The sequence below is a fragment of the Uloborus diversus genome, chromosome 1, assembly GCF_026930045.1.
Source record: "Uloborus diversus isolate 005 chromosome 1, Udiv.v.3.1, whole genome shotgun sequence".
Classification (NCBI taxonomy): Eukaryota; Metazoa; Arthropoda; class Arachnida; order Araneae; family Uloboridae; genus Uloborus; species Uloborus diversus.
Window position 1 is genome coordinate 134,464,008 of NC_072731.1, and position 109,205 is coordinate 134,573,212.

The 109,205-nt window shown below is 32.4% G+C and overlaps 2 protein-coding genes across 3 annotated transcripts; one reads left to right on the top strand and one right to left on the bottom strand.

Moving 5' to 3' along the window:
- Positions 1 to 7,600: 7,600 nt before the first annotated feature.
- Positions 7,601 to 31,247, bottom strand: LOC129221367 (transmembrane protein 14C-like). The gene is made up of 4 exons (XM_054855841.1): positions 31,083 to 31,247; positions 28,555 to 28,656; positions 18,929 to 19,016; positions 7,601 to 7,865 (listed from the first exon to the last, which is right to left on the bottom strand). Exons 1-4 carry the CDS (start codon positions 31,156 to 31,158, stop codon positions 7,814 to 7,816), a joined length of 318 nt encoding a protein of 105 aa, XP_054711816.1. The 5' UTR covers positions 31,159 to 31,247; the 3' UTR covers positions 7,601 to 7,813.
- Positions 31,248 to 31,503: 256 nt separating this feature from the next.
- On the top strand, positions 31,504 to 104,776 carry LOC129221377 (nuclear inhibitor of protein phosphatase 1-like). Of its 2 annotated transcripts, XM_054855858.1 has the most exons (8): positions 31,510 to 31,776; positions 32,631 to 32,691; positions 47,132 to 47,222; positions 62,781 to 62,934; positions 68,258 to 68,472; positions 71,534 to 71,672; positions 94,562 to 94,626; positions 102,259 to 104,776. In XM_054855858.1, the coding sequence occupies exons 4-8, from the start codon at positions 62,787 to 62,789 to the stop codon at positions 102,607 to 102,609; spliced, it is 918 nt and encodes a 305-aa protein (XP_054711833.1). In that variant the 5' UTR covers positions 31,510 to 31,776; positions 32,631 to 32,691; positions 47,132 to 47,222; positions 62,781 to 62,786; the 3' UTR covers positions 102,610 to 104,776. The 2 variants fall into 2 exon arrangements, with proteins under 2 accessions (XP_054711825.1, XP_054711833.1); XM_054855850.1 differs by lacking the exon at positions 47,132 to 47,222 and having other exon boundaries at positions 31,504 to 31,776.
- The last annotated feature ends 4,429 nt before the right edge of the window (positions 104,777 to 109,205 follow it).

Below are 109,205 nucleotides of genomic sequence, written 5' to 3' on the forward strand. Positions count from 1 at the left end.
TCATATTTGTACAAGCAACTTGAATGTTTTTGTTCATACAAACTAACTCAATATGCCTTAAAATGTATAAAAGGATAGAAATATTTTATTCTGAAAAGTATTTGAATGTTAGAAATACACTTATTTCATATTTTTTTCTAGTAGCTGAGGCCTTTAATATAACTGATTAAAATTTTGTAAGTAGATTGATGTGCTATGTCAAATAATAATATTATAGTCAAATAATAATATTATAGCATAGATACAGACTCCCAGAACTTATTGTATTAGAAAGATAATCCTTGTGTTCGATCATATAAGTATGCATTGTTAAATTTCATTTTTTACTTTCTCTTGATAGTATGTTAATACAGGGAATGGAAGAAAAAATGGTATGTGCAATACATGGTTAAGCAGAGATGATGACTGTTTTTGCAGTGCCTGGTGTTTAACCCCCAGGACGGAACAAATGTGCAGCAGATAAAATTCAATTAGTGTAGCTCCTCTGTTATTATTTCAGTTGATGTCATGGCACTACAGACCCTAGATCACCAAATTTTTTGCCATGTACAGTTTTGTAGGAAAAAGAGGAAAAGAGATGGTTATGGTACTTATATTTATTGCCGTTCTTGGTTTTTTAATTTACCCATCAGCTATTATTTTTATTTATTTATTTATTTATTTGGGGGGGGCGGGGGGGAGGTTACTCAATGCATGATTGTGCACTCAAACACTTTAGTACAGTAAAATTAGGCCAAAAAAATGGCCAAACCCAAACATCCAAAAAAAAAAAAGTTGAAAACTGTTGCAAATTACTTCTTACCCTTCCAGCAAGAAGGGGTAAAAAGTCCCAGCACTTTGCGCGTGAGTTTTTGGGGGAAAGGGGGGGGGGGTGAAATAATCCTCTTTTTAAATAAAAATAAGTTCTATTACTTAAAAGAATACTCAAAAGTTGCAGAAATCACACTCTATAATAGTAAAATAATAAACTCTGATAGAAAAAATGCTAATTAACCGGGGTGTATAGACAGGGGGGGGGGGGGGGGTCCATGGCGCAGATTGCGTCATTGGAATTTTTAAGGCAATTTTTTTCAGTTTTTCAAGGGGCATTTCTTTCTTTTTTGAGGATTTTTACTCTGGATGGGTACTCTGTCACACTTCAGAGGTGCACCATGGCTTTGGGGGGGGGGGGGGGGACCATGAATTTTCATTCTAAAATCAACAATTGCAGTGAAGTTCATGAAACAATTTCACTGATTGAAAACTTTTCCGAAGTACAAAATGCCACACGATGATATAGTAAAAACAGAAGGATAATTCTAAAAGATCTAAGCGAGCTCAGTAACCAATTTAGTTGTGACTGGAGTTATTAAACTGTTTAGAGCGCTGGGGTGATATCAAAAACAAAATCCCTGTACAGCATAAAAAATAGACCAAATTGACTACAGTTTACCTCCTTCTTAAGTAATTTACTTCAACTTTTCTTTAATCTTTTGCCATTACCGTAAAGCAGGATGAACCGAAATTGCCAACAGTAAAATAGACAATTCTGCACCCTCTAAGTCGGTGGGGGTTCTCGTTTGAAAACACCTAGCTGCCTCTCTTTTACACAGCCTGTTATGTGAATTATGCTAAATATGCGAACATATACTTGCAACACTACCTGAAACTTTCGAGTACATTATGCAATTTTAAAAAATTGATAAATATGTCACATCAGCGCTACTCAACGATCCAATGCAGTGACAAATTTAGGTGGCCGAGAACCTGTAGTGATTCAACGATGGAAGGAGTCTTGATAAGAGCCAATGAGCAATACAACAGTAGAATGCTAAATACTGCTCTTCCCTTTCTACGGGTATTGACTCAAGTTGGTAGTGGTATTGCTCTCCGATACTGGTCGGTCGCTGATAATAAGGTGAAATGTGATGAGAGGTAGTAACCTAAAAGGATGTGGAAGGCAAAAAATTTAGTGGCATTTCTTTGTAAAGGAAGTATGCAATTATGTCTCTAGCTTCTGTTATGAGAGTAGTTACTATCTGTAGAGATATGTAAGCCCAAACCATCTTTTATACCGAATAGTATGAACAGTAAAAAAGATCAAACAACAAATTGCTAAAAACTTCTAGTATGAGTTGTACGCTGATCCTCCGTCAGTATTCGATGAATTTGGTTTCAGAAGTAAAGAAAACCTGTATGTTTAAGTGTTATTTGAAGCAAAAGATCCATCCACGCCACCATCACAAAATAAACAGTTGCTGTCATATATGTTATAGATGGAAAATACCTTCTCGATCATGTTTTTTCTTTTTGGTAATGATCTGCAAGCCTCAAGGAAATATGCCAGCAATGCAGTGTATATGTCACTTGTAAGTATGGGAAAGGGAGTGTCATTTTTGATGGGTACAAAGAAGGAGAAAGCACCACAGAAATATCTGCGTTCTATTACAACAGCAAGCCTTCTGCTCGAGCAGACTTTCTTCGCCTCATATCTTGTGCTTGCTCTGAGAGGTTCATTGGAAAAATGAATATTTGATAAGTCTGAAAGTGGACTGAAGCGCTCAACTATATGCGCAAACTGTGTCAGACATAGCTGCAACAATAACGATTTTGCCGAGAATCTAGATTCCAAAAAAGATCTTGATACTAAAAGATTCCAAAAAAGATCTTTTGGAGTATGCTGTTCAGTTTTGGCCTCCTTATCTTAAGAAAGATATTGATGTATTAGAAAGGGTTCAAAGGCGGGCTAGAAGGCTAATAAATGGACTTTCTCATTTAGACTATGATTCTAGGCTTAGAAGGTTAAAAATGTAGTCTTGAGCAAAGAAGAGACCGAGGGGACATTATTTAGTTGTTTAAATTTATTAAAACGAAAGATGTTATGGGGCTGAAGTTTAGCACTGAAAACAGGACAAGGGGTCATTGTTTTAAGCTATTTAAATCTCAGGCTAACATGGATATTAGGAAAAATTATTATTTTAGCAGGGTAGTGGAACCTTGGAACAGTTTACCGAAAGAGGTGGTAATGAGCACGGGAGTAGATAGTTTTAGGAGGGCCATTGATCTTCACTGGGGATTGTAAATTGACTAGGACCAGTCTAGCTGGGCCCAGAGCCTGTTGCTTGTTGTCACTTTTGTATTCGTATTTGTATAAAAAAGATTTTTTGTTACAAGCTTAGGAGAAATCATTTGAAACTCCAGTTCCAGGAGCTTTTATCTCAAGCTGATGACATATTTGAGGCATGCATGTTATAACGCAAACTAAAAATTTTGCTTTTAAGTAATGCAAAAAAGCAATATAGTAAAAGGGGGAAAAAACCAGTTCAGCATAGTTTTTCTGACCATTTAATCAAATGTGCCATCAGAGGGGGGGGGGGGTAATCTTTAAGTATATTATTTTGTTTTGGGAAGTGAGCTACTGTTTTTGTGGGGTGGACAGTCCTGATTTAATGCATTTTAAATTTACATGATATAATACTTCTACTTGAAATAGAAAAAAAAAGGGGGGGGGGATTGGCGGATTATTTTTTTCGGGGGAGGGGGTGCTGTAGCTTTGAAAGGAGGGGCACCATCACACTTGAAGGATGGACACACTTGATTACTAACTTTAACTTTGCATAAAATAATATTTCCACTTGAAATGTATGGAAGGGGGGGGGACGGGGGTACTGCTTCGTTTTACGGGGATAGGGGGGCTCTATGTGGGTTGTGTCATCTCTCTTGGGGGTAAACGCCTTTATTTTCATGCTTTTGAATTTAGTATGACATAATATTCCCTCTTGAAATTGACTCTAAAAATTCCGAAAAAATGCTCAAAACAGCAATTTTTAGATGCCCCCCATTCCGAAACCCGACTTTTTACTTTTGGGGACGACTGGGACTTTTTACCTGTTCTTATTGGGAGGGTAATAAACATTTTGCACTAGGTTTAGCTTTTTTTTTGGATGTTTGGGTCAAACCCCTATTTTTACAATACTATTCTTTAATCAAGCAGTTCTAATCTAGTTATTTCCTTGGAAGTTTCTAAAACTAGCATTAAAATGTTGGAAAGTATAAATCAACTTCCAAGAATACCTTCAAAAAATGCTAGGATAAAAACGAACAACATCCCTAGATGTAGTTTTTCGATTAATTTTATCAATTATTAATTCAATATAAACATATCACCTTCATAATATTTTTAAAGAAAAATTTAAGGCTTAGTAATATTTTTTCCGAAGCAGTTTGTCCTTGCTTCACCCTGTATCAAAGCTATGGAATAGGTAGAAAACATGAATGACACTGACTCTTGACTGTTTTATATTAACGCAAGTACATACACACACACACATATATATATATACACACACACAAAAATCAAAGTCTGACAAAATCCCAGAGGGCAGATTGCTCGGGTGACTAAAAAAAATACATCGACAACTAGTTCTTTCTACAGAGTGCAGCAAAAATGACTCCCACATTTCAAATGTTAATTTAAAAGAACAGAAAATTCCCGATTTTTCCCTAAAAAGAAAAGAAAAAAAAAATAATAAAAACATGAGTATGTAAGAGGAAAAGGGTGTTGTGTAACAAATTGAAAAAAAAGGGGTCAATTTGTACATAAGTTTTTTAAGTATCTGTGAAAAAAATATTCCATGAAAAAGACAAATTGTATTGGCAACAAATCTATCTAGAAATATTTCAGCGTTTTAACAGGAATTTTTGCTGTGAACAAAATAAATATAATTAATTTCTAAAGACGGGAAAGTAACTAAATATTTCCCATCCATCAAGGAAAAATAATTTTGCCCCCCCCCCCCCCCCAATTCACTTTAATTTCATTTTAATATCTCCAACAAAGTTGGAGTCGGAGTTGACGTGTTTTAGAGCAACTTCGATTCCACAGCCTGGCTTTATTGTGCACGAAATATTTTGCATAGCTAATTTAGAACTTATAAACATGAAACTCTTATAAATAGTGAAAGTCTTTTAAAATTAACTAATATTAAAAACAGTCAATGTATTGGAGAAATAAATGCAGGAATTTAACAAAACAAATGTTACCATTAGCATTAATGGTTTCTAAGTAACAAAATGACTGTATGTGTTGATGCAAAATTGCTATTTTAAATTTTTAAGTTTTACATTTTTAATGAAAACAATATAATTATAGCATTGGATATAAAAGTATATGTATATAAAACAATTGATAAAAAAATTTCGTAAGTTTTATACTAAGTATGGCAGCTATTCCTGAAATACATTATCATTGTATTCAACTTTGATGTTCCTTTATATTTATGTTAATGTTTTTATTATTTGATGTTGTAAAATTTTATATTTGTTAAAAAAAGCGTGTCAAATTGTCATTGAATATCCAGATTCCCACCCCCCTCTAATGAGAAAATAATACTGTGCAACAAAAAATTAGGCATCAATGTTTCTGATTAACTTCAGTGATTTCTGAAAATTTAGATTTAGGAAAATTTTAAATAAAAACTTTAATTATAACTTTAACAATCTCTTAACATATAGGATAAGTGCTAGTTTAGATTAATTTATTTATTGCATGTAAGATAACATTCTAGCAATGCATTGTACTGGGTAATGTAATATTTTTTCAAAAGTTTAGTATTTACATTTCATGTTATGAAATATTAGAAAAAAGAAATATTTTTGTGAGTTTTTATTGAATGTTGTTGTACTTGTGCATGAAATACTTCACTTAACTTGTAGGTCAATGGTTTGTTTCAAAAACGCAAAGTTTTATAATTACTATTTTTTATTTCGTAAATATTACTAGGATTACCACTGCAGTTCTATAAAACTACAACCTTATTATTACAACAAAATCAAAAGGCATGAAATATTTTTTAAATTGTATTTTCAAAAATTGAATAATTATCAGCAAACAATAAGAGAAGATATAGTCAGTTTTTAAAATGTATATTTTAAAGATAGTTCACTAAATGAAACAGTTTTTAAAATTATCTGAGTGAGATGTTTACTGTATGAATCATCTAATATCCCTATGTTTTTGATAAGAAAAATAATAAAAAACCATCATTTACAATATTCACAACTTACATGGAATGGAATTTATCCTGCAACACAAATCTCAGCCAAGTTACAACTATTAAAAGATCATCATTTTGTGCACTTCTAAACAAAAGTCAAGTAACTACTTTTGTTTCACTTGCAGCTTAATAAAGTTAACTAACTTTTTGTGTGGTTCTCCCATTCAGCATTATTTCTTTATTGGTGAGATAGTTAATGAGTAATTACGATCAAACTTATTTTCAAAACCAGAAGAAAAAATTTTAAATGCTCTTATCCTCCCAGATTTTGATTTTCCAATTTTTTTTTTTTAAATTTAATGTCCTTTAAAATATTAAAAAAACTGCAGTTTATTATTTTTAAGCTGAAATACAAATTATCAAAGAAAGGTTGCAGATTGGATATGTATTAATTGCAGTTATTGCAGTGTGATAAATAAAAATTCAACTCTGCAACAAGCAAAAATTTAAGGTTAGTTTACAACTTTGTTTTCTGATTTATTTTGGTTGAAAGTTAATTTGTTTTCCTACTATCTTGCAAGGGTGCCCATATAGGGGGTAAGGGGGCTCAAGCCCCCCTTTGAAATGAGAACTTCCTTGCTTTTAATGCTTTTTTCATTGCAAAAATGTATAAAAATTTCTTTTCCACCCATTAATGAATAAGTTATTAAAAATATCAAATTTTAATATCTAATCTGTACTGAAATCGATTTTCTTGGGGAAAATTTTTAAGCCCCCCCCCCCCCTTTAAATTTTGCATATGGGCACCTTTGCTATCTAGAGAGCTATTTTTATTTCAAAAAGTTAATTTATAAGTGACTATGATGCTGCATGAATTAGTCATATTAAAGTTACTATTTATCACTATACATTTTTAAAAATTGTTTTCAGTCTTATTTTCAGTTGTGAACATTGAATTCATAGTCAATCAACGAGTCTTTTGTTGCATAATTTACTCTAGTCATATTTTGGTATTAAAAGAATTTTTTGTATACAAATAATTTTGTTGCATTGTTATTGTTTCAATTGATTGTAATATTTATAAAAATAAAAGTTTATTTTTTGTTGGAAATATGTTTTGTATTGGTTTCTTTATAATGCTTTCTTGCAAGGTAGGATAAACAGTGAACAAAACGTTTTAAAAGTCACTCTTTTTAGAATGATTTCCCCTTACAACTACTCTGTTTCCTTCCAGTTAGCCAATTCCAAGCCCACATTAAAATTTTTCCTTCTATCCCTATATCAGCTAGTTTGCTGAGTAGAGTAACATGTGGTACCTTATCGAAAGCTTTTTGAAATTCAACCTAAACAACATTTACACACTTTTTGTTATATTTACCTTTCCTGAAACAATACTGTAAACTAGTCAACAGACTTAGTCTCCAAGAAGTAATTCATAGGGATAAGTAACTGATGCATATATTTAAAATACAAAATATCATTATGAAATAATAGGAACATTTTTATTACATCTATTAATTTCCCATCTGAAAAACACAAAAACTGTAAATGAGATACTTAACTGATTAATGTGAACTAATTGGAGAAATTTATAATCAGACACTGATAATTTTTTAAAAATCAAAATTAACTAAATGCACAATGAAATATTAATGAACATTTTATTTGTGAGTGCATTCATTTATATACAAATATTTTTTAATACTTACAACATTTGAAACAAATTAAACATTTAAAAAATTCAAGTATGAATAAATTTTACAACATACAAAAAATTGAAAAAGAATATAAATCTTGATTCAGCATAGACTTGTCACACCAAATTTGTGTGCCTCCATTCATTTATATGCGAGGACATTTTTATACATAAACCTCATAACCATGAGACCACTAAATAAAAATAAAAAATATGATCAGACACTCATAGCATAGTTCAATTTCAGGATGTGTACAAGTTTAAAGATACTTTAAATAAAATTTTGAAGCAAAAACACAAACACTCAAAAATTAGTAAAATATAAACATTTTTAATAAATAGTTTACTTAAAGGATCAAAAGATTTAAGGATATGTAATGAAGTGCTCTTTAAATTTTTAAAAAAATAACCAATTCTGTTTATGTTGCGTTTCAGAAACTAGCGAGTAATGCTCTTTTACGTACGCTCTAAGAGGTATTTTTGAGTTTCTGCTTTGTTTCAGCATCAGTTAATGTATTTGCATTTCTTGTTTCTCGAAGGAGTCAAAAAAACACCTGTCCACCCTTTAAGTTTAAAAAAAAAATCTTGAAAACTTTGTATTATTACACAGCACAGTGATTTAGGCAAAGTCAAGGAAGGATTACCGTATTTTCGGGAATAAGCACCACACTCAGTGTAAGCGCTGCATTGTAATAATTTTCTCAAAGAAAAAGTTTTTTAATGTATGTGCCGCATCTTCCATAAGCGCTCACCCAACATTAAACAACTTGAAAGCACAATCAGTAGTAAATAAAGCTGGATTAAATGTAAATAAATATTTTTTTTATTTCTCGTTAGTATTTTTAATTAACAATAATGAAATATTTTTAAAAATCCCCATTTTGCACTTTTTGCCTTCGGCATCCCTCGATTGGCCATCACTTTCTATGGTTAATTTATCCGATTTCCAGGGGCAAACGCATCTCTCGTCAATGCCAAACTCTCTGGCAGCAAGACGATTTCCAATTGCTTCTGTCTTTATTACCTTAAACTTAAAAGCTGTAGTATAACTTTTCAATCGCTTAGGAGCCATTTCAAAAGGCTGTGAAAAAAATCTGTAAAAACAGAAGCCAAGAACACGCGAACGACAGCAAAAGATGCAACACGACGATATGAGTGAATAATAAAATTAGAGTTAGGAGACAAGTTTCCAATTAGGTTGCTTTACCGAGCACCCCACTTTTGTGAGAAGGTAGTAAATTCCCTTCACAAAACTGGACATCCACCCCCTCCCTTACTAGTGCTTTTGCTGCTTCCTCTTCCTGACCCCTTTGCTCCGACTCGATAAGGCTTACTTGCCCACATGGATCAGCTTTTTTCTCCTCAGTGAAACATGTGCAATCTTTGACTCACTTTCCCTCCCCCCTCTTTGCTTTACTTGTCGCCCAAGGTCGAAGGGTTTCCTGATCCCTTCTTCGCTCAGACGCCATAAGGCTTGCTCGTCCACGTGGATCAGCATTTCTCTCCTCAGCGGAACACGTGCAGTCGCTACTCACCTTCCCTCCCCCTCTCTTTGCTTTACTTGTCGCCTAAGGTCGAAGAATTCGCAAAATAAAAAGGAACTGATGTGGTGCCATCTATTAGCAGGATTTTCAACTTTTTTTTTCTAAACTTGTAGAAAAAAAAACCCATTGTATCTACCGTACCCGTTATATGCGCCGCACCGGCAATTTTTTTACTTTTTTTCTTGTAAGCGCCCCAGCTCTTATTCCCAAAAATAGGGTACGTTTTTTATGAAAATACAAAAGAGCAGTTATGGAAAAAAGGTTTGCCACCAGTAATTCTAGTGTTAATACACATAATGATACAGATAAGAAATTCACCCTAAAAATCAAAACAAACAAAGAGAAAAAGTGCAATTCCAATAGTGTATAGGACAGTCTCCTGTTGCAATACATCAGCCACACAATCCTCATTGAGTCCAGAGACAAATGAACCCAAAAATTTTAAACAGCCACCTCCAAATAATGAACAGAGGGACTATGTGGCATCTGACGTTTCAGTTGATCTTACATATGATCTATAGATTGGTTTAACAAAATTTACATTGGACAAATCCAGACATCTTGATCATAAATGGGGAAAATGAGACACCAGTATAAACTTTCGACAATCCACTTTTGGCTGGAAAATGTTTAGCAGGTAGGGGTGGCTATGAAAGAGTGAAAGTGACTTAGGAAGTCTCTTAACTGGGACTGTATGCAAATAACCAATATCATGGTATAAAATTGCTTTTGGAAGACTAATAAGGAAAGAAAGAATGTTAGCAACATAATGCTGGTCCTTAAAGGCTCCAAGTCCCACAATTACTATGCTGTCCACAAATAATCTTTATGAGTCACAGCTTAACAACTCTAAAAGATTATGAACACATACTTGACAACTCTACTGTTTTTAATGGGAAGCTCCTGTTTTTTGCTTCTATCTCCCGATTTCCCGTTTTTCTTCCGTTTATGCAGTTTTTTTCAGTCGAGCATCAAAAAGTTTCACTTTCTTCTTAATAGATGGCGCCCTTTTCTAGTCTACCAATGTCGGGGAATAAGAATTTTTCCAATTAATAACTCATTTAGTAAAAATTAATTGTTTGTAAGCTATCCACATTGCATGTTCAACAAAGCACATGCTTTGTCTAAAATTGCAGCAGATTTCAATCCTTTTGCATCTTGAAAATATTTCAATTATTTTGAAAGTGTGAAGTGATTTTAACATGTGCTACCCTATGCCTACTTATTTCATTTTTATTTTCGTTATATATTGATTGATTGATGTTTTTTTTTTTCGGATTTTAGTAATTAAATTTTTGTAGTTTCTTTTTTTGTAGAGACTGGGGAATGTACGAAATTTTAAGCAAATTCACTCCTCATTACTTGGTTTTTCTTTTGCAGTATATTTTTCTTGCTACTACCAATTTGCTTACATCTGTGAAAAAATACCCATTTCACTTTAAATTTAATATTCATGTTATTTAAAAGCATAATTTAATAATTCTGTTGTGAAGATATGTCGCTGGTAAATCACCTATATACCTCTAGTGGAATCTCCTGTTTTTTTTTCCGTCGGAGGTTGGTAAGTATGTGAACAAACATTTCTGCTTTGAGAACAACTCCTCACCAATCCAGAAATCATTGAAATACAACTCACTTGATCATCAACATTTGTTCAAATTCTTATGTTATTCAACTGATTTTGTTATATGTTGCCACAACTACTTGACTATGAAATTATGAAGGTTATAAATTGCTATATATTTTATAGACGAACAATAAAAACTTATTTTTCTGAAATGTTTCTTTTTTCTTTTTCCAAACTTTTATTTCAAATTTTGGTATTATATTTCTTTTGTATGCTGTTAAGGTTCCTCTTATGAGCCCCAAAACTTTTTAAAATTTTTTTAAAAAAAATATGTCTTTCAAATAGTTAAAAGGGTAAAAAATTTAACTATTTGATCTGTCGAGCATACCAAGGCTTGCAATCCAGTATAAAAAGGGAAAATCTCCAGGAGGGGAGAGCGTCTTAAGAAAGGAGGAATCGCGGTCCTTCCAGAGTGCAGAGCAGTTGAAGAGGTGACCGCCATTTATGTCAATTCCTTCGTCACACAAAATGCAGTTATTAGAGTCCACCAGTCTAAAATGATGTAGATGAGCCTTAAGGAGGTCATGTCCTGTCAGCAGGCGGAAAGAAGAGGCCCTTATAGCTCTAGGTACGGCCCAGAGAATGCAAGATGACAAAAGGCTATCTTAAGATTTGCCAACAATTTTTTCTCTACTGGAGCTTGTGTGGTGTTCATGAACGTTTTTGCTTGAGCAAAAGTTTGATATTTCGCAGATTTGCAGGGGACACAGGAGGGATCAAGAGAGAAGACTGTTGTTAGCTTTAAAACCTGCATTTTAAGCTAACTTCAAAAATATTTGGAGGAATGTCTCTCTGCTCCTGCCTCTCCCCCCTCTGTCTCACCAAATTCATCAAAGATTGTTTTAAATTTAGTTTTCATGGCTTAAATTTCGAAAATTTTCCGGAGCAGAGCTTCCGGAAACTCCTTCTCTAACATCATTGAAAGTCAACCAAAATTACAATTAATTCAATTGGGAAAGATTGCCGGTCCCTTAATGTTACCAAAGATGGTGTTACAATCGTATTCTGAAAATTTCAGTTTCAAAAAACTTCCTGGGATTGACACCGAAACTCTTTCCCCTAACATTACCAAAGATCCTTTTAAACTTCGTTTTTGCAACTATAATTTTGAAAATTTTCCACCTAGAGCCCACAAACCCCCTCCTAGTAGCATAATAGGTGATAATCAACAATTGCAATTTAAACTATACAATTTCAAAAAAGGATCGGAGGAGCGCCCCTGAACCTGTCTTTACATTACCAAAAGTTATCTAAAATGCATTTTTTAAACTACAAATTAAGAGAATTTGCGTGGTCTTGCCCTGGAATCTCTCCTCTTCTTAACAACACCAAAAATCTTCTAAAACGGATTTTAGAGCTACAATTTAAAAAAAAAAATTGTTGGCAAGCTCCCAAACTGCCCTTTTATTAACATACGAGTAATTAGAGATATAACAATTGCGGTTTTACATTACCCTCATACCTCTTCTCCTTCTAACATTACCAAAGATCGCCAAAAACGTATTTTTAAGATTACAAATCTTTAAACTTTTTGAGGCAGAAGCCCATGTATTTGAGACACATTTGATATAAAAAAGAAGCCTTCAATTTCATACACCTCCTACTTATTTTTTAACTTCGGAATGGCCCAGAGAATGGGATTGACACCGAATTCATGCCACGGCAGCAACTTCTGACACTTACCACTGATCCAAAAAAGGGTTTTAACATTTTTGACAAGACCAAAGACAGTCCAAAATTAGGTTTTTAGGCTTTTAATTTCGGAACATTTTCGGATCATAGTCCCCAATCCCTGCTATCCTCCCTATAATCACTAAGGGTAACTTAAAATTGCATTTTCAGAATTTTTATTACGAAAATTTACATGAGGATAGCAATTGCTTACCCGCCCTTTATACCTTCATTCCAAGCATAATCAAGACTCATATTTCTTGGATTTTGATTGCAAACAATTTTCCCTACGGAACCTCTTTCCCTTGTCTAATGTTACCAAAGAGAACTTTTAAAGAAGGGAAGCTCCTAAATTTTCAACTTCTTCCCGTAAATTCACCCAAAGAAAATTGGCAATGGCATTTTTAAAGTCTTATTGTCAAAAATTTGAGAGACCCCTAAACCTCTTCTCCTCCGGCGTCATCAATCGTAGACCTTATAACTTCGAAAAATTTACAAGTTAGAGCAACCACCTCCTCCCCTAACATGTCAACATATACAGTAAAACCTGTCTACACTGATACTGTTGGGACCTAAATAAAAGTATTGTTATAGACAGGTTATCGTTATAGACAGTTGGATTATTAATGCTGACATATTGCTGGCGGGACAGGGTTGGCCGGATTGGACCCAATGGTTTTTTTTTTTTTTTGAAAAAACCCATTATTTAACCCACTTTTGGGTTTATTTAAAAATTTTCTGAGAAGTTTTTAAAAAAAAATTAATTAATTTAAATACTTTTACAATTCAAACTTCTATTTTATTTGTTCTTCGCCACAGTCAATGGACATAAAAAATGAATTTTGAACTTTTATAGTATTTCTTAACTCTTAACGGCATTAAAAAAATACTTCAAAGGTTTTAAATAAATATACTTAACTTTTTTCTTTAACCGGTTAAATAAATAACTCAAATTATCTTGACTAAGTCCTGTCACCTCTGATTTTATCAATATTTGTAGATTGTACATAGGAAACTACTCTAGCTGAAAGGCTTTCATGTGAATTATTTTCTGCAACCCAACACGTCACAAATCTCGAATTAACAAGTGATATTTTTTTTAGAAATTAACAGGTTTTACAAATGGTCGGACAGAAAACAGAATAGGATGTACAGTATTTTCATTATCTTACAAAAAATTTAATATTTCTTACCCTGTACACAGAAATAGAAAAACAGGCAACATAAAATTCAAAGAAATGTCTTGATTAAGCTGGAATTCAGTAAATAGGGATTAAAATTACTTGAGGTTCTACAGAAGTTTTGCATAACAAAATGAAATATGATAAAGTAAAATGCAAAAAAAAAAAAAAAAATGTAATTAAAAACGAACAACAGATTTTATTACTCAAGAAGTAACTTTGCCTTAACTGTTGGTAATCATGGAAACTAAAAAATTTGAAATTTCATCATTCTTGGGTTTTGTCGTCTTTCATACTTTTCTTCAGAAAACGTTGAATTTTAACTAGTTCTCCAGCTTTTTTACCCCAAAACAATTTTTGCGATTTGTCCATATACTTATGCAACAATATGCTACAAGTACCCTACATTTTCACTAAAAAAATACAAAAAAAAACCCACATTTCTTTTAAAAGACCCACTTTTAGTTGGGTTTTTTTGGGTTTTATTTAAAAAAAACCCTGGGTCCATGGGTTTTTAAAAAAAAACCCAGGTTTTTGCCAACCCTGTGGAGGGACCACAGAAAATATCGTTATAGACAGGTTTATTGTTATAGATAGCATTATTATACACAAGTTTCACTGTAGCCCAAATTGCATTTTTAAAACTTTAGTAACAAAACTTTCTGGGGTCAGCTCCAAATGCGTTTTTCAGGTTCCAAAAATATCCATGGGGGCGTCCACAAATCAAACCCTTTTCCTTTTGTTACTACCAAATATAGCTGAAATTGCATTTAAAAAAAAATGTCTTTTGAAATTGCGTCTAAAATGTGATACCGAACCCAATGTCAGTTTTGCACGTTATTTATTTCAAAATATTAAAAATACTCTTAGACCTGCTCCTCCCTTACAAACAATAATTTGGGCGCTCTTCAAAGCTCATGAAAAGTGATTGATGGTACATATTACTATTTCATGTTCCAACTTGAGGGCCAATTAAAGGTCCTCATGTCATTGGTATCTTTCGCAATTGCGATATTTACGACACCACACATCATTTTCTGTACCAACAAAACTTGTACATCATTGAATTTTGATTAAATGATATTACAGTGAAACCTTCGAATAGCGGACAGTCAAGGGACTAGAAGTTTTGTCCGTTATTGGGAGGTGTCCGTTATTAGGAGGAACTACTTAATTTACCTTTTTCAAAATAAGCTGTTGTTTCCTTTGTAGAACACAATTGAAAAAATTGCGAAAGGTTTACTACATTTTACGTCAGGCGTAATTAATCTGTTTTTTCTTAATAAAAGTACACTGACAGCACCCACTGGTCTTAATAGCATTTAATCAATTAAAAGTTTGACATCTCTTTTTTGCATTACCAATGGCGGCGATTCGGCGGAGCAACCCCCCTCCTCCCACACACTTTTTTATGGTTAATTTATTTATTTTATCTCGAGTATCACTGTTGCATGATTGACAGTTGGTAATATGACCTTGAATATGGGCAAATCTTTTTCATGTCTAAAAATTAAACAACCCAACAAAACCACGGCGCCATAAAGCCGACTACTACCGGCGACGGTCTGCTCAATTGCATCTCCCGAGAGCCCCAGTTAGAACCGCAAAAAGTACCATGTCTTTTAGTTCTTAAGCCCCAATCGCTGCCTCTGCCCATTACCACCCTTTTAATTCTAAGAAACTGATAAGGAAATGACAGGGGGGGGGGAATATCATTTGTGGAGGATGAAAAGCTTTGTAAGGCAAGCAGTTACAAAGATATTCTGTGAAAAGAAAAAAAATCGGAAGTGCTACGATCGCAAGGGAATTTTTTTGTGAAATAACTGTCCGTTGTTCAGAGTGTCCATTATTCAGAGTGAATTACATGAAATGGCCTATATTGAGGGACTGGGACTTGCAAAAATGTCCGTTAATTAGAGGTGTCCATTATTCGGGAGTGTCCGTTAACGGAGGTTTCACTGTATAATAATATATTTAAATTTCTGAGGAAATGTTTGCTCACATTTAAACACTTTGATAAACTAACTTGAACTCTTGGTAATTCAGTAAAATTACAGTTCAAAAGAAAAAAAAAAACAATAATTCCGCATCCCCCCTCGCTTCTTCCGATTTTTTTTTTCATTTTTCTGTTTCCACCCCCCCCTACCATATGTCTACCAATGCCCAATAATGCTAAAAAATCATAGCAACACCTGACTTTTTTGTCTTTTGGTCAAAAATTTAAGAACCCCCTCGAAACAAAATCCTGGCTACAGCCTGGGTCATCGTAAACCAAGCCCAAAAACTTACAAAGGTGCTATTTTTGGAAGAAATAATTTTATCTATGTACTAGAGGACCCAACAGACGTTGTTCTGTTTAAACTTTATAAATTGAAAAGTTAAAACATTTCAATAAACTATCAAGTGTTTGAACCATTTTGTTGAAAAAAATAAGTAAAAGAAAATGTATTAAGTTGCTTGGTGTCAGAATGCGTATATTTATTACAACTTGATTTATCTAATGCCCACTCAGCAGTTGTTTTATTAACTATTGTTTCACCCGTACTTGATGGTTTGTTCCTTCAGCCATACTCAAAGAATAAAAAGCGTCCTCAGATATTAAGTGTAAAAAGCTAACTACCCATCTAGAACAAGCTGGAAATTCCGCTGCAACATCCCCCATATGAAAAATGATAAAATAATCGAAAGGATATTGTTTATAGAAAAATGATAAAGGTAAAAACAGTTCTCTGAATAAGCAAAGCCCCCCTCCCAATGTAAAATAAACACCCAGGGTTCATACTCTATTTGGATGAAAAAATTCCATGACTTTTCCCAAGACTTTTTCATGACTTCAATGAAAATTTTCATGACCTCGTTACACGAAGAGAATAGCACTATTTAATCTCAAGCTTGGTAATATTTGGAAATGAGCATTAGCAAAACGTCCATATGAATGCCACAGCCTCATTGAAGCACTTACTCGTAATGGAAAAAATATAAGTGCACACTTAAAAAACTAAACTATTCTTATTTGTCTTCATCATATAAATTTAAGTAAAGTAAAAATGCAGTGAAGCAAATATGATGATGCTTAAATGTCTGATATTTTTCTTTAAAAACAGGCACAATGATATTGAATGGAACAAAGCTTGAATGAGTCATCACTAAGTTTCAATAAATTTACCTTTTAGTGTCCAACAGTGCCTTTAATCATCCACGTAACTTGACAGTATTTTGATTCTTTAAAGTAAAGCCACATAGTTTAGTTCTTTATGTTTCTAAATCAGATCGTTTTTGAAAAAAAAACCCATTCAGTAATGAATCAATCTTCTGATTCAAAAGTATATTTGTTTTGTTAACAAATTTGCATATTTTCAAATGCATATAAATTAATAGGTTCAGAAATTCCAGAACACGTTTAATTCCCGACATTGAACCGTAGCAGTGGGCCGCATTGATTAGTTTTGCGTGCTGTATGTTGGGCACTACTGTTTTAGAGCATTAGAATTCTTCTTTTTCTGTATTCTATCGCCTGACGTAAGATCTTTATTTTCTAAAACATTCAACAAAATTAAGATAAACTCTGATAAATTTAATAATAAAGTCCTTACGAGTGATGGAATCGAACTCGCATGCAACTGAATTGCTTTTTTTTTTCAGTAGGCATGGCAAAACTCAGAACGTGAAATTTTGCTACTACAGAATATGAAACATAAGAAGTGTTGAAAATAACAGAAAATTCAAAATAAGTGATGTCCAGGCATTAAAATCACATCGCAAAAAATTGCAAGCGGTTGCGACAGAAGTGGATGCAATGATTTGATTCCTGGCTTGTTCAATTTTCCGCTTTTAATAACTTTTATGTGCTATGCATACTGTTAAATCACTCAAGATTTCTAATGCTCCTTTAGCTACTGTTCCTTTCTCTTTGTCCAGGACATTTTTCCATGACTTGAAATAAATTTCCATGACTTTCAATGAAAATTTCAATTTTCCATGACTTTTCCAGGTCTGAAATTCTGTTATTTTTTTTCCATGACTTTCCAGGATTTCCATGACCCGTACGAACCCTGACACCTTCAACTAAAATGACTAAAAACTCTTTAAAAATGAAAAACAATTCTTTACAATTTGAAATATTTTGCCAAATAAACAAAACATACAATAAATTACATTAACAGTAGCTTTAAAATGTAAATAAATGATCATGCAACTCTATTGTTTATATAGCCAAAGTCGCCAAGCCACCACGTTACTGTAATCCAGTCGATCAGTGAGAGAAGCCAACTCCGACAGATTAGAGGTCTGATCTTTTGAACAAAAACTTTTTAAGGTTCATATACTGCCTAATTTTCCCTTTCCACCAAAGCTAAAGATCTTCTACTGCACTGATCTTTTGTGTACATAACTACCCTGTTGTAATTTATCTGGACAAAAATAAAATTTGTTTTGTCTTTAAATTCCATCATCTTTTCCTTTAATAATGTACTGATTAGTTAGATAATCCTTAAAGTATTCTTGATATTGGTGCCCAAACTCAGATGGATTTCAGCCGAGAAACAAATGTTGCTAGGTACGGTACTCTCTGATAATTTGGTTAGGAAAACCTAAAACACCAATACGGTCACATAGTACAACTACAACAACAGAACACATGTTTTGCATGAACCTTCCAGTACTTTACTTTAAAATATATCACAGGACCTAAAATCGTTGCTTTCAAGATAAATGAAGGCTTCATTCTCTCTATGTTTTATCTATTCTCATTTGACATATCACAGTAGGAAATTTCATTACAAAAAACAGAGCTGGCTTTCTTATTGTCCTTTGGCAACTTGTTAAATATTTATTTCAGTTCTTGCTCAACAATAGGTTAAAATAAATATTAATCATTTGGGAGATATAACCATCCAATGTTTAAATTAATTAACTAACAAAAACGTTTCCGATTTGATTCATCGTGATTCGAAACCATGCTCGCCACAACTTAATTACACACAAAAAATTTGATCAAAATCGGTCCAGTCGTTTAAAAGCCTTATGATGACAAACGTCTGCACAGAAGATTTTTATATATTAAGATATATCAGTGACATGCGGTTCTCCCAAGCAAACCGAGCTTGCTTGCATTGGTGCAACTGGTGCTGTAAGATGCGCTTCTTCGTCAGTCTCCTCTTACTGGATAGAAGCTAGGGTGACGTTGGTTGTCATGGCAACATTACAATAATATTAAGTAAATATAAATTTAATACCTTAGAGTTGCAATTAAACCAGCAGGCATGAATTTTCCAGAATTGTAAAACCGTATAACCATGATGGTACCTAATGTTGTAGATGCAACTGTGGGAGAGAGAAAAAATATTCACACATAATACTGTTTTTATACAAATGCACTACTCATAAAAGGATTTTTCTCATGAGGGATGGAATTATTATATATATATATATATATATAGTAAAGTGTGTAGTTTCACATACACGGGTAGCACAGAAAAAAGTGTATGTAACAAAAAGATAAACAAAAATAACAACAACAAAAATGAACATGGAACGTTAAAAAAAAAAAAATAAACTAGGAACACTGAAAACAAGAATTGAAGAAATCATGGGTATTAAACTGCTGCTACGTTTACGAAGAGCTGGAGCAGCTGGCATATTAAATATTTTGCAAGGTTTCTGTGCGGGTCAGTATCATACATGCAGCAAAATTGATTGGAAGTAAAAGTATATGTATTTGAATTAACGAACTAATATGTGTAGCTACTTATAAGGCTTAATATAGAAGGCAGGAAAATTATCAAACGTTATATATGTTTATATTTTTGGATATATGCAATAAATTTTATATATGTAAATATTATGCTTATTAGTAATATGCTGTCATGTATTACCAACCCCCCAGCTCTGACCTGCAAAATAAAAAGAAAAAATTACATACCACATGATTTCAAACATTTCGTCGACAACAATGTCTATGTCTAGGTATCCATTTGCCAGAGACGAAAATCCGATGCCGCGCCAATCGAACAGGTCGCTGGGGCAGGGCATCCAAAAAGCACCTTCCTGTCGAAAGGATTTCAGCACTCTTTATCATCAAAGTTACCCAGCTACACTGTTGCCAAATCGCAGTTGTTTGGGTGGAAACTAAATCTGTCCTTGTTGAAGAAAAGATTTCTTGAACAAATTAAGATAATAAAATGTGAAATTGGCGGGATAAAAATTGTAATAGTAGAGATTTGCAGCAAATTTAAAGATTTGTTTATTAAATTGAGAATTGTTGCTACAAATTTTAAAGAATCTGCTTAGCTGTCCAATTATAATATTAATGAAGATCTTTTTATGTAAATTACTGTACCAATGTGGCATACTTTTTGTGTAAAAATTGAAGTTATCTTTTTTATCATAGATATCTGTAATAAGGTTAGAATCAACAATTTTGAAAGAAATGTCCAGAAAATCGGCAGACAGAAAGTTATCATTGGCTTTAGTGAGCTTTAGATTTTGTGGATAGATCAAAGGGAAAATGTCATCCATACTTTTGTTGAAGATAAGGATGTCATCTATATACCTGAAAATATCATGTTTTTTATTATACTGTACTGTGTATTTAAATTCATAGAAAAAGAGATACAGATTAGCAGCTGTGCTGGAATAGTTGGTGCCCATGCCAATTCCATGTATTTGTTTAAAAATAAAGTTGTTGAAAGACACAAAATTGTTAAAGAAACAGAAATGACAAAGACTATTGAAAAAATTCCTGTCGATGCCCAATTCCTCACCAATGCAAAATATGTCAAAAAGTTTTAACAAAGTTGTATATAAATCTTCGATGGGAATGTTGCAGAACAGATTCTCAAAGTCAAATGTGTAAATTGATTTAGGTGTGCGTTGTAGATTTTTAATGATTTCGAAACTGTTGTCAATGCACCAGAAATAGCTCGTATGCATAAATTTGACCTTCAGAAAATCATAAATTTTTTTCAAAATAAACTGTAATTTGATGTTGATATTTTTTCCAAAACTTTTTGTAGTAGAACAAATGAAACGAAATTTAACTGGTGATTTGTGGAATTTGGGCGTCATAAATATGAAAGGCAGGTTTTGACAATTTGAAATTGTAAAACTGTATGAAAAATTCGATTTGCAAAGTTTATTGTATGCAATAAACTGTTTAATAATCACGTCTGTAGAAAGATTCGATTTTTCGTAATAAAGAGACGAGTTAAGTTCTTGTAAGACTTGTTTAACGTAGAAATGTTTGCAAATGATGCCATAATTATTGGCAGCTTTATCAATTGGAACAAAGACAAAGAATTTTTTTAAATTGTTGATATATTCGATTTCATCTTTTTTCAAATTTTGATATTGGTGTTCTGCGTTGTTAATTTGTTTAGCTAAAAAAGTTTTAAATTCAATGGTTAATAGATCTTTCCATTCTTGGAATGCTTCAAAAGGTATTGCGTGCGAGTATGCAACTTTTTTAATGAATCGAAGAATGTTAACTTTAAAAATATGAACTGCTTTACTGAATTTGCAAGTGCTGTTGAGTCTAAATTTTGCACCGAGATTCATTAAATATCTGACATTTGTGTTTTTTATAATATGTAAATTACCAGTAATTACGTGCTTGTGATCAGCATCGACAAATTCCTTAAAATTGTCCTGATTGCATAAACATGGAAAATCATCAGCAGTATGCGAAAAAGCAACATCACGGTAATTGTAAATATTTTTGCAAAAAGGCTTGCAATACTTAAAGGCAGTTATGATTTGTTTATTTTTTAATGGAAAATAATTTGCCAGTTTATTTATAATTTTGTGAAATGGAATATTATCGAAACTTTTCTGTTGGAAGGAAATAGTGAAATAAATATTTTCTTTAGCTGTAAATTCAAACCCGATTCTGTAATTTATAAGATCAGAGATCAAATCTCTACATTGTTCATTGACAAATTTATATTTAGAAAGATACGGTTTCAATTTTTTCAAAGTGGAAGTTTTTAACTTGAAAATATAGTTTTTGACTTGATTAATATTAGGTAATTTGAGAAACGAATCTTCGACCTCTTTGCACCAAAGGTTAAGGTTAATGCTATTGATAATTTTACTGTTCTTATGTGAGCCTCTATGTCCTCTGGAAATTCGAGTTTTAGTATTAAAATTGTAAAAAAGTCTGAAAATGTTTTTGATATCCTGCATATTAAAAAAGTTAAGATAGGTATTCAGTCCATAAGGATAGAGTGATTTGTTTTTAAGTATAAGATCATTTTCAGCCCTTAATCGTTCATTTGTATCTTCATGATGTGCAAGTATATCAATTTTGATATTTTCAAAAGAATGCGTTTTAAAATGGTTAATTTCGAAAGAGAGCCGGGCTGCTTTGTTAATTTGTGAACGATGCAGATTAATGCGTAAATGCAGTTCGTTAGAGGTTTGTCCGATGTAACATTGAAAACAAGTTAAACATGTAATTTTATATATCACGTTATTTAATTTTCAAAATGGGGTGTGACTATTAGATACAGCAACGACAGAGTCTCCACTAACTGCACAAGTTTTACAATTTTTCCTTTTACTTTGATATTTTCAAAAGAATGCGTTTTAAAATGGTTAATTTCGAAAGAGAGCCGGGCTGCTTTGTAAAACTTGTGCATACGAGCCAAATTTATGCATACGAGCTATTTCTGGTGCATTGACAACAGTTTCGAAATCATTAAAAATCTACAACGCACACCTAAATCAATTTACACATTTGACTTTGAGAATCTGTTCTGCAACATTCCCATCGAAGATTTATATACAACTTTGTTAAAACTTTTTGACATATTTTGCATTGGTGAGGAATTGGGCATCGACAGGAATTTTTTCAATAGTCTTTGTCATTTCTGTTTCTTTAACAATTTTGTGTCTTTCAACAACTTTATTTTTAAACAAATACATGGAATTGGCATGGGCACCAACTATTCCAGCACAGCTGCTAATCTGTATCTCTTTTTCTATGAATTTAAATACACAGTACAGTATAATAAAAAACATGATATTTTCAGGTATATAGATGACATCCTTATCTTCAACAAAAGTATGGATGACATTTTCCCTTTGATCTATCCACAAAATCTAAAGCTCACTAAAGCCAATGATAACTTTCTGTCTGCCGATTTTCTGGACATTTCTTTCAAAATTGTTGATTCTAACCTTATTACAGATATCTATGATAAAAAAGATAACTTCAATTTTTACACAAAAAGTATGCCACATTGGTACAGTAATTTACATAAAAAGATCTTCATTAATATTATAATTGGACAGCTAAGCAGATTCTTTAAAATTTGTAGCAACAATTCTCAATTTAATAAACAAATCTTTAAATTTGCTGCAAATCTCTACTATTACAATTTTTATCCCGCCAATTTCACATTTTATTATCTTAATTTGTTCAAGAAATCTTTTCTTCAACAAGGACAGATTTAGTTTCCACCCAAACAACTGCGATTTGGCAACAGTGTAGCTGGGTAACTTTGATGATAAAGAGTGCTGAAATCCTTTCGACAGGAAGGTGCTTTTTGGATGCCCTGCCCCAGCGACCTGTTCGATTGGCGCGGCATCGGATTTTCGTCTCTGGCAAATGGATACCTAGACATAGACATTGTTGTCGACGAAATGTTTGAAATCATGTGGTATGTAATTTTTTCTTTTTATTTTGCAGGTCAGAGCTGCGGGGTTGGTAATACATGACAGCATATTACTAATAAGCATAATATTTACATATATAAAATTTATTGCATATATCCAAAAAATAAACATATATAACGTTTGATAATTTTCCTGCCTTCTATATTAAGCCTTATAAGTAGCTACACATATTAGTTCGTTAATTCAAATACATATACTTTTACTTCCAATCAATTTTGCTGCATGTATGATACTGACCCGCACAGAAACCTTGCAAAATATTTAATATGCCAGCTGCTCCAGCTCTTCGTAAACGTAGCAGCAGTTTAATACCCATGATTTCTTCAATTCTTGTTTTCAATGTTCCTAGTTTATTTTTTTTTTTTTTTTTAACGTTCCATGTTCATTTTTGTTGTTGTTATTTTTGTTTATCTTTTTGTTACATACACTTTTTTCTGTGCTACCCGTGTATGTGAAACTACACACTTTACTATATTTTCAATACATTTAACCACTTTAGCTGCAACATTGCGCTGTTTAAATGTAGAATATTTTATATCAATTTTGATCATTATATATATATATATATATATATATATATATATATATATATATATATATATATATATATATATATATATATATTTTGTAGAAATGAATTTGAAACACGGTTCTTATTAAGGGTGCTGAACCTGATAGTGGTAGTCTAAATTTTTTCAACTTTTCTGTTTTTCAGATATACACGATTGAAATATAGCATAATGGTATATTTTAATAGCATAGGTCTCAGTGTATTGGAGCGGATCTGGAAAACTTGCTTGCACCTTTTAAATATTAGGACTAATTTGAACTATTACTTAGGAATTGAAAACTAATATGCTGTTTAGGTAAATGAAAAATGACTATAGGAAAATCTTGAAAGTGTTGCACAACTAACTACCAAGACTTACACCGTTGAAAAAAGATTTTTTATCCAACATTTTAGCTATGCATATTTTGAAAAGAGAAAAGTTAAAAAAAAAAAATTAGACCCCACCATTGAATTCAGCACCCTTGATATACATAGGAACCATGTTTCTTTTTTTTTTCTGGAAAAACAAGTTCATAGCATCCCTTATGAAGTACAGTAACCCCTCGTTATATCGCGCTTTTCGAGGGACAAAGAAAAGAGCGATATAGTCGAAAACGCAATATAAATGAGGTCATTAAAAATAGTTATAAGTCCAATACACAAATAAATTAGCATTCATTCTTTTTGACAATGGTTTTGATGTAGTTCACGAATGTACTATCATACCTATTAAAATTTAAAAAAGATTGAAGGTTAAGAAAATTTTCACCGTCAGAAAGTTAAAAACATCAAATGGCGAATGAAGACTATCTTTCTGAGCTACCGCAAGATTGTTGTAGAAAGGATGTGAAAAGTAAAAGTAATCACATTGTTTACAGAAAACTCTTTTGCTCGTCCAGATCAGTCTTCCTTTCTTTGATGCAAATCCTGATTTGTGCAACCAAGCACAAATCTTTTCTGTACTAAAACAAGGGCATATGTTCTCTTCTACAAGAGCTAGTATGATACCTGCTAGATGTCTCTCACTCATTGTAAAGGCAATGTATCAATACAAAAGAAGATGTCAAGTAGTTTACAGACTATCTTAAAATGAAATATACTGCGCAGGTATGTACATTTGGATGATAGGAATTGCTGCCCCTTATCCAGCAAATTCAGAAGAATAGCTTTCTTCTGCTCATTGACAAAATAAAGAAGAGCAATACCACATGTTTTCAGAAATGGTTTCAAACTTAAAGCCAAGTTTTTTTTTCTTATTTTAGGCTTTAATATTTTGGAAGACAGAAGAAAAGAGCGATATATCCAAAGAAGCGGTATAACAAGGGGCTACTGTATTTAAAATTTCAGAAACAAATACCTCATTCTTGTAATTGTTTTAACAATAATTTAATTTAGAACTAAAACAAGGGGAAAAACACTCACACACAAAACTATTTTTCTTTTTTTTAAAATTTTTTATGAGATGTTAATATAAAAAAAACTAGTATGTTGTGGCAATCATGAAACTTTCTTCTATATCTTTCTTATAATTATGATCCCTCTCCATGCTTGACAAGGAAGCAACAAAAACCAAATAACATACGCCGTAAAAACTTGACGACCTTCCCAATTCCCAATTTATTTCAAAAGCAAAGCAAAGAATGAATATTGAAAATTATTTTAAAAGCCTTGCTTAAAATAATTACAAACATTTATTTGTTAACAAACACAAGATGGCAACAGTTAAAATTTTTAAATCATTGCGATAATATTTCCGATACAGTCAAAATTACGAGAAATACGCAGACAACAGTCTGTTAGGATTTATCTTTTGTATTGTTGCATTAATAAAGCTATTTTTATTTGCAATAAAAAAAATAATCAGCACCTCTTGGAGCGATTGGCCCCAAAATTAAACCAACGCTTGTTTACCATACAGGTTCACATTCGTTCCAAATTTCATTAAAGAGCGTAGCATTACTTTGAGATATAGCACAGGCAATGAAAAATAAAGAACGTTCGATTGCACTACCCACTTTCCAGCTCTTGACGGCAAAATAAAATCAGCTCTTGTACCTTCTAAGGGCTACTTGTAGATGAATTTTTGCTTGATTCCGTTCATTATTTTTTGAGATATAGCAGTCGCAAGTGACGACAAAAAACGTTCTATAGCTCAGTCCCTTTTTGAGCTATTGACACCCAAATTGAATCAGCGCCTGTACATGTTAAGGACAACACATGGACCAAATTTTGTTTGATTCTGCCAGTTACTTCTTGAGGAATAGCAGGCACGCATAACTCAAGAAACGCCCCATTGCTTCACCTCCTTGGAGGAATTCGCGCCAAAAACTAATGGGCACAAGTTCACAGAGGTACATATTTGTGCACCGAATTTCGTTCGATTTCATGCGGTAGTTTTTGCTTTAGAGCAGCCACAAAAAACAGTCACACACATACGTGACACACACACATAGACAGACATTTTCAAAAATGGTCGAAATGGACTCAGTACACCTCAAAACGTTCGAATCTGTCAAAACTCCAGATTCAAAAATTTGCACGAATCCAATTCTTTCTTCTATATATTAGACCAGCAGTACCCTCACGGCGATGCCCGTGCTAACAATTTAAAGGAAATCCATTGAATAAAAAAATCTACACCCTCCCCCCCATGTGAAATGATCATTTTTCAAAAAAAAAAAAAAAAAACCTTTTAAAGTCTCTTTGGAATTTAAAACTATTTGCCAGAACATTTAAAAAGATTTACAGTAGCTTTAAAACTCAAAATAATCGTCCAACTGTATAGTTCATCGCTTAACGCTCTAAGCAACCACGCTACTCTAACCTTGCCCTTTAGCGAATAAGCAGTTTTTTATCTGCAATTTGAAATGTTTCAACAAATAACCAAAAAAGACTTCAAATAGTATCTTTCAAATGTAACGTAATTCCGCAACTCTATTTTTGTCGCCAAACTCGCCAAGCGACCTCTCTACTGTAATCCAGCTCTTAGCAAGCGAAACGAACTTTGATTGATTAGCTATCCTATCTGTCTAATGAAAAAATAAATAAAATCCCGTGGGACATTCGAAAATCGTCGTCAGAAAAAAAAGGAAGAAAAATTCGTATATTTCATTCGGTTAAAAACAAATCAAAAGTTTCTTTGGAATTCAAAACAAGTCGCCAAAACATTGAATGACATTTGCAATTTCTTTAAAACTTAAAATAATCATCCAACTACTGTTATCGCCTATCTCACCAAGCAACTGCGATACCGGAACCGAGCCCTTTTGCAAGTGAAGAGGATGTTTTTTTTTGCAATTAAAAATGTTTCGCCAAATAAACGAAAAAGGTGTCGAATTACATTAACAGTTGCTTTCAAAAGTAAAAAATTCCGCAAATCTATTGTTTGTCACCAAACGCGCCAAGCAACCTCACTGCTGTAACCAAGATGATTAGCGAGTGATGCGAACTCCGATCGATTAGCAACATGTGATCAAAGAAAAAAAAATTGTTTAATGTAAGGAATCAGCGACCAAAACTTATAAAGGATTTTAGAAGACTAGAAGTCAAAGATATTAAATCTTTTCGGAGTGAACCATTGTTGGATTTTGTTACAGAACAGACTCAGAACCTGTTTACTGTAATGAAATTTTTATACTAATTTTTTATAAGCTGATGTTTATACCAGAGCTAAAAAAATTATTACACCCAAGTTAGGAAGTAGTGTCGGAATTGAAGGTAGTAAATGATTGTGCTGAGTGAGCAGTTAAATTAGCAAGAGATTTTAATTTGAAACTTACTGATGATGAAGAACAGTGTCAACTCATTTTTCAAATGGCGGAAATCAAATTGAGAATTGGTTGAATTTCGGTTAAAAATTTTTAAAAAGTTATTTCAACAAAGAGAATATTTAAAATTTTAACAATTGCTCATTATTAAAGAAAAGTACAGTGAAACCTGTAAAGTTGACCACTTGTCTTAGTTGACCGCTTTTCCAGGCACGGAATTAGCCCTTATGATATAAATCAACCCAGGGCCGATTTAGGTGAGGGCAGGCGGGGCTACTGTCCCAGGGCCTCCACAACAAAGCCCCCCCCCCCCCCACAATAAAATTTTTACAAAATATTCTAACTTTCAAGGGTCGAAAATATCGGATGTACACATAGATATCAAAATATTCAGATATATATCAAAGTATCGAATATTTTCGAAAATATGATCTTTTCGAACCCTGATTAGGGGCCTCCACTCCTTCATTGCCCCGGGGCCTCCACACTTCCAAATCCGGCCCTGGGAGGAGATTAAGTTAAGCGAGTTTTGAGTGAGGATGTGCTATCGCCCTTGGCATGATATCGAAATGAGATCTCCCAAATAAGATTCAAAGATAAAGATTCTAAAATGATCCCTCCCCCTCCTCTCATAGAAACGTCTAAGATGCAGTCTGCGCTATGACTCCCCCCCCCCTTGAGGGTATACCACTGTTTTACATTAGTTTTCGTCTCAGAACAAAGCAATAAAACTTCAATTCTCAAATTCATACTTTAAAAAAGATTTTAGAGAAAGAATGTGAGAAATGCATAATACACAACACTAGTGAAGCCAATTTGAATAAGTACAATTATAAGAAGGAGGAAATAAACTGAATAAATTTCTCACCCAAGGATAACAAAAAATTATTTTCATCTATTGATGTTTGATAAGCTCCATATGCCAAAATACTGCCAAAGGCCACTCCAGCACAAAGAGAAGGTACACTGCCTGAAATTTGAAATATAAACATAATTATTAGTTTGCAAAAAAAAAAGATATTGTATTTTTGAGAGTATGTGCCGTATTGTAACATTTATTAAACAAAGGAAATTTTTAACTGTATGTGCATCACTCGTCACTTGCACCACACTTTAAGTTAAACAATTTAAAAGTGAAATCACGAGTAAAGAAAACTTTAATATCATTTAAACAGATTGACTGTCCTAAAGTTTTTTTGAAAATAGTATAATTTCTTATGTTTTAAGATACTAAATCCACCAAACAAAAATTTGCCCAAAAATTGGATCAGCAGCAAAAATTTCAACATGGCGGATGTAAAAAACTTTGAACGATCATCTGAATGGATGCTATAAAATGTTAAGAACTTTCACTAAAATCATTACCATCTATCTAAAATTAATAACAGTTGATTGTAGCTGTAAAGTAGTTCATGCTCAGTGTAATGAATAAATTTTTACTCATTATGAACCAAAACCAAGTGAAATAATACACAAGCAGATAAATTTGAACATTTTATTTCTCACATGTTAACATGGGTGCCACTCTAAAAATTGGCCAGGACTGAAAAGCGCGTGGCTCCATGTCGCGACACCAAAATGTTAGCGCTTAGTTTGTTTGATGTTTTAGACATATATAATGCTAATTTTTGATGCTGTAACTATGTAGTAAAACCAAATTGTAAGATTAAGTAAAAATTAAAACCTAAATAAAAAAATAATATCATTGTCCAAAATTTTTAAGAGGTAAAAGCAGAAAAAAAACTTAATAATAAATTACAATAAAAAAACTTACTATTTGCTACTGCAGAAAAAAAGCTTCAGATTTTATAGTTCATGTTACACAAATAGTTCATATTTCATACAAAAAAATAGTAATTAAAAAAAAATTCAAGTATGAGATTCTTGGCTATAAGATGCATTGTGGTAAAAACTTAAATAAAATTTTCCAGATTAAGATAAGAATGGTTAAAATCAACAGATTGAGTGACTTATTTAATTATTTTTTGAGAGAAAAAAAAACAGCTTATCTTTTTAACTTTAGCAGATGAGTTTCATCTATAAAAATCATTTTGAACATGGGAAAAAAATCCGATGGCCGAAATTTTTGAAAAGACGGAATTCCGTCCCTTGGACGGAAGTGTGGCAGCCATGCATGTTAATGTTACAAGTTACTTAAATAAGGTAACACTTAGAATGGGGAATAAAAATTTGAACAATATTTTCATGTACTTTTCATTGGCTAGGACTCATTTAGTTTTAATCTTGTAAAAATCTTTACAAACTAATCCAATATTAATTTTACATGTTAATGTTACAAATGACAAAGTAATTATTACAAAAAAATTGTTCACTGTTGTTAATTTTAGATTATTTTGGTCATCCAAAATCATATGATGTGTTTTTCCGGGACGTGAAAAAAATGGACTGGACATTCGAATTTTGTCTGAAAACCGAGTCTAGCAAGCCAATGTAACAGTGACTTCTAACAAAGATCAGACAGGATGCCCAAAATGTTTATAATATAACCTTTGTATTAATCTTTCTGTGTGAGATTATTGATAACTATGTGAGATTATTTCCTTCAGATACAGGTCTTGATGAATGGATGTAAGAGCTAGGTTTTTACTCGATCATTTGAAATATTACTTGTATGTTAGAGTAACTGGAAAGTAATTTGTGATTTCTTATGGATAAGTAAGCAGCAAGTTATTTTGTTAAAAATAGAGAAAAAAACCTATGCCATTTTAAAAAGTATAAATAATGTTTTTTACCCCTTACTTGAAAAGAAAAAAATATATATAATGGAGCTCTGGAAGGGGTTTTATCCCAAAACCCTTCCCACAGTTGCATCTATCAATTTGAAACCTTGTTGAATTTTGTTGGAAACGGTTCAAAGGAGGGCTACAAATCACAGATCAGTAAATGGGCTTTAAAATTTAGATTATGATTCCAGGCTCTGAATGCTTAATATGTATAGTCTTTAGCGAAGGACAGTAAGAGGGACATGATCCAGTTATTTAAGTTTAAAATGGAGGACGTCTATGAGTTAAATTTCTGAAGGGTTGAAGGAATTTGAAATAGTTTACCAGAAACAGTTTTTACTTGCAACAAGGTGAATAGTTTTAAGAAGGGTCTTCAGTGGGCGTTGATAAATTGACTAGGACCAGCCTAGCTGGGGTCAGAGCCTGTTGCTTATCGTCACTTCAGTATTTGTACAAAAGCATGAATAAAATTTGTTCGGACACAGTCCATTTAGATATCTATCTTATCCTTCCAATAAGAAAATATGCATTTCAATTTCAAATGAGTCTACAAAATTACACTGCTCTTTAATTTACACACGTTTTGTTTCATAAAAATTTAAGATTGACAAATACAAAGTCATGCGAAAAGAATTATAATACATTAAAATACCAGCTTTTACGTAGCCTACAATACCGCCAGCTGCAACAGATAAAGCATAACAAGCACTTATGACATCAAATGCCATATTTCATAAAGAAACTGAATATTTGAACTTGAAGAGAAGAAATATTTTTAAAAGTTACGTATCCCCTACAAGGAGTATAAACAAAAATTAATAAAAGGAATCAGACTTTACCGTGAAGTGCAGGTTGGATGGAGAGGAAATCGACTCTGCTTACGATTTGTGGGAGATTGAGAACAGATATATGCATTCTTTTATGCAAATGCAACGCTGTTTATTGTTTATTTGTTCTAATATTTTCGTTTTGTCCATCTATATATTGCAGAGAGGAAAACCTTCGTGTCGAATATTTTTCCTTTCAAAATAATCCAAAATTTCCTCTCCCTGATTTGGCATCCACACATGCGGGGAAAATAAAGCGTTTTTGTTTTTTAAGCTAAAAGCAGCGAGAGCTCGTCAGTTTTAAATCTAATATTTTGTTGTTTTTGTTTCTTAAAATTTGAATAACCATTTATGTTTACTCATTTAAACGCAGCATAATAAAAGATAATGAAATTACTCATCGTTTTGTTTCGTATTTCGAGACATAACATTTTGATTAACCTGTCTTGATCAAGCATTTCCACTTATTATTTAGCATATTCTCGAAAACATGGCCAATCATTATGACATTCCCTCATGGTAAGAGATGATTAGAAGTATCATTTATAAATCTTAGATTTAATGTTTGGTATTACTCTGTCAAGTAAAGCCTCCTTTGCTTTTACTCATTTTGCAAACAGCAATGAAAATATATGTAATATATCAACATAAACAACTGTTAAAATCGCCTAACTGAAACCCATGTGCCTTGTATTTTTACAAAAATCATTTCAGAAATGACTTCTCAGAAGTTTTCGGCTTTTATGTAAAAAAAAAAGGTGTGCTAGAAATCAATTTGAATCTATTATCACTAAAATATTTTAATATGAGTGGCATTAAAATATTCCCCCTCCAATTTTTTGTTATTATCTCATTTCAATTTCTTATTTGTCCATTAGAACACTTTACAAACTAAATCAGCTGTACCTACAGGGTGGTTCAAAAGTAGGTGTACCCCCGTTTTATATCCAACATAATGTTTGTTAAACACTTACCTTGAAGTCTTAAGAGTCATTTGCAACGATGAAACACCATCCACCACCGTCATAATACAGCGAAATTCTGTGCCATGTTCTCGCATATGTTTTGCAAATCATCTGCAATGACCCCTGATACTCAGAGTTAAAAAAAATACGTTATTATTTTTACAGATTAATTTTTCGGGGGGGGGGGGGGGGGGAGGAAAAAAAATTTCCAGCACATCAAAATTTTCAGAAATTTTACATCTCTAGATGTAATAAACAGTGATTTGTCGAAATATTTGACTATAAATTAAGCCAAATAGCAAGTTAATACAAAGCTTTTTAATGCAACAAAAAAGTTTCATTAATATTTTTCTTATTTCAAAAAATGTTTTTAATTTTATTAATTTAATTTATATTTTTATTTTTTAGGGCAGGAAAACCTCCGGTTGGTCTTCATCTTGATGTCCTTAAAATTGATAAGCTAATTCAGGTAATTGAAAATGACAATCAAATTCATTATTAGCCAATAGTGATGTGGATCGGGTAAATACCCAGCGGGTAGGTAAATATTTTTTGGGTATTTACCCGGGTATTTACCCTAGGCCTGGGTAAATACCCAAAAACTGGGTATTTTATAAAAAATGCAAAAAAGTAAATGAAAATTTTTTTTAAAAATCTAAATATGAAAAAATTGGTAAAACTGATATATACATATGTATTACACAGTTTATAATATTTTTTATTGAAAGACTTGATGAAATCATGAAAGAAACATATCGTGAACCAAAGAATCTTTCTTTTCAATGTCATAATTGGAGAAGTATAAGCAATTCATTATGAACTTCAGGATTTCAAAATCACAATCTATTTTAGTCATATCCAAAATGAAAAAAAAGGAAGCATGAGGGATGTTTGGAAGAATAAACTGAGAAGTTATTAAGACACTATGGTGTTATTTATTTCACTGATATTTAAGTGATAACATGGAAAATATAGAAACAGTTTTCACATTAATAAGCAAAAAAAAAAGCGAAAAAATTTTTCTTTTCTGTTGCCTTGCTCATTTGCATTTGCTCCCCTGTAGGGTGGGAAGGTAAATATTTTCTTGGGTATTTATCCGAAGACAGGGTAAATCCCCTAGTAATTGCGCATTTTGCAAAAAAATTTTAGGTAGTATTAAAAGGTGAATATTTTCTTTTTTAAACATAAACCCTAAAATAAAAGATTAAAAATTTTAAATGAATTTTAAATGTTTATGTATATTATGTGTGTGTGTATATATATATGTGTGTGATACAGAATACACCTGAACAATTGAACTAAGTTTGGAGGAAATTTCTGCATAAGATATAGGTAAATAAATAGTAATAATAAATTGAGCGACACTTCGTTACATTTTGATGTCATGCAGGGACATATTACTGGGTTATAAAAGACTTGGACCTTAAAAAATGATGTTTGCTTTTTTTTGTAACCAGTTAAGCTTTTTTCTTCTTGTAGAATGACTTTTTATATCTGAAATTTGTCTATCAACATTGATTAGACATATCCAACACATTTAATGTGAATATCATATTAGATTGCTAAGCTGTTTCGCACAATAATTCTTTAAATATGTGATCAAAATACAATTTTTGGGCAAAGCTTTATTGTTTTGTATATGGTTCATTGTATATATACATAATGGAATACATACAGAAAAGTATTTTAGTTGAATATAAATTTTTGAAATAAATACCCGGGTATTTACCCATTTTGGGTATTTACCCGGGTATATACCCTGGGTATTTACCCCTAAAAATAAATACCCGGGTATTTTACATCACTATTAGCCAATCATGCATTTTAAATTATATTGCGCAAGTGTTTGATGAAAATAGACTTATGTGTGTGAGAAGGAATGGCAGTATTATCAGGCCTTAATTTGCAGAGAAGCGTGTTTAAAATCAGCTCCTTTATTTATTAATTCATTTTTCAATTTTTTTGTGAATTTGTTTATTCGACGGGATTTAGATTATTTATATGTAAAAAGAAGTTCTGAAGACCAAGGCCAGGGTTCGTACGCCCTTGAAAAACCTTGAAAAGTGCTTGAAAAAAAAAGTTCATTTTCAAGTGCTTGAAAACCTTGAAAAAGTTTCTTAGTGCTTTAATTCTCTCAAAAATCAACGAATTGTGCTTAGAAGTTTAAAAAAAGTATTTCACCAATGCAATTTTCTGAACATGTGTTCAGTATGCAACATCGCGAAAAATTGCTTCCGTGTTTGGGATTTCAATCCTTTTGCATCTTGTAAACATTTTGATGTTTTTTACAACCGAAAGATATTTTGACATATGATACCTTAGATTAGTTTATTTTTGTTTGATTTCATTAATCAACAAAGAAATTAATTTGGAAACCATGACAACATTGAACTTACTCGGGTTTCGCGGAAAATTGCTCTTGTGTTTGAAATTTCAATCTTTTTGCATCCTGCAAATATTTAAATATTTTGGCTAATCAAATGTTAGTTTCGCATATGCTACCTTAGATTAGTATATTTTTTGTTTAATTTTAATAAAAAATAAATAAATTTATTTCATGGGAAACATGCCACGTCGAACGAACTCAGACTTTGCGAAAAATTGCTTCTCGTGTTTGAAATTTCAATCTTTTTGCATCTTGCAAATATTTAAATATATTCACTAATCGGATGTTATTTTCATATTTGCTACCATAGATTAGCATATTTTATGTTTAATTTCGGTAAAATATAAGTTTATTTTATGGGAAACATGACAACATTAAACTTAATTCGTGAAACTTTGCTTCCCTTGTAGTAGTTATTTTGACACTGCTACATCAGATTAGCTTGTTTTATTTTTTATTTTAATAACTAAAGAGTTAAAGAATTTATTACCTTGGTCTTGTTTAATTATTTGCTTATTTTTTTTTGCAATTTTAAATCATTATCTTTACCTAAATTTTGGTCATAACAGATTTTTTTTTAAAAAATTTAAATTTCAGCAGTTGAGCACCTAACAAATTAACTTAAAGATTGTATTTTAAATATAAAGTTGATTTATATAATTTTATTTATAAGTACATCATTTTTTTATGTCTGCTAAAATAAATAAGGTGTATAACAGGGGTGGTTGTGTTATGATTATTCACTTGAAATCCAGTAGTGTTCGTTTTTATGCTTTTACCTCCCTATATCTCCAATTTTCCCCTTTTCCTCAAATGTTCAAAATTACTGCTTTATTAAGATTGTGGGTACTTGGAGCTTACTGAAAGAGGCTTTAATCAGCAAAGGGGTAGATAGCTTAAGGAGGGTCATTCATCTTCATTTGGATATAATAAATTGACCAGTACCAGCCTAGCTAGGCCCAGTGCCTGTTGCTGGTTATCAACAGGCACTGGGCATGGTATTTCTATGCAGAATATTTTGACTTAATAAACTGTTTTATGAATTGTATGCATAGCAAAAGTTATTGTTGTACATATGTATATTCAAGTAATAGGGGTCTTAGTTTTAAAAATTATTCCCCCCCCCTCGCCCCATTTTGCTCTTTGAAACTTTCAGGTAATGAACCTGAATATTATTGCCTTTCTAAATTTAAATTCCAATTTCAACAATAACCCATTTTTTCCCAAAATAAAGCTACTTTTGTCATAATATATGTCAACTTCTTGTGAATCTTTTCAATTTCGAAATATGGCTCTATAAATCTGAACTTGCATATTTATTCTCTATTGCAAGTTAATCAATGAAAGCTGAATAGGCTCAAGTTTGCATTCAAAGTATTTATCACTGCTTAAGCTGCTTTTGTATATTTTGAGGTGTAGAGACTGGACTGTGGACTTCATAAACTTTTCTTACTTCCTAATTTTTAAATTTACTCGAGGACAGTTGAAATGCCTTATTGGCTGAACAGCTAATAAATACATACCAATAATTGATTTGCATACTTATAAATAATTTGCAAACCTAATATTTTTAGAACTTAACAGTGCAAACTGAAATAACTTTCTGGGTAGTGTTTTTGTCCTAACCGCCCTTATATTGTAATAAACCACTGTATAGATATTGGAAATAAATGTTGAAATCGGGGGGGGGGGGGGGGGGAGTGACTTCAAAAACTCCTCTCTGGCAATGCCATTGAACTTGGGTATTTTAGTTTCTTCCCATAAAAGTTAAAAGCAGTTATGAAAGGTTTTTTTAGTTTGCTGATTATAGAAAATATACAAACCTCTGACTGCTGCAAGCTTTGAAAAACCTCAAAATTAAACCTCTTGGTATCTGCTTCTCTTTATGACCAAACTTTTCAAACATTTTCAGAAAAACTTTCAACGCAGTAGATCTTTCATCAAAGCGTCTCTCGTTGTAGAAAAAGCAATTTTGTTTTCGTATACTTTTTTGTATTATTGCCTTATTTCCATGTGTTTGTAGTAAATGAAATCTGCATACAATATTTTTAGTACAAATTTATGATATTGCCTTGAAAACAAAATTTTTTACCTTGAAAAGTACTTGAAAAGTGCTTGAATTTTTTTCTGCCTAAAGGGTATGAACCCTGAAGGCACTCTCCTGCACTTTCATTAGAAATTAACTTGTAACTGTTGGAAAAAAAAGTGTCAGGATCATGTGTAGGATTAGTCTTCTACGAGTCCAAAGGAAAAATCTAGAGGCCATTTTTTTTTAAAAGGGGCCATTAGTGGATTTTGTACAAAATTCCCAATTCTAAAACTATATCTTTCATAAAATTCAGTGCTCTAAAAATGAACCTTGTTCACGAAATCCCACTGTGATCTTTCATAAAAAAAGTTATGGACAAAATTGGGGCTAGATTATAAAAATGGAAACCTAACTGCAGAAAAATATGGAATAGCTTCACCATTGAAAACAAAATCAGGGGTCTGTCCAGGATTTTTCACAGGGTCCGCCTTTTTTGTGAAAAATCAAATAATTTTGTGAAAAAAGAATTAATTTTGTGAAAAATCAAAAAATATCGCAAAAAAAAAAAAATAAATAAATAAATACAGTCGGACCTCCATATATCGAACTTCCACATATCGAAATTTTCTATGTATCGAAATCCCAGCACATTTCTATGTTTATTACATAGAAAAATTGTTTCTATATATCGAAAAAGTCTCTATATATCGAATTTTTTTTGCGAGACATTCGTAGGTTTTTTTCCACTTTAGACTGTATGTCTCATGAAAAATGAAGGTTAGCGGAGAAAATTATGATCACTAAAGGTTGCTACGAAATTCATAAGGAATATGGAGTTCAAGGGTGTGTAGATAGGGTCGTTGTTCCGTTCTGGAGTTCTTACATTCCCTCAAGTTTATTTCAAATCTTAGTTGCAACCAGTAACATTAAAATCATTGTCAAGTTATCCCTTTTGTCTGTTGATTATCATTCCTAGTCTTTTTAGCTTCAGTAAAAATAATTCAAGTTAAGTAGATTGATTTTTTACTTTTCCCTCGATTACATTGTTAACACGAAAATCCCCTCATGTGGCGGTTCAAGTTGAATTTCCGAAGAATGAAAGTGTATGAAGGAGCAAAAATGTAATTTCTGTTAAATTTTTAATTATTAACTTTCATTTAATCCAATGCTCGTTTAAATTAGAAGTTGGGTTTCATGCACGAAAATTAGTTTTAATTTTAATGTTTTAGGATATTTTTATGATAAAATAAGATTGTGTTTCTATATATCGAAATTTCTATATATCGAATTTTTTTCCGGCAATTTGCTACTTCGATGTATGGAGGTCTGACTGTAGATAAAATTTTTGTTAAAACGAAATTTTAGAATTTAGAGATGGCACAAACTGCATCAATTAAACTTAAAGTTGAGTGTTTTCCTCTTCTATGGTAAGAAAATCATTCTGGATTTTTTTTCTGATATTTGGCGAGGGGGGGGGGCATCGCTCTTTCAAGTATCAATATTTATCTACCATTCTGCATTATGTTAAATTTTATACTAGATATATTTCTGTACAATATTTAAAATAATTGTAACAAAAATATAAATAAATAAAACAAAATTCAGAATAGGGTTCAGCATTCAACTTTTTGACCCAAGACACTCTTAAGAAGCACAGAATTTCGTTTAAAACTTATAAATTCCGTGATTTTAACAAAAATAAAAAGATATTTCAATTGTTTACCTCTTAACAAAGCGTAATAATCATCAAAAATTCGAAAAATCGGATTCCCATAGCGGATGAAAAGAGATCGCAATTCTCAAAGTGAAGGCATCAAAAGTATAAAAACAGCTTGTAAAAGAAATATTTTTGATAAAATTATTTTAAAATTGCATTTTAGAGTCCTATGATAACATATCATTAATATCTGTGGACACAGTTGACCCCCCCCCCCCCCCCAAAAAAAATAATAATAAACTAAAATAAACCATCTATTCAGCATTTTAATTTTTGACTCATAACAGAAAATGGAATTTTGCTTTAAAAACTTGAAATGAGAGTTCTAACAGAAATAAAGAGACTTTTCATTTATTTGAATCCTAATAAAGCGAAGTTAGCTTGAAAAAAGAATAAAATATGATTCTCATATCGGATTTTAAAAGATTGCATTTTTCAAAATGTAGACATCTAAAGAAAAATAAAACGGTAATTAAAAGAGTTTATTTAAAGTTAATCATTCTTGTTAGCATCGAAAAATCAAAATCCATATAATTTTCTCCCAAAATAACAATTAAACATCGCACTGCACCGTAAAAATGCAAATATTGACAAGCCGACAAAATGATGAGAATATTTTCTAATCAAGTCATTATAAAGGTTCAACGCCAGACGCTAAGTGGTGATAGTTTTGAAGTTGGTAACCCTATCTGAAGCGATCATATTTTTTCCTCATCCTTACTATTCCTTTGCAGTTCTAAGTTCATTTCGCAGATATATATTATTATTGTTTATTAAATCATGAGCTGGTAACCCTATCTGAAGCGATCATATTTTTTCCTCATCCTTACTATTCCTTTGCAGTTCTAAGTTCATTTCGCAGATATATATTATTATTGTTTATTAAATCATGAGCAGAGAAAAGTGCTTACCAATGCCTTTTCAGAAAAGTTTACAACACCGCCTCTAATTAGTAGCTGTGATAAAACAAACAACCATTATATTTATTTGGCAGTAGCAATTATTTATCGCTTGCAGGAGCATCGCAAGAGTCCGGATTTTTTTCTTTTTTTTTTTTCAAAATTAGCCGATTTTGTATAAGCTGATCCCTCTAATTTGACTTTAAAAAAGGTTCCAAAAATGATCGATTTATACACAGAAATATGCATTATTTTGCTTTCAAATTTGCTCTTTCAATAAACAATTTGTGACAGATCCGATCTTGTTGATCAGAATTTTGTGAAGGTTCCGTTTTGTTTGATCGGGATTTTGTGAAAGGTCCGTTTTGGTTGATCGGGATTTTGTGAAGGGTCCGTTAACGGACCCAAATATCCTCTGGCCAGACCCCTGAAAATGTACCTCAAAACATATGGAAAGATTCCTAAAAATCAAGATATGATGAATTGGGGTATTATTCGAGAATTTGATTCGGGTTAAAATCAAAAGATCAATTCAAATCCCATTAATGTTAGGCAATGCTACTTTTAATAAATTGATGCTTTTTTCACATAATTTTATTCCTTTTTTAAGTGAAATTTCAAAGCATGCCAAGTTTGTCCTATATTAGCAGGCAGGGGCGTGTGGTGTGTACAGTTTTAGCGACCCTGTGTGAAATTTGTTTTAATAATCTATAAATAAGCATTTTAGTTATTTATTTATAATCTCGCAAAACATAACCAACTGTAGTGTGTCACCCAGATGTATAAGTTAGTTCGAGATTTTTATAAGTAATTACAAAATATTAATGTGAAAAAATAAGACACAAAATATGGTTGCAAAGAAAATTTCTGAAAAAAAAGAGAGGTCTCTGAAAGAGATGTAATTGATGAAATAAAGACTGGTATCCAAATTGCGTTGTTTTCAGCCCGGAGGGGGAGGGAGGGGGGAGCATGAAATTCGAAATTGAATTCTTTCAGAACAACGTTCGGAAAAAGAAGGAAAAATTTTGATCCTTTTCTGTTTTTTCACTTATTTTTACTACTAGCAAATAGAGAAGAGTCATTCCATGTCAAATGACATAAGGGTCCTAAGGTTCGACCATCTCCGATTTGGATTAAATTTGATAGAGGTGTAGAGATGCCTTTGAAACTAAACTATGCAAATTTTCAGCTTACTAGATCCAAATCCTGAGGATCTAGGATCTGCGAAAAATGTGATCCAAAATGGCGGATCAGCTTTTTTTGCCAAACTGCCAAGTTTAGACTAATTTTACGGAAAATTTTATCACACTGGAAGCCTGAAATTTTAGGTGCTTAAAGTACAATTAGCTGTTGACGCATTCAAGTATTTTTGAAAATTTTAGCTAATTAGATTTTTTATAGCACCCGTGTAAACTTGTTAAAAAGCGGGGAAATTTTTTCCTGGATTTTAAGTTGTCATAAAATTTGAACAAAAAAAATTCAAAGGCTCGTGCATCGTGATTACTAGAGACGTACCGAGTACTCGGTAACTACTCGGTACTCGGCCAATTTGCCGAGTACTCGGTACTCGGCCAAATTCTGATCAGATACTCGGCCAATACCAAGTAGTTGCAAAAATTGAATATTGTCCAAGACAGATACTAAAATTTATAAAAAAAGAGCAAGCATTATGTTCTGCAATCATTCACAATTAAAATTTATAAGTCAAATTTAAATTTTGAGAATAATGAAGTTTGTAATGCTTCACTGGAATAAATCTTTATTTTAATGTCTCCAAAGTTAATAAAACTTATTTATTAAAAATTATGCAGAAAAGGTAAGTATAAAAAATATGGAATGTTTATATAAAAAATGGGTTTTTGCTTCAACCAAAAATTAGTTATAAAAAATAAAAAAATATCTTTGCTTAAAAAATAAAACAACATTAAAAGTACAGTGCAGGAATACTGCAGACACATGTTTTGGCGTTACATGGAATTCTTTTTTCAATGCACAAAATGGGAGCTGGTGGATTTAAAGACAAAACTCGAATTTTTTTGTCGAATGTCTTTACATTCTTTAGCTCACGTGTTATGCACTGAAAAAGACGCTCCTTGTAATAGGGGGGGGGGGGGGCTGAAACACGTGTCTGCAGTGTTCCTGCATATTTATTTTATCTGCTTTTAAAAATTATTTATATTTGGCGGACTAGAACTATAATTGATTGGTATATACAGTGAAAACTCTCCTAACGTACACCCCTCTTATGCGGACAATTTTTAATTCCCCAGTTCCAATGCAAATAACATTCTTAAACCCCTGTCCTGCGGATACCTCTCTATTGCGAACAAAAATATTGTCCTGTTAGTGTCCGCATTAGAGGGATTTTACTGTAATTTGTTTTAATTCCAACTTGATTAATTTACCTTTTATTTATTTTTAATTTTAAAAATAATCTTTTTGTAAAATTTTAGACACAAGCAAAATTGTTTAAATAATGCGTAATTAAATTTCAGCAGGAATTTAGTTTTAAAAATTATTATATGGACAAGGAGATCTATACTACTATTCCAATAAGTTCAAAATTCATCACATGTGTGTCGATGGTTCTTCTTAAAACATAATTGGTACTTGGTAACTCGGCCGAGTAGTGAAAGGCCGAGTACTCGCTACTCGGTACGTCTCTAGTGATTACATTGTAAAAATACTTTTTAATTTAATGGGTTATAGTTTCAGAGCTTAAATATCTACTTTCTAAAACATATTGTCGTCCAAAGCAGGGTCATTCCGTGTCAGATCATCACACGGTTTAGGACGGACCGTCACAGAACTGGATGAAACTTGGTACATGAAGAGATTTAGCCCTGTTATGAATGAAAATGCTAAAAAAAAAAAAAAAAAAAAAAAAAAAAAATTCTTTCACCTCATTCAAAAGTTATTAAATATTAATTATTCAAATTTTTATCAAAAAATGCTACACTTTGAGACGGTTAAATCTCATTTTCTCAGATACTATTACAGATACAAGCTTGAAATTGGTCTTGTTTTGAAGCTCTTTTAATGTGCTTTAATTTGATGTGCAACTTGATAAAATCAAAAAATAATTTAAAAAATTTAAATATTTAATTAGAATTAAATTAAATTTTAAAATTTTAATGTCTTAAAAATGGACGATTTTAAAATTCTGAAAAAAATTGTCCATTAGCAATATCCTCTAGCATATTACCAAGTTTCATAATGGGATCTTAAAGGGATCAGATGATACAGGAAGGACAAGTTTTACATATATCAAAGTTTCTGAATTTTGCACAAAATACCTTTCTGATGGATTACTCAAATATTATTCTAAGTTATTAAATTAGCACAGGAAACTATAAATGAACTGCTAATAGTAATGTAAAACCTTCTAATGTCTTACACCTACTTTAAAATTGAATGAAATTAAAATAATAATGGAAAAAAATAAATAAAACTCACACTAACTCTTTTTAAAAAAAAAAAAAAGAGAACGTCAGCATTGTCCTACATTTGTCGGAGTTTTTTACTCTCTAAGCTGCAAAATATTTACAATATTGTTCTTTTCTTCAGCTGGTAGAGTATATGTCCTCCCTGTTGGCGTGATAGGATTTACTTTACATACTTTACAAATAATGTCCGAACAAGGTCTCCATAGAATGTCTGGCACTGTTGGATATGAAAATGAAGGAGAAGGTCCTGGTGGGTGGAGGAAAGTGACTTTCACTTCATTATCTTCATTTTTGGACAAAACATAACTTAGCCACCATTTTTTATCATATATGGAAATGACATATCCATTGAGATCTTTCATCATTAAAGGAACACTTTCTCCAGTTGAGATGACAGAATATTCAGTGGATGATGGAGAAAAAGAAAATGCCTTGGCGCTCACCTTTGTTCCACAGCTTGAGGGAATAAAGGCATGCAGCTTTTGGGTACCTGGTATTGGCACTGCTTGTTGGAAACGATGCGAGAACTGTTCTGCGTTTTGAATGTATTCATTTTGGCTGGCGTAACTGAAGTACATGGTCTTTGAAAGGTCAGATTTTGCCCATTGGTACAGTTGCATAGGTGTCGTAATTTGGTTTTCATACGGCCTTTGAAGACTTACTCTTGCTGCTTCTCTTTTGAGTGTACCTCCCACGCCATCACATGGGCCTTTACCGTGAGCAGTGGCAGAAAAATGCCACTCAGCCTCAATACCAAAATCTCTTTCATGGCAGCATAGATTTAAAAAATTATTTTTATTTTTGTATTGTGCAGCTGATCCATCGGAGAAATAAAAAAAATTGTCTAACCTTTTCTCCAATTTAGATTTTAAAAAATTTATTAGCTTTTGTTAAAATAGGTGAACAGCTACTGTGTTGTGCTCAAGACATTCTGAGATTATAATAAAGCTAAGGTGATGAATTTTCTTTTCATTTTTGAAGTATATAACAAAAGGGTGAATTGTGACTTGATTTCTGTTCCAGTGAAATGATTGTGCTTCATTTTGCAAAACAAAGCTATAGTTTTCGGAAAAGTCGCAAACTACTGCCACCTCAAACTGAGACAAATTTTCTTTTGTATGGGTCATAAAAGAACTCTGCTGTTTAGCTATAAAGTCGTGACGAAGAAGAACGTTCAAATCATTACAAAAAATTTCAATGAACTCATTGGTGGGTTTTTGTAAAGTTTCCAGATTGCATCTGTCTACATAAATCCATTGGCGGAATGTTATCGTTTCAAACATATTTTCTTCTGTACCATCTTCCAATATTTTCTGTATCTCATCAATGCCAGGACAATTTGCACAATTCGAAAAATAACAGTCAATGGAAGCTGGGTTGCACACCATTTTTACAAGACAATCTGTATATTTTTTTATCTTTCCATTTGTGATCCAGCTCATTTTGGAATTTTCAATTTTTAATTTAACATTTTGATGAATGGTACACACACAAACTGCATGTGTACCACTTTGTCCTGCTAAAATACAATTCTTGGGTCTTAATTCGGCAAATTTGGAAAATCCAACTTTGACATCGTGATACATTTCTTGAAAAAGTTTGTATGCTTCTTTTAGATTACAAAGCATTAATCTTTTAGACATTTTAACTTTATTGCCTTCACTGTCCTTCACTGAAATGCAATTTTTCATTCCTGGCATTGCCCTACTTATATCTTCACTTTCATAAAATTGTTTTATAATCTCAGCAGTTTCTATGGGCAAAGTTTTCCCTGGATGGTGATTGGAAGTGGACAAAACCCCTTTTTGTTTTAAAAGCTTTTTAGCTTGGCGTGCATGGTAGTTCAATGTTTTGAATTTTTCAGAAATTTTTCTAATGCTCCAGTTATCTGGCAATAGAGTCAATATCATTGTCTTTTTTGCTTGACTGCTACAATTTTGATAAACTTGTATCAAATGATCAACGATTTCCTTATTTGGACTCTCTTTCTCACTATCGGAATCAGCATTTGGAAGAAGTTTTCTTTTCACTGCAGAGCTAATTTTTTTTTGCTTTCATATGAGAATATTTCTTATATCTTCTTTTTTTCTTGTTGACCGGGGATTCACCTAACTGAACAATAGAGTCATTTAATGATCTGAATGAGTCTTTAAATAATGATCTGTCCGAGTAATTGTCACTCTCACTTTCCCTATCTAAGTTCTCACCTGGTGATTCATGACTAGTGGAGGCACAATTATCTACAGTTGACTCAGCAGTTTTCTTCAACCGCAAAAGCTCCTTTCTGCATCTGTCACATATTTTAGACTTTTCAGGCATTTCTGGTACAAATGAATACATCCATGGCATTGCAGATCTCAATCCTTTTCTTATGTGTGAGTTAGAATACTTTTTGAACGGATAGCAACAATTTAAATGATTCATGATAAAATTAAATACTTAGCAAATAATATAAATACGCTGAGTGTCAAAATTAGTTTAAAAATAGACTGTTTCAGTTCTGATGTAAACCAACTGAAATAAAATAACTGAAAGTTAAAGAAATGAAGTTTGCACAGCAGAAGACAAGGCTTGAATGCTGACTGAAGATAGTTTCAACAGGAATTGTGTATTACAGAGCAAGAAAGTATTATAAACACCAGAAAGAATCCCTCTATCCCCCCCCTCCCTTTTTTTGTGGAAGGATCATTTTGCAATCCCAAATATACCCTCCCCTTCCCCTCTCCTAAAAATTTTCAGATAATCTTCATCCCTTCACCCCCCCCCCCAAATAAATAAATAAAAATGAACATTTTATGCTCTATTTGGCAAGCATTTCAAGAGGTTTAGTTTCCCTCTTCATGTGCTGGTTTTCTTTTCTAAAAAAAGACAACAAGAAGAAAAGAAAACACTATGACTTAAACAAAACAAAAAAAAAAAAAAAAGTTTCAGTTTTATTCCTTTCAAAAGTCTAGATGCCTTTTGATGCAAGGGCACTTTTCTTTTTGTTCAGTTCATATGTGTTACAAAAGAAGTTCATGTGAGTGTACTGCTTTTGATTATTTCTGGAAGGGGTTTTGGTAACTTAAGGTGCAAAATCCTTTCTTTCAAAAAAATATTGTCGCCCCCATGCCATAAAATTATGACAGGCTTTTATTAATTCATTTCTCCCTTTTCTTTAATATTAATAGTAACTATTATTTACTTATTTATTTTGTGTACTCTAAAATTAATATTGCTACAAGCAATTATTTTGGCAAATTTTACAAAAACAAAATTTGATTATAACCCCCCCCCCTTTTTTTTGGAATTATTAAGTTATCTTTTGAAACTAAGGGGGGGGGGGTGTGCTTTTGAGATTTTATGGTACTGCTGACTGAACTCCACAAGCAAAAACATGAAACATGTTGAAAAATTGGTCAATCCCAAATCAGTGACAGGTGGAGAAAAAAGCAGTGAGGCAGAACGAACCATTGGATCTCATTTTCAATAGCCACCCCCAGTCTGTTTCATTTTGTTAGCAAAGGGGGTAAAAAGGGTAGCTTACTGTTTCAGATCTGAATTTGTAGTGGATTATTTTAAGTTCACATCCCCAGAGAAAATATTTTTTTTTCTCTTTCTTCCTTTCCTTTTTTAAAATTTTATTTCTTTTTAATTTATTTTTCTCAATAAAATGAGATTTAGATGATTAATATTTTTATTAATGAGTTATTTTTCAGGAACAAATCATACTAAGAAAAACTTCATTTCTAGTAGACAGTTCTGCATAAAAAAGTGAACATGTATGAAGCATATTTATTTATTTATTTATTTATTTGCACATAAAATAATAACTATTCAGCACAATAACCCATATTTTGGCAGATATGTGAAACTTGTCCTCCCTGTATCAACTGATCCCATTAAGATCCCAATATGAAACTTGGTGAGATGTGAGAGGATAACACAAAGTAATTTTGTGATTTTTTTTTCAAAATTTTAAAATTGTCCGTTTTTTGAGAAATTTAAATTTTAAAGTTTATTTAAATTTAATTTTAAATTAAAAAATATTGAATTTCATTAAGTTGCATATCAAATTGAAGCAGATTAAAAGAGCTTTAAAACAAGACCAATATCAGGCTTGTATCTTTTATAGTTTCTGAGAAAACAAGGATTAACAGTCTCAAAGTGTAGCATTTTTTAACAAACGTTTGAATAATCAATAATTAATAACTGCTAAATGAGGAGAAAGAAATTTTTTTTTAGCGTTTTCATTCATAACTAGGTTAAATCTCTTGATGTACCAAGTTTCATCCAGATCTGTGATGGTGTGTCCTAAAATTGCTCCAAATTGTGTTGATTTGATGTGGAATGACTCAGCAGCTATCGAAACCGTTCTAGTGAAAAATTGCTTATTTTCAAAGAGCTGTAGCTCAAGTTTGTCATCTCATATCTTCTTTTCCTGTTAATACAGTAAAACATCTCTAATGCGGACGCTAACAGCACAAATTCTTTTGTCCACAATAGAGGGGTGACCACTGGACAGTGAAGTCAGAACAAACAACGTAAGTAGAAGCACAAATTTGTAAATTACAGCAGACACGTGTTTCGGCGTTACAGGGAACGCCTTTTTCAATGCAAAAAATAATGAGCTTATGGATGAAAAGACATCCGACAAAAGCCAAGAGCAGATAAGCATGCAGCTTAAAAGATAAAAACAGCGGCAATAACGTTATTTGCCTTGGAATCGGGGAATTAAAAATTGCTCGCATGAGAGAGGTGTCCGTTAGGAGTGGTTTTACTGTAACACAGCGGTTCCCAACCTTTTTCTCTTTGCGAACCCCTTGGAACAGGCAAAAAAGTTCGCAACCCCCCTGATGTTGATATTAGTAACATGTAAGAAACAATAAAAAAAACAGCATGTTTGCTTTACATTTTTTGCAGCATTTGATTGCAATAAACAAAAATATAATTGTAAAATATCATTAAGTGCAAACATTAATAAAAAGTTAAAACTACATCTACAAGAAAAATTATAAACAAGAAGTTTTATAAACCAACTATTTTTTTTAAGCATACTTTAAATTGGGGAAAAAATCCTTAATGCGATATTTGTGGCTGTTTGACGGAACAAAGAAACTGAAAGTTTGGTTCAATGTCTGACAGTTTGAGTCTTAAATCAGGCTCTGCATTCAATCTGCTTCGGTATTTATCTTTGAGATAAGTATAGGAGGAAAATCCTTTCTCGCACAGATATGTTGTACAAAATGGTAATAAAATTCAAATTGCTTTTTTGGACAAAACGGTATAGTCATTTCTTACACTGAGCCAGAAGTCAATTAACGAGAGCTCTTTAAATGTAGTTTTCAATGAATTATCACAGGATAACTCGATGAGCATTTCCTTTTCAGGTAATGTCAGGGTGTTCTCTAAGCATGGATTTCCTTCAAAAGGATTGCGTATCAAGTTGTTTGAGAGAGGGAGGTTACGCCTATTAGGATAATACTCGTCAAAAGTTAGTTCAAGATGTTGCAGATGTTCACATACATTTCTTTTAACGCTTTCATCAAGTTTCATTGAGTTTTCTGATAAAAAACTACTAAGAGAAGTGAAACAAGAAAACTCACCCATTTCCAGGCATTGGATCCAGAAATTCAATTTTTTTTACCATAGCTTCAATTTTATCATATACAACGAAAATATTAACAACTGCACCTTGCAAGGATAGATTTAATTCATTTAATTTTGAAAAGATGTCAGCTAAATATGCAAGCCTTTGCATCCAAAGAGGATCGAATATGCAAGTGGACAAGTGAAATGGATGATCAACAAAAAATGCTTGGACTTCTGACTTCAATTCAAATAAGCATGTCAAAATTTTGCCACGGGAAAGCCATCTAACTTCTGTGTGAAGAAGTAAAGTAACATGAAGGCTTCCCAATTCCTCAGAAAGCGCGTGAAATAGACGTCAGTTTGTGGCACGTGATTTTATGAAATTTACAATTTTTACCGCATCATTCAAAGTAGCGGATAATTCTGCGGGAATACGCTTACATGCTAATGCTTGTCTATGAATGCAACAATGAGTCCATTCAATTTTCTCGTTGATTTTTTTTACTCGCACCACAAAGCCAACAAATTTTCCTGTCATTGATTTTGCACCATCCGTGCACACACCCACACACAAAGACCAATCTATTCCATTTTCTTCAAAATAACTGTTGACCAGTTCGAAAATTGCTTCTCCAGTTGTGTTGGTTTTCAAAGGATTTGAATATAGTACATCTTCTTTAATTGTATCATTAAAAATATACCTAACATAGACAAGTAATATTGCAGCGTTTGCTACATCAGTCGACTCATCAAGCTGGATCGCAAAATTATTCTCTTTTATTCTATTCACAAGTTCTTTCTCCACATTACTTGCCAAATTAGTAATTCTGCGTGATACTTTGTTGTTTGATAGCGGAACCAGGTCAATTTTTTTTTGCTGACTTTTCTCCCAGCATACACTTAGCAATATCTTTAGCACACGGTCCAATTAAATTTTCTGCAATTTTATGTGGCTGTCCAGATCTTGCAATTCTATAACTGACTCGATATGAAGCTTCAAGGGCCATTTTACTATCTTCGTTGGATTCTAACAGGAACGTAGAGACACTACACTTTTTATTATATTCCAATTTTCTTTTAAAATATTCGATAGGTTAAAGGTCAAGATTTACGGTCGCCACTCGCCACGTGGCGACTTAGTTTTCAGAATTGGCGACCCCAAAAAAATTCTACAGTCGCCAACTTTTTTTGAGGGTTATTTTTATTTTAGATCCCAAGAAAAGAATTCCACACCACTCCACAGAAATGAATCAGTACAATAAGGATTCAGCGATAGAGACCGTACTCCGACTGAATGTTGTTTATTTTACAAAGCTTCCATGTTCTTTCTCACTGCCTGCCTGTATGTTGGTTATTTTACGTTGCTTGAATGTTCCTCTGACGCGATTCAGGGCATGTAAAATAAGCAAGAATACAGTGAATTTGGAAGCCATTTGCACAAGATCGTATTATGTACGGCCTCGGGTTATACGAAGCTTTATTTTTTCTTCAGGCCCATTTTAGAACTTGCAGATTATAGGCCGCCCACGGATAATACGCAGGAATATACGTTTATTAACAGGGTTCGTACCAGGAAAACCTGGAATTGTCAGGGAAAATGACATAAATAAAAGTGTTAGGAAAATTTCAAATTTTGCCCCCCAAAATTTTTTTCCAATTTTTCCCCAGGGAATTTCGTACCTTGAGTTCTAATCTTCGTTTTTATCGATGTTTCCTGAAAAAAAAAAAAAAAAATGCAAACGTTTTGAAGCAAAATGAAGCTGGCAATAAAATAAAAAAAGCGACCAAAAAAAAAAAAAAAAAAAAACTTCCGCGGACGCCATTTTTGCCCCTCAGTAGTTCCAAAGAAAAAAAAATTCCTAGGGTGAACAGGAATTATGCACAAATTTAACGGGAGAAGAACATTTTCCTGCATCTAAAGCACAAGCCTGCGAATGGTAGGGTCAATTGGAAAAATCGTTTTTTAATCGAAATGTCTTTTCAGCTATGAATGAAACATAGTCGCCATGTTTGGTCATTCATAAGATGGAAGTAGACACGATGCTTAAATGCCTAAGTTTCCAAAAGCAAAACAGAATTGGATGTTTTCTTTAACTGCAAACTAATGAAAACAACGCAAAACACGCTAATACTTTTTGTTTTTTTTAATTTTATTTTAAATACGTAATTTTCTTGAGAAATGAAAAAATTTTGTTCTTAAAACTTAATCTTATCCTCATTGCTCTGGACGCAAATGTGCTAAAAACTTTTCAACTGATTTGTAGTTTCACGAAAATTCATTATTTTTAAATTGTTTTCAGGCTACAAATCCAAAAAATTATTTCTTAATTTTTGTCTTAGCCGCCATATTTGGTCATTTCCAAGATGGCAGTACACAAGAATTTTTAAGTGCATAAGTTTCCGAAAATGGCATTAGATGTTTATTGCAATGCAAACTACTGATGACAACGCAAAATGAGCCATTTTTTCCCGGGTAATTCGTAATTATTTTCTGGAAAAATGCAAAATTTTATTTCCAGAACATTTTCTTAAATTCTAACTGATTTAGACGCTTATGTGCTAAAAACTGACTATTTTGTCTTAATTGTAGTTTTTTAAGGATTAATTATTATTTATAACTACTTTTATGCTACAAATTCTAAAATCTACACATGAAAATATTATGCAAATTTTGACTCTTAAAATTAAAAAAAAAAATAAATAAATAAATAAAAACAAAAAAACACCATATTGTATGTTTTTTACATAAAACCTCGAAGGTCATTCCGATCCTATTTGATTCCCAATTAACTCAAACAGCCTTTATTCCGAAAATCATCAAAATAGAAAGACAAATTAATTAATTTAAAACTTGAAAAGGCAACTTGTTTTTGACCGCACAAAGCCCCCCACCCCTCCCGCGCCCTGTTTTATCATTCCTTTGCCATAATCAATGTTCCATGTTGTCCCATAAATCCTGTATTTCATTAAAAATCCTATACATCATTAAAAATAGAAAGAAAACTATATTTCTATAAACTATATCTTATACATATTTCTGCTGTGATGTGGACGCTAATACTCGCGATCAATTAGGAATACGTTCCATTGAAATTCGTTTAAACAACGGGAGCTAGATTCTATTTATTAGAATAACTGTTGTAATTTTTTAATCTTCAATCGCATCAGATTAAAATATAAGCCAAATAGCCAGTCCTTTGATCGTTTTCTTTTCATAGTCATCCTAACATGGAGACGCTGCGTATGGAACATAGTCGCCATGTTTGGTCATGTTTATCTAATTTTTTTTCTATTCCCTTCCTCCTAATTTTTTTGCAATTAATTCTTTTCATTAAACTAGTTACCTGAAAAGTGCATGTTGATTTTTACTGCCATGGCATTTGCAATGATTTACACACAGATTTTAAAGGAATTTGTTGTTGTTTTTATAGGAAATTCTTTTTTTTTTTTTTCACTGTGGGACCATGGTACTGTGTACACTACTTTATTTTTGGTTTAATAATTTTTTTCTTTCTTATGAAACTTTAAATGGATGGAATGAACCATTTGCTTCAGGAGCTCCCAACCTTCACCCAATGCTTCTTACATTTCCATGATTAATATAATTTATATTTCTTGTTTGCATTCTTTTAGCACCACTTTCATAACATTTGTTTCAAAAAATAAATTGAAATCCCCCCACCCTTCTCGTACTAGAGCGCTGTTTTCGAAGCCCGGTAAAACTGGTGGCCACCAAGTTTTTTGAGTCTAGTGGCCATTGGCCACTTGAAAATTTTCTGAATCTTGAGGTCTACGATAGGTTTGTCCTTGTGTGTCGGATGCTTTGTTTCGAGGTGTCTTCTCAGAAGTGACGGTTTCAAACTGCTGTTCGCTAGAACTTCGTTGCAGAGAAGACAAAGCGGTCTAGGTTCAGACTCTTCTCCAGTAAAATAAAAGCCCATTTGTAAATAGTCACTGTCATATTTTCGCTTTTTTCCTTTTTTCTCCCCTAGTTCACTTTTCTGTTTAGTCGGGGGAGGGGGCAGTTCATTACAGCTATCTATTTCAATATCCTGTGTTGATTCGAAAGTTACTGCTGATGTTGATCGATTGACTGCTTGTCCATTTGTCGCTCAAGCAAACTACCAGTTTTCAACCATCGATCCATAACAGCAGAAAGTTATTAAATCATAAAAATTACCAACACGATTATAACTTCACAAACAGAGTAGCAAGTTCACGTAGCAAAACCAATTGCAAACAAAATCACTTGTTTTCAAACATCTCTAAAGTATCTCTAAATACGTCTGTTAACAACTATTTCTCCAGAACTATGAGCATGCTGATGTTATATATTTTTGAAAACGAACAGATGGGTAAAATCCAGTAATAAATTTTAAGTTTGGAGCCTTTTGCTGTCATGTCTGCTATTCGATGACTGAATTCGACGGAAATTCCCGAGTTATATTTCAACCAGATTAGAAATAATACCCCTATGATGCATTGTTTGAGAATTCTTTATTTCTTTCGACATATGTATATTATGTATATTGTTTGATTGACTCCACGCGATGGCACCTTTTTAAGCTCATCGTGATCCCCGCCACAGCTTAATACAACGTTTCTGCATGGCGCCTCGCAATAAAGAAGGAAGGATATCTCTTTTTGTTGTCTATCGAAAAAAAATGAGAAAATTTCTTTTTAACCAAGATTATAAAACCACTGAAAGTTTTTTTTTTTTTTTTTGAGCTTAATACAAGAGTCTGGCACGTTTTCAAATAAAAAAAAAATTTAGTAACTATGTGCAAATTGAATATTTTATAATTTTTTACCAAACTAGGAAAAATCCGCTATTGCACCGAAATTTTCGTGAACCCCCTTCCTGTACCTCGCAAACCCCTGGGGGTTCGCGAACCACCGGTTTTGACCCTCTGCTGTAACATTTAGAAAGAACAGATTTTTTCCTTTTAAAATAAATTTTTTTTGAATAAGGATAGAAAAATGAGTTTGAAATTCTGTCTGTCGTAACGAATTGCCATGGTTTAAGTTCAGATTACGTAAAATTTTATCACACTGGAAGCCTGAAATTTTAGGAACTCAAAGCACTTTTGGCAGTCAATACGTTCTAGAATTTTTATGAATTTAAGTTCATTAATTTTTGTATAGCATGCATGCAAAGTCACAGGAAAAGTGCAGTGGGGAAACTTTTTCCTGGATTTTAGAATGTCATAAATTCTGAACAAAAATGCTTCAAAAGCTCTTACTTTGTAATTCTATAGTCAATATATATGCTTTTAATAGGTTAGAAATGCAGAAGGTAAATATTGGTTTTCTAAAATATATTGGCATCCAAAAAGGCAGTCAAAATCGTTAACATGAAAAATAGCCTATTTTTACTGCGCTGTAGCTCAACTTTGCCCCATTGCGTCTTCTTTTCGTTGGTACCATTAGAAAAAACATATTTTTTACACAGAAATCTTCTATTCTCTCGTAGTATTTTAGCGACCCTTTGCGGCTGCATAGTTTGCCATCCCCTAAGCACTGCCCTGCATGGAATAGTCTAATCCCGGCTTAGTATGTATTAAAAATGCTTTTACAGACAAATAATAAATTTAATTGAGACACATTAAAAACTATCAATTATTTAAGAACAAAAATAAAGGAAAAATATATCATTTCTTGACATAAAATGGGCAGATTAAAAGTAACAAAGGCTAAAACAGCTTTTTAACTTTCAGGATGCAAAACGATTGAAATCTCTAAGTCAGCGCACCATTTTCGGCCATGCACATGTTTAATGTTGGCATGTTACCAAAACAAATTCATTTTTCACTAATATGAGTTTGAAATGACAAATCTTCTGTTAAACTACAAGAAATCTTTTTTTAAAAGTTATCCCCCCCTCCCCCTCTACATTTTTGGTCAATTTCTCAATGGATTTAGATTAATCTAAAAATAACCAGAAAGCCTTCAAAAGAAATCAGATTTCCACAAAAACACAGAAAACATTCCATGACTGAATATATGTAACATTAAAAAATTGTTTAAAAAAAGAAAAAAATGAAATACGAGAACATTCAGGATTTTGTTACGTTATAAACTCACTCAATCCAACTAAAATGGATTTCTGATGCACAGAATATACAGTAAAATCCCTCTAATGTGGACACTGACGGGTCAATTTTTTTTCCGCAATAGAGAGGTGTACGTAGGACGGGTTTGATAATGTTATTTGCATTGGAACTGGGAAATTAAAAATTTTCCGCATAAAAGGGGTGTCCACCTTTGAGGGGTGTCTGTTAGGATGGGTTTTACTGTATGTGTGGCTACTAATAGTTGAATGTTAAAGTAGGTACAAATGGAAGCACATAAAACTGAACCTTAAATGGCGGACTGCACGCTTGCCTTTGAAATCTGAGTGCTTTATAAGCATTTCAGGCTTGAGTAGTCAGGCTGCTGATGAGGAATAGACAAGTGAAAGGGTAAGACTGAAAAGGAAAAAAACTCCCAGGGGGCCCATGATACAAAACAAAAGGAAGAAAATATGAGAGGAGAAAGGGAACAAAAATCCTATGCTAGCGATGTCTCCAGTTGGTATAACCAAGGCTTCACTTGATACGCGTCTTATCAGGCTCAGTCATTTCAATAAAGGTTGTAGTATGAAACCAATCAATCAAACAAAAAACCCGGTCAGACTCCAACAACATCTGGTGGATTTTGTGGCAACTTTTAACTATATAAACATCAGATGAGATTATTTAAGAGAATAGTTATTCAAAATTGAGTTCAAAAGTATTTGAGTTAATTTAAAAGCGGATTTTTTCTTCCTGAAGAAAAGTGTTTGAAAAGATATTTTAGGTGAAAAGTGAAAAAATATGAAACATTGTTTTCAAAAAAAGTTAAGTTTTGAAACAAAATCAGATGAATAAAAGCTGAGGAAGACGAATCAATGTAAATTCCGTGTATGAAAAAATGTTGTTATTAATTATTCCAACTTTCCGCAATCAAGCATCTTCAAAATTATTTGAGTAGTGTAACTGCAAACCTTAAATAAATATAAATAGAAGTTAGCATTTATTGCAATTTATACATTAAATAACAATTTCAAACGAGCTTAAAGAGAAGTTTTCTGTTTGAAAACGTATGTGAATACATGTTTTGGAAATACTGTTATTTTTTTCTTTTTTTGTGTGGGGGGGGGGGAGTTAATTTCTGCTTCCGATAAATAAAAAACAAATATTGGAAATTTGGTTCTGAATGAAATAATGCGTAATATTATATAATTAAGCATTACATCTATGGACGAAACCATACTGTCTATGAAACGTATGAACTATGCTTAATAATTTGTATCAAGAAAAAAAATTTTTTTTTGGTTTTATTATGTAAAAATTAATTACATATGCTTCACCAAGCACAATCAATAAATATATTAATCAGTTAAAACAGAAAACAAATAAAAGTAGCGATTGTTTCTCATAATTATTAATAACCCAGGCAACGCCGGATATTTTTCTTAGTTGATAAATATATTTATGGAAACATTTAAAAAGCTTTTAGTATTTTTTTTTTAATTATATACTTTAAAGTTTAATTCTAAATAAGTTATTTTTTAAAAAAATATTCTAAAAATGTTGAATAGCTCAATTTGATACCTTTAGTTTTTTTACAATAAGAACTAGGTTCTTTTACAATACGAACAAGTATTAAAATGTACAAAAATGCATAGAGATACAATTTTTCGAAAGAAAAGTAAGTAGAAAACATATGAAATAAAAATTTTGCCATGAAACTGATTGTTTGTATCAATCATTATACATTACAATTTATATCATTAAGGGGAACGTTGGATGTTAAGAAACAAGAAATTTAAATCATTTAAAAGTACATTGAAACAATAATAAATCCACCCGGAAAAACATGCCAATAAAAATTTCAAAAAAGGAAAAGATGGCAACTTTTCATTTAAAGATTTTTATAAACCTATACATTCCAGCCTTTAAAAAATAATAATAATAATTCCTTCTTATTTTTTTTGAACAAAACTTTTGCTTGTTGAAAAAATAAATGAATTAAAATAATAATAACAGTTAAAAAAATAAAACAAGCCTGTTAAAAAGGTAAACAGTATTCCAAATTTAAATGGGATAAATTTTGCCAATTAAATAAACATGAAAAGTACTAAATAGAGACATACCGAGTAGCACTTTGGCCAAGTACCGAGTACTCGGCCTTTCACTACTCGGCCGAGTACCGAGTTACCAAGTACTCGGCCTTTCACGACTCGTCCGAGTTACCAAGTACCAATTATGTTTTGACAAGAACCACCGACACACATGTGATGAATTTTGAACTTATTGGAATAGTAGTATAGACCTCGTTGTCCATATAATAGTTTTTAAAACTAAATTCCTGGTGAAATTTAATTACGCATTATATAAACAACTTTGTTTGTCAAAAATTTTACCAAAAAATGATTTTTAAAATTAAAAATAAATAAATAAAAGGTATGATTAATCAAGTTGGAATTAAAACAAATTACAGTAAAATCCCTCTAATGCGGACACTAACAGGACAATTTTTTTTGTCCGCAATAGAGAGGTGTCCGCAGGACAGGTGTTTAATAATGTTATTTGCATTGGAACTGGGGAATTAAAAATTGTCCGCATATGAGGGGTGTCCGTTAGGAGGGGTTTCACTGCATACCAATCAGTTATGCAGTTTTTTAAAAAAAATTTATGTTTGGCAGTCCGCCAAACATAAATATTTTTTTAAAGCAGATAAAACAAATGTGCAAGAACACTGCAGACATGTTTCACGCCGGATGCCTTTAAATCCACGAGCTCCCATTTTGTGCATAGAAAAAGGAATTCCTTGTAACTTCCAAGACACGTATCAGCAGTGTTCCTACACTGTGCTTTTAACATTGTTTTATTTCCTTTAATTTTTTAAGCAAAGGTTTTTTATATTTTTTGTAACTAATTTTTGTTTGTAGCAAATATCCATTTTTAATATAAAAATTCCATATTTTCTATACTTGCCTTTTTTTGCATAATTTTTAATAAACAAGTTTAATAAACTTCGGGGACATTAAAAGAAAGATTTATACCATTGAAGCATTACAAACTTCATTATTCTCAAAATTTAAATTTGACTTATAAATTTTAATTGTAAATTATTGCAGAATATAATGCTTGCTTTTTTTTTAATATAAATTTTGGTATTTGTCTTGGACAATATTCAATTTTTTGCAACTACTCAGTATTGGCCGAGTATCTGATCAGAATTAGGCCGAGTATGCCGAGTACCGAGTAATTACCGAGTACTCGGTACGTCTCTAGTACTAAACTTTTAAATTATTTGCTAAAGATCAAATTTAAAAAAAAAGCCATTAAGTAGCATAAAAAGTTACATTAAAATGAAAAAAAAATGGAAAATTAAGTTATTTTGTAATCCACCAAATCTAAAACTAAACAGTATTAGGAAGCAACCATGTTACTGTATTCAGCCAAAGATCAATTAAAGTGTAAAATAATTCACCAGATAAATGTATTAATTAAAGAACAAAAGTTCCATCAAAGTATCAAAAGAACAAACATTGGCGACAGCAATTTTAGCAACAGAAAAAGATTTCGCCAATTTCATTTTTCCGTGAGAAGATAATTCCCCCATGATTTTAATGTGAATATTAAATAGCAAGAAATATAATGCTGTCAAATTTTGTGACGCCAAGGAATTACATATATGTGCGTCACGATGCATTTCAATTATTGGCGATTATTTTTCATTTAATTTGTTGCCCCCGTATTCGTTTTTTTGGTTTCAATAAAATGAAGCTTTTATTGTTGTCAAACATAGTTTGTTCAGTGGATTTTTTTATATTTTACTGCAACTTTTAATGTCGTTTCGTGGGTGGTTTCATTTACTAAGGGGATTATTGAAACTTTTAATAAATACATGGGTAATAAAACTATATGTAATAAAACTTTAAATGCTTTCGATTATCGAATTTATTTATTTGTCGAAATAGTATGTTATTTTGTTTTTTTCGTGGATTTTTATTCAAAACAAAGTAAAATAATTCGCCAAATAAAAAACGAGCTGTTAAAATAATATCAGAAATCTCGTTAAAATATTTCGCTAAATCAATTTCAATTCTCCATTATTATGTGACATAATCAGCAGAATAAATTAACTGAGTCATAAATAAAAATAGAAAGTGTGTAAATTTTGTAAAATTAGAAAAAGGAGCAAACATATGACGATGTAAACTTATTTTTCTATTTTCGCCGACGATGATGTAAGTGCAATTTTTCAGTTTTCGCCAAGTAAAGGTAAAGAGAAAATTCACCAAGCTGAGCGACGTACCTATGACTAAATAATATAAAAAGAGAAAATATGTATTACAGTCTTACCGATATTGTGAAAATAAAACAATTATTGTCGAAATCTTGACGATTGCGCCATTAAATACTTCCTTTAAATATACAGTAAAATACTATATAATGTATAAACAGCAAGGTTTCCTTCTCTGACATTTTTTTTAAATTTTGGAACAAAGCGGTTCCCAACCTTTTCTCTTTCGCCCTTGGAACAGGCAAAAAGTTCGCGAACCCCCTGATGTTGAAATTAGTAACATGTAAGAAACAATAAAAAAACAGCATGTTTGCTTTCCATTTTTTGCAGCATTTGATTGCAATAAACAAAAATATAATTGTAAAATATCATTAAGTGCAAACATTAATAAAAAGTTAAAACTACATCTACAAGAAAAATTATAAACAAGAAGTTTTATAAAGCAACTATTTTTTTAAGCATACTTTAAATTGGGGAAAAAATCCTTAATGCGATATTTGTGGCTGTTTGACGGAACAAAGAAACTGAAAGTTTGGTTCAATGTCTGACAGTTTGAGTCTTAAATCAGGCTCTGCATTCAATCTGCTTCGGTATTTATCTTTGAGATAAGTATAGGAGGAAAATCCTTTCTCGCACAGATATGTTGTACAAAATGGTAATAAAATTCGAATTGCTTTTTTGGACAAAACGGTATAGTCATTTCTTACACTGAGCCAGAAGTCAATTAACGAGAGCTCTTTAAAGGTAGTTTTCAATGAATTATCACAGGATAACTCGATGAGCATTTCCTTTTCAGGTAATGTCAGGGTGTTCTCTAAGCATGGATTTCCTTCAAAAGGATTGCGTTTGAGAGAGGGACGTTACGCCTATTAGGAAAATACTCGTCAAAAGTTAGTTCAAGATGTTGCAGATGTTCACATACATTTCTTTTAACGCTTTCATCAAGTTTCATTGAGTTTTCTGATAAAAAACTACTAAGAGAAGTGAAACAAGAAAACTCACCCATTTCCAGGCATTGGATCCAGAAATTCAATTTTTTTACCATAGCTTCAATTTTATCATATACAACGAAAATATTAACAACTGCACCTTGCAAGGATAGATTTAATTCATTTAATTTTGAAAAGGTGTCAGCTAAATATGCAAGCCTTTGCATCCAAAGAGGATCGAATATGCAAGTGGACAAGTGAAATGGATGATCAACAAAAAATGCTTGGACTTCTGACTTCAATTCAAATAAGCGTGTCAAAATTTTGCCACGGGAAAGCCATCTAACTTCTGTGTGAAGAAGTAAAGTAACATGAAGGCTTCTCAATTCCTCACAAAGCGCGTGAAATAGACGGCAGTTTGTGGCACGTGATTTTATGAAATTTACAATTTTTACCGCATCATTCAAAGTAGCGGATAATTCTGCGGGAATACGCTTACATGCTAATGCTTGTCTATGAATGCAGCAATGAGTCCATTCAATTTTCTCGTTGATCTTCTTTACTCGCACCACAAAGCCAACAAATTTTCCTGTCATTGATTTTGCACCATCCGTGCACACACCCACACACAAAGACCAATCTATTCCATTTTCTTCAAAGTAACTGTTGACCAGTTCGAAAATTGCTTCTCCAGTTGTGTTGGTTTTCAAAGGTTTTGCAAATAGTACATCTTCTTTAATTGTATCATTAAAAATATACCTAACATAGACAAGTAATATTGCAGCGTTTGCTACATCAGTCGACTCATCAAGCTGGATCGCAAAATTATTCTCTTTTATTCTATTCACAAGTTCTTTCTCCACATTACTTGCCAAATCAATAATTCTGTGTGATGCTTTGTTGTTTGATAGCGGAACCAGGTCAATTTTTTTTGCTGACTTTTCTCCCAGCATACACTTAGCAATATCTTTAGCACACGGTCCAATTAAATTTTCTGCAATTGTATGTGGCTGTCCAGATCTTGCAATTCTATAACTGACTCGATATGAAGCTTCAAGGGCCATTTTACTATCTTCGTTGGATTCTAACAGGAACGTAGAGACGCTACACTTTTTATTATATTCCAATTTTCTTTTAAAATATTCGATAGGTTTGTCCTTGTGTGTCGGATGCTTTGTTTCGAGGTGTCTTCTCAGAAGTGACGGTTTCAAACTGCTGTTCGCTAGAACTTCGTTGCAGAGAAGACAAAGCGGTCTAGGTTCAGACTCTTCTCCAGTAAAATAAAAGCCCATTTGTAAATAGTCACTGTCATATTTTCGCTTTTTTCCTTTTTTCTCCCCTAGTTCACTTTTCTGTTTAGTCGGGGGAGGCGGCAGTTCATTACAGCTATCTATTTCAATATCCTGTGTTGATTCGAAAGTTACTGCTGATGTTGAGGGTTGATCGATTGACTGCTTGTCCATTTGTCGCTCAACCAAACTACCAGTTTTCAACCATCGATCCATAACAGCAGAAAGTTATTAAATCATAAAAATTACCAACACGATTATAACTTCACAAACAGAGTAGCAAGTTCACGTAGCAAAACCAATTGCAAACAAAATCACTTGTTTTCAAGCATCTCTAAAGTATCTCTAAATACGTCTGTTAACAACTATTTCCCCAGAACTATGAGCATGCTGATGTTATATATTTTTGAAAACGAACAGATGGGTAAAATCCAGTAATAAATTTTAAGTTTGGAGCCTTTTGCTGTCATGTCTGCTATTCGATGACTGAATTCGACGGAAATTCCCGAGTTATATTTCAACCAGATTAGAAATAATACCCCTATGATGCATTGTTTGAGAATTCTTTATTTTTTTCGACATATGTATATTATGTATATTGTTTGATTGACTCCACGCGATGGCGCCTTTTTAAGGTCATCGTGATCCCCGCCACAGCTTAATACAACGTTTCTGCATGGCGCCTCGCAATAAAGAAGGAAGGATATCTCTTTTTGTTGTCTATCGAAAAAAAAAAAATGAGAAAATTTCTTTTTAACCAAGATTATAAAACCGCTGAAAGATTTTTTTTTTTTTGAGCTTAATACAAGAGTCTGGCGCGTTTTCAAATTAAAAAAAAAATTTAGTAACTATGTGTGCAAATTGAATATTTTATAATTTTTTACCAAACTAGGAAAAATCCGCCATTGCATCGAAATTTTCGCGAACCCCCTTCTTGCACCTCGCGAACCCCTGGGGGTTCGCGAACCACCGGTTGGGAACCTCTGTTTAAGAAGAGTAATATTCGAACCCTTCTTGATATCAACTTACATTAAATGTCTATAAAAATTATACATAATCCGGGACTTACTAAAAATGAGATCCAAGGTTCAAAATGCTTGGAGTCCCCTGTGCTTCAGGGACACGTTTTACCAGAAGTGAATGCCAATGAGAAATAGTTGAATCCTGAGTTGGGACTAGCTTTACCTGAAAAGGGAATTTATTTTCCTTGAAAAACAGACCTGGTACGCCGTTCCGGCATCAATTCACGCTGTACTACACATCGGATAACCATATCAATGAAATTTTACATTAAAGATTAAAAAAGCATAGCTTTTTACAGCAGAAATAATATGTTAACTAATGTAAACAAATGATTCCCCCCGGTTATACTACAGCGCTATCTTACGGGCAAGGCGGCGCCTTTGATCTTTTTGAGTAATGACTAAACCTGATAAGACACGCATCGAGTGAAGCCTTGGTATAACACTACCAGAAGGGGGGGAGGGGGTCGATATGATAATCTCAGGGAGACTTTCTGCGGGAAGCATATGTTTGAAAACATCTTTGTAAACTGGAAGCTGGAGATTAAGGGAAGGAAAAAAAGGCTGGCATCATTATGACAACTGGGTTTAAACTCACGATCATCAAAGAAACTTTTAAGTTGTAAAATGCAATTAAGGACCACTAATTTTGAGCACCACCGTAAATGAAGAGTTAACATCAAATGAAGCCATAAAAAAATTATTTGGAATGAAATTATGATTTTTTCTAACGAACTCAGCAGAATTTTTAACAGTGAACGGGCCTTACGCTTGTATTCTTCCGATTTCTTTCTTCATGTTTTGAATTGTTCAGAATCTACTTTGTAAATTCCTACCGAATATGAGGTTCATCCCTATTCATAACATAACTTTCATCTTTTAAGGAGCTTTGAACTTATTGTGCACTACAAATATGTTTTCCTTTTTTATTTTAGAAATTAATGATTGATGAAAAGAGATGTTATCTTTTTGGGAGAAATCCAGAGTTGAATGACTTTTGTATAGATCATGCATCTTGTTCTCGAGTTCATGCTGCTTTGGTATATCATAAGCATCTCAATCGAACATTTTTAGTTGATCTTGGAAGTAGTAAGTGTGATTATTTAGTAAGTGTATTTTTGTTCCTATTGACTTATATTTTAACCTTCCGTGTTTCAGTTTAACTGTTTCTGTGTATGTTTGTAAGTTTCGGTTGACATTGAAAAAAAAACTAAAACTTATATTAAGAAAACTATTTTAAAACTTTAAATGCTGTAGAAGTTTTATAGATGCAGCTGTTAAAAACTATTCCTATTTTTAAGCACTTTTATTATACTTGGACTGATTGTCACAGAAAAATCTGAGGCTTACTTTTGCTTATATATTAGCAACTGGACCACTTAAAGACTTCAAGATTTCACTAAATGATTTGCTTAGTCTTAAAGTACAACTTAACGCTTAAAAATTCAGTTCTAAAATAAAATTATTATTTCAGTTAGGATGGAAAACAGCAAATTTCATGTAATTTCCTCATTAAATGTTTAAATATAAAACCCATTGTTACAAATTTTGTTGTCTTACAACAGCGATATTAATAGTGATCATAATAGAAATTTTGAATCAAGGCTTATCTGGAGCCAGCATGAAATTCATTCACTATCATTGCTTTCTTAGGATTTTCATCTTCATCTGTGCCAGTAATCAAAAATGGTGCTAAGTAAAGATGCATATTAGGATCTGTGTCACAATCACAAGTAACTTGTATATTGTGAAATATGAATTAGTTTTGCAAGCCTTTAATATTTAAATGGTTCTAATTAAATTAGCACGCAAACAAAGCCGGGGAGGGGGGAACAAGAATAAATTTTTTAGTCCCAAATGCTTAGTTTTTGACATGTATATAGTTTTTTTCCTTTTAGTATGAAGCATTTATATGAAAAAAGAGGTGAAATTTCGTGATGGTAACATTATTCTATTTTTGAAATACATTTACACTAAGAATAATGAAATAACAGAATTTTTAAGGAAATACTAAGCACTTTTCATAATGCACTCAAAAGGACAAAATAACTTTTCTGGGTCAGAAAGGACAATATTTAAGTATTCCTGTAGTTTATATATTCCTAGAAAATGACTTCACAAACGAGAAAAAGTGTGGTTCAAGTCATTTCAAACCAAACTTTCCCAGAAAAATATGCATATTTGAATACTCAAATTTATGACAGAAAGTTAGAAAATAAGAAATTCTCTGACCTGACTTGAGCCGTACTTTTCCTCGTTTGTGGAGTCATTTTCTTGGAATAATTGAAAACTATTGGAATACTTAAATATTCTACTTTCTGACCCAGAAAAGTTATTTTGTCCTTTTGAGGGCATTATGAAAAGTGCTTAGTATTTTTTTAAAAAATCTGTTAGCTGTATAATGGCCCAACGCTGTCAAATACAATTTTTGTGTAAGGATCATATTTTCTGCTTGCAAACAAAGTATAATTTCCAATTCTTGGATCAAAATGTAACTCTTGATTTGATTCACATGATCATAAAAGCTGTGTCATATTCAGAGGAGATACAATGGAGGTGGGGTCGTAGGGTCCCCCCCCCCCCTCTTTAAACCATTGGCAATATTATCTCTCTGGCATTTTCAGGCATTGTGTTCTAATGGTTTTACTATTCTAACAGTTTTGTTTTATGTTTAAAAGTAAATATTTGAAATATTACTTCTTTTTATTACTTATGAAATTAATTAGTAATGCTTTACAAAGCATCTTATTCCTATCCAATTTGGTGGTTTTTATTGACACAAAAGCAGTTTTAGACATTTTTCATACCCATAAGCGTTGGTTCGTTCATCGGGGGGGGGGGGGGAGGTCATTCTTTATCATGACCCCTGTCCCTAAAATGGTATTCTGTATCTACCCCTGATTAGTAACAGAGGCATGCACAGAATTTTAGATCCTGTCAAAAATGACTTTTACAGGACCCAAAAATAAAGCTGAGACTTCATTTTTAGGTATAAGTTTCTGTTTATTTGTTTGCATTGTAGGAGTTGGTGCATTTGCCCAATGCTATTCTGTATGCAAATTAGTGCATTTAATAACTCACAAAATTACTTGCTTTTCAAACAACTGTTTCTTTTTTTTTTTTTTTTTTGAAACCAAATGCAGGGAAAAATATACACAACATGCATAGTACTTGAATGAAGTATTCAATTAGCCATGAAGTTTTTATTTTAATTCCATCCCCTTATGGTTTACAGGGTTTTAAAAAGGGGGGGGAATCTTTTTTTTTTTTATCCATTTTTCTAGTTTTTGCAACACTGTAAAGTTAAGCAAACACACAATTAAAGTTAGATTTTCTCATTTGGGTGATTCCAGGGATTTGTTTTTGCCATACTTCATTTTGTGTTTTTGTCCCCCTAAACCTGTTATCACTCTTTAAAATGAGTAAAAATGTTGCATTCAACCTTGAACATTCGCCTGTTGCCTTTATTTTAACTATATTTAGTTATAGCTATGTAACTGAGCATGTGAGACTATATTATTTTAAGTACTTTAACATGAAAATGTAAAATTAACTGCCATGAATGTAATTCAAACAGATTTGGGCCAAAATGCAAAATTACCAAGTCCCATTTTTGACTGCAAAAATGACTTTTGATGATCTCTAAAAAAATCAAAGATGAAGGTTAAGATATATATATATATATATATATATATATATATATATATATATATATATATATATATATATATATATATATGATTCTAAACATCTTTCATATAAAGCTTTTAGGGTTACGAGTTTCGAAAAAATTAAAGGTGGTTAAGCCAGGGGTAATAGTGGATTGAAATAAAATTTTCTGAAGACAGTGAAATTTTCTGACTGTATGAGGAAGCTTACCCCCCTCCCCCTGTTAAAACTTTTTTATATGCATACAAAAATCATTGAAGACATTTTTTATTTTAAATAATTTTTTAGTTTTAGAATGTGTTGTCAGCCCAAATTTTTCAGAAGCGACAGCCCAAAATTTTCCGAAATTTCAGATCACAAAGCACAGGTTGAGCCATCCGATCAATCTCTATGGATTCACCGAAATGTTAAAACCATTATTTTGTGCCAAAAGTTTGGATTTTTCCCCTAGTGAAAATACTTCTTCCCTTAGTCAGGCCCACGCCAAGCCCAATCGGAGCCGTCGTGAAAATGTCTTTTGAGCGCCTTTATGCATTGGTGTTCAAGGAAAATCTAGTTAACATCTGAGTGAGGCTTTGTAGGCAAATATAGTGTTGAAAAATACATTAGAAATTGAATTTATTTAAAAAACAATGTGTAAATATTTAATTTTGGAATACAGTGTACGTTTTTACTTTATCTCAAAGTTGTTTTGTGTTCAGTTGCTCATTTGGTGTGCTAATGCATTTTGGAAAAAGAAATATTCTAATATTCAAGTTAATGCCGCTCTAAATATCTATGAATAATTAATCTTAACTTATACGCCTGTAAAAACATGACAAACGGGTACTGATTACATTGGTTAATTGAAGCATAATAATATAGAGGATATTCCTCTTTAAAAAATGAAATTTAAATTTTTTTCTGCAAAATAAGCAATTTTAAAATATGGAATCGTTAAAGGGGAATTGAATTAAAAAGTTAAAACAAATACATGGTCCAAAGTTCTCTTTTAAATTTAATAAACAAATAGTTGAAGAAAAGAGCGGGGAGAGGGGAGTCGAGTAATTATGGTCGAGTCTAAAAAGTTAACCAAAATAATTGTCTACTATATACAAGTATTACGCACAAGTAAATAATATTCAAAGGTGCTTACTGTACTTTTTAATGTATAATAACATGAAGCAGTCGAATTACCACAAACAGTAGTTAAAAAACACAAAAATACGTATTGCACAAATTATAATAAAACATATTAACCACAAGCAGTGACGTGGACAGGGGTGGGTCCAGGGAGTCGGGTCCCTCCTCAAAATGAGTAAAAAACTTCAAAAATGGAAAATATTCTCTTTTGCAAGTAGTTTTCTTGCATAGTAAAGAAAAACTCGAATTTGAGTGCATAGAATTCTATATATTTCCTATACTTCTTATAGTATAAAGCAAAGATCAAATCAAATTTGAAAACGTACACTTTTCCCTCCTTTTTTCATTAAAAAAATGATGTTACGACTTAAAACAAATATTCCTCCTGGTAAAAAGCAACTTCAAAGCCAAAGCATTTTCTAAGAGCCCCTGAAAAACGTTTAAAACATCAGAAATATTAGGTTTTTAAAGGATTTTTAACAAAATTGGATTTGAAGACAGCTGGTACTGGATAGGTTTCTCTTTTTCTTTAAACTTTATATAATAATCAGAACTTAAACCGAAATGAAATCCTGGCTGCGCCATTAACCACAAGAACCTAATTGGGGAACAGCAAAATTCTTGAGCGTCCTATGCTCGACCTTGTGCACTATAGACATACCGAAATACCATTCACGGCTCCACATTACGAAGAAAAATGCTATTGTATGTATTAATCAGCATCACGTATTTTCAGCATAAAAGAATGCGCCTTTGAAAAGCATGTTCAGACACAACAAGGCAATAATTTTTCCTTTTAGATTTAGGCAGCAAAACAAATTGCTTGTTTCAATGAGTAGTATAATTTTTTCTCCACCTTTAGATATAATAAAAAGTTCAATTATTACTTTTTTTTTCGGAGATTTTTTCCTCTATTTGGAGCTTTTTTGATCGATAGAGCTCGGCGCCGTTTTGACTTGGGCGCCGTCATGCGTCGCACGACCTTGCATATAGGGACGGCGCGGCCCTGCCCTTAGTTTCCCCTTGTCAGACCTCCATAGATTAAAGCAGCTAATTGCTGGGAAAATATTCAATATCTCAAAGATTGATACATAGAAGAGATCTTAATTTTGTCATAATTTCTTCTAACACATTAAAATTGAAGTGAATATTTTTATACCAAACTAAATTTCTATTTCATAAGCAAATCACATTATGTATGAAAGTTTTCAGAAGAAAAAAAAAACTATTAAGTACAAGAAACTTCAAAAAAAAAAAAAAACAATTATCTGAGCAGTAGTTTATTGAATTTAATAAAGCAGTGATTCTATTAAAAATTTCAACAGAAACATTTTTGCAAACCTAAGACATTCATACTGGTTCAAACTTCTTTTGCATTTTGGTTATCGCTTGCTAGGAAATGTTTATAGATTTTCATTAAGACTAAACAGATTTCAGAGTGAGAACCATAGGACGAAAGGAATAACTAAAAATATTTTTTATTGGGCCGACTGTTTTGTAAATATTTTATGGTATGCAGAAACTAAAATTCTGCTATTCTACTTAAAATATTAACTTTTGAACAAATCTTTGAAACTGTTCAAAGCATTTTGAAAACTAATTGACTTTTTTTAAATTTTAGCTCATGGGACTTACATAGGTAGCATTCGTTTGGAGGCACATAAACCAACTCAATTACCTGTAGACAGCAAATTTCATTTTGGGGCATCCACTAGAATGTACATTTTACGAGAACGTCCTCAAAAAGCTGGGCGAACTTCAGATGACCTTGAGAAGAAAAGCGAAGAACTGGAAGGTGGGCTACTGGGTCTTCCAGAAACAGAAACTGAATTAGATGTAAGGAAATATTTCATGTTATTAATTTTATAAAATCAACCAAAACTTCATGCAATGAATTGATTTGAGATTGTTGATACCTGCGAGACATACTAAGTTCAATGACATTCCTTGTAATCTTGATGCCCAGGAATGAGTGTATGAACTGACAAAATCAAATGTAGTGAGACAAATTTTGTTAAGCATAAGGTTTATACTTCATTGGTTTTGTGCAGTTAATCAGCTGTAGATAATGTATTTTTTATGTATACACTATCTCGAGCTGATCATCAGCTAATATCTACATTATATATATTATTACATTTGTTATGGCATAAATATCCAAATGTATGAGTGCATTTATGAACTTTAAAGTAATACTGCCAAGTGTGTTTTTTTTTTTTTTTTAATTTTCACTGTTTGATTTTTGAGACTTGTTGAGATTTTAATTTGTTTCCTATGTTTTCTCATGCAAATGCGGGGGACAAATCGGCAATGACGTTTTTTGCCGATTCGTCAGTGTGACGTCACGCACGTTTTATTGCAGCGTTATCACTTCTTTTCTTAAAGCTTGTGTCTTAAGTTAGAATGGCGAGTTGACCGTTTAAGTAACATGTTTGTGCATGAAGTTCATATTGAACATGATTTTAACATTTGAATTTAAATTTCTGCCCTGTTTCATTTTTCCACTGCGTAAATCTCAACAATGTGCACTAGACCAAGGGCGCCCATATAGGGGGGCAAAGGGGGGTCTCAAGTCCCCCTTAGAAATTAGAACTTCCTTGCTTTTAGTTGTGTAAAAATATTTCTTCTCCAGCTATTAATGAATAAGTTATTAAAACTGTCAAATTTTAGTAACTCTAATCTGCACTAAAATCAGTTTCCATGGGGAAAATATCTGAGACCCCCTTACAATTTTACATATGGGCGCCCTTGCACTAACTAGACTTGAAAAATCTTTGAAAATTTGTTTCAAAAACATTATGCCCAAGAAATTACAAGTGGCAGCAAAGCAAAAGTGCAAAGTGCTGTGGCTGCTTGGGGGAATCCAGTGTGAGAAAATAAAAAAGAGAATTTGTCCTACTTTGTCTTTTTTTTATTTCAAATATGTTTGAGAAAATATATTTAACAGTTAAGAATGCTTGATATCTGTAGAACAAAATCTGAATTGATATTAATGACATAAAATTTATTATTTTAGTCATATAGACCAGCTACATTTTGAATGTAGTACAAATCACTCTTTACAATTGTTAATGAAAACTGTATTGCACAAATGAGCTATGCATGTTGCGTTTTTATTTATTTATTTATTTATTTATTTTGATTACTGTAATGTGCCTGCCTCCCCTCACCTTCTCATTACATTCCTTTATATTTGAACTGTACTTGAAATGTGTTGTTCATGTATATTAGGGTGGATAAAAAAAAATGGAATTTCGAAACTTAATTTGGAATACTCGCCAAAAGCTGCATGTGTAAGTACAATACACATGTAAAATATTATCAAGTTTGAACAACTCCTTGAAGGTCCTACTAGGGCTTGAAATTTTCCAAAAATATGAAAAAAGGTCAATTTTCCAAAATCCTATGAAAATACTAATGTTCAAAACTTTTTTTCTAATGCCATTAAAATACTTCCTTTTAACACTTTTTTCATGTATCTTCAAAATTATTCACGTTCTTTGCAGTATTAAGTTTGCACATAAGCTTTAAACTTTTGCAAAATTAACCAAAAATGGACTTTTTTTTAAGCTGTTTTGCACATTGCAATATTTCTTCTTTAACTATACCAATCAAAACATTAATAGATATCATTTAGTGTAAAAAGTGTGCAAACATTAATATACTAGCACGCAATGACATAAGTTCCAATAAGCTAATAACACTGATGAGGATCAGCAGGATTTTTCTGCCCCCGATTTCTTATTCTTTCTAATTTTTCTTTTCAAACCTTCATCCTCCATGATATCTGCCAAAAACGTATGTTTTGGAATCACGCCAACGACGTCAAACACATGCTGCGCCAAAAGTTCCATGCCTCATTTGAGATTTCAATCTTTTTGCATCCTGCAAGTATTTCAATTATTTTTAATGTTGAGTCATTTTTTACTAGGTGCTACCTTATATCTGCATATTTTATTCATCATTTCAATAATATTTTTATTTCTTTAATATATTTCAGAAAAAAATGCAAAACTCAACCAAAAAATGCGACTTAGCTCCCACAGTCTCGAATTTTATTGAAAATCGGCATGGTTACTTTCTTTATGCATTTAAGAAAGTAAAAAATATCTATGGTGAATCTCAAATGGTTTAGGCTTTACAGCTTGTTAAAAGTTTTGAGATTTCATGATTAAATGAGGCAGCTGCAAGTTGTTCTTTTGATTCTGAAATCATATTAGAAAGTTTTTAAAAATAAATTTTGGATTCCAATGCAAGGAAAAAGATGACCAATCGTTTATATACATATATATTTATTTATTTTCAATTCTTACTATGAAAAGTATGTTCTACCACATTTAAAAAAAAAAAAAATTGATTTTTTCCCCTATGTTGTAAATGTTTACTTTACAAACAGACCTAATTTTGAAATTTATGTTCTCACTTGTTTAACACTATAAACTCAAATGTTTTTAATTAAAAAAATGTATATTTCTCTTAAAAAAAAGTGAAAATTTGACACTATTGTGTGATACAGCCAAGATAGACCTCTGGCTCCCCCTACCCTTTGTTCAAGGACTCAGGGGTTAGAAATTGTTGCCTCTTTTTCAAAATTTAAGCTAAAAAATACTTTTCTGACTTTCTCGAGAATCTACGACATATATCACAGTGTCGCTCTGTTTCTGCTACCAGGACTGATACTATTACAGTTTCTAGTTCAATTTCAAGACACATTAAACGTTTATATTTTAATTATGTTTTGCAAAGGGTTTTATGTGGATTACTTCATCATTTTCTCTTAAGGAAAGTTTTTTAGTTCACTGTTTTTAGTGTATTGTATGCTCTTATTCATTGTGGTTTTGTATTTCATTTATCAATATTCATTTATTCACCCTGTTTGTGGTTATTTTATTTTCAGAACCTTACAGAATTCAACACTGCTCATAACAGAAGAATTACTATGTTGGGAATAACAGATGAAGAAATAAAACCAGTCAACCGAAAAAGAAAAAGCAATTCAGTAAGATTTAACTACGAAGAAGAAATAATAAACCCTGGTGAGACTTTACAAAAAAAAAGTTTATGTTATTCCTTAACTATTTTTATACATTTTAAATCAAAAGTTCATCAAACTAGCAAGACTCATGTGTTTACTGCAGGGGTCTCCAGTCTATGGGCTGTGAACAGATTCTTCATGATCCGCAGAAAATTTTCATACTGAAAAAATATTTTATTTGATAATATATTTCCCTTTTTATGCATTCTTAAAGAAAATTGAATCCATAAAATCTCAAAAGCCACACTGAGTGCTTCATTTAGAAAAAAAGGAAAAAGTTGGGTGTACAAGGGGAGGAGGTTTTAGCATGAACTAGACCATCTAGACTGAAATATTGTTGAATTGTTGGCCCGCTTCTTCAAAGTTTTACAATGTGGCTCTTCGTAAAAAAGGTTGGAGACCCCTCTTTTACTGCACAACAAGGCATTCCTCGTATCCCCCCCCCTACTTCTGCAAGATTTTTTTTTACTTACGATTGGGTTCTAATGTTTCATAATAAATTGCTAATTTTATTTTCATTAATGAATTCCTATGAAACGGTTTTGGGGTGGGGCATCCTTAATGTTCACCAGGGGCGTTAGACCCCATAGATACGCCACTGATCATCTAAAATTTTCACTCGAGCATCTTTATTTTTCTTTCATAAATAGCATGATATTCCTCAATATTTTTACCAATGTTATGAACTTCATTTGTATAAAAAGGGGGTAAAAATCTATTTGAAAGGTGTCAAAAAGAGCTCCCATTCAAATTTTGAACCTGACTTGATTTTGAACAATGTTCTTCTGTGCGGCACCATTTCATGAAAACCTTTTTTTTTTTCATTTTAACAAATATCATCATATAAATGAAATGCATATACAAGAAAACAAACTGATGGAAGCTGTGTGTGTGATGTAGAAGCTGGTTAAGGGAAGCTTCCTTGCCAGTCAACCACAGCTATTCAGTCTCATTTCAGCTATCTGCTTATTGCAGCAAAACATTATGGTGCTCTGGACTTTTAATTATTATTATTATTATTATTATTTTTTTTTTTTTTTTTGAACTAATGGGGCTACCCCTGGTGGCCCCCGTGCGCACGCCTCTGCAGCAGACACAAACTTTTACAATGACTCTTTTTTTGTTGAATACCCCTGCTCAAACCATACTCCTCACCTGTTCTTTTGATTAAAACAGCTATTTGTTGAAAAAGGAGATGAATCTTTTTTCAAGCTCCTTCAATTTTATACTGGTTTTAAGGTCTGGTTAAATTGTTTGGAAGGGCGAGGTCATTTATAAGTTTTCTGCTGATTTTTAATCTTGTTGTTGATAATCTTGTGAACTTTGCAGTAACCTTGGTAAGCAGAAATTTTTTTAAAGTTCAATTTTTTTGGAAATTAGAAAATGGGGAAAGCCAAAGATCAATTTGCATCAAATTTTCCCTTAGTAAGTCTACAGGTGCAACTGTCGCAATCTGGAAGTATCATAATTCTATCACCTGCATACGAAAAAAATTAGTTTGCTAATTATCTCTTCATAGTAAATAAAAGTAAGGTTTCAAAGAAATTCTGGAAGTAAGTCTGTGGCGGACGTGCGTTCAAGAGACTCCATAGCACCTACAGCCATGAAATTTTGTACAAAATTACTTCGAGTCCTGGGAATGTGCACCTGGGGGTTTTATTTTTTTTAGTTTGAAATAGTTTTTTTTTGTAATTAATTTTTTAAGCTCAAATTTCGCATAAATTGCATATTATTGCCTATTGTATGAGGTGATAAATTACTTGCACATATTAACATTATATTTCTTTGAAAAGGGTAGAATTTTCCACGTTCTACGCAATTTGTTTCAATGCTCTAACTTAAATACGGTGGGAGTTATTTCCGTTTTTAGCTCGAACTTTTTTAGGCTTAGCTAAAATTTAGGCACTACTTTCTTCATTAAATCTATCAGTAAAAAGCGAAGGAATTGTCCTACAGTTTTCTTTTTGACACCACTGAGAAGAGCAGCTTTTTTTACTCCTGATCTAACTTGACCAATGGTCAAAAAGTTGAGCTTCTATCTCCAAAGGAAAAAAAGTTACAAGCCGTTAAAAATCAAGTTTGAGTAAACCTCATCTCCATTAAAATTATTATTGTTTTATTTGGCGTTACCATAGTTACATCTTTTCAATTTGGATGTTTCTTCTTTCCCTTATTCAAACTTTAAGGGTTTTGATTTAATGGAAAATCTTTGGCTGAGCTCAATTCAAGCCCCGAGCTAAAGAGCATAATATATTACTGAGACCATGAATATACAAAACTGCAGTTTTCAATGCTCAGGAGCCCCTTAGCTCTTACGGCTCTGCAAGTTGGTACAAGTTATTTTCAAACCTGGGGAAGGGGTGCTTTTTGATACAAAGGGAGCTCATAATGCATTTTTAATCTGTTTCTTTTTAACTGACAATTTAAATCTTTGCGAATCAAATAAGATTGCGATCTTCGGGGGTTGGCGAGCAGGGGGCAGAGCCCCCTAGTTGAGTACAAAATAGTTGGTATTAATATTTGAATTAATTCTTGTTATTTTTAATGAAACTGTCATGTAATTAAGATGTTCATTATAGAAGCATCTTACTGTATTTAGACATTTTTTTTTGTTGAAAGATCCGATGTTGCAAACCTTTGGTTATAGCGATCTCTCAAGTCAGTTCCTTACAGTGGGGTTTGACCGTATATGTGTTACTCTTATTTCTAAGAAAAATAATGTATCTCTGCTTTTTAAAATTTTGTTGAGTTTTCTTTCTTTCTTTCTTTCTTTTTTTTGAAGAAAAAAGTGCTGTGCATGAAAATTGTGTGCAAATAAATTGCTGTGTTGTCTGCTAAGGCATAGTCAGCTGTCATTTTCATAAACGATAGCATTCAAACAATATCAAAGTATAAAATTTCAATTCAATTAAGTAAGCAAATCAAAATGCTTACCTTCTTTATCTTCTTCATTCCATACGTCGTGTCGGTTCTTTCTTACGTCAATAGGTGAGTTAATTCTATACTGAAAACTTAGACTCATAATAAATCAGAGGCCTGAAAAAAGGACTAGACAAAACTTCTATTAACTAAACTATATTACTATTTTACATTTATGTACAATATTAAGAATATTAGAAAATTCGACAAACATAATCTAGGAGATTCCACCGCACAGCTCGCAGTTCGAAGCATCACTTGAATCTGCTAAAAGTTCGGATGGAAAAGTTCTAAGAGGTCAAACTCAAGTGGATCTCTGAGGGAAAAGGGGGAGAGAAGATCGAGTGTTCGTCACATCCCCCCCCCCCTTCCCCCGTTGAGTTTCGCAGGTTGAAACTCAACCCCAGTCGGATGAACAGTTCAAAAGATCCAAACGTCTAGGAGCTCGGACCACTCGTCCAGACCTGGTTATCCTGGGAGGATCATGATCAGTCCATTAGGTCCAGGTTGTGTGTTAGGTTCATCACCGATTGTCTCAGTTTCATGTTGATTCTCAACACAGTCTCTGAAATGACAGCCAGTTTCCTGGTTCACTTCCAGTGGATATAATCTCTGTATTTGACGAAGTGTTTCCCCATATCTTGTTGGTAGTTTTACTAGGCGTAGTACACCGTCTTTACCCGGAAATAACTCTATAATTTTCCCTAATGGCCAGTTTATTCTTTTTTCATTTGTTTCTATCAACACGATATCCCCGATCGACAGTTCTGTGTATTTCCTTCTTCTTGTGGCATGATTTCTAAGCTGTCCTAAATACTCTGTCCGAAACCGTTTTCTTAAATCTTCTTGGACTTTCGTTCGATAAACGTATCTTCTTTGCAAGTATGCAGAATCTATGATCCAGATCTGGGACACTGCTTTCTTTCAAGTCTCGAAAAAATGAAGCAGGTGTTATCGGTTGTAGTTCAAGATCTTCAGATACATAAGTTAAGGATGGACAGTTCAAAACATTTTCACAATCACAAAGAATTGTATAAAGTTCTTCGTATTTTAATAATGCATTTCCTAAAACTTTTCGGAGAACCTTCTTCAGTAAGCCTATCGTCCTTTCCCAAAATCTTCCCCACCAAAGAGAAGCAGAAGGAATAAATTTCCATTTAATTCTATTAACATTATTGTCTTTGACAACTTTATCCCAATCAATTTTCTTTAAGAAAGAACTTGCACCAATAAAATTACTACCATTGTCAGTATACACAACTTTCGATCTTCCTCGTCGGGCTATGAATCGACGAAGATCCAATAAAAAATTATCTGGATAATGCAGAAACAAGTTCCAGATGAACAGCATTATACACAGCACAGGTGAATAAAGTAATCCACACCTTTGATCCGTTTTTCAAAATTAAAAGACCAGCTAATTCAATTCCAGTTACTTCAAAAACTTCAGCATCCTTGACATGATCTTCTGGCAAAGGAGCGTGTTCAGCAGCAAGAGGCTTTGAATCATGCCGTTTGCATATTACGCAACTTCTCAAAATTTTGCGAATAGTTCTGCGACTCTTCATAATCCAAAATCTTTCACGTAATATTGCCATCAAAGTTTGGATCCCACAAAGTAGGGACTGTTTATGTTTTTCCATGATTAATTTAGAGACGATTGGGTGTTCAGATGGTAGGATTACAGGTGTTCGAAAATCTTCCAAGTCTTGTCTCATTAATAGCCGCGATTTAACCCTTAGAATTCCTGACGAATCTACAAATGGCTTTAATTTTCGAATACGTTCATCCTTCTCTGATTTGAAGCAGGTTTTCTGTACGATTTTCCAAATAATGATTTCAGCTGTCTTTATTTCTTCAATTTCTAAATCTTTTGATTTTCTTCTTTTATCTTTCATTCTACAATTGTCAATAAATCTTTTCATCCAAGCCGTGACTCTGATTATTTTCTCGTAAGAAGAGATATTGTTATAGAATTCGTCACTCTTCTGATTCAAAGACGATACTATAATCTTCTTCTTTTCAGCACTCATGTTATTTTCATCAGGTGAAAGTGCGAAATTTGGCCATTTATCTCTCGAGTCTCTTAGCCATGCAGGTCCTTTGTGCCATTGTTCCTTCAGTAAGTTTTTTACTGAGCATCCTCTAGACGGTGGATCAGCAATATTTTGTGCTCCAGGAACAAAATTCCATTAAGATGTTTTTGAGAGTCTTCTAATCTCGCTGACTCTGTTGAATACAAAAATCATCCAAGGGCATTCTTTCGTAATCCAATACAGAGCGTCCATGGAATCACTCCAGAAAAATGATTCAATTCCTTCCAAACTCAAATCTGTCTTCACTGAATTGGCCAATCTAGCTCCAATATTGCATGCTAGTAGTTCCATCCTTGGAATGGATATCCTTTTCAATAAATATACACACGCAGCATATGCCAATTTTGACGCATTACAGAAAGTGTGGAGAGTCAGCTTCGATTCACTTAGATCTAAATGAGGAAATCTACGTGGAATTTTTTAATATTTTAGTTCGGATAATCCCTTTTTCCATTTTTCAAATTTTTGAATTATTTCTTCCGGTAATTTTGAATCCCAAGAGATTCCTAATTTCCAGCATTCTTGAAGGAGCAATTTTGGCATTAATGTTACTGGGCACGTGAATCCTATTGGATCGAATATTTGGTGAGCTACAGACAGAATTTTCCTCTTTGTAATTTGTTCATCTTCGTTCCCTGTTTGGATCAGTTGGCAGGATAATTTATCATTTTCTCTATCCCATGCTAAACCTAACACTGGTACTTCCTTTTCTTCGTCGGTAATAAAACTATCACTGACCGGTTCTTCTATTTCAGGTAGAAAAGTATTTTTCCATCCACGTAAATCAAATTTTGCTGGTTTTAGAATTTTCTGAGTTTCTAAAATGTTCCAACTCAGCGACCGAGTCCACGCTTGCAACCACACAATTATCAACGTACAATGAATTTTTCAGTTTCATTGCAACAGTCTTAAATGGTTCTTCTACTTGATCTAAAACATGATTCAAAACTACTAAGAGTAAAAATGGGGAGCTTGAAATGCCGAACACGACCCGGCAATGCCTATAGGTGACTTCTTTTTGGAGATCTCCTTCCTTCCACCATATGAATCGTAGAAAGTCTCTGTCGGAATCATTTAAGGCTATTTGTAAAAAAACCTGCTTGATATCCGAAATAACTCCGATTTTCCCCCACCTAAATCGGTTTAGAATAGCGGGGATCAGCTCAATAAGGTTGGGACCTTTTTCAACACATTCGTTTATTGATACGGAATTTCTTGTCTTCGCGGATCCATCGAATACAGGACGCACTTTAGTGGTGGAATTATCTTTAAACACTGCTCTATGAGGCAGATAATGTGTACCTAGACCCACAGGATCAGCTTTCTTTTGGTCAACTTCCTCAATGATGCCTTCTTTTTCCCACTGGTAAAAAACCTCTTGATACTCTGTTAATCGATTCTTCGATTTTAGGGACCTTACTGTATGCTTGAGTCTTTTCCGAGCTAACTCTTTGTTGTCAAGTAAAGGAGGGTGTTGATCTAACCAGGGTAAATTAACCTTGTATCTTCCTGTACTGTCCCTACTAACTGTTTTTCTGAAATGTTCTAAGGCAAGTTCTTGGGTTTCTAGTTGGGTACGTTTCGTACAATGATCCTTAATTCCCAAGGTGTCTAAATTCCAGAGATCTGTAATCTTCGCATTGTTTACATGTAGTGACAATACTAACATTGAACTATTTGTTTCTGTGGTTTCTATATCAGATTTACCCATGATAGTCCACTCTAGTCGAGTTTCTACCGCAACCAAGCTTCCTGAAATATGTTTTATATTTCCTGTTAACAATTTACCAGCGTAATCAGCACCAATAAGCAAATTAATTTCGTTAGGATTCTTTTCATGCAAGCAGGAATCTTCATTTATCGCTGCATCACTAAGTTGAATATTCATATAATTCAATCGTTTTAAATAATGAGGATCAGTCATTTTAGGCAGAGAAGCACAAATTTTCTTTTGATCTAAAACTTCTAATTCAAAGTCAAAGTTTTCATCAATATTTGACAGATTAATGAGGTATCGTTGATGCGTTTCCGCATGTGTAATTCCCCCAAATAACCCATGACTCACGTATTACTCTCCTAATCCAGTTAATTTCATTTTTCTTGCAGCAAATTTTGAAATGTAAGACCTTTGGGATCCTAAATCGATAATTAGTCTTAAAAAATGTTTCAAATTATTTTCTTTAATGTACACAACTAAAGTTTGAAGATAAACTTCCCTAGAACATTCGTTATTCGCAAGTGTTGTGTTCTCAATTATTTCAGAACGTTTGATTGGTTTATCTTCATTAATATCGGAGCGTTTATTTTCATCCCAACACATAATGTCAAGATGTCATTTCCCACAAATATTACATTTAACCTTCGCCTTACATGAAGCACTCAAATGCCTGATGCCCAAACACCGAAAACAAGAGCCCTTTTTAATCAGCCTTGATTTCCTTTTTTTTCAAGTGGCAAGTCTTTTGCAAAACCACAATTAATGCTATAATGCGAAGCTTCCCGGCAAAAAAGGCATAATTTAGATTTTGAGTTGTTATCGTATGCACATAATTCACTAGCAGTAGGATTTTTTATTCTTTCGATTTGAGCTTTATTTCTTGGGCCACTCTCCGAAGACCTCCTGCTTCATTTCTGCGCGGGGGAAAGAATTACCACATGGCCGTGAAGGTTCGGAAAAGGTTTTGGTTTCATTTGGCTGAGTTATGAGTATCATCCGTTCGCGAGATTCCACTTCTCTCTTTAGAAAATTAATTAGGCCGGTATTTTTATCCTCTTGGGCCTCATGGTTTTTGTTAAAGTCCAAGGCCAAATCGCCTGGAATACTTCGAATTAAAATGGGAAATAATAATGTTCCTTAGCTATCTGGCTCAATTCCTAGACTTTTTAATGTGTTAATTTCAACTTGACATTTATCATACAATCTTCTTAAAGTAAGAACATTTCTAGAGTTTCTACAACTTTCTAAACTAAGTAAATTCGCCATGTGCCTGTCGATAATCAATTCTTTCTTTCCAAAACGCGATTCTAATATTGAAATAGATTTAGGATAATTTTCTTCCGTTATTGATAAACCAGAAATGGCCAATTCCGCATCTTTACATAGATATGACTTTAAATAAGAAAATTTCTCGACATTCGATAGGGTGTAATTTTCATGAACGGCAGTTTTGAACCTTGACCAAAATTCTGGCCTCTTACAAATATCACCATCAAAGGTTTCAATAGTGAGCCGCGGAAGTTTTACATATGTCGGCGAAATAGTTAAATCTGGTTTTGGGATGTTAACGCTATTAGATGAATTCTCGTTAAATTCTGTATTCAGGTATTTAGACTGAACAGTCGATTGATTTAAATTCATGTATTTCTTTGCTTTGAATCTCCAGGTTATTATTTTTTCTCGATATTCTTCTGTTGATTCTAGTTCCTTATCTACTTCTGTAGAAGACCATGATTGTTCTAGATCTGAATCCACCAATTTAAGCGATTCAAATTTATCATTCAATTGTTCGAAGAAAAGATCAAGTTCGCTATCTTCCATTACTTCAGTTTTCTTAATTTCTATTTCAATCTTATTTAATAGTTTAGTAACTGAAGATCGTAATGTAGTTCTTTTTCTTTTCAGTAATTCAATGTGTTGAGCGTTCTCAATTGATTTTGGTGTCGCGTTCTGAGCCATATTGCAGCCGCTTATCAATTTCAATTTTAATACAATATTCAAATTATTATGCAAAATATATCATATATAATCATTCATCTCAACATTTAAAATATGATATTCCAGTAATGCAATTATATCACATATGATCATATGTCTCAAAATTTAAAGTTATGATATTCTGTGCAACTTTTAATTAGTTTTGTCGTCAAACCTCTGATAACTGATCGATACTTCTTTAATTCTTCAAGTGTTGACATGTTTAAATAATTAATTTAACTGGTTCAAATACAAAATTATTCAGAATTACAAATAATATTCAAAGAGTTATCAATTTTCAAAATATGTATAATGCAAACAATTTTCTAGACTTTCAAACATAATATCTATAATCATTTAACTCCAAGAATTTTATTTTCGAAGACGTGTAATTCTTAAACAGTCGCAATTCAAATTTCAAATATAATATTTTCAAATATTTCAAAATTCAACAATTTAATTATTAACCACCTAAGACGTCCCTGTTCGGGCGCCAAAAATATTTCACGAACGATAGCATTCAAACAATATCAAAATATAAAATTTCAATTCAGTTAAGTAAGCAAATCAAAATGCTTACCTTCTTTATGCCATACGTCGTGTCGGTTCTTTCTTACGTCAATAGGTGAGTTAATTCTATACTGAAAACTTAGACTCATAATAAATCAGAGGCCTGAAAAAAGGACTAGACAAAACTTCTATTAACTAACTATATTACTATTTTACATTTATGTACAATATTAAGAATATTAGAAAATTCGACAACCATAATCTAGAAGATTCCACTGCACAGCTCACGGTTCGAAGCATCACTTGAATCTGCTAAAAGTTCGGATGGAAAAGTTCTAAGAGGTCAAACTCAAGTGGATCTCTGAGGGAAAAGGGGGAGAGAAGATTGAGTGTTCGTCACAGTCATATCTGTTAAGGAGCCAATATGACAGCTAACCTCAAACCAAAAAAGGGAAAAAATCTTACGTTCACTAGTCATACACTATATGACCAAAAGTATTGGGACACTTTCAAAAATTCACATTTTTACGGATTTCTTGAAAAATAAAAAACCTATTGCTCTGTAATTTATTTCACTTAAAAGGTATACTCCAGCTGTCATTTTCCAATAAAAATTAAGTCTACTACTCATTTAGAGGACCAGCAACAATTTGAATAAACAAAAAAAGATTTTTGATAATTTTTCATTGTAAATAGCTGGGAATAAGCTATAAATTTCAAAACTAAATTTTAAAAAAAACTATCAAGAACTTAAAAAAAATATTTTTGTGAAAGTATCTCTTATACCGACAGAGAAATAAGCATTTCTTTCAAAATAAAATGTTTTCGAAGGTTTTCACTCATATAACGCAGAGTTTTCCATCAAACATTACTAAGCTTTCAGAATATTTGACAGCATACTAGAGAAACCTAATAATAAAATCTGGAGTTAAAATATTGAAAGTTTAGTGAAATATGGAAGTTTAAAGCACCGAATTTTAATAATTCTTGGCTAGACGACAAATCTGATAGAATTAGCTCTGCTATCACTCCTTTTGACTTACCATTTATTTAACTTCATTTACATTCAGTTAAAACGCTGCTCTGTTGCCTCACATGACGCCGTTCTGTTGCATCACATGACGTCATGACGTAGTCGGCAATCCCACGTTTTTCACTCTTTAGAGGGCGACACTTGTATTAGACGATTATGCAGATTCGTACACATGCTTAGCCATTATTGGTTGCAGTGTTCTGCATGATGCGTATGAGAAGCATCCGACAACTTTCATGTCCCGTCATTCATCAATATGTTAGTTTGGTTTTGTGATATAAGCGGATGTTTCCTTACTGAAAGGCACTCTCTTACTCACTTACTCATCAGAGGTAGCGAGTTGCTACTCTGTACCGGTTGGGCTGCTTAGCCATTTCATACAAACGTTGAGCATGTCAGTGGCGTAGCTAGACCCGACTTTCGGGGGGGGTATATATATATATATATATATATATATATATATATATATATATATATATATATATATATATATGTATATATATATGTATATGTATATATATATATGTATGTATATGTATATATATATGTATATATATATATATATATGTATATATATATATATGTATATATATATATATAATATATATAATATATATATATATATTATATATATATACATATATATATGTATAATCGCTTGGAATTTTTTCCTTTTCTTCTTTTTTTTTCTTTCTCTTCTCTCTTCTTTTTCTCTTTTTTTTTGAGACTAACTTTTCGGGGGGGGGTTTTGTCCCCAAAACCCCCCCCTTAGCTACGCCCCTGGAGCATGTGCTAGTCGCAAGGGAAGATGTTGACTCGGCCATCTTAGATTTATGCTTGGTGTTGTTTGTGATCAGGTATGCAGTCATGTTAAAGTAAACCGGTGATCTTTTCATATATATTTATTTTAAGTTGCTTTTAGTTAAAAAATAAATGTTATTTGTTTTCAAAAAGTGCTTTGTTCATCTACGAATTTCCAACCAATCACTCTGCTAAATATTGACTAAATGCTATTAGATGTCTGCAGAATTCGCTAAGACAACAATAGAATCGTGAGGAATTGTTTGCAAATAATCCGTTCTTATCAAGAATCACTCTGCAACTATAACGGGAAAGTGTTGCCAGTTTGCGAACGACCCCTTACCATTCGTCTCTTATCCAAGAATTACAGAAATTCGGCTCATTAGATCGCTGAAACCTTTTTAAATTTAAAAGATATTGAAGTGGAATTTTTTTATGAGTTGTTGGATATATCTGAGCTTTGGATTATGTAAGTTATAAACTGCTATCTTTTGTCCATGTGCGGTGAAAAATTAATTGCTTTAAACGTTCATATTTCACTGGTTTTCAATATTTTAACTTCAAATTTTGTTATTATGTTTCTCTAATATGTTGTCAAATATTCTGAAAGTTTAGTAACATTTGATGGAAAACTCTGCGTGATATGAGCCGAAATACTTCAAAGAAAATTTGCATTTTTGAAAGAAATGCTGTATCTACATGGGTATAAGATACTTTCATGAAATATAAAAATAAATTCTTGATAGTATTTTAACATATTTCTGAAATTTATAGCTTATTCTCAGCTATTTACAATGAAAAATGATCAAAAATCTTTTTGTTTGTTTCTTCAAATTGTTGCTGGTCCCCTTTGGGTAAGTTAGGAAGCTCGCCTTGGTCGCACCGGTGCCACAACCAGCGTTCAGAAACGATTGTGGTTGCTCTCCAGCGGTTGATTCGGTTGCAACTGCTCCTACTGCAGTCTCAATGTGGTTTGCAAGATCACATGTTATGGTTTGGCCAATTCGATTGGGTATCAAATTTTACACGCTCTGTGATTGGAGCATCTATGGGAGCGCCATCTGCTGCTGAACTAGAACTACCGCGATGTAACCATGATCGTTCGGAAACACGGCTGTTCCACCGGGCCAACTGAAAAATTCCAGTCATGTCATTACCGCAACCTGACCAATCGCGCGGTTTCCATAAGAAAAATTCCTAGTTAACTTTTCTCGAGAGGAAATATAATCTGAGCAACTTTTTACACTGTTGTTTTTTATTTAAATTGATTTTTTTCTATTGGCAATTTTTTAAGAGTGTCCAAACTGGGTCAAACCTCCCCACTTGAGGGAGGTTTGACCAACAGTGGTTAAAAGTTATAAAAACTATACTGAAATGTTAATATGTCTGATTTACTACTATTATAAGATACAAAAAACAATTATATAAAAAGAAAAACTATAATTTTTTTTGATGACATATGAATATTTCACATTTCTATTCACTGCTTGAACACAAGTGTAATCTTCGTTTTACTGTTTGCTTTTTAAAAATATTTTTAGACATTTTTTAATTCTTTTTAACGTTATACATTTTTTCTATCTCAGCTTTGACAGGGGTGTCTGTCAAACTTCAAGATGTGATCCATTCAGTGGCCCCGACTCCATGGGGCCTGAGGGGACCCGAGCCCCCTCAAAAATATTTTTGAGGGGACAAAGCCCCCCCCCCCCAATAAATCAAGAAAATTATTAGTTACATTATGCTTTCTAAACTCATAAATTTAACTTTTATTTTCTTTGTTTGAACATAGTTTACCTTGTAACAAATAATTATTGCAGTAGTAAGCAGGTTAACTGAAAACGAGTGGTGTGAATAACTGAAAACGAATGGTGTGAATAATGATAGTGTTACGGTGCTGCAAGCATACTTAGAATTTGTCCCAGTGCGCGAACTTACAGGTCAAGTCAGTTGCTGGTGGGCACTCATCTAAGTGTTGCTGATCTGGAAAAAATATACGATGGTTTGATTTGTATGTTACATGGGAATCGTGATAGTTTTGAATACTTTTGGGTATTGTGTTTAAAAGAAAAACCTTCACAAAATGAATAAATTCAACATCCTTCGCTTCCTCAAAACCGATGTATACCAAAGAGTATGAAAACAACGAAGCCAGGTCACCCCACACTTTCAAAATCCCAAAGTACTACGAGGCAATACATTGATGAGGTTTGTGAAATGGTGCCAGGGTTCGTACGCTCCGGGAAAACCGGGAATTGTCAGGGAAAATGACACTGTCAAAAATGTCAGGGAAAAGTCGGGGAGTTTTCAAATTTTTTTCCTCCAAAAATTTTTTTTCCATTTTTTTCCCCAAGGAATTAAGTACCATGAGATCTAGTTTTCGTTTTTATTGTGATTTCATGAAAAAAATTGTAAATTTTTATCTAAACCGACGCTGGCACTTAAAAACTGCAATCGAAAAATGAACGTTTTTTTTTCACAACGAAAAATGCGCCAAAAGAGCGAAGATTTTCTTACATGGAGTCAGTGAGGAGAACGCATTTCTTTCTACTGCCTAAAGTTTTATATGGGTTGCCACAACATTCTGTTCGTTTCAGGGTTCGTACGCTCCGGGAAAACCTGGAATTATCAGGGAAAATGACATAGTCAAAAATGTCGGGGAATTTTGCAAATGTGTCCCCAAAATTTTTCTTTTCCCAATTTTTTTCCAGGGAATTTTGTTTTATGAGATCTAATCTTTATTTTTATCGATGTATTTAAAAAAAATTGTAACAATTTTAAAGCATTGAAAAAAGTGGCGACCCAAAAAATCTTCAGCAGCCGCCATTTTTGGCTCTCAGTATTTCCCAAGGAAAAAAAATTCAGGTGAACAGGAATTATGCACAAACTCAACAGGAGAGAAGACAATTTACTGCTTCGGAAGCACAACCTGTAGATGGGAGGGTTGATCGGGGGAAATCGTTTTTTGAGCAATCACGATTGCTTATTGCTTTCATTTGACTGTTTTTGGCGTCCTATCATTTTATTTTCCCACCGCCACCCTCCGCACCTTCACCGTCGACCGGCTCCTCACGATGCTGCTCCTATAGCGAAAGCTGTCTCCAGGTTGCATCCATGTCCTACACACACGCGCATACATACACAACCACACACACATACACAAATACATACACACACAAACACACGCATACATACAGACACCTACACATACACACACACAAAAACATACACACAACTACCCACACATTCATGCCTGCACACAGACACATACACATATGCCTACACACACATACACATATCCCCCCACACACACATTCATACACACAACTACCCACACACTTACACACTTATGCCAGCACACAAACACAAACACACATACACCTACAAACAAACACACATACTCCCCACACACAAACACACACGCCTACATACACATACTCCTGATTGCGAAAAACATAATTTGAATTCAAGACTTCAAAATTAAAATTAATTTTTTTTTTTTTTGATCGGAAAATCATTTTAGCTATGCGTGAAACGTAGTCGCCATCTTTGGTCATTCACAAGATGGAAGTAGATACAATCCTAAAATGCCTAAGTTTCTAAAAACAAAGCAGAATTAGATGTTTTCTTTGATTGAAAACTGATGAAAATAATAAAAATGGTCTGCAAATTGTTTTTCTATTATTATTTAAAATAATTTTCTTGAGAAATGAAAACTTTTGTTCTTAAAACAGAAGGATAAGATTATATCCTCACTGCCTTGGACGCGAATGTGATAACTTTTCAATGAATTGTAGTTTCATGAACATTTATTATTTTTTAATTGTCTTCATGCGACAAATTAAAAAAGTTATTTATTATTTTTGGGCATAGCCGCCATGTTTGGTCATTCCCAAGATGGAAGTACACAAGACTTCTTAAGTGCCTAAGTTCCCGAAAACGGCATTGGATGTTAATTGCAATGCAAACTATTGAAAACAACACAAATTGTGCCTATTTTTTGGGATAATTTGTAATTATTTTCTGGAATAATGCAAAATTTAATCTTCATAAAAAAATTTTGTTTTAATTGATTTAAACTCTTATGTGCTAAATACTGACTATTTTGCTTTTATTGTAGTTTTTTAAGGATTATTAATTATTTATTACTACTTTTATACTACAAATCCAAAAATCTATTTATTATTTTAAATTTTTCACTTTGTCGCCATATTTGATCGTTTGCACAATGGAAGTAGACTTAAACTTCCAGAAACAGAATTGGATGTTTATATCAATGTGAACTATTGAAAATAACATTAAATGTGCAAAAAGTTATGAATTTTTGAAAATTAACTATTATTTTCTGGAAAAGAAAATTTGAAATTTTAATGTAAATGTCCTTTAATATGTGAAAAAAAAAAAAAAGATTATTGGCATTGGCCTATGATCGGCGGATGTTGATATTTGTTACTATGCATTACATGGTATGCCGATCGATGCAACAAGTTAATCATGTTTATACTGAAATTTAGATTTGCATTTTGCTCAATATGTTTTGTGTAACCTACTAATAAGAAAATAAAAAGAAGTATTGTAAACCAAAAGCGGATGCTAAAAGGTTGCTGCAGGACTACAGCAAAATGCTATAATATTACGCGTGACATCAAAGAAACACTAAAACAAGTTGAAAGTACTCTGTTTTCAACAACTAGTAAACAAATTAAAACAATTTTGAACAAAATGTTTAAAAAAAACTTGAAATTTTAACAAAGAAAACAAAGGAAAAAAAATCCAAGTTTTTTTTTTAATCTAAGGGGAGAAGTTTCAGTTCTTCTGCATTGCTACTTTAAACAATTTTAATTATTTTGAAAATATTACTATTTAAACTTAAATTTTGAATGAAGCGAGTAACCTGGAATTTTCTAAAAAACAACCTGGAAAACCTGGGAAAGTCAGGGAACTTTTTTTAACCAAAAGTGTATGAACCCTGGGTGCAATCTTGCATTATTGGGCGGTTTACATCTACTGGACTCCCACAAGTCATTGCAGTTCAACAAGAGTGCTTGCTTTTATTAAACAGAGGCAAAACAAATTTTGAAAAATCAACTGTTTTTTAAAAATAACCTAGATATTGAGAGACTGCGTTTACATTTGAATATGTTAGGGGATATCACTAATGAAGAAAAAAACTGGTCTTAAAAAACATGTGTAAATTAAATTACTTTTTTACAAAAATACTGTGCATGTTTGTATTTATTTTTTCCTTTTTTCAAAGCCAAAAAATATGTTTCAGGCTTATCGAGTTTTCGTGGTTCTAATGTTCATTTTATAACTTTAACATGCTTTAAAACTCACTATTTTTCATCTCAAATTTAGAAAATTTCCTGCTGCAAGACTCTCCATTATGCCCCCCCCCCCTTTTCCCACAATATTTTTTTTTTTAGTCGGCGTCTCTGGGAGTGCCCTTCTATGCAAATCAAGTTCCCTACCTTTTTCAATGCCTAGCTACGGCACTGCACGGCTCCCCGCAAAAAATAACAAAAAAAATGTCTGTTACTAAGACAAGTGACATGATCTAAATGAACCAGAAAATTTGTATACCAATTTTTAGATTGTTTTACTTTGAAAACGCCATGTCACATTTGTTTGTTTAAATTATACACACCAGAAAATATGTAAGTTGGCATTTTCTAGGTACAAAAATCTGACCCTTATTGGGAGAGGGGAACCTCTGTGGGTGTACATAACCCCCTAAGCCCCCAGTGATGTCTAGCCCCCCCCCCCCCCAATAATTTTTGTAAGTCGGCGCCCCTGGATCCATTTTCTACCTCCTTTGACTTTTCAAGGTTTTGCTTTGGCAAATGGGCGTAGCTGTTCAGGTTTTACGAGTTGTGAATTGGATTAATAAGGGCCTGTATGGGTGAATATCTTACAGGGATCGTACGGGTCATGGAAATCCTGGAAAGTCTTGGGAAAAAAAAATAAACAAATTTCAGACCTGGAAAAGTCATGGAAAACAAATATTAAGTCATGGAAATTTATTTAAAGTCATGGAAAAATGTCTTGAGCAGTAAGAAAGTAACAATACCTAAAAGAGCGCTGGAAATATTGAGTGATTTAGTAGTATTGGGGCACATAAATTGAATGATCTCAAAAATAAATCTGAGTTTTGGAATCCAATTTCATCTGCTTCTGTATCAGCCGCTCGCCTTTTTTTGTAATGTGAATGTGATTTTACTACTGGTAGTCCAGTCAATAGGTAAAAAAAAACGGGCTTGCCTTGCAAAAAATGGGGTCAAAGATTTTATTTTTTAAATTTGTGTATACTAGTGCCAATATGAAAAAACCAAGTTATCCAACACAAAAGACTTCGGGAGAAGTTTTGGGGGCCGAAACCCCCCCCCCCAAAAAAAAAAAAAAAAAAATTGTGACTTTTTGTGGTATTTTCAAAATATCTCAAAAATGGTTAAAATTACAAAAAAACTTCCAATGCAAATGTTAAAGAGGATTAAATTTCCTTCAACTTTTGTCATTACAACATTTTTGTAGCATGAAAAGCAAGCGAGTTACAGCTTCTTGAAAGTCACACTTTTTCTGAACCCCCTCAGCGAAGTGTGTGAAAGCGCATCGGATAACGGAGGAAAAAAGGAGAAACGCTAGCAGTCTGACCTTGGAAATCATTTGTTTTTCACAGCTGAGGGTAAATGCCTCCGTTCCCTTTAACTTAAACAAAACACCCCCATTCCATCCTCCCTTTTTTTCTCCAAATGAGAATAATCGACTCAATAGCTACTCATGTTGGTCACTTCAGCGTTTGAGCCAGAGTATGTTTTATCAATTTGTGTGTTCTGTATTACAATTTTTTCCCCTAGAAATGAATATGCCTGACCAAACTGTTTTGTTATTATTATTATTATTATTATTTGCAAAATCAGTTTGCGTGAATGCGAAATAAAGATTGTGAAGGGGAAGGGAATAGAAAATCTTCAAAGATGCAGCGCAAAACGACAAAATGAAGAACATCAGCGTTTTTTGAAGTTCTTAAAAGAAGTGACAATTCACACTGCCTGTCACAAATGCTATATCAATGAGCAATCAGTCTCTTCCCTCTCTTCCCTTGAAGTAATGGTTGAACCTAACATGTTAACTAAATTCTTCAAGAAAAATTTCTGGCAAATTATAACAACAAGAATAGTCTTATTCAACTTCTTGAGACATATTTCGAAGAGTGTGGCATTAAAGTCAGGCTGACTCAAGATGATGCCGACTTACTTACTGCTCTTTCAAAGGCAAAAGAAATTGAAAAGTTTGTTATAGTGGGCGAGAGGATATAGATCTGTTGGTGCTGATGACAGCTTTAGGACAGCCTTTCAGCAACTTGTTCTTTTTAAAACCTGGAAGAGGGAATACTTGTGATATTGTTTTTTTCCCCACTAAATCTTTTAAGTTTGACCCCAGCAATATTATTTTCATCCATGCGTTTAGTGGTTGTGGTACGTCTTCGGCAATCTTTGGCCAAGACAAAATTAAGTTGTACAAAATAGTCAAAAAATAAAAAAACTCCTAAAATTAAGGAAGCTATTGAAGTATTTAGGGACCCAATCTGTCATCATGATGCCTTAGCTGCAGCTGGAGAAAACATTTTGCAAATATTATACACAGGTGACGTAAAGTATTTGAACCTATCTTTGGATGCTTTGCAATTTAATCTTTTTATAAAACTAGTACAGGGCTAAGATAAATCTTGCAGGGCTACCTCCAACGTGCGGAGTGGGGGGGGGAGATGCTTCACGTTATCACTCATATCGGTTCTACCACCAAATTCAAAGTTAGTTGGGCAACATAATTGATCCACAGAAGTGGGGTTGGAAACGCAGATCGCAAGGTCTAATGCATGTTGACACGAAAAGAGATTCAGTTACTCAGAATCTTTTGAAGATTGTACCTTGTACCTGCAAGAAAAATTGTACTAGAGCCTGTTCTTGTCACAAGGCAGGTTTAAAATGCTCCAGCACGTGCAAACACTGCAGTGGCACAAATTGTGAAAATGTTGCAGAAATTTCATCTTTGGATGAGACTGCTGAAGAAGATGATTTGTTCCAGGAGCTTTTGGAATTACCGCAACAAGGAGATGAACAATTAAAGGACCACAGCTTCTTTCTACCCCCTACAGATTCTGAACCGGGAGAACCTGGACCTTCAAAACGGCTTCGAAGAAGATTATCATAAACAAAAACAGCGAGCATGATACAAAAACAGCGTATTTTGTTGTCCTTTCTCTATTTGCTTTAAGGTCGAATGAATCTCTCTGTAATTTAGTTCTGTATTATTCTGTCTGTAATTAATCTGTATTAAGATTCTACAGTTGGATTCTCATTTTGAAAGGTAATTCTTTTGAGTTTTTCATGCCTCAAAAAGTCAGTTTCTGCAGAATTTTTTTCAAAGTGTTCATTACGTATTACTATTGTACCTTTATTTATGCATTATTATGTCTACTGTTTGCTTATTATCACCCCAATATTTATTCATTCACATTTATTTTCGAATATTGCATTTTCACTTGTAATAGAATAAATGGTACGAATTATGTGCTTTAAATGAATGAGAAAATTATGTAATTCAATTACAAACTGCAATATAAATCATATGTTATTCGAGTCTGACTGAAGACTACCTCTGTCAGACTAGAAATATTAGTTCGTGAGCGGTGGGGGAGGGTTTATTATTATTATTGTATCAGAGCATAGGATGCATAACTTTGTTGATTGTTTGCTTATTAGCTGCCTAATATTCATTCCTTCACATTAATATTTAAAAATCGCATCTTTGCAATAATTAGACTAGAATGTACGAATTACATTCCTCAAATGAATGTATATATTGTGTAATCCAGTTATAAATAGCAATTTATCATCTATTATTGGAGTCTGATGAAGACTACCTCTGTCAGATCAGAAAAGTTAGTTCGTGAGCAGTGGGGAAGGTTTTTTTTTTATTATTATTGCATCGTCGTATGTGCTTTAAATGAATGTGTATCTATGTATTTCAGTTTCATAATACATCGTTTGTTTTTGGAGTCTAGTGGGAACTAATCTGTCAGCCAGAAATGCTACTCTGTGTCCAGAGGGGGGGGGAGGGGGGGAGCAAGAAACTCAAACTACTCTAACTGTTGATAAACTCTCTGAAGCAAAAGTTTCTATTCAAGTTCTAATAATTATGACACCTTGCTTTCGGTGTGAACGCTTTTTTTTTTCGGAGTGGAGGAAAACTGCCTATTTTCAAAGAGCTATAGCAAGCTTGTTATTTGTGCTACAAAAAAGTTGTAAATACAAAAGTTGTAGGAAATTTTATGTTCTTTAAACTTTACATTTAAAACTTTTTTCTAAGTTGAACCATTTCGGAGATATTTTGGAAAAAACAAAAAAAGTCATAAATTTTTTTGGTTTTTCGGCCCCCAAAAGTTCTCCTGGGGTCTTTCGTGTTGGATAACTTGGTTTTTCCATGTCGGCACCAATGTGTATAAATTTAAAAAATAAAATCTTTGACCCCATTTTTTGCAAGGTAACATGTATCTATTGACTGGACTATGGGGCATCACTAAAAAAAATTTTTAATTCACCATTATTTTCAGCACTTCTTATATTTTATATTCTGTTGTAGTGGACATGTACGTTCTTGATTTTTGCCATGCCCTCTCAAAAAGTGTAATTCAATTACATCCGAATTCGATTCAACTCCTTGTAAAAAATTCATTATTAAATTTATCTGAGTTTATTTCAATATTTTGAAAGCTTTAGAAAAAGAAGACTTTAGTCCGTCAATAGAACATAGAAATAGGGGAATTCTAATGCTCTGAAACAGGTGCCCAACATACAGCTCGCAAAACTGATCTTTGTGGCCAGCTGAAATGTATCTGGTTTCAAAATATGAATTTACTAAAAAACATGGCTTTACTTTAATAAACAAATATACTGTCATGTTACATGAGTGATTAGATGCACTATTGACACCTAAAGGGAGTGATTTTATGAAGTGAATTTATTATTGGGAACTTAGTAATGACTCATTCAATTTTTGTCCCATTCATTTCTATTCTGCCCTGTTTATTAAATATTTATTAGACATTTAAACATCAGTGTTTTGTATTCATTATATTTTTTCTCTACTTGAATTTATATGATAAAGACAAATAAGAATATGTTTTTAGTTTCTGCAGTGTCCACTGATATTTTTTCAGTCCCAAGTAAGTGCTCCAATGAGGTAGTGACATTCACGTAAAAGTTTTTCTAAAGCCCATGTCCGAAAATTGGCAAGTTTGACATTAATTAGTACTACATTCTTCGTGTAACAAAGTCATGAAAAAGTCATGGAAATTTTTTATCCAAATTGAGTATGAACCCTGATCTTAATAAATATATTAATCAAGGTGGAAAAGCAAATGTCAGTTGTGTTTAGTTTGATCAGAATTATTCACAAACAGGAAGTGTTTCACTTAACTAAAATCTATACTATGTAAAGTGACTTTAATTACAAGTTAAGAACAACATTTATTTCATTTGAACTAAACACAATCTTACTTAAAACAAATAAAATAAAGTAGATTGTTTTTAAAATGTTGCCACATCAAAAGAAACTAAATGGGATGGTTTGACCCGGGTCAAACCTCCCGTACCTGACATGGGTTAAACCTGCCTTAGTAGCCATTTTAGAAAATATATTAAAAAACATATTAAAATAATTTTTGTAAGTAAGTATACAGGCTTTTAGCACATTAATCAGAGTATATAAATAATGCAACTTACTTCTGTTAAAGTGAATGGCAAATTGCACAGAGGAGATGAACTTGCAATGAAAAATTTTACTTTTGTGCGTGAAAAAGCTATCACACATGATTTCTTCTTAATTGTACTTCAAATTGGGTAAAAAATAGAAACAGCTTTTGATTTGACTTAAGATCATGCTGCCCTCCGGTGCTCATCAGTTAAAAATGTGTTTAAATATGAAAATGTGTGTGTGAAGGGGGTGGGTCAAACCTTCCCAGTCTCCCCTACATCACTTATGTTAACTATCATCCATTCAGCTCTATTGTTCAGTAGGCAGTTATCCAGTGCAATGATATTAAGACATTCAACTCAATGATAACTTGGCCAACTTTGGTCGTAGATCTCTATCAGGCATGTCATTCAGGGGATCAAGGGATAATTGCCATCACGCCCCCATTTTAGAAACAATACAATTATGCATTTGTGTATATTGTCTAATCTTAGTATATACTAATTGATTGATATTAATTTGTCAAAGACTTATTAGTTCAAATTAAACCATGAAAATACAATAGCAAAGTAAAAGTTTTGCTTGGAATTAATCAAACAATATTATATCTAATGTTGTTTGTTATGTTTTTTTTTTCTGCAAAGAAAACGACTGGGCTGTAAAATTTAACAAATACTTTCAAATGTATTTAGAATGGGGTTAAAATAATCAAATTAAAACTCAAATTTATTTTTTCAATTTTATTTATATTTTATATATTTGCATTCTCATGATTCGGGCTAAAAGAAGCTTCTTTTTATGTGCAGAGAAAATTTTTAGCTTCAAAACTAAATAACAGTTACAAAGTTCAACCCCAAGCCCATGTATGCAGTATTTTTGCAAATTTGTGCTTTAATAACTTTGATTTTATTCATTTTATACTTGGTGTACAAAGGTAACCAGTTTATGTATGAGTGAAGTTGATATTCTTTTTGTTATTCACGAAAATGTAATCCTTCATATGGTTCTTAAATAGAAGTTTGTGATAAGATTGAACTGTAAAATAATTAATCAAACAATTTCTAAGTGTTTGTTTTATTTTGCAGAAGACATAGATCCTACTATTGGCAGATTTAGAAACTTAGTTCAATCAGCCATCATTCCAAACAAAGTAATATATTTTTCAATTTTATGTTTAATGTTTTGTTTCAGTTTTACCCCACCTTCTTTTAATCTGAAATTTTTTAGAAGAATTTCTTTTTTTCTCTTACAGATTTAATTTTCTGAAAATTCATATCTTCAAATGTCATATTTTAAAGATAAAATTATTTCAGGTTAAAAAAAAAAATGAAAAATTTGCACAAGCTTATGACAACAATCAGTTAATTTAACAAAACTAAGACTGCCGATGAAAATACGATACAGAAATAATTGTCATATTATACTGTGTGAAAAATGCACTAAATGTAAATTACAGTTATTAATGATCTCAATAGATTGCGATCTTTGTTTGCAAGATACAAAATAAATAAATAAATTCACAATTTCTGCATCAAAATTGCGACTTTGATATGTAAAAATGTTTGATATAAAAAGGAACAATGGCAGGCAATTTCACGTTTCGTTACTGCAACAAGTAGCCTTTGTTAATTTTTACATGTCTTCAATAAAGTTCATGTTTGAGTTCCGTGTTAGCGAGTTCAATCCTTTTGCACCATCAATATGTTTGAATTATTTTGGGAATCTAATTTAATTTAATGCTGCCTTAAAATGATTCATTTTAATTTTCAACTTTATTTTATTTGTGGACTTATTTTTAGAAAAATACTAAATTTTAAAAACGCACATAATTCAAAAGATAACACAACTTATGAAATGCAAAAAAAAATGCAGTTTTGTTGAACGTTTTTTCATCTTGGGCTCATTTCTTTTGCATTTGATAAGTGTTCCTTGTCCCTCCAAAACACAAAACTACATTTTTTTTTTCATATTTGTGCATTTCATATGTTGTAATTGCCTTTTGGATTTAAAGCACATTAATATTTATTTTTTATGCACATAATTTAATACACATAATTTAATTTTTTTAATTTTTCATTTGCTTTCAAAATAAATATTTTTAGGAGTAGTTTAAATTTATTCTTGTGTTTCTATAATTCAAACAGGAATGAATATATGCTACTTTAAAAAGAACTCAAAAAATAACAGAAAATAAATTGTAATAAAATTAAAAATCTTGTAAGGTCTCTTTTTCTGTAAAAGAATTGGAAAATGTTAAGAAAAAGTGGTCTATCTTTATAAGATATGAATGAGATGAAAATCCCTTCAACAATCCAATTCAAAATTTCATTAGAAAACAAAAAACCTTGCTACTACTTGCTTAAATATACAACTGTTAGCACTTAATTTTGAATTGCATTTTTTTCCCCTTTGAGGGTTTTATTCAAGTCATTTTATTGTGCATTTGTAGTAAACTACACAGCTCTCTATATTACTAAAGATTACTAATTATGCAGACCCCGAAGAGTTCCTACTTTTCCTACTTTTTAGAGCTCTCTCTTTATTTTCCTACTTTTTCCTTTTTTTTCCTACTTTTTCTTTCTTTAGTATAGCACTTCTAATTGTGCATTGATTCTTATTTTTACAATGCCGCGCCGATAATTTTCTGCATGTTTTGATTTTGAAAAGTAAAAGGAACAAACGGATCCCTAGCTTTTCATTGAATGACTATAGTAATTTCTGGAAGGAATGCCGCAGCGTTTGTGTGTTTAAAAGTTAAATTTTCGTAAGTGACTTTTTTTGCCGTTGCGGCGTTTATGATCGACTTTTCTTTTTATCGCCCTGACTTCAGTCCTACTGTAGTAACGAAACTAAAAAAAATAGATACTGGCAAATTGTGATGCAATTATATATTATTTACCCATCAATTAGAAGCTTTAATTAAAGTAAACGGCCGACTGTTCAAAAAATGCGGGAAAAACCGAATTTCCTATTCGTCAATTTTTTGTATGATTACAAGTGAAGTGGAGCTCTATTTAAACAGAAAGGCAATGTAAAACCTTAAAAGGACATAAGGAAGCAAAAAATGAAAAACTTGCCTACTGTACATATTTTATTGATGTTAGTACAACATAAAAGCGACATCTAACAGAAATTCGCAAAAACGGACCACTTCAAAAATAATCGCGGAAACTTTTTTCGTACATAAATATGATTATTGTTCATTCTAAATCGTAAACATGATTATAAAATTTATAAAATTTCATTTTCTTTCCTTGCAAAGAGTGTATTTGCAAAAAAAAAAAAAAAAAAAGCGGCAAAACCTGGATGGGCAAAACATTTCCGATTTTTGGAGAAAAATCGGAAATCAATTTAAATGCGTTTTGTTTTTATTTCTTCACATTTTTAAAAGTTGGGGGATAGAGCTACAAACTAATATGTATTTTTTTTTTCTTTTTAATGGGTATTTTCTACTCGGATATATCATCAATATCGAGGAGTTGCTCATCATTTTTATTTGCTGTGTTTCTGGCAATGCAACATTTCTGAGCATTTAAAAATGTTTTGACAGACTCTTACTCTTTTCGGGGTGCGGCAATTATACCGATGCGATGCGGCGTATCTACTATAAGTTATTGTACTTACTGCGTCTGATCAGAGGGAGGGGGGAGAAAGAGATATATGCAGGCATTTGATACCAGGTGCTTCCCCCCCTCCCCCCCCCACTCTCAATTTCGTGAACAATTTCCAAATGAATATTTTTGTTGTATGGTAAGGATTGAGATAAACTATTTGCCTTCCCTTTTATGCACATAGCAACATTAGTAACTGATCTTTGTCTTTGATAAAAATGTTATGTTTACCATGCATGGATGTTTCCTTTTATTTTCGTGACAAAAAATTTTGGAACAAAAAGGAGGTAAAAATCATCAAACCATTAAAACAATATTCGTTTTTATTGCTTGATTAAAATTAGAACTGACTCATCACTTTGATTCCCTCCCCCGAACCCCCCCCCCCCCCCGGAGGTGGCTAGCGAAGGATGTATACTGAATGCAAATTTTATCTGCAAACAAAAAAAAAAAAAAAACGCACAGACATGTATAGCTAAGCATTAATTTTCCAAAGCGAGGGAGGGGAGAAATTGACCCCCATAAATGACGTGCCTGAAACAAAAATACTGCAATGTAAAATATTTCGCCAAATAAACAAAAAAAGACATCAAATAATATCTTTCAAATGTAAAAGTAATTCCATAACTTTATTGTTTATCGCCAAACTTGCCCAGCAACCACGCTATCATAATCTATCCGTCTAACGAAAAAAAAAATGTGCCGTGAACCATTCAAAAATCATTGTCAGAAAAAAAGAAAATGTCGTACATTTCACTCGGATAAAAACAAATAAAAAGTTTCTTTTATTTCAAAACAAATCGCCAAAACAATGAATTTCATTAACGGTTGCCTTAAAACAATAATCCTAGACTGAACCAGCTCAGGGCCTAATGCGCCAAGAGACCACGCTACCGGAAGCCAGTCCTTCTGTGAGTGAAGCGGATGTTTTTTCTTTGGCAATAATAAATGTTTCGCCAAACAAACAAAAAGGTATATGATCACATTAACAGTAGCTTTCACATCTTTATATATTGAGAGCTGCGTTTCCCGGCTTTGCCTGGTCTACCTTGAGAATAAAAATTGTGTCGAGTGACATATATTCAACAATCAGGCTTAAATAAAAGGAAAAAAAAACACCATGCAAAATTACCCTTCCAAACATTGACGACAGATAATAAAATACTTTTAAGAAATTAAATGCGAAAGATCGATTTTGAAAGCATAACCATGGAAACATGAAATGAATTCAAAATGTATTCAAAGCGTAACCGTGGAAACATGAAAATAAAATAGTTGACAACCTGAATCAAAATGACATATTTCGAAATTGATTTAAAAACGCTTGTAACGTTTTTTCCTTTGAAGATAGAAGCTAATTTTTTCGACCAAAGGTCGAGAGAGATCTGGAGTAAAAAATCTCGCTTTTTCCAATGCTGTCAAAAAGAAAACTGTGGGACAATTCCTTCACTTTTTATTGATAGATTTAATGAAGAAAGTAGTGTCTAAATTTCAGCTAAGCCTAAAAATGTTCGAGCTAAAAACGCAAATTACTCCCGTCGTAATGAAGTTAGAACATCCAAACAAATTGCTTAGAATTGCTGAAAATTCTACCCTTTTCAACGATATATAATGTTAATACGTGCAAGTAATTTGTCACCCCTTTAATAGCCAATAATAGGCAATTTACGTGAAATTTGCGCCTAAATTGGAATAAAAAAAGAACTATTTATCGGATTTTTTTCGAATTATAGCCTATGTTACTCAGTGAGAAGGCACCTTTCATACAGTGAAAGAATTTTTTAAATAGGTGCAGTAGTTCCGGAGATTACCTCGAACATATAAACACACAAAAATTCGTCCTCTCTCTTTATAATATTAGTAAAGATTGGTGAAAGGTGTTTCTTTGTTTAGATTTTATTTTCATGTTTTTGTAATTACTATCTTTGTTTCCACTAGTTTATTTTCTATACTAATGATTGTCAGTCGTCTTGACGTGTGTGTAGTCCTATCTCTTCCTATTTTTTCCTACTTTTTAAGGCGATTTTTTTCCTACTTTTTTAATTTTTGATTCCTTATTTCCTATTTTTCCCCCTCAAAAAACCACTTCGGGGTCTGATTATGTTTGAATTAAATTTTTAAAAAGTTGATTTTGAAGATTTAAATTTAGATAATTTAACACTTTGAGGTCTCTGCCCGAGCGTCACTCGGGTTGCCGTTTTTGTTGAAGGGAATTAAGCCCGAGATTCTCTCGGGGGTCAAATTTTTACTTTCTTATTTATTAAAGTACAAGTTCTAAACGTTTCTAACCTTTTTATATACTATAAACGAACCTTTTACTATCGAAAAAAATATAGAGATGGCAGCTCCAGGCAGAAATAATTACATGAATCGTGATAGAATCGGGGGTTTAAATTCGAGTTAGTGCTTTGAAATGTATTATACAAAAGCAAATTTTATTAAGTAATGTTTATTTTCAAATTAAACCTATTTTCAGATATTTGTTCAAGATTTAGGTAAGTTTTTATTTGAGTCTGCGTAGTGATGTAAAATACCCAGGTATTTATTTTTGAGGGGTAAATACCCAGGGTATATACCCGGGTAAATACCCAAATTGGGTATTGACCTGGGTACTTATTTAAAAAATTTATATTCAACTAAAATACTTTTCTGTATGTATTCCACTAATATATATATATAACCAACCATATACAAAACAATAAATTTTTGCACAAAATTGTATTTTGATCACATATTTAAGAATTATTGTGTGAAGCAACTTAGCAATATAATATGATATTCACATTAAATGTGTTGGATATGCCTAACCAATGTTGATAGCCAAATTTCAGATATAAAAAGCCATTCTAAAAAAAGTAAAAAGCTTAACTGGTTACAAAAAAAAAAGCAAACATCAATTTTTTAAGGTCCTAGTCTTATAACCCAGTAATATGTCCCTGCATGACATCAAAATGCAAAGAAATGTCGCTCAATTTATTATTACTATTTATTTACCTGTATCTTTTGCAGAAATCTCCTCCAAACTTAGTTCAAGTGTTCAGGCATATTCTGCAGATAACGTAGTCCTTAGTTCGCTTAGTTCATTTTGATATTTCGACTTTTTCTTTTAATTGTATTTCAAGCATATGTATTGAGAGTAAGAAAAAATAGAGAAGTTACGGCTGTTTTAATGTTTTAATTTAAAGAACAAAACAATTTAATACTAAAAATAAATGCAGTACAACATAAATGTCAGCATAAAAATACTTGATCATTCCTTTTTCAATAAAATGTGTTTGCAGATGTTTTACGGTTTACGTTTTTTAAAAAGAAAATCATCACCTTTTGATACCACCTATTTTTTTTTTTTTTTTTTTGCAAAATGCGCAGTTACTAGGGGGTTTACCCTGCCCTCAGATAAATACCCCAAAAAATATTTACCTACCCACCCTACATCAGTAATTGCGTGTATTAAAAATAGTTTGAATAAATTTTCATCATGAAGTACCGAGGACCAAATGAGCAAGAGAACAGAAAACAATATTTTGATTTTTTTTTGCTTATTAATGTGTAAACTGTATCTATATTTGCCACATTATCACTTAAACAGCAATAAAATAAATAACATCATAGTCTTAATAACTTCTCAGTTTATTCCTCCAAACATCCCTCATGTTTCTCTTTTCTTTTCATTTTGGATATGACTAACCTAGATTGTGATTTGGAAATCCTGAAGTTCATCATTGAATTGCTTATACTTCTCCATTTATGACATTGAAAAGAAAGATTCTTTGGTTCACGATATGTTTCTTTCATAATTTCATCAAATCTTTCAATAAAAAATATTATAAACTGTGTAATACATATGTATGTATCAGTTTTACCAATTATTTCACAATTAGATTTTTAAAAAATTCCCATTCACTTTTTGCATTTTTTTGTAAAATACCCAGTTTTTGGGTATTTACCCAGGCCTTGGGTAAATACCCGGGTAAATACCCAAAAAATATTTACCTACCCGCTGGGTATTTACCCGATCCACATCACTAAGTCTGGGTAAACTTTTCTGGTTAAAAATTATGGTTTCCTATGCGGAACTTTTTGTTTTTAGTTTCATTCATGCTTTTTTCGACAATTTATTAATAAAAATTGATTTTTATTTCATTCAAACAGTTCCTTTATTACGAAAGAAAACATCTTGAAGTATGTAATACAAAAAAAAAAAAAAACTAAAATACACATCTTCCAAGTATTTTTTAAAAAATCATGCAAAGTGCCAAAAAACTCCAGTCTGGAGGGAGATATGCGGTCAAAATAGCTCAGACCTGAAAGTGTTAAAGTTCACCAACTTATGCCTGCAAACTCCTGTAGTTTGCATTTTATTTTTTAAAAAATCTTGTTTGATACTAATGAGTAAAAATTTTATTTATCCTGCTGAAAGTAAATGCCTGTAAAGCCTTTTCTCTAATTTGAAATGTTGATTAAAGATTGAATATGATCTTTTACTGATAAAAAAAAATGAGAAACTTGATCATTGTCTATTGATATCCCACTCAAACACTTACCAACAAACATTATGATAGGTAATTATGAAAAAAATTTAGATACGTCGCATTTGAAAGAGCATAGTAAACATGTTTCAGGACCCATGAATTATTTGCCCTCGTTATCCGGTTATCGAAATCTAGTCTTAAAGTCTGCCAAAATTTTGGGAAAAATTGCGAAATTTATAGCAAGTTTTTGTGAGTAATGGAAGACATCTTTCACATGCTTTGATAATGGACGTCCTAACACATGCAGATGGTGAAATCATTGGCAAGAAATCAGTATATTCAAATTCTTGCAAAGTCTTTAAATTTGGCACTTTTCTTACTATTTCAACATACTTTAAGACCTTATATTTCAATAACGGAGGCAGAAGGGCAAATACTTTTTGTGTCAAATTTTTTTTCCAATGTACTGTTTTGATAGCTACTTGTTTCATTTAGTATTTTGATAGCTCTTATTCGTGTGGTTCCCCAATTAGCAAGATTGCTGAAAGGATCTTCCTTGGTACAACAATTATGCCAGCAATGTAACATATAGGTTAAACAATATTTTAGAATGTTTATGACATTTGTGCAATGTGCATGCATGTTTTACCAATATTCGATACAGTTAACAGTCTAATCCATTATTTCTTTTCATTGTAGAGACAAAGAGAAGAGTCGTCCAATTTGTTTGGAGCTGGATTGACATCAAATCCAGCAAAAAGAATGGCACAAGCATTTCATACATCTAATGACATTTCTCGATCAGACTCAGGACATGGACCAATTAGTCCTCTTTTCACGCCATCTCTTTCAGTAAAATTGGGTTTGCATTTACCTAATCCTGCACCAGATATTGACTTAGAACCACCAGAGACTTTACCAGATTATACATTAACTGTTACCAATGTCAATGTTACCAATGAAACAAGTTTGATTCAAGAGCCAAAGAAGAAAAAGTATGCAAAAGAAGCATGGCCTGGAAAAAAACCAACTCCATCACTGTTAGTTTAATATTCAAATAACAAACTCCTTTCAATATTGGAAGATACCTTTTGAAAACTTAAGTGTACTGTAAATCATATGAATGATTTTTTGTTTTAAATAAAGGAAAAAGTATTGTTGAATTTACTTTGTTCTGAAGCATATATGAAATGGAAGGCTTACAAAGTGCATTTCTTTATAATGATAAGAAGAAGATAAGTTCTTCAAAAAAGGAAAAAAGAAATCTTCAGATTGAATTGGTTTATCTAGAGACGCAAGTTAAAGAGACCTGATGAAGTGTTCCTTTGTTTGAAAATATATGTTTTTCTGATTTTGTTTATGATACTATTCAAAAGAATGTTTCCTAATAATTTATCATTGTTAATTTTTTAGCAATATTTTTTGAATTATTAAATTCTATTTGTAAAATTTTGGCCCATTGTTTCCTCATAAATGCTTACAATTAGTAGTTCTGTCAATTTTTTAGCATTAAAAATTTTGTTTGATTCTCCAATCGCAAAAAGTTTCAAGAAAAAGGTAAATGTAATATCGTTTGCTTTCCATTCAGTCCTCATTCTTCTCTAGTTTAAATATTAGAATTATGGCAGAAATGTGGGTGTTAGATTGAGGATATAATGTTAATTAATATAGGGACTGGATGCATCTTGAATTTCATATTCACTTTAAAAGAGTTAAAAAGTATAAAAAAAGTATATGTGTAATACTTATTCAATTCATTATTATTGTTAGATTATTTAAAAATATATTATAAAACCATTTTACTTTAAATAAACAAAAAATTCAGATATGTGTATTTTAAATATTCAGTTTATTGCGAAGAAAGAAGTTGTAGTTTGCATGTCGTTCACAAAAGAAACTCCTACCACAATGCCTAATGGATGGTGATTGCTATGAAATGAACCATGTTCTTTAAAGAAGTTAGCAGGTATTCTTTGTTAGTAATATATTGCCATTTGAAGTAAAAAATTTTGTCTTTGCAAATTAAATATAATCAAAGCAGGGAAAAAAAAATCGGAGTTGATGCTAAATGCACCAAAATGGTACTTTTTGGTGTTCCATTATTGTAAACTTCCTTTGGAAAAAATGTGATTTACCTCATTGCCAAAATGGCAGTCAAACAAGGGCATTTTGGTGTGAGTTTTCTCATGAACAACAGACTGTATATGATTATTTCATGCTTTGATAACTTCGTTTTCAAAAAAAAAAAGTTTATCCTTGTAATATCATCAAAAAAAAAAAAAAAAACAATTTTGAAAAGTCTAAATTTATTCCTCTGGCATTGTCTTTTTTTTTCTGCAATGCACTTTGTTATAAAGTGATTTAATGAGAAGTAACGTAAACAATTACCACGTAAACAATAAAACCTTTCTTGAAATTATTTTTTAGTAAAAATTAATTAGAGAGCTACATTATATGTTTGTCCAGCATATAGAAAATATCCTAAATTAATTTATCAAAATCAACAATTTTAATTAAAATAACTAGAAACTAGTTCATTTAAAAAACATATGGATCTAATAAGCAATAAATGCTTATTTTATTTGATGTGCATGAAGCAGAAAGAACTTCAGTGTAAAGCAGGGGTCTCCAACCTGCGGCTCACTAACAGATTTTGTCAGGCCCTGGGGAAGCTTACCAACCAAAAGAGGTGTTTTTGTTTTGATGATATATTTTGTTCTGAGCAATTTTTAAGAAAACTAAGCACAAAAAATCAAAAACCATTACTGAGCGCTTAATGAAAGAAAGTTCTTAGAGGTGTATTTCTGGTTTAGTGGAGACGTTTTTATTTGGAAGAACATGCTTTTTTTTTTTTGGCGAGAGTACCACTGCTTTCTCCTTCAAGTTCATAATTTTTGCATTGTGATTGGCCAATTTGTGTTGAAACTGGCAACAGTTCCAGTAATGTTTTATTTCTAATTAATCTGCTATAGGGGAAGTGGACAACATTTTTTTTAAAAATTCATTTTATTTTAGTAAATATGTGTGGAATTGATAACTGCAAGTATTATTTTCAACCTGCATTATGAATACACATTAAATAATTTTATGAATTTTAAAATTTTATTTCATTGCTAAAGTTTTTTTATTGTTACAAGATATGCAAATGTAGTCATGAGAATGGAAAATAGATTTTAGGTCATGTTATAAGTGCAGTAAAAGTGAAATAAAAAATGCCAATATTCTTTTATGTAAGTCTTTTTCATTATTAAATTAAGTTGAAAGAGAAGATAAACAGTCTCATATGTAATCTTGGACATGATCATCTATGGGATGCAAGATTGTGCTTTTCCCAGAGAATTTTCCAGAATCCTACACTAAATTAAACAAAAAACCATTTGCAAAAAGTTCCACTTAATATTTTAGCCATTTAATATACATGTTGACTCAAAAAATATATTTCTAAGAAATATTAAGACACAAACAAACATATAGTGTTCCTTGTGCTTCGACATTGGGGAAAAGGTTCTGAATAGGTTAGGGAAATCCTGCTCTATAGGATCCTGGAAAAAGACGTTAAACTGTAGCAAATTTGTAAAAAGAAAAAGGGTTTTCAAAGTATACTCAATTTATTGAAATGAATGAGCCTACAATTTTATCCTATTTTATTTTTTTGATTTAGCATATTAAAAAAAGGAATCGTTTGATACAAAGTTAGCAAATGTAAATGAAATAATTTGCATGGACACAGAAAAAAATGATTAACATTTGCTAAATTTGGCACAGTGATAGGAAATTGTCAAAAAAGGTCTTACATAGGTGTAAAATAAGGAGCAAGAAAATTAGTTAAGCATAAAATAAAAATGCTCTTAAATATCATCCCCTTCCCTTTTTTTATGTATAATAGTCAAGAAATTGATCCAGGAAATACCTAATTTTTAGTTTTGTAAGCATCAAACATAACTAGTTTTAGGATACAATTAATAATATTGGGGAAATTCATAAATTTAAGCTTTAGTGTATACAGTAGAACCTTTCAAACAAAAAAGGTACCCTAAGAGGACTAGACATTTTGTCTCTTAAATAAATATTTCCCTCAGAAGTATAAGAATTCATGCAATGCATGTAAAACGTGTTGACTTAATGTTAGTTTAATAATTAAACTAACATTCAAACTTTTGTACTTAGAAGTACTACATAAAATTCAGACATTATTGAAAGTAAAAAAAAAAATATTTTCATTTAAGCCTAAAATCTCCTAAAATATTTAATTGTGACACAATTTCGTAAATGCCTACTTATAAATACCATTCAGCTGCTCAACTCATCCCGTTACAGCTTAGTTTTGCCTTCCCAGAGCAATTGTGTAAATTTTTCGAATTATGTATTGACACTTTGCACATTAACACCGAAGGAGAAAGGATTTGTACATAGGTATTAGAAAGGATTTTAAGATTCATATTTCTTTATATGCTACGTAGTTACAACTGATACTATCTTATGCAAATTAACTTTTAGATAGAAGTACCTTAGCATAGGCGGATTTAGGACCGAGTTCCTGGGGGGCGGGCAAGTGTTTTTTCTTTTTTGAGAAATATTGGCTGATTTTGGGTCTCTCTTGTAGTCCGACAACTTTTCTATTGTTGGCGAAAAGGGCCATTCCTCCCTCCCACACTATGTTGTTTTTTCCCTGAAATACATAAGGACCTACCTTACTTATTTTGTGTCCTTTTATTAATATGTTGCCTACTGTCCTTCTTAAATTGAACCCAAGAGGAGTAATAATATTTTTAAGTAGGGTGTGGAAAATCTCGAATTTCGGGGGGTACAGGGTTTTTTCCTCCGGAGGAGTTTTTGCAAAATAGATATAAAATTCTGTATTTTGAAGTCTTATAAGGGGTAGTTGGAACTACAAAAATATCAGAAACCACATCGGAACTACAAAAACCTTGGTCGACAGATCAATAACAGCAGCCCTCAGAAAGAAAAAGCGAGGGAGGAAAGAAGATTGTACATTGTTATTTGCTTACATCAGCTGTCAGTTCAATTCCATAAGCTTTTGATCACGCCTGCAACCCACCCACAAATACAACAATGCATATAATAAATTAAATACAAAATGATCAATAGTAAAAAATGTTTTAAAAGAAATGGGATAAAATAATTAACAAGAGAGTAACATGCTACCCATTAAGACAATTCATAATTTATACAATTGATTTTTTAAAAAAAGCACACTGATTAGGAATTTCAAAGACTCATCTAATTCTTTTCAAGGACTCTAGAACAATTAAAATTATTTAAGGCACTTCATTTGCTCTTTCCAGTTCCTGAAAATTAGGATTAGATTGTACTGTTTTACAGTATTGTTCTAACTTTCTAAGGAACAACTATTTTAAGAAAGAAAAAAAAAATCCTATACATTTGTCATTGCAACAACTTCTTTGTTCAATTACAAGTAGTGCAGAAAACGAAAAAGAATAGAGATAGTTTTTTTTTTTTAAATACAGCATTCAGACTTAAATAAACAACAAGATATGAAACATGCGAGTCACAAAAATGTATCCCAAGTAATACCATGATTTTTACATTTTTGATGCAGGATGGGGCAATTAGCTGAATTTGAAGTACTTTTTTTTTTTTTTTTAAGGAAGAAGTCATGAAATTTTGGGGAGTTGGTGGCTTATAATAAAGCAGGCACCCTAAGTTATAACTTATTTAGTTTATAGGTAAATCCGTTTTTTTTTTAAATCTTTGCTTTTGTTTCTAGTGTGTTGAAATAATCATCAATTATTTAAAGTATTGAAAGCTTTGCAGCTGAATACATAGCTCGTTATTTTCACTTATATACTTGCCCTAATGGTTTTTAGTTCAAATTGCTGTTTTCAACTTATTTTCAGCAACCCAGTGACAGCTTTACTACTTGTAATACAGTGTAAGGTGTTTCTCCACTCCCCCCCCCCCCATTAGAAAAGGACAGTTGCTATTCTCTTCATTTTCACTCCTGAACTATTCAAAAAAAAAAATGATTTTTTTCTGTTAAAATTTGGAAGGTGTGTTGTTATTATATATAAAGTCCTTCTAAGACTGGGGGGGGCATTCCCTTCTTCGCCCCCCATGTAATTTATTTTTTGTAATTTTTTCTCTGTAGGTGTTTTTTTAATTAGAGGTGAATACATAAAGTACCTTATCCAAAGCTACTGCGATCAGAAAAGCTATCTTTTAATTACAAGTGTGCCTTGAACAAGGTACAATTGTATACATATGATATATTAACAAATTACAACTATTCTTTGAAAAATTTAGGAAATTTAATTTGAACTGATGAAACAAAAGAAGCATTGGATCCCAATTTTCAACTAAATTTCTGGCACTACACAAGTCCCCCCCCCCCCCCGCTTTTTGACTTCATGAACTTATGCTAGTATCTGCAAGTGTATACATACACCCACATTTTTACTTTTTTTATATCTAATACATAGAAGAAAGTATTGGTTCGTGCCAATTTTCTAACGTTTTGAGGTGTGCCGAGTCCATTTCGACCATTTTTGGAAAATGTTGGTCTGTCAGTGTGTGTGTGACTGGTTTTTTGTGGCCGCTCTACAGCAAAAACTACCGCATGAAATCAAACAAAATTTGGTACACTTATGTGCCCCTATGTGAACTTGAGCCCATCCGTTTTTGGCGAGAATTCCTCCAAGGGGGATGGAACAATGGAACATTTCTTGAGGTATGCGTGCCTGCTATTCCCCAGGAAGTAACTGGCAGAATAAAAGTTTGGTCCATATGTTGCCCATAACGTGTACAGGTGCTGCTTCACTTTTGGTGTCACTAGCTCAAACAGGGGCTGAGTTATAGAACGTTTGTTGTCGTCACTTGTGTCTGCTATATCTCAAGAAATAATGAACAGAATCAAACAAAAATTTATCGACAAGAGCTGAAAAGGGGTGGTGCAATCGAACATTCTTTCTTTTCCATTGCAAATGCTATATCTCAAAAAGTAATGCTACATTCTGGATGAAATTTGGAATAAATGTGAACATACGTATTTCTTGTGATTTTAGTTGTATGGAAATGATCGGAAATATTATCCCAATGATTTAAAATTTTTAACTGTTACCATCTTATGTTTGTTAACAAATAAAATTTGTTATTAATTCAAGCAAGGCTTTTAAAATAACTTTCAATTTTTGCTCTTTGCTTTGCTTTTGGGATAATTTGGAAATGTGAACGGTCCTCAAGTTTTTTGTGTGCCTAATTTTATTTTTTTCTGGGAATATTGCTTTCTCGTCAAGCATAGGGAGGGGGTTGAATTCATAAGAAATATATAGAAGTTTTGTGATGGCCACAACATACTAATTTTTTCTTGATCTATACCACTGATAGTAGCTCATTCACATGGAATGCAATATCATAGATATTTAGGAATTTGCACTGGCAATGAGGCTCTTCTTAAGGTGAAACTTTAAGACACCACAAAAATGTACTAACAAGTTTTTCTTGCAATGCATCAACAATCTAACTAAAGCAGTTTAACTAGGCAAATTAATTTTCTGAAGTAGAAATTTATTATGTGCAATTCCTCCTCTCACCAACTTAAATTTAAAAATAGCGTATTTTCTTACAAAACACTAAATGAATGTTCTTCAACTAGAAACAGCCTGGAT

Excerpts from the sequence above, each read along its gene's own strand:
- LOC129221367 (XM_054855841.1), bottom strand. The coding sequence starts at position 31,158 with ATGGCATTTGATGTCATAAGTGCTTGTTATGCTTTATCTGTTGCAGCT. Across the intron at positions 19,017-28,554 it reads TAATTTTTTGTTATCCTTGG|TTGCATCTACAACATTAGGT; the intron begins GTGAGAAATTTA and ends TCTCTCCCACAG. Across the intron at positions 7,866-18,928 it reads GGTTTAATTGCAACTCTAAG|TGGTCTCATGGTTATGAGGT; the intron begins GTATTAAATTTA and ends ATTTTTATTTAG.
- LOC129221377 (XM_054855850.1), top strand. The coding sequence starts at position 31,748 with ATGGCCAATCATTATGACATTCCCTCATG. Across the intron at positions 32,692-62,780 it reads AAATTGATAAGCTAATTCAG|AAATTAATGATTGATGAAAA; the intron begins GTAATTGAAAAT and ends TTTTTATTTTAG. Across the intron at positions 62,935-68,257 it reads TTTAGTTGATCTTGGAAGTA|CTCATGGGACTTACATAGGT; the intron begins GTAAGTGTGATT and ends TTTAAATTTTAG.